The sequence below is a fragment of the Struthio camelus genome, chromosome 2, assembly GCF_040807025.1.
Source record: "Struthio camelus isolate bStrCam1 chromosome 2, bStrCam1.hap1, whole genome shotgun sequence".
Classification (NCBI taxonomy): Eukaryota; Metazoa; Chordata; class Aves; order Struthioniformes; family Struthionidae; genus Struthio; species Struthio camelus.
In genome coordinates, this window is record NC_090943.1 from 171,204,835 (window position 1) to 171,346,475 (window position 141,641).

Here is a 141,641-nt window from a genome sequence, read left to right on the forward strand (position 1 = left end):
TAATACAGTAATCTTTCTATGGTCAGGCTAGCAGTATTACTGATGTCTGAGTGGGGTTTTTGTGCTGTTTAGTTCCAATCTGATCATCACATCAGAGGCCAGACAGTTCAGTGAAGGTGTCTACCCAGAGCAAAATAATCATAAATTAATGGCTCCTTCTGGATGCATTATCGTAAAGCGCTTTTCAGGGTGAGACCCTGAAAATTTCCCGTATCTACATTCAAGATAGATATAGCTATATGTTCATAGCTGCAATATAAACAGAAAATGTCTTATAATTTCCTGTTTGCCTACAGAAGCTGCTGCCAATCTATAAAACACTAAATGCTTTGCATCCTTGTTTTGAGAACAGCTGCAGCAAGAGAACAATGACTTTGGGAACCCGTCTGGACAAGGTCCTGGTCAACATGCTCTAGGTGACCCTGCTTGAGCAGGGGGGGTTGGACTAGATGATCTCCAGAGGTCCCTTCCAACCTCAAGCATTCTGTGATTCTGTGATTCAAATGTGAGACCCAGCAGTTTGGTTCCCAGCTTTGCAATAGGTTTCCTTCGCTGCATCTGAACAACTGGTAAAAATGACTTTGCTTGTCTTCTACAAGAAGCATCAGATTCAAAGTCCTGCTAGATACCAACTAGCTATAATGTTCCTAGCTTTTATGATTTCCCTGCATGTTGTCAATTTGGGTGGAGCTGGAGTGAGTAATTTCAGCCCTCTGGAGCCTCTGTTTGACTGCCTGTCTCATTTCTGCTTCCTAGGAAAAAGCTACCAGGAATTTTTGTGCTGGGAATCAGCAGACATCTCAGTGAGTCAGCACCTGCCCAATCATCAATGAACAGAGAGGAGGAAGCAGGAGCAGCCCCTTTGAGTAGAGCCTCCTGGTCAGTATGTGTCTGTTCACTCCTTACTCCCTCCCCCTCCACCCACAAGACTCAGCCTGGAGGAAGGGGAACAGGGACCCAGCTGTAGCTACCCACCCTTTGGTTTAGGAATGATCTATAGAAGAAAATACAGAAGCTCAGAGAGCGTTTGGAAGAGATAGCTGGACAGATGAGGGGAGGGCAGAAATGACTGAGGGCCAATATTAACTTCTGGGCAGAAGAACAGTCCAACGGCTGAAGTCCCTGAAGCAGGGGTCATCCTTATCAAAGACATTTAGGGGATTTGATGGGATTAATCAAGGCTCAATACAGTGAAGGCATGGTCAGAGGAAATTCAAAGGGACACCAAAACCCAAATTATCTTCATTTTATGAAAAAAAAAAAGTAGGAGTTTTGGGGGGAGGTGAGAGGCAGTGTTGGTTATTTTCCAGGTATTTTTGAGGTTCCTGACACTGGCTTTAAACCACCGGGGCGAGCAATACCACAGACATGAAGCAGGATTAACAGGATGCTGAAGTCAGCCCTGATAACCCCGTGACCACTCACCGTTCTTCTTCCGTGGACTGATATATCTTCTGGGCGTGGAGAGGATAAGCCACGCCACTTGCCCAATAGATGTCACAGTGGATGCCAGAGAAGGGTGTCAATCAGCTGAGCTGTCACAAGGCAGCAAGCAAAGGGCTAGACTCATTCCAAGGAGTAGGGATCGTCCAGCATGATTCACTGTAAGGTATTCTCCTGCAGGGATGACTCTTCAGGAGGATCCGGAAATCAATCTGGGGGCCGTGGCTGCAACGTCACACAGCAGCAGGAGCACCCTCGCAAAGGCCTGCACTAATAAAGAAACAGTTTGATTTAACCATATTTGATTCTTGGTCTATTTTTTGTGGAAAGAGGAAAAATAATTGTTGGTATTTCGCATGATTATTGAGAAAACAAGGGGAATTCTTGTATTTTACATTGAAATGTCTCTGTCTCAGTGCATCCTCTCACTTCTGTACAGCACCCTAGGAATGATGGGGAGAGGGTCTCCTCTCTCACAGAGCTTGAGAGGGGTCATCTAGGCCAGGGATTCAAATCTGCCCTGCACTGATAGCAGGAAGAGGGGCTGCAAGGCCGTGGGAAGTGGTCCACAGCTGGTCCACTGGCACGAGTGGTTTGGCGAACAAGCATGATGAGAAGAGTGCACAACAGGCCACTGGGCATTTGAGGGTTGCTGGTGGCCCACCGAGCCAGATAGTTGGGAAGTTACAAGCCTGGCCTCAGGTACGTGTAATGATATGTGTGACGTATAGGAATGCCAGTGCATTGCTAGCATTTGCTTGGAGACATATAGGAAGCTGAGAATGGTGGTTTCTCCCTGGGCAGCTGATACATGAAAGCAGCATAACTGCAGCATGGAAGAGTTTATATAATGAGATCAGAAATCAATGAACAGACGTCAACCATGAAGCTGCTCATCTTCCATCTCCTGGGATGATGAGAATCCCACGATGAATCCCAGATGATTTTGGAGAATATTGCTCCAAAAAGGTCTAGGTAAAAGGGCCCACAAGTGGAACCACAGCTGTGAGGAGGAACAGAAATATTGTGTCTTGGACTCATGGAAGTTCTTCCTCTTATTTGGGCACTTTGCTATGGTGCAGCACCAGCTGCAAGCCTTGGCTCCAGGTCACAAGCCTGGATTCTATCTTTTGGCCCTCTCCAGCTGTTTTGGACCCTACACAGGTTCTGCAGACTGTTTCCATTTTGCATGCGTTGAACACACAGTGCTGGGACTGTGAGCAGAGATGACTAGGAAGCTTCCTTGAAGTCTTTAACTGTTCCGCCTCCCTATTCTCAGAGCACGAGCTCTACCAAACCCTCCTGCCCTCCTCACTTCTTAGGTGGCATCTCAGAAGGTTACCAAACGTTTCCATCTATCCCAGCACCCTGCCAAACGGTACAGATTGCTGTTTGCACTCATTTGCTATTAAACAGAGGAGCTGGGGCTGCAGGAAGGAAGAGATGTTGTCACTGACCTGGACCATGGATGGGGATGGAGGAATCTGGCTCTCAAGGGGGTCTAGGAAATGGTCATCTGATAGTTGCCCTAGGATCAACAAACTGCTTCTCAGTACAAGGTATGATTCTGCCACCAGGGATTTTTCAGCCCTATTTAAAGCCCAATGAAGCAACTGCAGGCTCTCTCTTTGTCTTGTTCCCTATCCCTCCCTTCAGATGTGGCTGTGGGAGCAGAAGATGCCATGTAAACTTGTTGCCACTTTTTACTTTTGGCGGAGAGAGATATAGTTTGGAGCATGTATCGCCCTGGATGGAGAAGAGGCAGCTGCGTGCATTGAGCTAGCTGGAGCATTCAGTCACCTCCGGGGAGAGGGCATGCTCCAGCTCTTCCCACCCTTGGGTCCAATGACAGTGGCTCAGTGGCGATTTTTCCCTTCTTGCTCTTTCCTTCCATCTTCCTCCTCCTCCCTGGAGATTTATTTTCGCTTGGTCCTGCAAAACTTCCTCGAATTATCCCTCCTGCTTGTGACCTCCACTCCATCAGGACACCTAGGTGGGTTGTCACCACTCCCCACCCGACACAGAGCTCTCCCCATCTCAGACCTCCCCAGATGCTTAAGTGCTTAACTACCAGGGAAGCCAATAGGAGCTCAGAGCTAAACCCATCCCCTGGCTCACTACAGAACGGCATGTGCTTAAACACTTCATGTGACAAATCTCTGATGGACCCCAATGTCTTGGCCTGTGGCTGCTCCAAATCCATCTTCCACATGCTCCCCCTTCCCAGGCACTGTGAAGGAGGCCAGGTACTCACAGTGGGAGTCTTGCTGTGGGGAGATACTGGGGTTCAACAACACAGCACAGGCAGCCTGGGGTCAGGTTGCATTGACACAGTGAAATCCTTTTGAGAGCCTGACCCTTACCTCTTTCTCTCTGAAGCAGAGCAGGAAAACAGTCCCCCAGGGGCAGACCAAGTCTCTGTTTACCAGTATTACCTAATTTGATGATGTCCTTGGACCTCTCATATTGCCCAAATCCCAGCTGGGCATACCTGCATTATCATACCTATATTTAACTCGTGACTGCAGTAGTGGGGTCTGGTTGTGGTGTCCAGGTGTCACAAGCTGCAGAGGAGGTCACCACCCTTCCACCTGCCCTGAGGGTGGAACCACACTTCAGAAGAGCTGTTACAGAGCTATGTCTATACCAATAATATAAACAGAGCCCAAGCAGAGTTTCAAGTGCTGTCCCAAAGTTGTTCACACCGTCAACTGTTTGCGTGCTCCTCAGCACGGTTTTGGACTGATCAACTAGTACCATCCCTGACAATTTCTGGGGAGGGTTCAGGGCCTAGCACAGGCCAGGGATGCTTTCCAATCAACATTTTGGACTCACTTTTTTTGGAGAGGGACGGAGCTCAGCGATATAGATGGGTACCCACTAACCCCAGGGTCAGGAACAGGCACAAGTATGTTTAATTTACTAATATGCCTTCCCCATAATGTTCCAGCCCTTTTCAAGACCAGAGTATAGAAAACATGCAAGAAAAATCCCATTGGATACGTAAATTCATTATTTCTCAGATCCTCTTTTCTGCCTGGCTAAAATGGCAAGAGACACGGTCTGATTTGAAGCTGTGCTGATCAGGGTCACACACTCCTCTCACTCATCTTCCTTTGTTTAGGTCTCAGTGTAACTGCATGAACAATGTGACCATGCTGCTTGCAAAACCCCAGTCCTGCCATGATTCAGCACTCCACTAAAGTTTCCAAGACGTTTATTATTTACTCTCTCTCCCTTATTTATTTATTTATTTATTTATTTATTTATTTATTTATTAGTGGTTTCAGAGTCCTGTTCTGTTAGAAGCTATACAGAGAACAGAGGAGGGATCTCTCCATCAAGCTCAAGCTAAGTTCAGACCCGCTCGTTGGCGGGAGTTGAGTACTGCTCAGCTGGACCTCGGCATGCCTGCAACCTCAGAGACACGGAAGCAAACACACAGAGGCATTTCTGGGCACGCAGATGTTCAGCTCTGCCTGGGACAGATGGGCAAAACCACTGCAGGTACTGGGGGGCTACGATGAGCTAAGAAGCTTACACAGGTTATTCAACAGGGACCCCCTATTCCCAGTGCATCACAGACCACTCCATAGAAAGGAGCTGGTAACACTGACCAGCACCACAGCTCCCAGCACCACGAAGCAAGGTCCCATGCTGGGTGCCTCATTGTGATTACAATAGTCATCAGGGCAGCATTCATAAAAGCTTTCCCACTGACAGAACTTTGGGAATTCTTTGCACCGAAAAGTGCATTGTTTGCTGATAGACTTCCTCTGGACACCACCTGGATGAAAGAAAAGACAAATGACAATGACCCTTGCTACTGGATCTTTCATCCATAGGCAAATCCTCACTTCATTATGTCTGCAGTAAGAAGTAGGCGAGACCAAGTCTGTACAGGCTGTGGTGCTCGTCTGACCACCCTCTGCCTCACTATTCAGGCAAAACACTAGGAATTAGTTGGGCTTCACCCATAACCCAGCATTATTCAGGCCTCCAAAGCCCCAGTGAAGGGGACTGTTTTAGATCCCTGTGCACCAAAGCAGAAAGGAGAAGAGGGTGCTGAGAGCAGTCTGGGGCTGAGACACATGGGAACATTGGGCATCAAGGTAGTGAGCCCACAGCCCAGGCAGGTCATGGCAGTGAGACTCACCATCACCGGCCATCAGAGCTACAGTCTGGTAGAACTTCTCATTCTTGACACAATTGACAGCAGTCAAGCACTGATGGTTGCTACTCTAGTCCGTGCAGGCATAGCACTTCAGCGAGCTGGCTAGGGGAGGGAAACGCAGTCTATTTGCATGAGGTCAAACCAAGAAACCCTTCCCAACTGGAACTATTCCCATTTTCATACAGGTCACAGGACATCAAGGCAGACATTGAGGGTCTGGTTGAGCAGTTCCATCCCTTCTACTGTCCCATGTCCAAAACTGTTAAACACACACTTCCCTGAGGGAAAACTCTCCTTCCAGGTGAGCTCTTGGGGTAGCAGGTACTTTCTATAGATATTGATATTCTGCCCCATTACAGCATTTGACAAATGACCACAGGGCTAAAACAACAGCAAAGGCTGCAGTTAATTTTTTGCTCAGAACTCAATCCTACCTCCCAAGAAGTCTAACATTAAATACAAATCTCAATCTGGGATTGGATTTGCAGCAAAAACATGAAGGGCTTTTTCTGGTGAAGCCCTGTGAGAACAGAACAATTTTAGCTTGCTCTGTGGAAAGTTCAAGGCTGAAGAGTGCCTGCAACACAAGTCCTGTGGGAGCAGATCACTTCTGTGACACAGCAAAGGAGAGGCCAAGCTGACATGCACGGTAGCTCTTTATCTAAATGTTTGGTGACGTCTCCAAGGCCACTGGCCTTGCAAGCTACAAACATGGCTTCTGCCTGGTAAAAACCAGCTCCCTCCAGCCCAGTCCAGCCTTTAAAGTAACCCTGGCCAACTCACCTAGGTCTGCACACAGGACAGCAGCCAGGGACACCATCAGAAGAGCCTTCATTTCGGTTTGCTCTTCTCAGCCTGCACAGTCTCAAGGCAGTAAAGTCCCAGCAGCGAAGGCAGCCAATGTGAAGGCTCATCCTTGCTGATCCGACTGAGCCATGCTAGTGACACGTTGCATGCCGTACAAAGCCTACACCGGAGCTTCCAGCACCAGAGCCTTGCAGGAGTCCAGCACATGCCACTGCAAGTTTGTGCACTGCCTTTGCCCAGGCACACGTTACTCAATATTTCAAAATGAACCAAAAGGAAAGCAGCAGCTAGCAATAGCAGTTGCTCCTTTTGAAAACAAGGCAGAAGACAAAAGGTGGGCAGGAAGTGGTGACCAGTCAAGGAGGAAGTGAGGCCACCAGAGTAAGGAGGGAGCTTCTTGGAGTTGCACACTGTATGAGGTTCATCTGTCCTGGGAGGAGAAAAAGGGAGATGTCCACCAGTCCCAGTAAGGGGCAACTATTCTTCGAGGTATGGGACAAATGCTGCATTCAAATCCAGTGGCTACCTTCCCTCCACTTCACTTGCTCAATCTGAGTTGAGGCTCATGCCCCAAATCCATTTACTTCCTAAGCAAACAACACAGCATATTCCCAGCTCTCTATGGGGCCATGTCCACAGTCCTCAGCACTCTCATACATATGTCCAGTGCCATTTTGCTCTCTCCAGTTTACCCAGTTGGAGCCGTGGGTTAGTGCTGGGCCATCAGGAAGCCTCGTTCCACCTGCAGCCGTGCGGATTTCTCTTTAGTGGCTTGGCCCAAGTGTTGCTGTACCAGTTCTAATACAACAGCTCTGAGTTCAGCGTGGTACCAGTAGGTCAAGCAGACGAAAAGAAATGAGAAAAAAACAGGAGAAATGTGCTGTGCTACTGCTACAACCTGTTAAGCTTAAAATCTTATTTTATAGGCAAAGAGGACGCACGCTATATATATGTACATATAGATATAGTAGCAACGCTGTATTGTGTGCATGCTTGGCTATATACATAAAGCCAAGAATTTATTAATAGTATAATTGAAACCCTAACAGTCTAATCCAAGAATCGTTATTAATCCAGATGTAATTACTATTGGAAAAGAAAGAACACTTCAATGCAAAGATAGAGTTAAAACTGTTCCTCGCATGCTTCTTAGGCTCTACCCTTTTTTCAGATGTTATGCTCACCCCTCCCCACTCCTCCCAGTCCTGAGGTTGGTGGTTTCAATCTGGGATGCGTGAGGGGCTGTAACAGCAAGTCATCAGCACCTGGGGTCCTTTGCCAGGAGAAATATGTTGTTTGTTTTGATGGTATCTTCTTTTATGTTTGCTAACACGGTTTTACTCCTTTACTATTTCTTCATTGGTCTGCAAGTCCACCTTACATCTGAGATTACTGCATATAGTGCCTTTTATGAACGTTAGACACTATTTCTTTTTTCTAGGTCTGCATTTCTTTAACTGATTATTGGTGAGGTGTTTATAGTTGCGGGGTCTCCGGTGCCAACCTGTGCCCCATTTCTTATCATCCTATGCCACCACTCCTCTGTGCCACACCCTGTATCTCCACTTCTTAAGGTGTCTGCTATTACACTAGGCCTATATGTCTCTATGCTACACCATTGCATTAGAGTCATAAGCATCTCATTCTACATAGAATGACTTTTTGTGCTTGTTACTGCTATCTATACAAATCTGTAGTTACACTATACAGAAATAGACAGAGGTAAAATTAGCCATGGCCACGTGGTCCATTAGCAAAATTGCTCTTACAGCTAAAGTGAGTAAAACAAAGCTGCCGGTAGGTCAAGAAAAGTTCAGTCAGAGCAAATCTGACAAACCACAGTCCTGAGGCCTTGCAAACTCAGTACAAAGCTCATGACCCATTACTGACAATGGCAATACTGTACTAAAGGGCTACAGGGTAACAAACCATCTTGTCTTAGACTCTCAAATGGAAAAAAAAAAGACTGAGCTATTTTCTATATTTTGTTTATAAAATATTCATTCTTTTTTTTTCTAGCACATAGAAAAGCACCATGAGGTCAACCCAACACTACCACAGGCAGAAGCTCCTCAAATATGGCAATATAAAAGGACAAAAAAAAGGATAATTTATTTGCACAACCAAGGAGTTATGGGCTGGGCAGCCATAGTCCACGCCCGCAGCCTGCTATAGAGTCCATGCTGCAAGACCTGTCTGACTTGCTTGAGGGAAGGTGGAATTAGATCAAACCAATAAATAAGTACAATAAAGGAGGATGGCACGAGAGCAGTCCTGATGAATCACAGCGCATTACAACACAAACCGCGTGTTGGAGTGCAGAAATGCTTAGCTCAGTGCTGGCATTGCCAGGACCCTGTTGCATGCTTGCCTAACACACATCACTAAACCAGGGATAGAGCTGGGTGGTACCAGGTTGGTGACCCACCACGAAAGACCTGGGGATGAAGCAGAAAGCTGGATGAGGCAGGAAATTGTAGCCATCCCACTCCAGATCCCAAGGAAAAATGAAGGAAATCTAATAAGACAAATGGGATTGTGCTATGTGCCTTAGTTCATGCTTTTGAAGGATATAGTCACTGGGTCTGGAGAGTTATGAGCGAGGACCTATCCAGCTCTCTGATAAAGGGGGCCAATATTAATTCAGCAGCCTCATGGCCCTCGCCCACACTCCTGAAGTGAGTCCATGGCCTGCTTGCGAGCTAGCGCAAGGTGATGGAACAGCTCATCCTGGAGGTCATCACTAAGCATACGGAGGACAAGAAGGTGATCAGGAGTAGTCAGCATGGATTCACCAAAGGGAAATCATGCTTGACCAATCTCATAGCCTTCTCTGAGGGAAGGACTGCCTGGCTAGAGGAGGGCAGAGAAGAGCCTGGTGTCTGCCTGGGCTGCAGCAAGGCTTTTGACACTGTCTCCTATGCCATCCTCATAGGTAAACTCAGGAAGCGTGGGTTGTGTGAGTGGCCGGTGAGGTGGATTGAGGAGTGGCTGGATGGCCGAGCTCAGATGTGGTTGTGGTCAGTGGCGCAGAGTGGAGTTGGAGGCCTGAAGCTAGCAGTGCCAGGGGTCAGTCCTGGGTCCAGTCTTGTTCAATGTATTCATCAATGACCTGGAGGAAGGCACAGAGTGCACCCTCAGCAAGTCGGCTGAGGATACTGAACTGGGGGGAGTGGCTGACACACCCGAAGGCTGTGGTGCCACGCAGAGGGACCTGGGCAGGCTGGAGAGTGGGGCTGAGAGGAACGTCGGGAAGTTCAACAAAGGCAAGCGCAGGGTGCTGCACCTGGGCAGGAATAACCCCAGGCCCCAGGACAGGCTGGGGGCTGACCTGCTGGAAAGTAGCTGTGCCGAGAAGGACCTGGGTGTGCTGGGGGACAACAAGTTAATTGTGAGCCAGCAATGTGCCCCTGTGGCCAAGAAGGCCAAAGGGATCGTGGGCTGCATTAGGCAGAGTGTTGCCAGCAGGTGGAGGGAGGTGATCCTCGGCCTCTCCTCAGCCCTGCGGAGGCCTCCCCTGGAGTACTGTGTCCACTTCTGGGCTCCCCACGACAAGAGAGACATGGCGCTGCTGGAGAGAGTGCAGCGGAGGCCTACAAAGATGGTGAGGGGACTGGAGCATCTCTGCTCTGAAGAGAGGCGGAGAGAGCGGGGCCTCTTTAGCCTGCAGAAGAGAAGCCTGGCAGGTGATCTCCTCCATGTGTACAAGTTTCTGAAGGGAGGGTGTCAAGAGCATGGGGCCAGACTCTTCTCCGTGGTGCCCAGCAACACGACCAGAGGCAATGGGCACAAACGGGAACACAGGAAGTTCCATGGGAAGATGAGGAAAAACTTCTTGACTGTGAAGGTGACAGAGCACTGGAACAGGTTGCCCAGAGAGGTGGTGGAGTCTCTTTCACTGGAGATAGTCAAAACCTACCTGGATGTGATCCTGGGAAACATGCTCTAGAGAACCCTGCTTGAGTAGGGGGGTTGGACTAGATGATCTCGAGGTCCCTTCCAACCAAAACCATTCTGTGATTCTGTGATACTGCCAGTGGCAGGAATAGGACCGCATGGGGTTCAGTCCTTCATCTCCTCTCGCCACCTTCAGAGCTCATTCCTGGGACAAACTGATGGTCTGGAAAGGTAGCCAGCAAAGCTCCTGGTGAACTGCAACTAGAGAGTGGGTTAGTGCTACCCTTGCTCTTGCTATGCCTATTTATGAGTCCCTGCTTCCTAACAGACGTCCCGCATCACCACAGGCATTGATTCAGTCTCAGGTCAGCATCAGCTCTGCAAGACAAGGAGAGGGTATTGAAGCGATCAGCTGCTTTGAAATAGGGGTGGTGCTGGGGTCAAGGATGGGGACAGGACAGAGGGTGGTGGCGATTTAACCCACTGAGGTTCTGCCTTCTGCAGAGGGGGTTTTTGCACCACCATGAATAAACTGTGTAAAGTCAGGAAATGCTTCTGCCTGGGGAACTAAAAGAAGAAAACATGACCCCTAACTAAAACTACTTGCAACAATTGCCAGCCAGTTCTCTTTTTCTTTGGCAACGCAAGCCTTCAGGAGTTGAAGAGTTCAGCTATAACTTGAGAAATAGATGGAAGAGATTATGCGGAACAGCTTATAAAACAAAAAGCTCACTCATGTATAGGTGACAATGGGGAAGGGATCAGAGAGTTCCTTGTCTGACCCACCTTCCTAGCAGATAAGTAACCTGCCCTATGCACAAGAGGAATGTTGGTCTGCAATGTACAGAGCTAGAAATACAGCATTTTTCAGAATCACGTAAGCTTTGTCCCTCTTCATCCATCCTTTGCAGACCTGCTGCAACACAGGGCAACTCCAGGAAGCTTCCTCGATTCTGCAGAGAGGGCAGCCCAGAAACCCCTCACCCCAGTACACTCTTTGCAGAATCACACAATGGTTGAGGTTGGCAAGGACCTTAGGGGATCATCTGGTCCAATCTTCCTGCTTAGAACAGGGTCAGTAGGAGCAGGTTGCACAGCACTCCGTGTGCAAGCAGGTTTTGAATACCTCCAAGGGTGGAGACTCCCCAGCCTCTCCGGGCAACAGTGAAGAAGCATTTTTCTCATGTTCAGATGGAATCTCCCCTATTTCAGTTTACGCCCGTTGCATCTCATCCTGTTACCGAGCACTACTAACAATCTATCACCATCTTTACTTCCCCTCATCAGATATTTATACACACTGATAAGGTCCCCTTTGAGCATTCTCTTCTCCAAGCTGAACAGTTCAAACTCTCTCAGCCTCTCCTCATATTTCAGATGCTCCCATCCCTTAAGCATCTTTAGGGCCTTTCACCCTAGTAGATCCATATCTTTCTCGTACTGGGGAGCCCAGAACTGGAGACAGTACTCCAGATGTGGCCTCACCAGGGCTGAGTAGAGGGGAAGGATCACCTCCCTTGACCTGATGGCAATGCTCTACCTAATGCAGTCCTGGATACTATTGGCCTTCTTTACCATGAAGGTGTGGTGCTGGCCTATGTTCAGGGACTCCCAGATCCTGCTCTGCAGATCTACTTTCCAGTTGTTCAGTCCCCAGCTTGTACTGGTGCATGGGGATGTTCCTCCCCAGGTGCAGGACTTTGCATTTCTCTTTGTTGAACTTCATGAGGTTCCTATCAGCCCATTATCTAAATGGCAACACGACCATCGGCTGCATCAACCACTCCTCCCACTTCTGTATTATCCGCAAACTTGCTGAGGGTGCATTGAGTCCCATCATCCAGGTCACGTCATAATGTAGATGTTAAACAGTATTGGACCCCATATCAGTCCCTGGGGACACCACCACTAACTGGCCTCCAGCTGGACTTTGTGCTGCTGATCACAACCCTCTAAGACTAGCAGTTCAGCCAGTTTCCAGTCCACTCACTGTCCACTTCTCTAGTCAGTACTCAATCAGCTTGACTACAAGGATGTTATGGGAGACAGTGTCAAAAGCTTTAGTAAAGTCAAGATGAATAACATCCAGTGCTGTCCTCATCCATCAAGTCTGTCATCTCATCACAGAAGGCTATCACAGAATCACAGAATGGTTTTGGTTGGAAGGGACCTCTGGAGATCATCTAGTCCAACCTCCCTGCTCAAGCAGGGTCCTCTAGAGCATGTTTCCCAGGATCACATCCAGGTAGGTTTTGACTATCTCCAGCGAAGGAGACTCCACCACCTCTCTGGGCAACCTGTTCCAGTGCTCAGGCACCCTCACAGTCAAGAAGTTTTTCCTCATCTTCCCATGGAACTTCCTGTGCTTCAGTTTGTGCCCGTTGCCTCTTGTCGTGTTGCTGGGCACCATGGAGAAGAGTCTGACCCCGTGCTCTTGACACCCTCCCTTCACATACTTGTACACGTTGATGAGATCGCCTGTCAGGCTTCTCTTCTCCAGGCTAAACAGGCCCAGCTCTCTCAGCCTTTCCTCACAGGAGAGATGCTCCAGTCCCCTCACCATCTTTGTAGTCCTCCAATCAGGTTGCATAAGCACAACCACCATGACTTTTCAGAGATATATGAGAGTAGTCTCACAATGACATCGGCCAGCAACCTCAGCACTCATGGATGCATCCTGTCAGGTCCCATGGACTTGTTTGCATGCAGTTTAAGTGTTTCCTAACCTGATCCTCATCCACCAAGAGCAAGCCTTCCCTGCTTCAGACCTCCTCTCCAGTCTTAGGGGCCTGGGATAGTCGAAGGCTGCTCTTACCAGTAAAGACGGGCAAAGGCGGCATTCGATACCTCTGCCTTTTCTGTGCCCTCTGTAACCATGGCTCCTACCCCACTTAGCAGCAGACCAACATTTTCCCCTGCCTTTCTTTTGCTGCTTATGTACTTGTAGAAACCTTTCTTGCTGCCCTCTTCTTGAGCTCATGGCAGCAGAAGTAATTTAGGAGCCTTCTTGCAGCTATGATGGCAGCAATTCAAAGGCTTATTTCTGAATCAAGCTGATCACTCATAATTGCAGCCTAATCCAGGATTGAATTAAGAATCTTAATTAAGCATTTTATTGGAATCCCTCATGCTCCACTTCGAAGAGTCTCAGAATTAAGTTCTGGAGAATCTATTCTCAGAGCTTGGGTTGGGTTCGGTTGGACTGAGACCTTGATGAGTCTTTCCTGTTATTTTGAATAACATATTGTGCTCAGCCAGCCAAAAACACCAGTTAGGACCAAAAAAAAAAAAAAAAAAAAAAAGCCTGAGGAAGAACTAAGCTGCATGTGACCTACTCACAATGGAGAAGGACTTTGGTCTTGTAGTCGGTCCCACTCCCACAGCTGCCCTCAGCCAGTACCAGGAGGTCTCTGTCATGGCACGCAAAGCTGATATCCTCGAGTTTTATCCTTGTGTTGTAAGCCTTTTCTCTTCCTCTTAATAGACCATCCCTCACTTTATCAGAGAGCTCCAACTTCTTGTACATTAATCATTTGCTTTCCTTTGCAATCAGTCTCATTGGCATTAACAGTACTGCGTGTGCAAAAATCTAGCTAGTGCTAACCTCTGTCCAATTTGAGCTTACCTTACAGCAATTCAAATTTGGCTGACTATTGATGGATGCAGAGTGTAACTGTGAAAACGAAGGGAGCTTCTTAAGCATGTATTTTACTTGTGTCAAACCACAGCCTCCTGCTAAACTGGATACCTCCTTTAGTTGTTTTCCAAGACAGAAGGACTGCAGTGCAGCAGTGATAGTCTCACTTAAATATTGCTCTAGCCATTTCCTCTCAGAATCCATCCTGGCAAAAATATTCCCCTTTCTGTTCTATTTTTTCCTCAATTTTTTTCTGTTTTGCAGTATCAGGCTTCAAGGGAAGAAAAGGGAAGAAAACAAAAAAACCCTCTCTGGAAACCCTTCATAATTCTCTTCCTCACATCCCCTCAGGGGTTTCCCACCTTTCACATGTCTGCCAGACTACAGCTGTTTTGTTTTCTCCTAATCTGATAGCTCACCAGGTAACAGATGCAAGGCATAAGAAATAGTTCAACAGCAAATGCTCATCACTGAGGAGTTTTAGCACACCCACTTCCCTCTCTACGCTAATTAAGATGAATCAGCCAAAAATGCATCTCTCTGAACTACCTATGAGTGAGCAAAGGCCCTGTCATTAAGCAGACGAAAAAGCAGCAAAGCTGCTTTGATCAATAGCCCTTCTTCAGATTGCCTGCCAGGGCTCCTCTCCATCTGACACAGCCCTGATGGGCTGGGGTGGAGCAGTGGTGCCCATCCCACTGGCAGGCTGGACCACTAAGGAAAATCATGCTTGGGAAGCAGCTCTATCAAACAGGAGGGCGATGCACATTTTGGTCAGCAGTGGTCAAAAATCTTTTAGCTGTGTATCAAGACATTGTGTCATCTTCAGGAGAAAGCAGCGTGCAGGAGCATTCCTGATGAGCAGTGCTTGAACCAAGGGCTTTGGTTTCTGCAAAAGTTGCCAACATGTGGTCTTCTTGTTCCCTTCTCTCCAGATGCCGATGCAGGAGCAACATCCTGGAAAGCAAGGACATAGCTATCTATCAGAGCCTCCAGCTGCTCAAACAGCTTCCCATGGTGGTATATGTATGGAGAGAAATACTGCTTATAATTCCCTTATCTGTAGATCAAGATGGCCCTACGTCCTTCAACCACAAAGTTCACTCCACATCCCTCTGCTGCTCAGGGGAAGGTGAAGCTCAAAGCTCACGAAGTTGAACAAAAGCAAACAAAAAGCCTCTGGGACAAAATAACCCCATGCAGCAGGATATGCTGGAGAGGAGCAGGCTAAAGGGAGATTAATTTACTGTTATTGTCTTCAGCTACTTTAATGGGAGGTGGTTATACAGAGGTCAAGGTCAGACTCTCCTCAGAGGTGCACAGAGGAAGGACAAGCAGCGAGTTACAAGATGCAGCAAGGGAAATTCCAAGTAGATACACGGGAAAAATTTCACCAGGGCAGTAGTTAAGCACTGAAACAGTGGCTCAGAGTGGAGACAGTGGAATCTCCCTCCTTAAAGATATCAACATTTGGCTGGAGAAGGCCCTGAGCAAACTGATTGCAGTCAGCCCTACTTTGAGCTGGAGGCTGGACCAGAGACCCCCACAGATCCCTCCTCACCTCAGTGATTCTAGCACAGTAGTTTAGGATGGAGCTGGACACATGCAACCAGATGCCAAAGCAAAACCAGAATAACTTCTCGCTACCACCTACCTTCTACGACCTGGAAGTTTATCTTGTCTAGCAGCCACAGTATCAGTTTCGTCCATCTGCTGCCACACATTATGGGACTTCCACAGCCTGCAGGCAGGGAGACAGGCATGTTGGTCACCAGAAGGCTTTTGAGCATCGTTATGAAACTACAGTTACCCTAAGCCCATCCCAGCATCAGTGTGGGTAGCCAGCTCAATTCCTAGTGAATTGGCCTTGCAGGCTCCACCCAACCAACATGAACAGGATTTTGTGAAAAACACATCAGCAGTCAACAAGTTGCAAGACAGGAAATCACTTCTGGTTTTATCTGAGACCACATCTTCCCTTTTTGTCCTTTTTTTTTTTTTTTTTCCAACTTTAAAAGGAAAAAAAAAGAGAGAAGTGGTTGCAAAGAAAAATGCAAAAACAAACAGCTGGTACTTTGGCTTTGGGCTACCTAATGTCTTAGGCACCAAAGTATAAGCTTTTATGTGTCTACAGAAAAGACCTCATTAGAGAAGCTGAGTTTGAAACCTCTCTGGAAGGGCCCAAGGCAAGCACGGTGCTCTAAGTGCATTAATACTGCTTTAGTATCACCAAATAACTCAAAAACATGGGCTGGGAGAAGAGAGGGGCCCTACACTAGTAGATTTCAATGATGGGGACACATTCCTGCTCCAAAGGGTCCCAAGTGGTGGGAGATCCCTGGCCGATTAGGAATTAGGCCAGATCATATATTGCTGCATTGTGCTGCTGTGATGTTGTCAACAGCGAGGAGCTCAGCTTCTCCAACCTGCATCTCACTTGCTTATGGCTGTGGGCCAGGGGGACACTCCATATGCTTATCAGAGTAACTCCTTAACACTTTGCATTACCCACACCCCAGGGCAGAGTATCTGATACCTAGATAAAAACATTTCCTCTCTACCTTATTTTTGCTTCATACCTCCCACGCACATGGATTTCCAAGCTCGGTTTCACTAAGGTTTTTGATAGAAATGTCCCAGCCTCACAGAACTGCTTTGTGTGACAACATAGTCCAGAGGAAAACCCTTCAGGGGAAAGTCTTGATGCTTCATCAAGCTCCTACAATAGCCAGTAATTTTTACGAACTGACACCAGCAGGTCTTTGCAGCCCTTAGTCTCAGAGCACCTGCACGCGGCCAAGGACCACTTCACCCTTACACAAAGCCTGTCGGCCAGCCCAGCCCTCCTTGCTGGCTCCAGCGCAAGAGGGAAACACAGGGTGTCCAGCAACATTAGCCCATCTCTTTTTACCATTGTGTGGCCTCAATTTTGCTTCAGCCATAGCCTTTAGGAAAGGTGCAAGAAGCACAGACATGAGACAGGGGAGCTGCCGAGGAAAGCAGAGCCCCGTTAACACTGCCGATAGAGGCAGCACAGCCAGCGTCTGCTTTGTGGAGCCCACCATCCCAGCAAAGGCTCTCAGTTACTCTTTGTGGCTTTGCTCCGGACGCCGCAGAGCAGCAAGGTGAAGCTTCCCCATCTCTGTCTGGCTCCATACGCTGCTCACGAGTTTGAAACCCCGTCGCTTCAAGAGGGTTCACAAATAAGCGGAAGGAAAAGCAAAAGTGAGAACTGCGGTGGAGACCAACAGAACACGTGGGACAGCAATTACCCAGCCTTTGGGCATGGCTAAGCTCGCAACAGGTCTGCAGCCAGCTGCCCCAGGCAGGGGATTGCAGCGCTGACGGGAACTTGCTGCAGGAGAGGCCAAGGAACAAGTTATGTGATTTCCCTCCAAGGCTACAGCAGGACTTGCTTTCTGAGTGACTTTTCCACTGCTTGCTCACCAGCAGTGCAAACACCTGCAGCTGTTCTTACCAGTGCCACTCTCCTTTCTCTCACATAAAGCTTGTGTGACTTTTTTCCTCTAGAAAATACTCAAATATAAATACATATATACATACACACACACACACACACACTGGTTCAATGCAAACATCCAGAAAGGCTCTACTCCCTTGCATCTTGCTCCTTTATCTGCTCCTGGCAATGGTTCCCTGGGGAAAAAGAGGATCTGTGTTTCTCTGGGGGCTCTGAACGAATTATTGACTTCTCCCCTTAGTCAGGATGCCACAGTTACCAGTGAATATTCATCTTAAGCAGTTTCTCCTTCTACAAGTCAGATAGCTCTGGAGGACAACAGCATCAGGCTGCATGTAGCAGGGCAGGCAGAAAAATATTTGTGATGCGCTGGGACCAAATTGTTTCCCCTGGGTTCACAGGGCCGAGCCCAACACAGGTGTCAGGGCATAGTTGGCAGCTCCTGCCGGTCGTTTTTACAGCTGATAACCAGTCTAGCCTTGGCAGAGGGGCCAGCGTAAGAGAGAGAAAAAAAATTACCTTTCACTTTTGCCAACAATGAAAGTAATTCTGATCCACACTTTAGGATTCAGTTGCCTTAATATACCCGACATGAGCTTTTGGGGCTTGGAGAGAAAGTCCAGTTATCACAGCATCATAAGCTGCCCCATCTCAGCCAAGTTGGAGAGCCAGCGTGTGCATGCTCAAAAACCACCACCGATATGAGATAAAACTGTGTTGGCCTCATCCATGCATTTTCTCTCGTGTTTGTCATGGCTCAGTCAGCACACAGCAGTTAAATTTTGGTGGCTCAATTTTGCATACAGGCCCTTAAGGACCTTGGGGACCAACCACGAATGTGTTTGAGATCTGTGGGCAGGCTCTTTGCTTGAAGGCAAAGGATTTCCTATCCAGCTTAAATCCCTGCAGACAACTGTATACACACAGGTCCTTGTTATAGGCACACTGCCCCCCATCTCAGACCTCTGCACCTTGGCTCTCATCACAGCAGCATCTTGGGCGAGTTGCAAAAAGCCTCCAAACTCCGGTCACCAATATTCAGGAAAATCATTTCCAGCTTTAATGAAACATGTTTCAAGGATCTGACTTTCAACTGAAATACCAGTAATTTAAATAATGTGAACACAAGAACAAACAGCTGTAAACAAACACACTGGAGACTCTGAACGCTTTGGACTACAGCAACCTGAACACCAGCCCTGAGATGCAAGAAGGCTTTGCTGCCAATGCAACAGCTTACTTAACGCTCAAAGACTTGCTGTTGCATAAGCTGACTGCTGCCAGGTACATGCAGATCTCACCGTTTCTACTGAGAAACGGCCAATTGCACAGCAAGCGTCATCATTTTATGCTATCCTTCCCTATGCTAATGCTCTGTGCCCAGCAGCGGGCATTTCCCAGTGAAACGGGACCATGGAGAGATGCACGCTTGGTGACGAAGCTGTCATCCCACGTAGTCACAGCGACAGCAAAATTGGTACTGCTAGCTGCTTCCCAGCACTCCCACATCCCTCTGTAGTCCATTCCAGCCCCGCAGCCAGCATCATCCTTTTCCTTTTCCAGTGTGAAATCGATGGCTGCAGCATATATTTCTACCGGTGCCATTCTACAGCTACAGGGAGCTGAGCCCACAGAAATACGTGGGGGAAAAATATGGACCCAAATGAGACCTTCTCTCCCAGATCAAGGCTACACCGCATACAGGTGATTCAAGTACTCTTTGCTCACAGCAAGGTGATTTTCAGCCCTCCATTCATAAAACCAGCTTTCTCGGACAGAGCTTCTCCTACTGCAATGACATCGCCTCCCTGGCAGAAAACTTTTATACTTTGATTATGTTTGTAAAAATTGTGCGATTTTCTCCCCTTTTGAAAGTGAAAGGGCACAAAATACCCTGTAATGTAAAACCCTGAGGATCTCCCTTCTCCCAATGCATCCATGACCCAGGCCCAGGCCTTATACTGCAGCTGCCTCTTTTAGCGCTGTCATTGCTTAACGTTTCCCGTCAGGCTAATTCCGAGTCTTAAAAAGGCAGCGCATCTTCAATACAGAGAGGAGATGGGATTAGACCATTTTATCTTATTTATCTGCACAATTAAGACCCTCAATCAATCTTCTTCCCAGACTCTGGAAGAAGAGGAGGAGAAAGAGATCCAAAGCACTTGGCAGTTCTAACTGGAGAGGAGTTAAAAGTTCATGTTAAAGTGACCGCAGTCAGGAAAAGTGTCACAAGTTAGCGATACTTGTTTCGACTGGAAACCACGTGTTTTTCTTTTCATACAAAAATAGCACAAAATACCTGTATCAAATTGTTCCACTAGACTTTCCCCCACCCCTCATCCCTGCAACGACTGCTGCAGCATGTAAAAAGCTTCCAACAGCACCAAAAGAGCATGAGGTAACAGGAAAGGCATTTTCTTAGAATTCAAAGTCTTCGTCAGTCATGTCGATTGCCCAGGCAAACTTCTCTCTCTGCGTCTTGTTGTAGATCTTCTCGATAGGCACGCCAAACTTCTTGCACCTGCACAGGAGCACAACGCAGTGGAGGGACGTCACATGTTGCTGTGCTACCCACCCCCAAGCTCCCTAATAAATTACCTGTGCCTCGCCACTGTTGACACCAAAGATGTCCAAACTGACCCTCCTTGTCCTAAACCTCGAAAGGCTATCTGCTGCAAATAGTAATTTGCAGCAAGGGAAGCTTCAGCTTTAGACTTTGATCACCTTCCCCCAAACACCTCCAGAGCCTGGATGGGTTTCTCTAACCAGCTTGTGACAAAGTCTATTCTGTTCTGTCAAAGGCACAGTGCTCTGGAGCATGCTTGCTCCCCCACGAGCAGGGCTAGGTGATCTGTCTACAGACAAGGACGTCTCTAGAGGAGCATCTGCCTCAGAGCATACCCAAGACCTACCAGGCTATGGTAATCCTGGGGTCCAGGTAATTCAGCTTGGACGTGCCCAGAGCGATCTGCTTGTTCTCCTCCTTGTCCGTGGCCTGGACTTCCAGCTTGGCCAGCTGCTCTTCTAGTCTCTCCAACAACTTCTTCTTCTTCTGCACATTGCTGAGGGCGGAAGAGCAACACAGACAACATGTCAAAGGTGAAAAGAAGAGCAGAGGTGAAACAGAGCATTTCTCCTGGCCTGCTGCTGCCTGGGACCATAATCAGAAGCTAACAAGCTTCGGCTCAGAACAGTCTCTGCACTCACGCTAAGTCCTGCAGGACTGAGTCTAGAGACGTTTCTAAAATGGTAAGTGGAAGATGCTATTAGTACTAGCCTACTTCTCAAGCGCTTTCACTTGATGAGATAGGACAATTTTTTTAACCCGCATCATTAGCGCCAAAGTCAGATAAACACAAAAGCCCACAGCAACGGAGACCGTCTCTTCAAATCCAGGCTTCCTGAGCAACCAGTATCTCTGCCAACCTTCTCTGCATTTCACCAACACAGGACATGAGCAGAAAGCAAGAAACCTCACAGCAGAACACATAAAATACAAGCCTCATTTCTCTCTTCCCACTGCCTCCTGTCTCTGGGCACTGAGTCACATCTGGGCTCAGAGAGAGGGAGCAAATTTTCACAGGCATCATGCAACAGTTGCTGCAGACATCAGATATGCCACGATCCAACACTGTCCCCCTCATGGAAACATGTGCCAGGGCCAGTCTGTGTATTTGCAGCTCTGACACTGGGCCACGCATCCTTTACATCACTGCATTTGTAGGGTAGGTCCAAGCCAGTACCTCTGGGCTGAAGAGTGAGATTTCAGAGATGTGGCCTAGCACAAAGAAACTCTCCACAAGGAGCTCTTTGCAATCTTGTTCTTGCAGGGAACCATCAAGACCTCCACCTATCTGCCTGGGACAGGAAGCGCCCAGTACCCAAGCATGGGTGTTTCCGTTCTGATGAGCCACATATAGGGTGTTGGACCTGACTATACCACCCACAGGCCTCAGACACATAAGTGCCTCTGCAAATGAGGCTTATAAGCAAGAGCCACTTACGCCTCTGCTTTGGCATCATTTTTGTCTTTGAGTTCATCTTCAGCTTTCTTCAGCTCTAGCTGGGCTTCCTCCAGCTGTTGCTTCTTGGCATCAATCTGCAAAGACAAATACTAGTGATGCTTCTGTCCTCCATGGAGGAAATTTCAGTTGCTTCCCCTTCTCGCTTTCCTTTGTTACATTGCTCCTCAATTTCTCATCAGGCCTTCCCCCAGCCCCAGTGTCCAGCACCTGAAGCACCTGCTGGAACTCAAGCATTTCTTGGCATCTTGCAAAATACCCTCAAAGCACTGATGCCAAGAACACTTGCAGCTCTGGCCTGTTATTCTTGAGCAACAGCTCGCGATGGACTGCTTTGAGAGTGCTAGAGTGGCTAGAGGCACTGCAAACCCCAAGTTCATCAACAGAGTAGGAATGGAAGAGCTCAGAACACTTAAAAATAATAGTGTGAGGTATTTCCAGAGCAGACCTGCTAAATTTCACCTGGTCGTGTGAACACTCATACAAGAGCACCCAAGCTCCTGGTCCTGGATTCAACCGTATTTGAACTGCGTCATCCCAAAAGGCACCCAGCTTGGTCTCAATACACCAAGTGAGGAAGAACTCTCTGTGCCAAACATGCTTTATCCTCTGTTCAATCTTCCCCACCTCCCTTTCAGTTCCTGGGTTGATGCTGTCCCTGCACTGGTTAACAAGAGCCTCTAGTTCTGGTTCACTCCCCACCACTCTTGATCAACGTTATCTCTTTAGGCATTAGATTATTAACCCTTCCTCTCCCCGCTCAAAGAAACAGATCTACAAGTGGGATCAGTCTAGGGGGAGTCTCAGAGTTTAATCTGCATCACCTTGGTCTGGAGGATTTGCATTGACTTCTCAAAGGTTTTCGGTGTGGACCTCTGGTGGTTGCATAGGATGGCCACGGCTCTGTTTGCTCGGTTGTAGGAGAGGAGCTTTCCTGCAACGTTGTCTTCAGCTGGAAATAAACTAAAGCATCACTATTTGACTTCTCTCTGGGATCCCAGGAAGGGAGAACAGACTAAAACAGTCGTTGGCCTTCCTCATCCTTTCCCCAACCAGCAGAGCCAGTTTCTCAAGAGAAGGCAAAGGACATTGAGAAACCATTTTGGGAACTACTGAATTGTGCCTCATTGCTCTTTTAGCAGAGGAAGGCAAAAACAATGCAACCAACCATACAAGGAACAGAAAAAATATTCCCATCTTGGCTATCAGTTAGTGGGACTATCGCAGACTGGGTAACTTGATTTCTCACTTAGGACAGTTCACAAAATGCTACAGGCCCCTAGTTAAGTTACATATCACTTTGAATATGGTATGCTATCTGCTGTGGAGGAGCAGGTGTTTCTGTGGACCTCGAGGCAAAGAACAGAAATCTCTGAGCCCACTGCTTCTCATGAGACAGTCTGTGATACTGTAAACATTGCCTTACAATTAGTGAGTGCTTTGAGCTGTTCCTGCAGGGTGATGGAGGCATTGTAGGTCCTGAACACCTTGGCAGTCAAACCGTTCATTAAATACTGAAGATGTCTGTTCAGGATTGATGTCTGGAAGAAGGAGGATGAGACAAAGATGGAAAAAAGGTAAGGAACACAACAAGCAGAAGACAGGATAACAAAGCACACGCTTTTCAGACCTTCAAACAAGCAAGTATAGGCATAAAGACCCTGTAGCTTGCAGATCTACCTAAGGTAGATGAGGGTCAGGCCCTCGTCTACCATAAATTGGCACATACTCCACCAAAATTCATGCAGAACCTCTCTGAAAGTCAACAGCTTCTGCTCATCTATGCCCAAGAGTACGTCTTGCATCCAATGCCACATCTCACATATCACACCCAATACTTTTGCTTTACATAGTCCGTGGGGCTTCAGTCAGATCAGAGATAGAAGATGCTAAAACCAAAATCATTTAGGCTTTAGGGGAAGCCTTAGTTTTTACCAAGATCGACCCTTTTAGAGAAAGCCCGTGTAACTAGAGAGGAGTAGCTTCTGCAGAGGAAAGACGGGCAAGTGGCTTTATAAGGGATGTAGGCAGATAGGTGACATTATAGGGGATGGGGGCATCACCCCCGACCCACGCGAGGGAGGAAGAGGAAGCAAGTCTTTGCAAGGGGGGTGACTCACAAGGAAGGAGGAAAGGCTGTGTCACATCTCTCCAGTGGTCTCATACTTGATGCAGCCTCTCACACTTCTGCTGAGCCACAGAGAGGCGCAAAAGCGTCAAAGTCTGAGGTTTGACACCTCCAACAATACCCCAGATAACATGTGGCTGGGCAGGCAGGGGAGATAGATGAGATAAAAGGGGGAACGAGTAGAAAGCCCTCTCCTCAGCAGTTACACGGGTTACTCTCAGGTACGGGCAGGCAGCTAAGCCTGGATTCAGGAAAACAAGAGATGCTGTCAGCAAGAGTATTGAAAAAATATCACAGCATCCCACAAGAGGTTCAAGTAGCAGCACCAGCCGCTCTGGAAGAGTTAAAAATCAGGGTGACAGATGACAAGGATGCAACACCACTACAGCCTGCAGGCTCTCTACCAAGGAGAAACAGGGAACCCACAGGCTGGACTGGGGTGTCACAAGGCCATTTACACCCCTCCAGGCTGTCAACACTGTTTCAAGGGCAGAGAGGCTACGACTCACGTTGAGCCTGTCAAAGAGGTCATCTCCCGGGTCCTTGTTCTTCATGAAAAGCTGCAGGTTCTTGAAGACCTAGGAGAAAAGGAATGCCCAGTTCAGGAACAAAGAGCAAGTCTCTCCCAGATGCTTCCTTCTCTTCTCTGTTCCCAAGGCCTCATCCCAACAGATTTTGATTCAGACTACTCTGTCATGGAATATGCATCATACCATACTGCTGGTCCGCTCCACGCAAAGAGCTTCTACTGGGACCTCAAGTCAACAGTGGTGTCATGATCTCAGTTTTCTCCACCACTGTTACCCCCGGCATTGCAGTTTCCCTACAAACAGCCTTAAGGTTATCTATCCCATGCGCAAAAAGAAAAGCACTGGGTAAGCTTCTAGTCCTAAATCCCCACCAGTCAACTGAGGATGCCCCAGCAGAAGACAGGGCTTTTCTCTCACGGTTTCTGCTGCCACATTGCTTGTGTATCTCACATTAAAAGATTCATGGGCTAAAATAAACACCCTTGAGACCCATACCCTAAATTTTCCCCCCCGTGCCAGCCTCAGCATACGTGCACTGCTCCTTGTCACCCATCATCCTTGCATCTCAGGCACATGCTCTCATCACAAGATTAATACACAGGAGATATCTTCACCATGTGTCAGATGCAGACTGGGGACTGACAGACTAGGGAGTGAACCAAGCCACCCAGTTAACCCTGCATCACTTTACTGCACCCACCGTTGCCTCCATCTCTGCCCTACTCACCAGCTTCTCCACCGACACTTTGTTGTAGTAGCGGATCGAGTCTTTCCCGAGGAAGTCGAATTCCACTACATGCTCCTGCCCATCCAGCTTGGGATGCAGCTTGATGTGCTCAACACGCAGGGAGCAGCAGCCAACCGTGTCCGCCGTCTCCCCTTCTTCCTTCTCATTGCCAGCTCGTAGGGCCAGCTAGAAGGGCACACAGGAGATGCATCTGAGACGTCCACCCCAAACCTGTCTATGGTAATCTATGGTTACTAAGTGGGCCATGAAGGGACCGTCAAGCAGGACACTAGGAAAAAAAGCTTTCTCAGGACAATGCCACACTGAATAGGCTGCTGGGGCCCCACTGCAAACCAAATGGGAACTGGCGCCAGCAGCAGGTTACCCTTGCTCCGAGAAGCCCTGAACTCTAGCCTCCGAATAGAATTGTCTAGCTCTCCAGTGGGGACTTTACCATCACTGAAAGATATGAGTTCTGGGAGAGGCCGGGGATCTGTACAACCCACACATTGCCAAAACCAGCAGCCTCACACAATGATCAGCAGAAAGCTAGAGTCACCATGATCCATGGCCTTGGAGCAACCCCAGCTAGTACTGCCAGTGGACACCAAGAAAAACACAGAGGGGAGAGATACGATAAGCTAAGCCCCAACCCCAATGGGGACAAGGGGTCTGGGGGCCAGGGTGAGGCGATAGGTACCTTATCGATGAAGTAGAGGGCCACTGCTCTTTGCCGCTTCTTCATCTCCTTGGACTTCCAGTCGGCTTGGTACTGAGCACGGATTTTGTGGACAACATCTTTTAAGCGCCGGGCTACCTCATACTTCTGCCAGTCCTTCTCCCCCTGTGAAGGAAAGCAGAGACATTTCCATCTAGCACCCCATCTTCTGTCCATCCCCTCAAGCTAGACCCTGTCCTGAGGACACAACCTCCAGGGTCTAAATATTGCTCAATAACCACTGTTTGTTTGTTTTAATCAATGAACTGGAAACATTAGAGCAGAAAAGGCTCAGCTGGGGTTTCTATGCCCTCTGCTGGCTGCTCCAGACCCAGGCTCGCCACTGCATCTGAAGTGCTCTTGATCTGGAGGTGCCCTCCAACTGCTCAGGCAGAGCGCACAGCAAGCAAGCAACCAAGTGCTCCAGTGCTGTACGGCCACAATCATTGCTGCTCGGACACCACTGGCACAGACCAATGCAATGTGCTTTGTGCAACCACTTCCACATGGTTCCCAACTTTCATCTGGCCTTGGGAGTGAAAAGGAAGAAGTTGCACATAACATGAGCAGAGGCTGGACCACAGAGCAAGTACGGGCCAGCAGATCCCAACTTTTGGGATAAAATTAACGATTCCTCAGCAGGATCTGAGCTGGGAATAGTCTCTCCATATCGATGCAGATGCCATGCTAGGCATGCCAGAACATCTGGTTTCCCCAGTCCCAGCCCCGGGGCATCAACCTCCTGGTACACCTAGCAGGATCTGCTGTCCAAGCAGTCAGGTTTTTTTGCCTGCCTCCTCTGACACTGTGTTGCATCCCTACTTGCTTTGAGGACTGGAAACAGCTTTAAATCACTTTCTCCTCCCCACTGTGTTCACACGCTTCAATTCAAGCAGCACTAAAGTCAGCACTTCCACCTCCTCCTGCCCAGTTTGCTGGCCTGAACAAACCCACCCCCATGGGCTCTAAGTCTCCCACAGACCCTCTCAGCTCCTGCCCAGCTTTTAGCTGCCTTCCCCAAATGCAGGTGAGCAGTGGGGCACAGGTTTGACAGCAGGGATTTGTCACCAGGAACAGGTTTGATGCTTAAAGTGGTCATTTCTGCCTTACTCTTCCCTACCAAGGGCATCCCAATTAATCTACGAGTCTTCCCCCACCCCATCTTTTTTTTTTTCTTTTAAAAAAAAATATATATATTTTTTGTCAACTGGGCACATCTCTGCTTTACCCTGATTTTTCCACCTGGCAAAAGGTCAGTGTCTCAAAATGGTGCTGCTGAACAGCAGCATCACTCTGACCTTTAGCTTGGAGCTGGGGTTCAGCATGATATATTTCAAGGAGTTCTGGATGTTTTCAGTCCATGAGGCCAGCCAGGTGACCGTGTTGTCAAAGCGCACCTCCTTCCACTTGTGGCCCGCTGGCGGCTCAGGGATCTTGGAGTCCCTGTGGGCAAGAACAAGGTTACAGCCCTGAGCCTCCTCCCACATCAGGCACAGCGGCACTAAGCACTGGAGAGGCCACAGAGGGAGAAGAAATAGGTCAGCAGCTCAAATGCTTCTTCGCTGTGGGCAAAGCTCCAGAAATTCCAGCATTACTTACAGGAAAAATAGACTTCCCCTCAAATTATTCCCCAACACAATCAGGTCTTTACACTTTAGATGCTAAGAACAACTGAGAAGTTGCTAGGCTGATGGGGAGTGAGGACATGCTTTGAAATAAGACCACAAGATCTTCTTTCAAGATCTTAAGATCAATCCAACTTACATACTGAAAGGTAGAAAAACGCTCCCAACTTATTGCTACTTTTGCTCCCTGCAGTGAGGAACCTGATACTTCTGGCCAGCACGAGGGACTTGTAAAGTGAGGAGGAATGCCTCATTTTGAAGGAGAGCACAGGAGAAGGACACACTGTCATCCTTTCTTCAGGGGCCATAGGACCACTGCAGTATTTGCAGTTGATGTCTGGCAAAAGGTGCCAGCACTGATAAGCTGTTGAATGGCCTCCCCAGCTACTGCACATCCACAGAGAAACTAAAGCCAGACCTGACTGCAAAGGAGGTATCCAGAAAAGGAGGTGACAGAGGAGCGCTCAGGTGAATTTAAGTGTCAGGGACTGCAAAGGAGTGATTGCAGGAGACGGACAGCAAAATCCCACAGCAACTCTGGACACAGGATATGTACCATTGACCCGTCCCAAACCTGGCCCCACAAGCTCAGCTCTCCCCACAGCAACTCACTTGCTGCAGTTGATGACCACATCTTCAGGCATGATCCTTTTCTTCAGCATGCCCATTTTGGGGTGGTCACCACGGCCACGAAACAGCCCCGGCGGCTCGGTTTTGAAGTTGCCTATTTTCTCCCGGTGCCCATCAAGGATGCAGTACCCATACTCCTCCTGGATCTTATCCGCCTCCTCTTTCAGCTTCTGAAACGAGCACCATCCCACCGTCATCCCACAGGACAGAGCCAAAACCCCATGACTCGTGCCTGACACCCTCCATTCCCAAGGGGAAGCAAGCCAGGAAAGGTAGAGCTTTGAAGAGCTAAAAATAGAGTTTAGCATGGACCTAAGCCCACTCTCAACACATGGCTCATCTCCAGTCACTTCACAAATCCTCAGGCCAGCACCATGATATTGTGCCAGCCTCGGAGATCAAGGGAGCAGAGCCTGGGTGCCACCAGCACCTTAGCAAGGAGCAACGTCCTCTGAGCAGGACCCCAAACCATGGTCCAAGGATGACTGGTAGCCTGCAAAGCCAGGAAATGCACAGCATCTGCAGATAAGCTTGAGGAAGAGCAGTGCGATGGAGAGATGGGAGCTGGTTCAAAGGCCAAAGAGCTCCCAAGCTAGGGCATAACCCACCAGGAAGGGAGGCAGTGAAACTCCTGGCCTAGAAGAATGGAAACACCTTAACTGGGCCCCAAATGTATCAGCCAGCCCCAGACATCACAGAAACCTCACCTGCTTCTCCTCTTTCGAGAGAGCTTTCCGTGCCTCACTTTTATCCACAAAGTACTTGTGGATCTCCTTGAAGTCACACTTGTCCAGGTGTCTGATTATTTTCCGCTCCTTTGGGGTCATTTCCTGAGCAAGAGAGATCAGAGGGGCTGGGTAAAGCAAAGAGGCAAAATGGAGATGTCGAGCGCTAGCTAGCAAAATTAATTCTTCAGAGGGACGCAAGTGAGTACACACTTCCCAACACGCTCATGGGGCTGCTTGCAAGACCCAGCGCCTGCTTTCTTGGGTAGTATCAATAAACCTAAGGTTGACACTAAGTGCCAGTGCAAAACACTCAAGGATGCTGCAGACAGCAAGCCCTCACCCAAACCCAAAAGGACCAAGGAAAGAAAAAGCTAAGCCACAGAAAAAGCATCACCTCCCTCTCGCATCACTCCCATCCACCGCATCCCCTGATCTGCCTAGGAATCCTGCTTTTAACACTGGGGGTTTAACACTGAAGACTGGCAACAAGCAAGCCCCCATAGGGAAGATACCTTCCTCCAGTCATTGAAGAAGTTGTTCTGGAAAATCTCCTTGGTTGTATACTCATGATCTAGCATTTTTGCATAGAAGGTGGCAACTTCCTCGGTGGCCAAGCTCAGCTTCAGAGGTTTACCTAGGAAGAGAGGCAATGCATTAGCACGGGTTACACAGATAGCCCAGCCCTGAGCGGTCTTTGGCGAGTCTCTGCACTCACGGTGCAAAAACGGGGACCTGGCACCACGCACGGCCTTGCTAGCAGATCAATACCTCAAGCATGCGGCACAGCTGGACTGCTGCCACAGTCGATCACATGCTTCATTTTCTTTCCCAGGCAAGTGAAAATCCTGATTTATGTTAAGGTCACTGAGCCATGGGGTTTCAGCAGCTGCCATATGAGGACAAGTCCCAAACTTGTGGTCACAGTGTTCTTCACTGGTGACACAGGACAACATGGAAAGGCTCACTTTCCAACCTTCATCACTTCCACCCCTCCAGGTACAGGACTGTGCTGAAGCAGCCAGGATACCCCTTGGAGATGTTTCTTTTCAAAACATTTTCCATGTGACGAGGTGATCGTAGGAAGCTCAAAGAATAAACTTGTCTAATGGCAACAGATCTAAGAGCCTCCTGTGGTTGTTTACTGGGTCTTGGATCACATCTCGGAGGCGGCAAAGCCACCGCCTCTCTGAAGCAATGAAGTCCATGTGAGTGGTGTATTTCCCCATCATTTCACAGGAATATCTCGGCTCCTCCTGGGAAACGGATACTTTCTAAAAATAAATTTCCTAAGCAAGCTGCAGGAAAAGCACTTCATAGAGCTCCAAGGGACAGTTCAATTCTGCTTGTGCCAGAAGCTCCAATTTTGGGGATTCCCGACCTCCAGCTGAGTTGCCGGACATGGTGGGTCACAGCTTCATAGCAGACCTGTGCAAGCCCATGCCCCTAGCAACCTACGTGCTTCAGATCAGACACGCTCCCTTGCTCAAGGCTGTTGCGCAGGCACAAACATGTTTTCATCCAGGAACCACTACACTTCTCAGCAAATGAGCTAACATCACCCAAGACCCTGGGACAAAGTTTCCCAGTGCAGAGGTATGCAACCCACTGTATCCCTGTACCAAGGGCCAGGTGTGCCTCCAACTGCTCGAGGTCCAGGATACAGGGATGCGCAGCCCCATACGAAACCACAGACAGCTGCAGGGCCCTACTCAGAGAGCCAAAAAACCCAAAAGCAAAATTAAAAAAACTGACAGCCCCATCGATGTCCCAGCAGCGCCCTCTGGTGACACTAGCGTTGCTTGACAAGTCTTTTCCCCAAATTGTTACTTCTATCCCCCCCCTCACCCCCCGGTAAAAAAGAAACACACAGAATGGGAACCATCTGGGTTTTCATGAGCTCCAATAGTTCCCAAGGGCTGAGGAGGACCAAGACCCCATGGGAAATGGAGCCACTGTCTCATCCCACCTCCACTACCCTTTGGCTGAGCCCTAGGGTCCTTCCTTGCCTCCTTCCTGCAATCTAACAAAAAACAGCTCAGGGCTGGAGCTGGGAGAAGACAAGAGCCTGGCACTCGCAGTGGGAAATCCTAGGGTGACAGAAGAGGCCTGGATCCATCCTGGATCCATTCAGCCCCTTACTGATGCACTGAGTCGCTGTAAGGCATCAGCTTCACAACGGAGAGTGGACGGTGCACGAGGACCTCGAGCAACAGCATCAAGACTGGTTGCTTCCCCTGGGGAAACTCAGGGCAGCAGCTGAGCTGCAGTCCCAGATCCTTGCACGGTTGCAGGACGGCACCTCCAACTCCGGGCAAAGCTGCTGTGACACACGCGTGAGCCCTTACTTTACCTTGGGATGCTCTGCGCAGGGGGGACGCACAAGGCACACACGTCCACAAGCATCGTGGGCTCATTAGCGCTAAATAACTCTCCGTAACTCAGCGCGGGCCAAACCCCTTGGCCTCAGCTCGGCATTCAGTGATAAAAAGGGATATGTTGGCTCTCTACTTGGGTGAGGGATCGTTTCCCCCGAGAGAAGTGCCACCTCTTACTCCACCTGCCTCCAGACAACCGTCCCCCTCTCTGGCCAACACAGACTTACCGTCGTAATAAAATTGGACATCATCGGGCAGCGGCTCATAGAGGGGGGCAAAGTAGGGGCCTTTGTGCTCCAGCTGCTTCCACTTTACCCCATCTCCTGTCTTCTCCTCTTCCCACCTGGGACAGAGACATACAGGAGCTGTGAGAGAGCATCCTCAACCCGCCATGGACTGCACATCTGGATAGCAGGAAGGGATTTTCTCTCCAGGTCACCTCCAGGAAGATGCTCAGCAAGCAGAGAGGGGGCTGCAAGGGCTGAAATCCATCCTCTTCCTCCCTAGCCTTGTTTTTTCAATGGGCACGAAAGAGGCCACGTGCCTACGCTGGAGGGGAAGGCTCACATCACGCCACGCTTGCGGCCAGGAGACTTGCCACCGCCCTATCCAGCTTATGCCTGCAATCCTAATGCTGACAGACCCACACCGTTGCACTCAGCAGAGCAACTAAGATATTTTAAAATTACTGCGAGATTTAACTATAAAGTTAGGACATCAACAAAAAAAACCACACCCTGCATAGTAGCAAAATAACATTAAAAAGATAATTAAGGTCAGGGAAACTGAGGCAGAAGACATCTGTGATAGCAATGTTTTATGGCAGCGGTGCATCAGGACAGAAAGGAGATTTGCCCCACGTGGCTCAGAGCCATCTGAGAAAGCACAAGGAGAAATCACAGCGGGCACCATCCCGTTAACCCCAGCCTTACCCAGGAAGCTGGGAATTTCTGGAGGAAGCACAGCACAATTTCCCCCTGGGGAAAGAAAATCTCAGAATTTCTGCCCTAGCGACGCCCCGGAAGTCTTTCAAGCCTGTCTCCTCCCTACAGGAAGGGGAGGCAGAATAAATAAATCGCCCCAAGAAAAGCATAGTCATAAAACCAAGGCGATTTGAGGGGCGTTGCAAGGCACCGCCACGGCTCCGGCGCTTTTCCCAGCCACGGGCAATCATCGGCCTCGGTGGCCCCGGGGCCACACTCACCTGTCCCAGGGCCCGTTCGCGGCTGCAGGCGCTGAGCGGACCCGGAGGCGCGCGGCAGTCCACAGGCTGCGGAGCCAGGCGCCGTGGGCTCCCCGCTCCAGCAGCGGGGCCACGCGCTTGTACATGCCACCGGCCGGTGGGTGGAGGCCGGTGCTGCCCTCAGAGCATCACGGCCAAGGGCTGCAGCAACCCCGCCGAGCATCCCCGCTACCCGGAGCGCCACGGCATTTCCAGCGCGTTGAACGCCAAAAAGCAAGCGCTGTCCAAGCGGTTCAGGTTGTGGGACTCCCTCCGCACCGGAAAAGCGGAGCCTTCTGGGAAATGTAGTCCCAGACACGTTTTTGGGTTAAAAAACAACAAACCAACCAAGCCAAACCAACCAAGCCAAACCAACCAAGCCAAACCAACCAAGCCAAACCAACCAAGCCAAACCAACCAAGCCAAACCAACCAAGCCAAACCAACCAAGCCAAACCAACCAAGCCAAACCGGTACAACGGGATTGCTAAGAGAAAGGCAGCATCTTCCCATTCTGGAAACTGCCCTGGGCAACACGAGAGCGGTCAGCACATAGAGACAGCATCTATTGGCCCCAGTGGGATGCCCTTTCCTGAAGCGCTCATCCCGAAAAGCCTTGCCTGTAGCATGCAAAAAGCACTGTAAAAATCCGTCTCCCTCTCGTATGCAAGAAAATGCAACAGGGTCAATTAAAAAAAAACAAATTTTTTTTCCCCCAGAGTTTTACCAGCAGATAAGAAATAAAACTAAAATTCCAGCTGCGCTGGAGTTAAACCTGCCCAGAGGCCAAAAGCTGCAGCATGCAGGACACTTACCATTTCCATTTGTTTTCTGTCTCTTCTTTCTTTTTTTCTTTCTCTTTTTCCTCCTTTTTAGGTTTCTTGCTGTTCTTCTCTTCTCCCTCTTCCTTGGATTTCCTTTTCCGGGTTTTCTCCGGGGTCTTCACCTCCTTGCTCTTCTTCCCCTTCTCTTTTGTTTCCTCCTTTGGCTTTTTCTCCTTGGCTCTCTGCTTTTTGTCCTTCTGCAGCACTTCTCTTGTCTCCACATCGCCCTCCTCCTTCATCTCTTGCCCAAGCTCCATGATTGTTCCCTGTCCTTCATCCCCTTGCTCATCCTCCTCCTCCTGCTTGACTCTCTTTTCATCTTCGCTTTCCTTCCCTCTCCCAGCTCTCCTCTCACTCCCTTCTGGTCCACCTCCCACTTGTTCCGCCTGTTCCTCTTCTGCCCTTTCTACTTCTCGCTCCGCTCCTGAAATTTTTTCCTTTTTAATTTTTTTCCTTCCTGACTTTTCCTCCCGCTCCTCGCTCTTCCCCCGCTCTGATTTCGCCTTTTTGCTCTTCTTCGCCTTCGCCTTCTCCGGCCTTTTCTTCCCCCGGCTCGGCCCTGCCTGTTCCCCATTTCCAGCCCCGTCCCGCTCCCCCCATCTGTCCTCATCCCCTTTCTCCTCGTCCCCTCTCCCAGTCCTTTCCCCATCGCTCCTTCCCGGGATGGGGCTGACACTCCTGGTTGCCCTCCCGGCTTTTCCCTGCTCCGTTCTCCCGTTCCTTCCCTCACCAGCACCCTGCTCCTCTCCTCGTGTCCCCAGGTCCCCTTCCTCCAACTCATCCTCCTCATTGGTGTCTTTTCTCATCTCTCGCCGCTTCCTTCTCTCTTGCTTCTTGTCTCCATTTCCTCCCCGTTTCCTCTTCAGGTCTCGGGCACCCAGCCCCGCTCTCCTCTCCTCCGTGTCCAGACCCGCTTCGCCCGCAACGACCTCCCCCAAGTCCTCCGGCTCTCCGCAGATGGATGCTGCCTCATCGTTAACGCCGTCCCGTCCCATCTCCCGCTGCCTCGACACCTTCTGAAACAGCAAAAAATGAAGAAAGATTTAAGTCCAAAGAGCTCATGCACGAAGGAGGCGGGTGACGGAAACACACCACCACCACGGCCATCAAAAACCGCTGGGAAGTTTCCTACCCCAACTCTGATCTCAGGTGCCCGGATCCTCCTTCCTGCCACAGTTCCTGCTCTCCGGGGCTTGCGCTCTGACCTGCAACAAACGGCACAGCTGCTTTTAACCGCATTTGCAAGCATCGGCCTCCACCTCATGCAGGAGCCCAAAATGCAAAATATCAACGTCAAAAGTATCAATATCGGTATTTTGGGATGCCTCCCAAGCGCGCCCATGTTTCCCTTCCCACGCAGCAGCATCCCGGCTGCTGCGGCTGATGGAGATATCCCAAAGTGGCAGAGACCTGACCCAGTCGCCACAGCAACGGGATGGCTATGGATGATGAGATAACGAAGTTCAAACGAGCAGGACCATGAGGTCTCAAGACCAAATGGGGGATGCACCAAAGAAGCCTCCTTGGGAATTCCCCTCGCTTGGAGAAGGGGACAGGTTGGTAGGGATTGGACTGTGGTCCAAAAGTGCAGCTCCACGCTCCGGGCAGGGCCCTGCCTGCTCCATCCCCTGGCACCGAGCTGGAGAGGAAGCCAATGGGATGCAGAAGAGAAGAAGAAGGGAGGAGGCAAAGCTTGGGGACAGCACAGGCTGAAAAGCGTCGTAACAGCATGGACAAACAAATGCAATCAAGGAAAAATAAAAATTAAAGAAAAACAGTATTTAAAAGAAAAAAAGTGAAGAGAAATCACTACTTCAGGCTAGGAGATCCTTAACTCTGCCTGCACAGTAACAAGAAAGGTGAAAGCTTGGCAATGGCTTTCCAGCTCTCATTGAAGAACTGCTAAACATCCACTGGAAAAAGCAAGGAAAAGACGACAGCCTGTTCCTGGCAATGAGCTGCTGGACGAGGAGCAACCAGGTCTATTGTCTTCAATAGCAGCAACAGGGGTGAGGAAATCAGGAGCATTTTCCCAGTCGGCCAAGAGGACAGGTGAATTTTTGGGAGCTCCGTCTGTGGCATGTGCAGCATTGTAAAGCACAAAGCTGCTCCTCCAAAAATCCCTTTCTCACAGAGCTTCTCCAAGCTGGAGAAGGAGTTGGGAACCTCACTTTGGGGTTGGCCATGCTGCAAAAAGGCAAACTGAAAGACCAGCAAGGGAGCAGCAAGAGCATCCTACATCAAGGTAGGGCCAGCCAATACCTCTACAGGGTCAAGGCCACAGTGACCCCTTGCTAATGGCTTTTCAGGAGATACAGGGTAAATAGGGCTGCGTGTGAAGCAATTGCCATCCAGAGGAGGAAGAACTGGAAAAAACAAAGCAAACTCCTTCCCCCTTCCCCCCAAAAAAAATCATTCACGTCAAGTATTAGCAACCTTTCCAGAAACCACAGAAGAAATCACACAGGGTCACAAGCCCTGCTGCCTGGACCAGGCACCGAACACCCTGCCAGAGCCAGAGGAGGATTTCCAAGGTGCCAGTTCTGAAATATCGCCAGCTCACTCAATGCCTCCGCAGGCCTGGAAGAGGAGCCCGAGACCAGCTCGGTTTCTCACCCAAAGCAGGGTTGGTCACAGCTTGCTTTTAGCCAAAGCATCCCAGAGATAGGATTTCCGCAAGAGCAAGAAATTGCGGATTTTGAGTCTCTTTCTAAAAGATGACAGAGGCTGTAGCTGAATTGCCAGGTGATGGGACTTTAGTGCCATGCAGGGCTCAGGACAACCCCAAAAGGAGGCTTTATTTAAATTACAAAAAAAAAAAAAAATCCCTAAATCGCCCTTCTGTGTCCCACCAGGCTCCTCTGTGGGTGAGGCTCAGCATTTAGCAAAATGCAGGCCATCGTAACACGGCTTTGTGGTCAAATAAATCACCGGGCACTACTCACTTTCCCACAGCCCTGCCCCTGGGTCTGCGGTTTCCTTCCCCCAGAGAGCTTTGCTGCTCCAGCTGTGGGAGCAGCGTCAGCGTGGGGGAAGTAACACAAGGGAAACCACCAAGTCCGGGGGTTGGATGGCTTTTTTTCTGCATAATTAAAGCAAGCGTTACACAATTTTCCAAACTCATTAGGGTAAATAGCCCAGCGCACTCTGCAAAACATGCTCAGGTCCCCCAGTTTCATCAGGCCCCCAGGAACGAGCAGGGTGCTAATGAATTCGTGACTCAGATGGCCGAGTCCTGCAATGTTTCGGGATCGGCTCCTTCCCCAGAAGGTCTTATTAGAGGCCTCTCGCCGGACATGAAAGCCCCCGACTCGGAGACGCAGAGAGGATTAGCCTGCTTACGAATTTAGTTTGGTATCTTTGCCCAGATCTGACACGCAGCAAGAAAGAGAAACTCCCGGTTCCCAGGCTTTGGGGAGCTGGTTGTCCCCTGTGGTGCTTCCCCACCGCTGCATTTGCAGCATCACTGAAAGCATGTAGACCTGGCAAAGCAGCTCAACGAACTTACCTTGAGGTGCCCTCCTGCTCCGGAGCTGGCCCTCGGCAGAGGATGGGTTCGGGCTGCTCCTGCAAGAGACGGACGGCAGCGTCGGATCACTCCTGCCCAGAGCTGTCAGAAACACTGGCGCAGGTGCCCTCGATGGTGGCACTACCCTCCCCTTCCTCACCCAGGGGAATGGATGGAAACCAGGGGCAGCAAGCCCAGAACAACCACCCAAAATTGGCCAGGCTTTTCAAAGGATAGGGGCAGCTCGGACATTTTTCCAAGGTTGGGAAGCGTATTGCTTGCCTCTACCAATACTAAAAAGGTACTTCTTGGAGCCAGAACGTGGAAACTATCCCCGCTCCAATTAACCACTCGTTAGATGCAATGCTGCTATCAGGGACACCCGATGCAAGGACCCATCCAAGATGCAAGAAGGGACAGGGGGGCTCCAGAATGAAAATCCCTCAAGTCACAGTTCTTTTGCATTAGTGACAGCTTCACCCTTTGCAGATTAAATGACATTTGTAGCAGATGGTGAGAGAGGTGGAGAGCAAAGCGACCGGGCTGGCAGAAGCAGAAATACAAGAAGGGGAAACAGCAGGGAAAGAAGAGGATGCCCAGAGAGGTAGTGGAGTCTCCTTCGCTGGAGATATTCAAAACCCGTCTGGATGTGATCCTGGGCAACATGCTCTAGAGGACCCTGCTTGAGCAGGGGGGTTGGACTAGATGATCTCCAGAGGTCCCTTCCAACCTGAACGATTCTGTGATAACCCAAGAGATGGGAGAGGTGCAGAAGTGGAAAAAACAAACAGATATGAAAGCTGGGGACAAGAGGTAGAATAACAGAAAATGAGCTCAGGTGGGACTGGGCTCAAAGCCAACAGCTGACCCACAAAGGCAGCTGGAAACATTATTGTGTTGTTGGTACCCTTGTTTTAAAAGCTGAAATCGGTCTCTTTTTCTGCTGGTGCTGAGGTCTGCACAAAGCCGCCAAACAAAACACAAGGATATGTCTCGCCGTGCAGCGGCCTGAAATCAGTCCCAGTTTTAGCCAACACTTGCCAAGCGTCGAGTCTTTCGTTACCAATTCTGGCTCCCCGAGTTTGCCTTTCCAAGGCTTTAAAGGGCGGCCAAAACCACACAGGGATTTCTTTCTGCTGAGAAACAGTTGTGTTAACTCATTAAGGGGGGGTGGGGGGGAAAACCCTGAGTTAATTAAAGGTTGGTTAGGGCAATATATACTTTCGGTCCCTGGGAATACGCCTGCTCTTGAATTCACAATCCTTCAGCCGCTGTCAAAAATCAGACTGGTAAATTCGGGAGGGTGCTGAGCAGCAGCCAGCCATGATCTTTCAAAGAAGTCCTGCATGTAAATGCCTGGTATTTGCAATGGGAAGAGCAGCAATACCAGGACACCAGCTGGGAGGCTGTGGCTCAGCTCTTGGCCCTTGCAGAGCTGCAGCCATTGATCCAGGAGAGATCTCAGATATTTCAGACAAGTTTGCAAAAGGGACAACGGCTCAAGGGAAAAGCAAACGCCAAACATCTCCAAAGCAGCAAAGTGTTCAGCAAGGGCCCTGCTATGGGGAAGTTACCCCTCGGATGGACCTCTTTGTCCTGCCGGCCGATATGTAAAGTCCCGCTGGCTTCCCTGGTGGGGGGGGGGGGGGGGGTCCTCGCAGGGATGGGGCTCCACCTGCACTGAAGCCACTGCCCAAATCACAGCCGCTATCAGCTCTGCAGGGCAAATCCTTCCTTGGCTGCCTGCCCTGGTCAGGAAACACAACCCCAGACAGACTAACTGCAATGTGGCTGAGGCTATCTCATCTGTGGATTAACCCTACGCCCCCAGCCCTGTTGGTTTTACATGCCGGATGGCCAAGTGCGGTATGTTATCGTGGCTGATTCCCCAGCCGTTCTGCATTGCCCGCATTATCACACTCTCCACCATCACCCCAACGGCCGCAGAACCCAAATGTCTCAGAAAGCAATGAGTCACCAGCATCCTGGTGCTCCCCTTTAGGGCTGCCTCTCACTCTTGGTTCAATGCTCAAAATGACTAATTCAGCCCCAACGCCATGCACATTTGCTAGCAGGGCACATGAGCTCGGGGTAATTTGCTCTTTAACAAGTGAAGCAAACTTCCTGCTTAAACGCAGTGTGGTCACAGGACAGATGTGAAAACCCTATCTGCTGAGGGGAACTTTATTTATATCATATCTGTGCTGAAACTGGCACAGATCCATTCGTCTGACCCTGAAATTTTCTGTACATGGCCACCTTCTCTGTTCCAAGTCCATCCCATGGATGCTGCAAACCACTCCAGTTCAATCCAGACACTGCAGTAACCAACATGGCAAAAGGAGATTTGGCACAAGTTTTTAGGAAGCAGCTTTATTATTTGCAAGGTCTTCCCAAAGCACATTTTTCAACCTGGGCTAGGAAGCATTATGAGGATCTTCCAGCCTTCTGGAAGTCAGGACCAGACTCAAGTGCACTTTAATGGTCTTCTAAGCTCCTTGCAAGGTCTGTTCCTGCCACTCTGCGCCTACTTAGATTTAATTCAAGGTGTTCAAAAGAACCCTTTTAGGGGTTCATACCCAACCACAAGGTATAGGGTACCGTCCCCACAGCTCCCTCGAAAGTAAACTACACGAGTGCTCCCTAATCCTTTAGCATAGACACCACCACATACCAGTCCGGACACAGCTTCCTCTTTCTCTTTGATCCCATCACGCAGACTCGAGCTAGGACCTTTGTCTTCTGCAGCCTCTTGCTTTAGAGAGCTTCTTAGCAAAAAAGGAGATGGAGAGAGAACGCAAGTTTTTTCTGATAAAAAACTGCTTTGACAATTAAAGCAGCTCAAGGAGAACGGAGCTGTCTCCTCTCTCCAGGCAGCACCTCGGATCTCTAGCATCTTTTCTGGAGAAGGACATCTCACACATCTCCTTGGGACCCCATTCCCACTGAGAAGTTGCATTGACTGGGACAGAGGAGGAAAAGACATCTGTCAGTCAAAGTAGGGCAACCCCACCCCATTCTGCACAAAAGCGTGGGACATCTTCCACTCTTCGACACAAGCACTGGAAGAGAGATCTGGAGTCATCCTCGGCTCCCAGGGGAAGACTCCTGCAGGGCATCCCCAGAGAGGCAGATTTCCCTGCGCCGGGCTGGCTCTGCCCGAGGGCTCCCATCTCCTCCCTCGCTGCTGCTTCCTGCCCCGCGCCTGGTAAGGCCGTCGTGGGAAAAATTACCTGCTGATGATGTTTTCCTGCAGTGGCTTCTCCTTGACTTTAGGTGTTTTCTTCTTCCCTTTTAACACAGGGGGCTGCACTCGGGCCAGAGCAGGGAAACAGTTTTAAAGGGAAGCAAGTTTGCACCGCAGGTCAGACGCACGCAGGGCACAAACCTCAGCACGCTCACGCCTGGTGGGGCTGGCTTAAGGGTCACCCCAAAGCCCAGGGGACCCACGCATGGGGAGGGTAGCCAGTACGGTACCTCCTACCTGATCCATGCCCAGAGTTTCCTCCTGCTCCTTCTTCACGGCCTTTCCTCTGGGCATCTTCGGCACATCCTGTCCCTTCTCCGACTCACTCTTGCGTTTCCTGGGCAAAGAGCAAAGTCACCCCAGCACCACCACAACCGACCAGCATCTCCCAGCTCTCCGTCTGGTGGCAAACTTGCAGGTAATGCCAAGATAAGCTAGGTTACGAAACCACACTGCCAAACCCTTATGTCTGGCAGCACCAAAAAAGCACTTGGAGCATCTACACCAGGGATCTTGTGGCTACCTATTTTAGGGATGAGCTGCCCTACAGGCACATTACGCAGTCATTTCCAGTGCAGTAACACAAAGCCAGAGGGCCCCAAACCCCCCTGCCCACATCCCGCTCATGAGAGCTAGCGGTGCCCACCGGCTGACGCTGTTCTTTGTCTTCACCGACACCTTCACGCCGCTTGCCCTCGAGATCCCCATGGCTCTTTCAGCCACTTGCTCTTCGTGATCAGACGCAGGGTTAATTCAGCATCCCTGAGGACAACTGCAAGCAACACATGGCCGTTAGCGCTGATGTTTCACTCTCGGGGACAGCTCTGCCCGGGGTTTGCTCCAGGCTTGATCCTGGAGACTGCAACTCTGTGTAGGGAGATCATGCTGCTACCAGCCGTGCTCAGCTCCAAGCTGCTGCCACAGCAGTGAAAATAAAGTCGCTCACAAAACAAAAGGGCCCCCTGTCAAAGAGCACGCAAATCCCATGGCTCCCGAACATGGACCTCCTTACAGGCCGATGGGGGACTCATGCCAGGGTTAACTTGCACCCTCAGAGCAACAGCCAGAAAGCCACCATAGCAGAAAATAATAAAACACAAGGAAGAAGCAAGAGCAAAATTGAGAATTTAACTCCCCTCAAAGGCAGACAGCTAGGCCACCATCTCCCAGCTATTGCTTCTTCTCTCCTCTCACCTCCTTCCCAGGGCTGGGGGCTTAAACCCCTCATCCTCCAAGGTACACACAGAGCAGCTAGACCCCCCCCCAGATCACTGCCCTTGCCTGGAAACTTGAGGCTGTAGAGGATGCAAGCAGTACAGCTACCCCCTGAAACAACACCTAGGTGGTCCCTATCTGCAAAGGACAAATGAGATCTTCACCCTCCTAGCAAAATCAGGAATTTTCAAGGATAAAAGCACAAGCCACAAAGCAAAAGGAGAGACACCACAAACTTTTCAGAGAATAGGAAACAGACTGAACACCTTCATGCCTTACCGGCCTTTCCAGAGCCATAAGTGCTTGCAGCTGCTGGCTGGCCCCCACACTCACCTGGTGCAGGCTGACATGCTCCCTCAATGCTGCTCAAGAGCAGAGAAGACCTCCCAAACCTCCACAACTGCCTCCCTAAGGGCAATGCCCCCTTGCAGGGAGCATATTTCAAGACTCCCTTGGCCCTGATTGGAGGCCCCCAGCCCAAGATGCATCCTGGGAAATGAAGTTTTAGCCTGAAAGATGACTTTTAGGAGACCTGGTGGCTAGTATCTCTTCTGTAAGCGGAGTTGCTGGGTGGAAAGCACTTTGCACCACTCAGGTGGAGGTTTGGGGCCTCCAAAGAGGAGCTGTTGCATGGCTCTAAAGAGCCACGGTGCAAACAGCTCGAGGAATTCCCCGAAAGGGGAAACCCTGGGGTTAGGTGATTAAATTGCTCGCAAAAGCCTGACTTTCTCAGCTGCTTCTTACCCACCACCAGCCTCATCCTTGCACTTGGGGGACAGTCTCTGAGCCCAGCAGATCTTGCAGGCTGCTGCTTGCTGCTGCATGTTGCTCTTGCACTAAGGCATTTGCACCATCCTGCTACCCTCTCCTCCAGCCCACTCATGCGGGGGAGTCTATTGCTCGCACCTGCCTGTGTTTGCCATCAGATACCTCCTAGCAGCTGAGGAGGAGGCTCAAAACGGCTCTTTCCATCCTCAGGCAGTGCTCTCAAGACAACATGTGGGGCTGCAAGCATGGCAGCACAAAGCAAGGAGTCCTCCTAGCCTCTTCTCCATAGGGGAATCTCTCCTGGCCACCAGCCTGCTCTGCATAGCACCGTGTACTTGCAACGACTGGCATGCAAGATACAAGCTTTCCCAGGCCAGCAACACCTGATTTTAAGGAAAGGAAGGGGAAAGGGCACTGCCGTGTATCCAGATCTCCAGCCTGGGTGAGTAGCGGGCTGCATATTCCCCTGATCCAAGGTCGAGCCTGGTGGTCGGCCAGGAGTGGAAGTCCCTGGGGCAGGGCTGGCTCTGGGAGGGCTTCTTTGCTCCTGGTTGCGCCACACGTGGAAAATGAGTCCAAGCCACTTTTCTTGCTGGATGAGTAAAAGTTGTCAAGGAGTGGGAGCCGGCCCCAGGGCAGGGAGCAGGCGAGGGCTTCTTGCCAGGGCTTGTTCACTCTCGGCCTCCTTCTGCCGAGTGACAGAGTCACAAAGAGCGGCGTATTGTGGGTTTTCTTCTACGCTCTCGTCTTCCTCTGAATTTTCACCCTGGGTCCCATAGAGATGTATTCAGCCCTGGCAGCACCTGGTTCCTGGTGAGAGTTTCTCCCAAGCTGTCCTACCTCACTGGGGATGTCTGTGGGGGGAAAGGATGGCGTGTGCATGGCAGTGGGTGCAGATGAGCTGGGAGAAACCTTCCCCAAGCCAGCCTGGCTCTAGCTAGCCTGTAAATCCCACCAGAACATAACCTGGGTCAAACCCCTTGATAATCGAGATCTTTTTTATACAGTATTTTTCCCTTTGCAGAAGCCAAAGCTCTTTGCAAAGGAGGTGATGTGGGAGATGGGGAGCAGCATCACTCCGTCCAGGGCTCTGCCGTCGGGAAAGCCGGGCTGCAAACTGGTCCCCCTGCCCGGCGCCGCCGCGGCAAGCTGCTGGCAACCGCAAGGGTTGCGTTGGTGGTAACAGCCTGCGAGGCGTCAGTCCAAATTGGGCTGAACGCGGCTTCCTTGTCAGCAGAAAGCGAACTGGAACGACGCATCCTCCACGAAGAAACGCGCAGAGGAGCCGGAGCCGGCTGCGCGTTTGGGCAGGGAATAGGTTTTTCCTAGGCGGGCTCCACGTCTGCGGATTTTGCAGAAGGTTGTGAGCGCACAGCTAAAGCGCTTTACTCTGCAGACTTCTGCAATATTAGGCAGAAAAGGCGCAGCTACCCTTTAAACAGCACCCGTGCCTTTCTGTCCAGTGGCTCCTTCCGGATTGAGAAACCCAAAAGGGAAGAGAAAAATCCATCTCCTCTGTAACCTGCTGCTTGGCAAAACGGCATCAGGCTCCTGCAAACGCCCAGGCGCAATGATGTGCAACACGACAACGGCAACCGCACCGGCAAGCGGGGTATTGTTATGTTAGAGCACGTGTTAAGGAAGAGAAATGCAACGTCCCCGTTTCACTACGCTCGACGGCCGTTTCTAAAGGAGAAGCTGAGACCTGGGCCCTCGGTGCCGGGCAAGGTGTGCGGCGTGTTCGGTCCTCCGGGATCACATCCCTCCCAGCCGAGGAAACCTCGAAGAACCGACAAGGGAAAAATTGTTGGGGAACGGGGGAAAAGGGAAGCAGCTTAGTCGAATTGGGCTGTTACGAAATAAATTCACGCACTGTAAATGGTTTAAGGCATGCTGCGCTAATTTTTTTCCCCCTTGTTAAATGACCGGATCTGCATGTTGCTCTCCGTGCCCTGACGGCAACGAATACCATTCGTTGCACGCAAGTGCGGTCTCGTTAACTTTATTATGGAAGTAAATGCAAGCCCTAGTAAAAACTATGGGACCTTTTCAGGGTGACACATCCCAGGGCGTGCTGTTCGCAGCCCCGGCCGATGCTGAGCCAACGCCTGGTGGCAGTGGGAGAATCCAGCCCAAATCCCTGCGCCGGGCGCTGCAAGCGATAGGGTGCGCACGGAGGCATCGTCTTGAGCGTGCAACCGGGGTGCTAACGTTTTTCGGTCTCCGTGCAGTTTTTCACCAAACTTTGCCAGCTTTAACGCCCCTGACCAGGGCAGTGCTTATTTTACGAGTGTGCTTGAAAGCAAAATACTCTCGTAGCTTAACGAGATGTCTCAGAGAGAGTAAAAGTGGGGCTGGTTTTGCCTGTATCTCTGCTCAGAGAAAGCAAAGAAAAGAATTTTTGAGGGGGTGGGGGGGGAGAGAGGATCAGGGCTATGTAGGAGCGATGCCTGAGGGTTGTAGCAGGGACAAAGGCACTGCGAGGCCCACGCGCTGCAGAAGCGTGGCCGTGCTCAGCTCAGGGCTGGTGGGGAAGGCGGATGCAGCATCCAGCAGCCCCGTCAGCAGCCAGCTGCTACATCACGGTCCAGATGTTTTGGGGAGGGCGGGCATGAGGCAGCCAAAGGGCGGCACGGAGGGGAGCAGCTCGGCCGCTGCCTCGGTGTAGAAGGCAGCAGGAGCTGGGATGGGTCCTGCCTGGGGAGGGGAGGAGGGGGGCGAGCGCTATGCCGCGCTATTGCACCCCCTCGTCCCGGCCACAGCAGCCCAGATGTTGCACCGGGGGGAGGGGGCAAGGCCAGGGGCTGCACGGGGCGGAGGGGGGGAGTGTCAGTGGGCGAGTAATGCTGGGGTTTGAATGGAGGGGGGGCGCCCAGATGCGGTGGGGGCGGTGGGGTCCGCCCAGATGTGGCGCAGGGCGCGCGGGAGGCTGCGCCCAGATGTGCCCGAGGGGCGGGGGCGGGGAGGGGCCTCCCCGCCCCCGCCCCGCCCCCGCCCGTGACGTCCTCGGCGTTCTAATTCCCACCGTTGCCACGGGCGACAGGCCCCGCCCCCGGCCGCCCCTCCCCGCCTCGAACCGCTCCGACCCTCCCCCGCCTCCCCTTCCCCGCCCTCCCATTGGGCAGCGCCGCCGTCCATCCCCGCCCTGCCCTCCCTCCATTGGCCACGGCCTCACTTCGCCCCGCCCCGCTTATGCCCCCGCTTATGCCCCGCGCCGCGGCGGCGCCGGCACCGCGCTCGCTCTTGGCCGGCAGCGCCCAGCGCCGGGGCCGGGCCCTGCTGCTGCTCGGGGGCGGCCGAGGGGTGAGCGGGGGCCGGGCCGCGCCTCTGACCCGCCCGTTTTGGGAGGGGGGTGGCGGGGTCGGTGGCTGTGAGGGGCCTGGGGGCGGTGGGGTTTGCCCCCCAGCCGGAGGAAGCCTCCCCTCCTCCCCCCGAGGGATTTGGGGGTGGTGGGTTTTGCCCCCAGCTGGAGGACCCCCCCCCGGAGGGGTTTGGGGGTGCTAGGTTTTGCCCCCAGCTGGAGGAACCCCCCCCCGAGGGGTTTGGGGGTGGTGGGGTTTGCCCCTAGCCAGAGGAAGCCCCCTCCCAGCAGGTTTTAAGGGCAGTGGGATTTGCCCCCCAGTTGCAGGAAGCCCCCCTGAGGGCTTTGGGGGCAGTGGGATTTGCCCCCCAGTTGCAGGAAGCCCCCCTGAAGGGTTTTGGTGGTGGTAGGTTTGCCCCCCAGCTGCCAGAAGCCCCCCCTGAGGGTTTTGGGGGGCTGTAGGTTTTGCCCCCAGCTGGAGGAAGCCCCCCTGAGGGGCTTGGGGGTGGTAGGGTTTGCCCCTCAGCTGCAGGACCCCCCCCCGAGGGTTTTGGGGGTGGTGGGTTTTGCCCCCAGCTGGAGGAAACCCCCCCCCTTGGAGGGGTTTGGGGGTGGTGGGTTTTGCCCCTAGCCAGAGGAAGCCCCCCCCCCCCAGAAGGTTTTGAGGGCAGTGGGATTTGCCCCCCAGCTGGAGGAAGCCGCCCTGAGGGTTTTGGGGGTGGTAGGTTTGCCCCCCAGCTGCCAGAAGCCCCCCTAAGGGGTTGGGGGGAAGCAGGACGCGGGGCTTGCATCGAGGCGGAGGTCAGACGCCCGCAGTTTTGCAGCGTGAGAGCCCGGGGGGCTAGCGGGGGCTTAAACCTCGCCGGGTAGGAAAGGGGTCAGCTAGGTCAGCTCCGAGGCTAGCGGGGTGCAGGCACAAGCCCCGCTCCCGATTCGAGGCCAGTTTCATCCCCCGAAGAAGGGGGGCACCTAGCCCCGGAGCCACCCCAGCACTGTGCGGGGAGGCCGTGGGCGCACGGGTCCCCACCAAGGAGGCCCCGGGGTCTGGGGTGCCGCAGCCGGATGCCGTGTCGCCGGAGATGCTGGCCCCCGCGGAGGAGAGCCCGGCCGGCGGAGGAGACGGGGACGGCAGCTTCGTCCTCCTGCAAGCCCTCAAGAGCAGCAGCACCCGGAAGGTGAGGGCAAGGGGTGGTGGGGCACCGCGGAGGCTGGCGTGGAGGAGAAGCGCTGTCCGATGCTCCTTGGGACATGTTGGAGCTCCCTGTTGCTTTCTGGTCTCCTCCTGCCCCCTCCTTAACAGACCATCCCGGGGGATGGAGGTGCCCATGGATGCTGCAAGGATGGATGGTGGTGCACGTCCATCCTAGTCCTCCGACCTTGTTGGGCTGTTGGGGAAAGGCCTTTCCATAGCTTCTGGGCTGTTTTGGGGCCATCATGTTGATGCAGGATGGAAACCCATCTGCAGAGGCAGCCCTGCATGACTACGTTACATGGGTCATGGTTTCTTAAACCCTGTTCCTCCACCACCTCTTCCTCCACTGGCTCCTTTTGCAAGCCTCGTGGTGACTGATTTTTTTTTTTTTTATGTTTAACATTACTATATTTTGGCTTTTCCTCCCTTTTTGCCTGTAGGAAGCCAGTTCTGCCCGGCAGAGCGCCGTCTATTCTCCCTCTTGCTGTCAGAGGTAACCAGCAGGGTGTTGCTTAATGGCATGCTTTCCTGTACGGGCCAAAGCTGCATGCGAGGAAAGTCCGTGCACCCACAGCCTGACTTTGTACGCTTGCTCTTTTCGGTTGTTTAGTGCGTGTGTGTGTGAGCAAGCTGCCCCGTGAGATGGGGCTGATAACTGCCGTGGCGTCACGTGTTTAATTAGTAACAGCAGGGTGAAGCCGGCAGGGGTTGTCCACAGGTTGCCACCGATCCGGGTGCTCAGTGTGACTTTCCTTGGTGTCCCTTTGGGTGTCAATAGGGTATTGCATGCTCCTGTGAATGAGAGGGCTTTAAAGAGCGCTAGTTGTCGTACAGTGGTGATAAGGCGGGTAAACATTGGCTTCCAGGACTGTTTTCAGTGTCTCCCGTTAGTTCTGTCCCCTGGGAGTGAGCTTTGTAGACCTGCAGTGAATTCTCATTGTAATGCGATCCCTTTTACAAGGATATAATTTTAAGAACTTGTTCTCCAGTAGAGAGTTGCTGTGCTCTGCTTCCACAGCCCTTTGGCAAGAAGGAAAAAAAAGCTCAGTCAGTGTGTGTTGGGTTTTTTTTTTTTTTCCGAGCAAGGGTTGAAACTGCAATCTCTGCTAGACAAGGATCAATCTGATCTTGAGTCACCCATGCTATGCTAATGTCTGGCCTTTCTGACTTTCAGTTAAAGAGACTGCAACCTTAAACCAGGTTGGAGCTTACCCAGAGCCTTGACTAAATAGCAGGTGCTACTTGCAGGGGAAGGTTAGCAGCACATCTTTTCCAATGTAGTCCACGTATGGACACGCTGTTTCCCTTCTATGAGCGATTGGTTTACCCTATTTGAATCTGTTGGATGGTGCCACAGAGGAGAATAACATAGGAAAATGTTGCAAAGCTTTAAAAAAAAAAAAAACTGGCAGAGGACATGCAGCATCTGTCATAACATGATTATTTTTTATTGAAAGAGCACCTGATTAGATTTCCTATTAGTGGTATTGGCTTAAAAAAATCAGTGTAGTCCTTGCTAGTCACTTTTATGTTGAGCGCATTGGAGGATGTGGATGTGTCTGTTGTGGTTTTTTTTTTCTTTTGCAGAGGATTACAGATATGACCGTGGTGGTTATCTTTTGCTGGGGTTAACGTTCTGTAGCCAAAGATTTAATACATCTGTTTCCTGCTGGCACATGCAGCTGGCACCCTGCCCTGTCTTTCATGACATGCAGGCTACCCTGTGCCTCCCCTCATCTCGCCGGAGCCCTTACAAATTCCCGAAATGGAAGGTCTGGATTCAGATTTGTACAGGTCGAGCTGTTTGAAAAACCAAAACTTTTTCTTCTTCTTCTTTCCCCCTTTCCCCCCCCCACCCCTTTGCATTGGCTCAATGCATTAGTCAACAGCCAGGATATTTCTTTGGGAAGTTTAAAACCTTAATCCTCCACTCATTTGTTAAAAGGCTGTGTGATGTAACCATATTCTCAATAAAGGTTTTAGAGGTCTTAGCTGGTAATGTCTCCCACAGAAAAACAGCATTCAGCTGGAGTGCTTCATGAGATTGATTTCATGATAGTGACTTTTATATATAAACAGATGTTAAAGACGGGAGTAGGGAGGGGGATCATGTCTGTTGTGACCTACCTGTTGTTGTCTTGGAGTCGCAGCCTGTATTAATTCTTAAAATGAACTTGTTTGGGAGGAAATTCTCCATAATCTTTTTAAAAGAAGGATTTTAGGTTGCTTTTGTGCGTGGAACAGCCTTCTAGGTTTTGTTCCGCTCTGCCCGGCTCTCTAACACAGGCTAAACCAGGGTCACTTGGCCACTTGTTCCGTGTGGGCCTTGTTCAAAATCTCATGGGTTGCAAAGAGTAGTAGTAATCCCAGCTGACAGCTCTGACTCTATTGAGATAGTAGTGCTTTCACACCAACGCTATTCAAAAATCTGGAAATAAAACGGGAGCGTAGAGTTGATACTACAGTTAGTTGCCCTGTTTTCACTGTAAGGTTTCCATCTTTCTGTGCCGACTCTGCTTGTGAACATCCCTTTTGGGGACAAAACTTTTATTCGTGCTTATGCTGGAAAATGTTACTGCTCCGGAGTGTCCTGACAGTGAATGAAAGCGACTACCTGCCTTCTTGAGTTGAAGCTCTTGTAAGCAATTACCGGATAAAATTTGCAGAGTAAGAGTGGGCTGAGGTTACAGCCTGAGGCCACATGCACAGCTTGTGGGATTGGGGTCACAGATCAAGGGTATCTCCGTTAATAACGGTAGTGGTTTGTATACCACAGTGGGGAAGTGTGTCAACACTTCGTACTACAGCCTTCCACATGTCTGTGGAAGTTGGTGTGTCATCTTTGTTGAGCTCTTACTTGTCTCTCTACAGGAATTTGGATTTTTTTTAACTATAGAGCTGGTGTAGATATTCTGTAGTGTGTAATTTGCCCAGCTTGTGCTAGGTTCAAGAATGACAAGCAAATAGAGCAAAGAGCTAACTTTCGCTTGGAGAACTTGCATTGGGTTTCCTCTGAATGCTGTCTGAATTACATTTGGTTTTGATTTCTGTATCCTGACTCTTCCAACGCTTGACCTTTAACTGCGTTTTCATCATTCCTGCTGGAGTTGCTGGGAGTGGTTCCTGAGCAAAAAACTCTTTGGTTTCCTTGTGCTGTAGCAGTTGCACTCCTTCACATGGTATTTTAATTGCATGGAGTGTACTGGAAAGGTTAGTTGCTCTGTGGTGTTGAATTCTGTATGAGCTTGTTGCTCGAGACTCGCTAAACTGAGAGCTCTGAAGGTTGGAGACCCTTAGAGTCAACAACAAAGTGAGTACAGCACCAGCTCAGCTTTTCCATTGCCCCCGATCTCCGGTCCTACCTGAAGGAGTCCCCTCTTGGGTGACAGGATAACTTAGACGTCATGAACCATTTGGTCCACAAAATTTGCTGTGGCTGCCAGAATATGCTATATCTGGAGTGTTCCCCTTATGGCTATCAGGTGTCAAACTGACTTCTCAGGCTTGCTTTGTAGCCTGCTTTGCTTTGGCTCAATGTTTTATATTCAGACAGCCAAGCTCACTCTACAGTGTTTTTTTTTCTGTAGTGGTCATATTGTGCCTAAGGAAGTAACACCTGGTGTAGCTTTTGGAAATAGCTGGGGTAGAAGGAGATGAGACGAGACGGAGGTGAGTCACGGAGAGCCAGACTTGAGTAGATCTCCTGGAATTTTGTCCAAGAGGTGTATTTCTGCCTGGAGCAACTAACCTCAGCGACTGATTGACGTGATGAGGGAACAAGACAATACTCGAGAGGTCGACTGAATGAAATCACCACGGATTGTCTGACAGCAGAATTCAACCGTATCCTATTATTTCCCTGGGGAAAGGTTGGATAGTAACACTTTGATGCTTCTTGACTTCCTCCCTTAAAAGAAAAAAATGTAATAACCCATCTGTTCCCTTGGAGGAATAACTTATAAAATTCTCTTTTTAAGAAAAACTCCCTAAGAGTGAGAGTCATATGCAGCGGTCTAGGATAATGAAAATGCTGAAGGGAGCTGGAGATCTTCAGGGGATATAACAATGTAAGCTGAGCATCGTGGGTCACTTTGTTAAATGCAACTGGACCATGCTCAAGAGCTTATTACTTGTGATATCCAGCATCTCCCCAGTCAGTCTGAGCAGTGGAAACAGAGATGGCCTAGTTCTGCCATTTCTTTGATTTCCTGAGCTCTGGCTGTCTCTGGCATCATAAACTTTCTAAACTAGTTGCTGTACACTGAGATTTGATAAGGCCGATTTTTTTTTTTTTTTTTTGGATGAACACCAAGAGTGAGTGAAATTACAAGCCTGTGTTGTCTGGCACTGAGTGGAGATATGCTGCCACACACATGCAGTGTATAGCCTTGACTATAAATCTTAGGGCAGATAATTCTGTTATCATGAGAATGGGTGCTACCCCGTTGAAAAAGGAGAGAGTTACGGAAAATGCCTGATTTCTCTGAAGCACTGGCTCACCCCTCGCTGGCACTCATACTATTGGTCAATGCCATATATATGTTTGTACCACATGGTAGTGATATAGGACCAACTGGTGCCCCACTGTCCTAGAGCGTTCTCCTGTAACTTCTCAGTCCTTGTGTGTGTTATTTACTTGGTGATGGGTCTGCAGCTGAGGTTGGCACCACATGACTCATCATGCTATTGCATTATTTAGGATGTATCCTGTTCTATATGTGAATTAAACATTTTTTTGGTTTCATCAGCTGTTCTGCGGCCACTCTTGAGCCTCTCTAATTTGCAGCACTCCTAGTGAGGAGTGTTTTGTGGCTGGAAAAAGTCTTAAACATTAGATGTCGTGGTCCTTACAGCTCTCCCATTTCAGTCCCTGTTTTAGCATTTGCCCTATAGAGACCTTTCATGATGCAGCTAAGCTATGGCTTTGCAAGTAGCTTTTGCTGGATGCCAGTTTGGGCTGTAACTTACCTCATAGCTACAGATCCCTTTCTGATTTCTGTTTTGTATAGATCAATGGCTAGCTTATACTAGCATGCTCTTGATCCATGTCCACTGCTCTAGACACGGTTTCAGTGGCCCCTCAAGCAACAGAACCTGCATTTCCATTTCTCTGTTGCTTGTAACTGTGGCCGCACATCCTAGCATCGTGTTTTCCTTTCTCACAGATGTGTCATGCTGGCAGCTCACAGCCATCCTTTGATCACTTAATACGCTTGGGTTTTTGTTGTTCCCAAGTTGCTTCCAGCTGCCAAGCGCCTATTTTCATAGCAGGAATGCTACAGCAGAGATTAGACCCTTTGTGCGTGGCTTTGCTCTTTGGACTTGCTGGCCTCCGCCTCTTCCGAAAGGTGATCACCGTTGTGTTATTAATGCCAGTAATAAGGCTGGAAGGCAGTGGCCTTCCTCTTGCACCAACGTCACAAATTAGACACTAGGTGTGCCTCGTCATGAGACACATCTTGTCTCCATCTCTTTACAGTTCCTGGAGACCAGCAGTGCAAAGTACATTTGATGATCATCTCCAAACAAACATTCCCTAAGGACTTGCTTATGCAAGGAAGCCTAACCACGTAATTGCCCTGTTTAACACCCCGTATGGACGTTCATAAACTGGAAGAAGTGGCAGCTTTGGGAGTTACTAGCGCGATTGCATCATTGTATGTGTTCCCTGCAAAGGCAGGATTTAAGCTGGCAGAAACCTTGACGTTGCTCATAAGGGAACATATTTGTCCTGGCCTCTTCCCCCTTACCTGAAGGCATAGCCTGAGCACTTTCTGTAACATAGTTGTCCTTGCACGTTGAGTGTTGAATGTAATATTGTTTGGCAGGTTTCTTCTGAGCACTGAAAGGCCTTGCTACGATAATACTGGCTCTAATCCTCCTTTGTGAGAGGCAGTAGACTTCAGAGCTGGGCACAACTCGTGTAACTTAATGACCCACACCTCATTCATTTTCATGGCTTTCTTAACATATGTTGTATTTGGCATACATACAGTCTGTGCTGTTCTGACTACCTTATAGGTGCTACGCAATTTATGGCCTCTTGTTGATGGGGGAGTTCAGTGCTCACTTTACCTAATTTAAAGCCTTTTAGAATGGAGATCTAAGAAATCTCATGTTCAACCTGGCTTTTTGCTTGGCCGCTTCACGGGCACCCAACTTCATTCGTGTACCGATGTCCGCGGGTATGCCTGAAAGCCCAAGAAACTGTTTGAAAATAGCATGTGCCTTTTTTTCTTCTGACCTTAAAGGGTTTATCTCAAGAGTTTGTGCAGAGAAGAATTAAGCAAGGAAAACCCCATTTTGAAAAACAAAAACAGTTGTTGCGAGTTTTTAGGTCCTCTTATGTAAAGCATGCGTGAATCTGTCGCTATTTACCTTAGAAATTCTGTGCTGTAGCTTTTAGCTTGTGGTTGCAACTCAGAGAACAAGTATAGACAGTTTTGTGTCTGTCTGAATGCAAGCTTTGAAGAGGTGCGCATGCTTTCCTCTGATGTCCCCTCGATCCACCTTTCAATCTAAAGGTGGTCTTCGCTTGTGGTGGCGTTTCCTTTCTCTCCTATATGTAAGCTTGCCTGGGCTAGGCTTCTCATTTTGGTGCTGATTTTCCTTATTACTTCAATATTTGTGGAAAAGTTTCATTTGTGAAAGTCTCCAGGGGCAGCTGGAAACTAAACGTGGCTGTTTGCTGTGGTGGCCTTGGCGGGATGCTTATGTCAGCACGTGCTGGCTGGTAGCGATGCTTCAGGATAGATGGCAGAGCCTCTTATGTGCTGCAATATCATGGGTGATTGCAGTTACCCAACTTCACAATGGGTGAAGGAAGCAAGGTTTGGGGAGATCAAGTGAAGTCCCTGAGGGCAGCAAGCCTCAAGATCCTGACTTGACATGCTTTCAAGGCTTTGGTATTACAACAGGTGCTCTAATACCTGACTTTCCAGTACCTTTCTACTGTTGGCTTAAGAGCCTGGATGGGAACTGATAACTACCTCATTAAATCTGATTGAAAAGACATTCAGCGTTCAGCTGGAAAAAAAAACCTTGCAGCTGTGCAAACGGCTTAGTTTGCCTCTCGCGAGGAGAAGTCTGGGCAAATCTGCATGCCATGACATCCTAATGTTGTCAGAGCATCTGCTTCCCAGCTTGCAAGCATTCCTGGAAAGCAGCTCCTTTGTACATGTGTGGAAAGCCAAAGTAGTTTAAGATTGTCAGTGTTTCTGTGTTTGGATACTTGAGCAACGGTCTGCTTGATCAGCTTCCTCTTCTAGAGGTTTGACACTGTGGTGACTTGAGTTTTGCCTCCCTCCTTGGTGCTGTCTCAAGCTGAGTGTAGGAATAGTGAGGAATTGCCAAGTTGATTATGCCTCTTAATTGTTGGTAGTGAAGAGATTTTAATGCTTGCTTTGCATGTCTTGCAGAGCCATCCTAGTGTCTTTTCATGCTACGCTGCGTCTAATTTCTGCCATAGCTGTCCTCCTGTACTCTTGTCTTGCCTCCAAGAATATCTTATCTACTGCCTAGTGCTTGGCCCTTCTGCGTGGTTTTGGGTTGTCCTTCTACATGTGCCTCTTTCTCCTCCATCGTTCCTCCTTTGCAATTCCTTGGATCCGCTGCCCATGCGCTCATGTATTTTTTTGCTTCTCTTCCTCAATAAATCTTAAAATCCTCTCATTTCAACCAAACGTTTACAAGAGGTAGAGAGGTCTCAAAGATGATGAAAGTTCCTGTAAGAGGCATAAGAACTCGAGACTGAGCAAAGATGCTCTCCGCCTCCCTCCCACACAGGCCAAGGGAGGGCAGGATCTCAGCCCTTGTGCCTCATCCCAGGCTTTGGGCTGACCAAAGCATTTCTGTATGCTGCTGGTGTGGGGGAGCTGCCGCTGGGATTGAAGGCAGGGAACTGGAGTTATTGCGGTGCGTGGGAGAATGCTGCAGGGAACCAGGCTTTTAGGTCACTTCTTCAGAGCCGCATGTATTTTGTTTCCCCTTTGTGCAAAGGATTTTCTGACGGTGGCTGTTAGTACAAATCTGGAGTTTAGCTTGACCTAGTAACAGGTTTTTCCCTTGTCTTCTCGAAGCTCAGCACAAGGTCTCTGCTTCTCCAGGTGGACTCTGGAGCTGCAGGAGCACAGCTGGCTCTTCTCTCTTTCCAGCAGTGCTGCCAGACGGACAGTGCCAGCTTTCCTCTAACAGGTTGAGAAACTGCTGTTGAGCTCGTCCTGCTCTGGACTGATTTTTATGGCTCCCAGAGACTTACAGGATCTGGGGAGCGAGGGGGTTTGGATCCTGTTCACTTGCATGTACTTGGATACGTTTGCAGAAACCTGTTTGGTTTGCGTGCCTCTGGAGCTGACAAGCACCAAGCAGCTGTTATCTGTAAACGTGACAGGTTGTTAAAACTCTAATAAGCACAGCCTTTTCTGTACTACTACTTTTCCCTCCTTTTAAGCTGTAATTTCCTGTATGTAGGTTAATGTCGTGTGATGTATGGGCAAACAGGGTTAAAGGCGATGTTTGCAATCGGCCCTAAAACGCTAAAAGAAATACTCCCAAGATGCCTTGGAGTATGTCTGTATGAACAGCTCCTTTCCACCCACAGTTTTGTCCTTCTCGGTATGCATGACCAGGTTAATTTTGAGCTCTGGTGCTTTTGCTGCCTGTATTACAGCCTTCCCACCCTGTTCTTGTCTTGCCTCTGGTGCTTTGGAGATTTGCACCTCGGTTTTGCTTTAGTTGCAGGCCCGGTGGTTAGAAGCAGTAGTTGAATGAACAAAACCATTCTCTGACACCCTCTTATTTTTGGGCATCCCCGAATTCTGAGTTTCCTTCTCAACCAAGACATTAGCCCTCCGTGCCTCCTCGAATGAGCTGTACTTCATTCTTTGCAGAATCCCTTGAATACTGTTGCCAAGAGAGGCTTGTGCGGTCTGCTTCGCTGCTTGGTGTTTAGATTTGAGTAGTGCCTGCCTGTTCCTTGCAAGTGCTGTTACTACTTAGCTATGACCCAACTTGTTTTCCTTTGAGAAAACCTGGCGCGATCCATCATTGGGCTGTGTGGTGTGCGATTCCTCTTCTTGTTTTCATTTTCTCTCAACTTCTTGAATTTCGCCCTGGGGAAGGGATGTGTGCAGGAGATGGGTGGGTTTCCCCGTAGTGTGTCTAGAAGTTGGACCTTTCAGGTGAGGGTGTTTGCTCCTCTGACTATCTTGGAATAGATTCATGCACCAGTTGGGGTGTTATCCTTAATGTCCCATTTAATTGCTCTTCTAGAATAATCGGGGTCTCGTGCTTCCAGCTTGTTCCTTCAGCCTCCAGTAATTGCAACAAATACATGGCTTACTGCAAAACGCTAAGCCTGTAGGTTTACAGACCAGATGGGGTGTCTTCGATTCCTCAGTCTCTAATGTACCAATTATGAGGTCAAGTCTGACACTTAAATGAAAAGATCTGTTATCCTAGGATGTGTTTGAGTGGGGGAAAGGCTTTTTTTACTCTTCCTACCTCTTTAGCATTCCAGAAAAATCACTTGAACTGTTTCTAACAAACTATTTGTCCTTCCTAGAATCTCACTGGGAAGGCCTGAGACCTTCGGTATTCCTAAAGATGTGACTAGGTGTTGCCCAAGCTGTTGGATTTGAGACTGTTGCAATCCTGCTGGATTTTCCAAGCAGAACTTCCTTTGAGCTTGGTAGGGAAAAGGGACCTGGTGAAGCACACTGAGGGCTTCTCTGTCAATGAAGTTAGCTGGGAAATTAGTTTTGGACCGGGCAATAGCTGAGAAATTAGTTTTGGATGGGGCAATAGCGTGCACTGCTGGAAACAGCAGTCTGCCAGCACCCTGCAGCTCTGCAGAGTCTTTTGGGTGGCAAAAATCCCTTGATGCGAAGGCAAAGGGTTCCCCATCAGTGATGATGGAGGTGAAGCAGTAGACTATCAGTGCAGAGCAATCTGAGGATTGAGGTTCTCTAAGAGAAATAGGAGGTTGGCATAGTAGCTTTGAGTATTTTCTTCAGTGTTAGTGTTACAGTGAGTCTTAATACTGCCTTGGAGGGATCTGCCTGCAGTTAGAGGTGGCTCCTGCAGCAGGTCAGAGTGAGGCTGCTGTGTTGCTCAATGCTTCGTGCAAGGCGCTTTGCATCCTCGTACTGATCTCAGCAATGCTGCCAGCATCAAAAGCATGCGCTTTGCACTGGTGTGAGAAAAGCAGGCTCTGAGGTCTCCATCCTCCTGAACTGCCCAACCTTGTGCCCTTCCAAACAGGCTTTTTATCCAGGGAGCTCTTAGGGGCCCGTTTCATCTGTCTGAACTGTTCCTCGCACAATAGAAATCGTCTCTGCTTGGGTAGAGCTATTGTGGCACTGGTTTTGGAGACCCTTTTCTCAGCAGCATTTCTGCTTGGAGCTTCCCACAGTAACCTTTTGCCCTTGCAAGACAGAAGGGTATTACCATCTGTTATTTCCTGAAGTTAGAGATTAAACGTACTTCCCTGTCTGCAGAAAGTCTGAGCCGAAGCAAATGAGGCAGGGATGGAATTAATTTACTGCTTTGTGCGACTCGCTTCTCCATCCCATGAACTCTTGACTTGCTGCCCAGACTCTGTTCCTCTATAGCCGGCAGGAGTTGCAAGTGCTCGTAAACGGCAGGATCGCATCTATTTCCATGCTCTAGGGTTTTGCGGAGCTCATCTGCAGCATGCCCTCGAGATGGCTGTCTTAACTCTTTTGTGTCGTGTCCAGATGGTAAGACACTGGAAAGGAGGTGTCTAGTTCCTGTGTTGCTTGACTATTGTATTTGGGAAGCTGTTTCGAGTAGCAGGTGGAAGCAGCAGGTGATGTTAGGTGATAAGACTTTCTCAGAAGCTGTGCTGCTTCCTGGGGTGCTGGACTCCGAAGGCCCTCGGTATGCAGCTCTCCAGGGCCACGCAAATGTGTAAAGCAACAGGACATCTGAAATATGGCCCTGCCGTCACTCTTGAGCATGGCGGTCTGAGTGGGTTTGGTCTAGTGCTGCGGGGTGGCACATCTTCAGAGGAAGTCAGGGTGGAGAGGACGTTCCTCTGTCCCCAGCTGTAGCAATGGTCTTGCCCACATGCTCCTGGGCAGCGTGCATCTAAACCCCTACAGGGACGGTGCCTGGCTGCCATGCAGCGGTCTGTCCCCAGGCTTAAACAGCGCATGTTGCTTCCTTGTGCCAAACCTGATGGTCTCCTGCTGCAATTCAAGCTTGCTGCTGCTCCCAGCCACAGCTTGGAAATGGGTATGGGTGGGTTGTGTTGCAAGCCGGCAGCCCTCGACACCACTGAACTTTTTATCCCTTAATGGCAGTGTCTTGGTTATTATGGGAGATGGCAAGGAAGATCTGTCTCCATGGAAAGAAGCCCAAAGCATCTGCGTATGCATGCGTGTTAGCTGCTTGGGGGTGATGCTGGCCCGGGCAGGCCCCCAGGCCAGTGGGACGAGGAAAGCTGCTGTTATGCCGTAGAGAGACCGTGATGCTCTTTCTCAGCAGGGCTGCGATCCCTTTGCACAGACCCAGCGCAGCAAGCTGCAACACCGCCGTGCACGAATTAACCAGCAGATCAACAAGGAGATGAGGATGCGAGCGGGGGCGGAGAACCTCTTCAGGTGAGTCTGGGTCTCTAGAGCATCAGTCCAGCCCTGGGGGGGAAACATGGTCCCATGGTACAGGGGAAGGGGAACACAAAACTCTTTTAATCAGTTTATTATTGTGACATACTGTGCTGTGAGCCATCACTTGTCCAGACAGTACCTAATATTTTAATACAGACTGCTTGTTCTGGGAGAGAATATTTCTGGTTTATTGCTTTTCCTTTTTTTTGAGACACAAGTTCATCTCCTGCCTCGTCAAGGCAGGCTGTCAGACCCCAAGCTGCATAGAAACAGCCGCTTTCTACCCGATAACTCTCTTATGTCTTCAAAGTGCCGTCCTCTGCCACAGTGTCACTACAGACAGACTTATCTCTGCTTTCTTTGGCAGGCCTGATCTCCTTTCTTCCGATTTGCTCAGCTGTTTTGCTCCTGTCTCCTGTCCCACAGGCTTTAGGAAGAACTTATCCAAGTTACCTAAAACACTCCTTTATCTCAGTATCTGGGAAGTGATGGATGCTGTCACTCCTGTGGCTGTGCCCTGCTCTGGGTTTGCTCAGTTTTTCCTTGACTTTGCAGCAGCTTTCCTGGACACGCTTGTATTTTGAGTGCAATGCTGATGTTATGCATCTTTACCCTGCTATTGAAATTAAAATAGCTACTGCTATTTTAATTTCCTGGAAGCCTATTACAATCCAGTCTGTGAGTGGATGAAATAGTGGCAACAAGGGTTGAATTGAGACTGAGCTCTGAATGTGTAGGTGCTGTGTCATACCCCCAAATTCAGCTTTGATCAAATTCCAGTTTGGTAAAAATTGTCCCAGTACTTCCACCAGGGCAGAATCTGTCCGAAAACTCAGATATGTCTTTTCGCACAGCTTTAGCCCAGTGGGAGCCAGCTGCTCTCCCCCTCTGTAAGGAGGATGCATGTGTGGGGTCGTGCAAAAGCTGAAATGTTTGAATGGCTTGCAGATTGCAGCTGGTCCAGCACAGGTAAAGCCAACTGGAAATGCCTTCCCCTGCAGAGTAGTCAGGATAGAAACATGATGCAAGTGCGAGGCTCTTGCAGCAAAGACACAGTAGTTGCCGAAGGATTTTCTCGTAGCTCTTGTGTGTCTCATGTCCTTATAGGATATCTGAGCAGATCTGCCCACATGTGCACAAAGGGCAGGTCTATCTTAATATAAGATAATGTATCATAAGGCTGCTCTAAGATTGCTTATGAACAGGCTCTCTTCTCTGCGTACGTTACGCCAGTTTGGTGTTTCTCCTTCCTGATAAAATGAGATTGACTCCCCATTTTTGGAGTTTGAATGGTTTAGTGTTACTGATAAGTGCCTGTTGCACCAGAAAAAGTGAAGTTATAGCAGTATCGGTGAACTATAGCAAGAGACCTCATTTTGCAGGCAAATGAAGACGGTGGCTGTGCCCTGAAGAGCTCTAATCCTGGGGAAGTTGAGGCACCAGCCTTGTTCACATGCAGAAGCTGTGCTCTGGGGCCATACAGCTGCTTCGCTGCTGCTTTAGTTGGACTGGGTGTTGTGGACCGTAAAACTGCCATGCCTCATCTAATTAAAAAGGCCTCAAAGTCATGATGTGTGCCCCTCCATGCAACTCCACTTTTTTAAACCCCCCCCCCCTTTTTTTTTTTTTCTGGAGATGTGCTGCCTCAGCAGGAGTGTGCCTGGTTATGGTTTTGGTGTAAACAGTGTGAATCAGAGCTGTGCCGTGCTAGCTGCTTTCCACAGAGTATTTGGGATGTGGGCAGTGAGCAGCTCTCCTTCCTCCCTCTCAGAGCAAAGGGGAGCTAAGAATAATGCAAAACATGGACCATCTTAAATCCTTGTCTAAGGAGGAAAGGGAACACCCTTAGCAGGGCAGAGGCAAAATGTACTGATGGGACACTTTTTTTTTTGTTGGATCAGCAGTTTGAATGTCTCTTTTGGTCGCAGCAGCTTCTCTTTGTCCCACAAGTTGACTCTGTGGCTGAGTAGTATGTGGGTTTCTGGACGCTCCGCATTTCGGAGCTTGTGAAACTGGGAAACGTGGGGAGGAATCAAATTTGTCCCTGAAATTAAAGGTATATGCCCAGGGGAATTAAAGGGTTGTTGCTCAAAAATTCTAGGCTTGGGTTGCACTGAAATTTCCTTTCAGTCTACCTGGGCAAGTATTAAATGCAAACAGAAGAAAACTGATTTGCTCAGCTTGGAGCAGAGTTTGCAGCTGAACATGCTGGTTTCTTTGCCTCCATTTCCAATTTCTCAATTTTTTTTTTAAATGTAAAAAGAAAAACCCCACTTCTGAACAGTTCTGTTCAGCATATCAGTCCCCTTTCCTGAAGAGGTTGCAATGGACGGTGTGTTGGAAAAATGCACGTGGCATTTGCCCTACAGTGTAAGGGCTTTTGTGTGCTAGATAAATAAATGGGCAGAGGCAGCGGAAACCCTTTCCATTCTTGTTCAAATACTATGGCTCAGCTAAGTAATTGGGGAGATAAAGGTGTTGCCAGTATACCAATTTCTTTAATAAATAAATGTTCAGAGTTAGCTAAGCAAATCTTTGATAACCTCACCAAAGAGGTTGATTAAGATGTGTGGACTCTGCACGCTCATAAGGAGATCGGTGTGTGCCCCATGCAGGCAGCGTGAGCCTACAGAAGTGCAGATTTGCTCTAAGCAAACTTCACCGTTGATAAGCAATGCCTGCTCCCTAAATTACCTCCTTGAAAGGTACTGTGTTCTTGATTCCTGCAAGCGGCCCTTAGTAGAGGGCAAGGAAAAATGTCCAGAAGCAAAACGGACTCTGAAGTCAAAGTCCAGGCTTAAAAACAGTCACTGTCTGAACTGGATAACAAGTAAAGCTGTCCTGGAAAAAGATCACATGTGCATGCAAAATCCTGCAGAGCAAAATCAGGCTTCTCGGGCTTGAAGACTCCCTTCTGCTTCAAATTAGGGGATGAAAGCACTAATGAGAAATACATAATGTCTGTGGATAGATGTAACCCTGGTATCAGTGGGCTGCAAATCAGCACATAGAAAATGCAACTTTTGTTAACATTTAAAAAAAAAAAAAATATTGTCAGCTATGAGCAAGAAGGAGAAATTATATTCAACACTATTGAAACCAAACTGTAATGAAAGCAGAGATACACCTGCGTCCTAGGGGAATTGCAATATGTGAAGGACAGAAACAGCGACTAAATACTGCTGTATGATAAGAGGGAGTGGCTGCTGTGCTGATACCTTACAGGAGATTGCAGAAATGCTGAAGGATGTTTAAGTGGAAGTGACTGTGGAGCTCTCTGGACCTGTTCTGATTTGGTTTTCTTTGTTTAAAAGAGGAGGGGGGAAAAAAAAAAAGTATATCTATCTTTTGGAAATCCCAGTAAAGGAGGGTCAGGGAGAGAGAGATACTAATGGGCCAGAGTTTTAAAAGAACAATGGTACAGCCCCATATAGTGTCCTGAGCCAGGTCAGGGCAAGGCCACTGAAGGATGCTATCAATAAAGAACAAGTTGATGGTAATGTGTTCATTACTGGGTCCCCAAAGGCCAGAGGAGAGAATTACCCTGGCCCAGTAAAGCTCATGTGTGTGTTGTTTTTACAGCACTCCGCTGGGGCCCAGCATGATTTAATGCAAGCAGCTAGAGCACATTTCAGCAGACAATTGCACGCTGTCAGCTTTCTGCTGCCACTGGGTTATCTCTCCCTGCCTCTTTTTTTTTTTTTTTCCAGAGCAGATAAGAAGGGTATAATCAGCCTGGAAGTTTGTCTTGCTGGAGCAGGCAACTCAGTGCAGCTGAAATCAATCCTTGGTGTTTATATCCCTTGACATGCAATAGAGGGGAGGGCAGGGCAGGGCAGAGCCTGGTGCTACTCATGGGTGAGCACAGCAAACCTGTCTTGCAGAAGGTGTTATTTGCACCCAAAAAGATCCTTTTCCTGCTTGCGTTGAGGCCTAACCCTAAAGCACCGCTCTTATTTGGGGAAGATGAGTGTTGATAATCAAATATCCTAACCCCTGCTGGCAGTGGTTGCGGTTGGGAGCACAGAGGGAGGAACAGAGTGAGGGGGGGTTTAGCGCAGGCACTATCAATTGTTCTGGAGGAGAAGTGTCAGATTAATCCGAGCGGGAAGTAATCCTGTTATGAGCTGTGCAAAACCTCAGCCTCCATGGCACAGGGTGAACAAGGTAGAAAACATGTCAAAACAAAACAACCCCCCCCACCCACACACTGGGATTTGATTTCCCTCCCTCCACATCCACGCTCTCGCGCTCAATACCGCTCATCTGCTCCCAGCCTCTGTTCCCCTTGGTTTCAGTTCTAGCCCAACTCTGTAAATGGCCAAACTGAAATACTGGAATGGGCACCCAGAAGACAACTTAAGTTTTTCGCAGCTGCATGAAAAGTTAGGTGGAAATAGCTGAGCCATTGGCATGTGGGACCTTCAGAGGTCTGGATGCTTGTTGCTCGATCTCCGGCCTTCTGAGCTGGCATTCTGCAATGGCCTCTTTGATAGCGTGACTGAATTTTTGACTGCTCCTGCAGACTAAACCTCCTGGTTGTTGAGCCCCACCATTAGGGATAGTTGGGAAGATGGGGAGGAAGCACATAGAAACTGTGAACCTTTTGGGCCTGCTCCTCCTCCCCGTCCCTGGCTGAGTCTGGCACAGGGGTTGCATCTTCTTATGTCTTTGCTAGCAAGCATCTGAGGGCTTGTGGATTCAGCTGGGGTTGCAGCATTTGCCATGCATTTTAATTAGCAGTAAAGATGTTTCTCTGTTCTCCCTAATTCTCTGACTTCCCTGGTCCTTGAGCATCTGTGTTCTCGTGTTCAAACCTGGCTTTGTGCCTCGGTGACAAGGCGTTGCTTTTGTGACGGAAGGAAAAGCAACTATTGCGTTTCCTGCAGGCTCTAGCGTCCTCTGTGCATCTGCTGCCCGTGAGAGCCATAAGTCCCTGGGGCAGACTCTGAAGCCCATCAGGGATTAATTGCCTGTCCTTTCCAGTCTTTGCCTTCAAAACAAGTCCAACAAAATTTGAGGTCGCAAGAGCATCCCCTCTTGAGGGTAGTTTGGGAGCTGCCTGTAGCAGAAGAGTTCCCCAGAGCCTGGTGGAGGTTGTCTCGCTTTCTTGTTTGGGGACACCTGGAGAAAGAAACAGATTGTAAGAGCAAACAAAAGCCATCCTCTGGGGCTTCTCCTTCTACCCTTGAGCCATGCCAAGCCCTCAGCTGCTCAGAGTGAGCGAGATTATCAGGGTGGCAGAAAGCACTTCCCAACCGATAGGGAAACCATGGCCCTCCAGGAAGGTTTGGACAGATGCTGCACGTGACACAGAAGAGGGAATGGCATCCTGTGGTCAGATAAGGTAATTGCTGTTTATCAACGTGGCCTGGATTTTATGGGGGAGTTTTGATCTACATGTTATTGTTTTCCAGAGCCACCAGTAACCACAAAGTAAAAGAAACAGTTGCCTTGGAGCTTAGCTACGTGAACTCCAACCTACAGTTACTGAAAGAGGAGCTGGAAGAGCTGAACAGCTGCATGGACGTGTACCAGAATGACAGGTACGTAGAGCTGCCAAGCAGGCCAGGGAGGTTACTTTCGCGTGGGAAAAGTGGTTTGTTTGGTTGGGATTTCTTTCTTCTTTTCCTTTCCACCTAGCACGCTAGGATATTTCTCTTCTCCCCTCTAGGCATCGCAGGGCTGGTGTCACATCAGCTCCGATGTCAGGCTAGGTGTTTGGGCCGCAGCGGATCTGCATCCACTGGGAAAAATCATAGCGATTTTCTACACTATGGAGAGACGTTTGCCTTGCAGGTGTTCTTTTGGAATTGGAGGCTGGGACTCTGGCAAGGGGAGGATGTGGTCCCTGCATGCTTGCTAAGGGTCCTGCTACCAGGGATAAACAGTGGGCAGCCCCTACCAGGAGAGTAGGGATCAGGACAGGGTCTGGGAATAGCACAACCTTGCTCCTACTCCTCGTTGCTTCCCTTGCGCCTGTTCCTCTGCCTCCCTGATCTGACCACGGTTTGACCGTCTAGCAGGGAACAAGCATTGGTGGCTGGAGAGGGATGGGGCACAGGCCATGTGCGGAAAGGATTCGCTCTTTTCTCCTGGAAACCTCCACTGCTTCATCTCTAAAACTGCAAGGAGACTGACCCTGGCTGGTTTTGCTAGTGGATGCTTAGGCCATGTTTTGGGAGGGATGGTACATTCTCTGGGCTCTGATATCCCAAAGCCTGGAGCAACAGGTCAAAAATAACCGTCTTTGAGACAGGGGTACCATGTGAGTGATAAGCTCTCCAGAGCATGATTTTTCCAGTAGGTGAAATTGGGTATTTAACAGAAGCAATTAAAAGCATGGCTGCTTAGGTGCCTGACCTCCTGTTCTGGTTGCTCCTGAAATGGATTACTCACTCGTTTTTATTTTCCCATAGAGGGTATTACGTTTTTCTCTCTTTCCGAGGTTAGACCTTTTATTAATTGAAGTGCGTTGTTTCTTTGAAACGCTTACCCAGCGACCTCATCTGCTTGACTCACCGGAGCGGTAATCCTACCACGCTAGCCAGCAGCAAGCTAACGTGCTGGGACGGCTCAACAGAGCTGTTTATCTAGGTGAGAAAGGAAGAGATCCCCGAGGCAAAAAAGACCAGGGACGCTGCAGCAACGTGGGAGCTGCAAACGCTCCTTCCCTTCCTAAGACAGCTGCATGGCAGGTAGATGTACGTAGGAGATGCATCTTGTCCCAAAACGTGGTCCTCCGCAGGGAAGGACTGCTGTGCTGCCAGGGGGAGGGAGAGTTGTCACAGTGTGGAAAGACTGGGAAAGCCTTACTTACTCCATCCTGCAGTTTTCTGCAGTGCTGCTAAATGCAGAACAAGGCAGTCTGGGTGTAGGACTGATGTACGAGGGACGCAGGGGAGCAAGGACTGGCTTTGCTACAGGGAGAAAGCAGAGGGAACCCCGTTGTCTGTCACCCTTGAGCATTCACTGTGCCCAGAGGGTCTACTGCAATCTCTGGATGTAATTCTGGACGTTTTCCTTCTTCCCAGCAATAGGTTGAGGAAGTTAAGTTGTAGGGCTGAATCCTCCCGTGACGCGGACTTCTTCCCCAAGCTGTTTCCCAGCAGGGATGCTTGGCCTTTGTAACCCACCTCATGTTTGTTGTGGTTTAAAAGGAAAGCAACAGCAATAACCCCAAAACCCTATCCAGACCAAACAAAACCCCCTTTGTTTGCTCTGTGGTACTCAATTCAAGCTGAAATCTCATTAGAGAATGAGTGATAACTGCTTTTTCATACTAATTATAGCTCTCGGGAGGCTGTTTGTTCAGTGATCGAATGAGGACAAACAGGCCAAAATGCGGAGGATTTTCCCACTGCCCCATTTTTGCAACTTTTTTTGCCTCCTCTCCTCCCTGGACTGTGATGTGCTAACAGCTTATCAGTGGTTTCTGGAGCTAATGAGAAGGGTTTAGGTAACCCTGGCTGGCGAGGGCCTGATCCCTCCTGACCCTTCTCCCACCTCATGCTGTGCTAAGCCCTTCTTGTCTCTTCTCCCCCGGGAGGCCAAGTGAGTTGGTTACACGGCTCAATGCGGAGGGTTAGGAACATTGCTGAGGAATAACCAGGTGAGTTGGTTACATGGCTCAATGCGGAGGGTTAGGAACATTGCTGAGGAATAACCAGGTGTTGGGGAAACCATTCGTGTCTTCGCTCCAGAGACTGGCATGAGCTGCAGGTAGCTCCGCAGGTTCCCTTCTCGGTATACAGGAGCCAAGCTATAGGTGTTTGGGTTTCAGGGCAAAGAGTCTGGATCCAGCAGGTCTCTGTGTTCAGTTTGGAATAAGTTCTTTGCTCCTGCTGCAGAGTAAAAGAGCTGTAATTTTCTGCATGCTCGAGGCCCTGCAGCTGGTATGGGCCACTTCACTTCTTGGCAACAAAGAATGAAAATAGCAGCTAAAACCCCCAAAGGGTGGACCTTCCTGGCTGTCATCCTACAGCCATGCAATGCTGCTTTGCTCCACAGATGACCTTTATGTTTTTGTTTTTTTTTTTACCTTAGTGTTCAAATACAAACCACTCCTCATCTAGGCATTGCCAGGGTCCTCATAATCTTCAGTGTTTTACAAGTTTTGAACTAGCTCTGTGATAAGGGCTATTATTAGACAACTGATTTCAATAGATGCAGAAAATTTCGATATCAGACATAGCACTGTACCTCCGAGCAAGTCCTTATCAGTGATGAAGCCCAGATTAGCACGTGGGAGTTCATGAATCCATGACCTGCGCTCACATCATGCCCGTTTCCCAAGAGCTGTTAATTAAAACAGCTTTGTCACTGCAGCCAATTTGGCTGCTATTATACTTGTTACGGAGATAAAAACAGAGGCTGAAGTGATAACAGACTGGTGATTTCAGGCTATCACCTCTGTGTGCCTTTCCCTGTGATGGGCAGTGCAGCATTGCCGCTTCTGCCCATCGAAAGGTTCTTCTCGCACTGTCGTTCCCAACATCACATCTATCAGCATGAATCGCATCTGGGTTCCTTTTCCTAAGTGGAGTCTGGTCCTCTTTAGTTTTGCCCTTCAGTAGGAACGGCTTAAACCCTGGGAAAGCGTGTTTTCGCCTATAGTGTGTGTGGCGCCACTGGCACCAGGCGGAAAATAAAAAAGTGGTGCCGCACAGGATTGGTTTTGGGAACCCCTCTAGTCTCCGATGTGGGTGGCAGCTTCCCGTCGTGTCAACACTGTACAGCTTGCTGGGCTTGCCTGGGGTTGGGGTTTATCTCTGAGCCTGGAGCTGATTCATTTTTGTCGCTGGAGCACAAGGATTTTCCAACACTTACAAAATGTTCACTGCGTAGGTTATCTGTTTCTTCTTCCAGTGAGTCCATCAGTGTCCCTATGATTCCTTTGGGCCTGAAGGAGACAAAGGAGCTGGACTTGTTGGCACCACTAAAGGTAAGCTTGGGGTTTTGCAAGCTCAATGCAGTTTAGACTGACTAGGGAACCAAATGCACGCTTTAGGAGATATTTCTGCACACGGGCACAGTTGAGAGCTGTAGAGGAGACTCTGCAGCAGCTGCAAAACATTTTCTTCCTTGGACTGGATGCTTTTAAGGCCTGGTGAAAATAGATTCAGGACAAGGAGGTGGACTTGAAATACAGGAGAAAATGCAAGGCTGGAGAATGGAGCAATGGGGAAGTGATTGCATTTTCCCCAGGCTGCTGGAGGGGAGATGACTGGCAGGGCTGCAGCATCCCTGCGTGTGAGCTGGAGGTATCCTGTGTAGGTTTGGCAGGGAGGAGATTGCTTTTCTGGCTTTTCTCGATGCAGGTTTCCACAGACCTTGTTGAGAAAGCTGGCACAGTGCTTGCACAGAATTGTCAGAAGTCACCTTTCAAATCTTGAATGTCTATTTTCAAGGGTGACTATGGATTTTCTTTTGTTCCCCAACCCAGGATTTCATCAGCGAGCACTATGGAGAGGATGGTTCCTTGTTTGAAAAGGAAATCAAAGAATTTATGGAGTTGCGGCAGGTCTGTGTTCCTTGAGTTGCAAAGTCTTGCTCTGGCTTATTGAAAAGTCTCACTGAAGGTGCTGCAGTTTCCTCTGGGTCCCTCCAAACTGCATGCTTGTCCTCGCGTCTTTGGGTACTAGATTCCTGCAGCTTGCATTAGAACACCTTGGCTTCAGTTTATAGGTTACAAAATATTATAGAACACTAAATAATTGTTTTCTTTCCTTATAATTGGATCCTTAAATGCCCTACTAATCTATAACTGAACATCAATAAAAGTATAATGTGATCTGTTACTGCTCTTTTATGAGTAATGATCGTCACCAGCAAGGCTAAATAACTGCTCTCTGACCGGCTAACACACAACATAGTAGTCAGAGAAGAGAAAATGTAGAGCACTCTGGTAAAGGTGAACTTTATCCTCTCCTGCCAAATAGCTCTCATAAGGATTTTCAGTTTCACATTGCCATGAAGCTTTGACCTCACGAGCAGGAAGAAAATGTGTTCTCAGGCATATAAAGGTCCCAGTCCTGCCCTGCAAGCTGTGGTAGGGGAGCCCTGGAAAGTAGGAGGCTGAAAGAAGAGGACTCCTGAGTGAAACTAGGAATTAATAAGAGCATTCTGTCACTCCTTCCCCTGTCAAATCAAAATCACTCTCTGTCTTTCCTATTATGAGCAAAAATCAAATGGCTTTCTTCCTTAGTGTTTATTTTGTCTGACTTTGTGCGCGTTCTCTCTTAAAAAAAGTAATTAAAAAATATCGCAGCTGATTTAGGTGAGCATTACCATCAGAACAAAGGCACAACTGGAACATTACCTGCTTTTAGTTTGCTGGGTTCGGGGTGTGTGCCCTGGCTCGAACTTTGTGTCTCCCCAGCCTTTTTTGTAGGTAAACCCATATCAGCTGACATGCAAGAGGCTGCCTCTCTCTGCTGGGCAACCACCAAGTGCAATGCTGAAAAGCTGGGAAGCTGCATTAACGAAATTCTGCCCCCTTGACTGCATGTGCTATGGTCGTCTTGAGGGTCTTGGCCAAATGCTGTCCCCCTGCCCGCTGAAATCCTTTACCTGGAAAGAGAGGGGCTCCGCACAAAGCGTTTTGGGTGGAGTTTCTCCCACTTAGGCCAATGCTGTAGCTCATAGAGCTGTTAAATTCCACTGGCCAGCACAGCATGTAAATCTCATGTTCCTCCTGTTCCCCCTCTCTTCCCACCCACGTGTCCACCCTCTCTCTCCTGCTTCTCCACAGGCGATGCGGACCCCGAGCCGGAATGAGGCTGGGCTCGAACTCCTCATGGAGTATTACAACCAGCTATACTTCCTTGACAACCGCTTCTTCCCTCCCAGTAAAAACCTGGGTGTCTTCTTTCACTGGTTCGTGAAGCTTTTTCCTTTCTGACCTTTGCACTTCCACATGCGTTCCAAAACGGTGCTGAGGTGGGTGAGCCGAGGGGGTAAATAGGACCAGATCTCCTGGCTGTCTGCAGGGGTCTTCTTCCCTCGTAACATCTGGAAGATCCAACGTGTCCTTTTTTTGACCTCAATAGCAATAGAGGGGCCAGCTGACATGGAGAGCTGGATTTCCTTCTTGCTCGTGGCTTAATGTTGTCTTACGACCTTGGGCAATTAGTTAAAGGAGGCATGTGGAAGCACGTGCCCTGCAGGGCTTGGGAAGGAATTGCTGTGGGAACTGTGGCTGCAGGTCCCAGACGGTCCATGCAAAATGGTGAAAACACTAGAGGCTCTTCCGGAGCAGCTGGTGATCTTCCTCGAGGAACAGCTTTTTCTTGGCACGCTTAGCAATGACTGTGCTGGCTGGGGGAACGTATTGGGGGCTGCACGTGAAGCGGCTAACTTCTCCCTTCTCCAGGTATGACTCTCTGACTGGGGTCCCTTCCCAACAGCGGGCGCTGGCCTTCGAGAAGGGGAGTGTGCTGTTCAACATTGGAGCCCTGCACACCCAGATTGGGGCACGGCAGGATCGTGCCTCCCTGCCGGGAGTCAACCGGGCTATCGATGCATTTCAGAAGGCAGCCGGTAGGTTGGCTCTCCTTCCTCTGCTTCCCCGTCTGCTTCAGCAGGGAGAGGAGGGAGTGTTTTGAGCTAGGCTGAAATCTAGCAGGGGCAGAGTCAAGCTCGCCTGCGCTGGAACAGGAATAATCAGCTGCACAAATGCAAGAAGGGAGCGAACAGGCAGGGAGCAGCTGTGCGGAGAGGGTTGGGGGATTTCTTAACGGGCCACAAGCTGTGGTGCTGCTGCAGGTATAAAGAAGAGTAGTGATGGTCTGAAAGCCACCCAAAGGCCTCTTTCTTGTGATGTCTCAGCTGGGCCAACCTCCAAGAGCCTGGAGAGGAGAGGAAAAAAAACAGTCAGAGGGCTGGAAAAAAGGAGAGGGCAGGAAAGGGAACAGTCTGCCTTCCAGGTACCTTTCTAGAGATGTGCTGATCAACCTGCAAGCAAATATGACTGGTGCAGAGGTGAAGGGAATGATTTTTTTTTTTTCCTTCATGTCAGCAAGTGGTAGAAGATGATAGCCTTAAACTCCAGCAAAAACTCACGTTCGGTGATAGGAAAAACTGACTAGCCTGGAATTGCTGTCATCCAGAGCTTTTAAGAGCAAACTGCAGGCATGAGGATCACTGTTGTTGCCTGTTATGGTGAGAAAGTTAAGAGGTGCACAGTACATCTGCGCAAGCATCCTGGAGCTGGATCTAGGGCTGTTCTTCCTCCTGTGGTGCTAATGGAAATTGGGCTGAAGAATCTTTGTCCTAGGAAAGCTGATTCTTCCTGTTTGCAACTCAACTGCAGAATTAAAAGCAAAACAACTACCTGGAACTTTTCTGTTGTGTAGGTGCCTTTAACTACTTGAAGGAAAACTTCTCCAATGCCCCCAGCCTGGATATGAGTTCCTCTTCCCTGAACATGCTGGTGCGGCTGATGATCGCACAGGTGCAGGAGTGCGTCTTTGAGAAGGTGACCTTGCTCCGAGCCCAGAGTGACTTCCTCACGCAGCTGCAGCTTGCCCAGGAAGCAGCCAGGGTAAGTGCTGCTGCTGGGTCCCACCACAGAGCCAGGTGAGGGTATTGTAGGGAGGGAGTAGAGGATTTTGTGGGGCTGTCACTGGTGGAGCAAGCAAGAGAGGCCCTGCGAGTTGTGTCACAGTCCCTCTGATCACCATGAAGCAGCTGGAGAGCAGGGTGAACAGGCAGAGGCAACAACCTCCTGGGCATTGCTTACCTCTGTGCGTTTCGTGAGCTGTTTGCGAATACTGCCTGTTGTTAATCCAGCCATAAAGAAAAGAAACAATCCCCTCAGTAGTTTAGGGGCTAAGTCGTGCACACTGTTGACATAACTGCATTTCCTAACCTTGAGTTATGAATAGAATTAGCGCAATGTCCTTATCGGAGATAAGCCCTTAATCGTTCCACCTTGCCCTGCTGGGAATGGTGCCTTCTCTACGTAGCTGTAACAGTGCCAGGGCCAGGTCAAGAATAAACCTGGGCTTCACAAGATGCTCTTTCTGCCAGGCCCCATCTCTGAAGATTTGTACTGAGATGGCTTCCTGAGATCTCTGGGCTGTACCAACTTCTCAGTGTGCTATCAGGAGTTGTTACGGCAGTCAGAGCATCACCATCTCTGTTAAGGCTGTGCTGGAGCAGGGCAAACAGCTGAGCTCACACAGTTTATTTTTTTTGGAGCAGGATTTCAGAAGGGCTTTTCTGTGTCGCTTTGGCCAAGGGACTAAGACAATCTGTTTCTCGAATTAGCCGAACAGAGAGATCTTTATTGTTCAAATATCCTGGAAGTACAAAATGTTGTTACAGTAGTCCAATGTGCTGAGTTTAAGCTGCAGCATGTTCAAACTCAGATGCCAGAGCCCTGTGTAGGTTACCAGGCCCCCTTCCTCCTCGCTGGGGTCTCAGGTATCATGGCTTTGCTCAAACCGTGCAAGGTGGGAAGAGCTCATGTGGCTGCCTCCCTGCTGCCCGTGCAACGGGGACACCAGGACCCTGCAGGACAGCTAGAGGAGGCACCCCAGGCTCCCTCTGTGGTCAGCAGATCTTGGGGTGCAGTTCACCCTTGCACTGGGCAGGGGAATCGCACCACGAACTCCTAGGAGAGTCCTAGCAGGACTGTCACAGATGGAGGCAGCTCTGTTGTCGATGCATCCAGACAGATGTGGTAAATAGCCTGTGCATCAGCAGCTTGTGTTTTGGTGCCTGCAGGTTGAGGACGTCTACTCGCTGGTGCACCAGACGATGACCCAGGCCCACGTGAAGGATTACGTTCCCTTCTCTTGGACCACCATGGTCCATGTCAAGTCAGAGCATTTCAAGGCCCTCTCCCACTACTTCGCTGCCATTGCGCTCTGTGACTGCCCTGGTGAGTATTAAGCATCTCAGCTTTACAGCTTGGACATGGCTTGCCATTTAGCCAAGTGCTGTGAGACTGTCTCAACTCATTCAAGTAGCAGCCTGATGTTTGGGAGGTTGTGAGAAAGAGCTGAAAGGATGTCCACGCAGAGACTTAGAGCCATTGGGATGCTCTAAGCTGTTGGTCTTGTTGCCAATTCAGTGAGAGACTGAAAAAAGCGTGCCCAGGGTAGATTTCCCCCTGTGTCTTTCTCCGATGTGTACAGTCCTTGCAAAGTCTTCCCAAAGAGGTCAGCAAAAAGATGCTGCAGGAATGTCACATGCTCTCCACTTTGGGGCTGGGTGAGTAAACACCCAAGAGAGGCATGGCTCGCTGCCTGCTGACGTAGCACGTGCCAGGGAGCTTAGCAAGGGGGCCTCCAGAGGCAGCTCAGCTGGCCTCCCCAGTCCTGCAGCGCCGGTCCACCTGGCAGGCCAGTCAGGGGTTGCAAAAAGCAGGATTTCCCTGGACAAACTGGTCTGGGCTACCCAAATTGAATTGCCAGCCTTGAGGCTGGCTGCCTGGGGATGTCTCGGAGCTGCAGGACCAAGTCCTAACAGCAGGGTGCACACGTGTTTGTGGAGTTCAGCTGGAGCTGGTATTTGGGATGAGACCCATAATCTTCATCTGTGCTGTCATCAACGTTTGCGTGAGTGAGTTTGTGTCAGGCTGAGGATCTGACATGCTCTGTGACCTGTGGTGTTGCCTCTCCACGTGGTGGGGGCAGCTGAGGACAGGCCAATGGTACTGGAGACCTCTGTCTTAGCTTTCACCAGCCAGCCCACCTGCTTTTGCTGTGGGCCTGGAAGCAGTGCAGGCCTCAAAGACCACTGAGCTAACAGAGATGCTAGCTCAGCTGCTTGCTTGCCTGCAGCCAGAGCCCCTCTATTCACTGCCAAAGCAATCTGTCTCGTGTACGTCCTTCCCTCTGCCTGCTTTCTTTTCCTGCCTCATCATCCAGTCCCTCGCTAAGGTCTTTGCAGGATTCCCAACTTTCTTGGGCATCCTGACATGATGCAACCTTCTGCAGAAGGCTTCAGAAAAGCCTAGCATCCCAGGAACGCAAAGGGACTATTTTGGGTGCTTTGCAGAGTGTCGGACCGGGTTGCTGATCCCTAGAGAAGAGCAGCGTCACGACTTCAACTGCAGGCTGCTCTGTGCCTAAAACGGGAGCACGGGGAGGGAGGCTGGCAGCCCTTCCTGGGGGCACAGCTGTTAGCAGCTCGCTCAGAGGATAGATCTGCCCCCCGCCTCCACTCCATAGCCTGCCCAAACTCGTCGCAAGGCTTGGGTTGTGTGGGCGTTGCAGAACCAAGAGAGGCTTTTAGGACTGAGCGTGGAAAGGTGCTGGCTCAGAGATGGTGATGTGAGGCTGAAGGAGCTTGAAGACAGAAATCGGAGAGGCAGCAGAGGACCGGGATGGGGTCAGGTTTGCGTTGGGTTGGAAGGAACAGGACAAACCTCTCCCCAGAGACTGTGTGGCTGTTTGCCTGTCCCAATAACGTTACGTGCTGGGGGAAGCGCGAATCTGCACATTCCCTCATTTTTTTGGAAGGGCTGCCTAGTCAGATCTCATGTGCGAATTCTGCCGCTTCTCCAAGCGTGCTCTGGTCCCGTTGTTCAGAATAACAAATCCCTTGCTCCTGTAAGCGACCGTCAATAAACTCTTTATGCTGAAGTTCAATCCCCTGTGGGTACTTGCACAGAGAGAGTTGGCATCCAGAGCCAGCCTGCTGGAGCTGCTGGTTCACTGCGTGCTGGGTGGCAATGTCGGGGGGGTTGGCTGGGCTTTGGCATCTCCCTCAATTTGGATCAGCAAGTTCCCAGTACTCTCTGGAGCCCAAGAGCCCTCTTAATTGCTTGTTGTCACATCCTGTCCCCAGGAGGGGAGGATGCAACGAGCCCTGAGGTGTCTCTGAACCAAAGACGATTAGGAACAGCTTTGTTTGGAAATAATTAGGTAAAAATCACACATACAGAGCAAAACCTAGCTTGATGCTTGGAGAGCCTGTGCAAGGTATATCCAGCTGCACTGGTGAGGCTGTGAGGATGTGGCTTCTCCATCTGGGGATCCTTCCCACCCTATGTTAGAGGGCATTTGATGGGTGCCTGGTGTCTAGGTTTCAGTGACAAATACCTGGTAGTGCAAGAAAGGAGTAGGAGAAGGCCTTGGTATTGCACTGGTTGTAGCTTGTCCAAACCCCTCTGGTCACATTCCCCAAGCTGGGTTATTCCTCTGTCATTTTTGCCTGCGTGGCTGTAAGTGGGGTCCCAGGTGAACAAGGAAAAGGGAGCAGGTTTCGGGGTTTAGCTCCCAGTTTACGCTTCAGCTTGTCCTTTTTGCTCTGTTCTTGTATTCTGTTTGTCACCTGACTTAGCTCCATGTCATTCACCTTCAGTAGGAATATTCAGGGCTTTTTATTTTCAATCCTGCTTCTAAGACAGAGCAAAGGAGGGAAGGAGGTGAAAGAGCCAGATATTGAAGTGATGTGGACAAGACAAATCTTGCACTTGGCTTCAAAGCATGGTGTGGCCTTTAATACAATAGATCTTCCCTCTCCATCAGCTATTTCTTGGTGGTTTTTGCAGACTGTTGCTGCTAAAGCCAAGCCCCCGTTGATTGAGAGAAAGCTACCACTGAGGCTAGCGGGGCCATGTCCACAGCAGCGTGGATGTGGCTCTCTGTCCACCTTCTCCTCTCACTGCTTGGGACTCCCTGCCTGCCTGCAGCGGAGCAGTGCTCTGGCTTTCTCTAAGCGCGTTCCTACCTTTGTTTCACACAGCAGCATCCAGTGCTGAGCTCCCAGAGCATGAGAAGGCTTTTATCCAGTTTCATGTCACCATGCCAGATGGGCCGTCTCTCCGCGTCCTGCTGCAGGATCCTGAGGAGAGAAGGAAGCTGGGTGAGTGTGCTTGGCGGCAGATCTGAGTTTGCAGCTCAAAGGTGTGATAAACCCTGATACGTGAACAGAGGAAGCCCTGTTGTAACCTAGGCACTTTGCTGTAGCAACTGTATCCACGAAAGTGTGTGATGAAGAGCCTTTGAGCGGTCTCTCTATGCAAAGACGCTTTTTACCTACCTTTCTTTGAAAAGATGCCTTCCTGGGTAGGCAGTGACCAGCAAGTGTCACGGTTCCCTCTTTCCTTATAAGGGTGTTTAAATGCTCTGTCATAGGAATATTCTATCTAATTGAGTGTGTTGGATCTCATTTCCCTCATTTCCATCTCCTCTTGTTTTACACTGATGCTTCAAACATGAGATTAGCCATGAAAAATGCAAGCCTTCACTTTTTTCCCCCCTTGGATAATATGTAAGCAGTAAAAACTGTGCGGTGAGCAAAGAGGAAGGAGTGGAATAAAGCCATCGGCATTTGTCATTGCAGAGCTCCTCCTGATTACGACCAAATGCAGCATGTTCTTCCTTAACCTGCAGACAGCACTGGTGCCTGAGAGCTCAGTGTGACTCCCAAAATATTGAGGATCCTTTAAGTGACTCCTGTGATGGCAGAAGGCATTGCAGCTGGGCTCGAAGGCAGTAGTGAACACACAGTCCTTTCTCCCCGCAATTTTTTTTTTTTTTTCCCTTTCCACATTTCCATTTCTTGATGATCTCTTAGTAAATCTGTTCATTGGGTGGGTTTTTTTTTTTTTTTGTAACTGCCAGTGCTGCAGCTTCCCCCTGGAATTGCAGAGCTGTGCTGAGCCCTTTCTAGCTCACTCCTTGCCGACAGTAAAGATCCCGCGGTCTGAATGTAGTTACATATGTTGCTGGGAGGCTGTGACCCAGGGTGCAATACAGCACCCCCATGTAGTGGTGGGAGGCAGAAGCAAGCTCCAAGCTATCTCCAGGAGTTTGTGACTCCGTTACCTGCTCCCTGGGAGAAGTTTCCAGCTGTTTCCAAAGGGGATCTCACTTTAATGGTACAGTTCAGCCGCACTGTTACTGGGAAAGAGCGATTCCATGGATGAGGATGAGACAAACACCCTCAGCCCTGCAGCCATGAACGTTTAGGGGAGGACAGTTCAATGGTCCAGGATAAAAACCAACCTACAAAGCTTGTACTGATTTTGAGTTTGACGCTGAGTTTGACGGTAGCCCTGAAAACCCTGAGCACTGAGGTTTCCTGAGCCAGGTAACATCCCACAGCGCAATGCAGAGAAATGTGTTTGAACCTGGAGCTCCTGGAAGGAGTTTCACTTTGCCTTTCAGCTGATTGACTTGACTACAAGAAGATACAATGAAGGCCAGGGGTGGCTTTTTTTAGCTACATCAAAAGGATCGAGAGATGAGAGCTTCCTCCCATGCTGATTTTCAGCTTAAGGGAAAAGATAGGAGCGTTTGCTTATTCAGCTAAAGTTGAATTTTAACAACCCTCCCCAAAGAGGCTAGAACAATAGGAAGCTTAGTTCTCTGCTTCTAGAATGTCATCTTGTTTGCCTCCTACACAAACTGCCTCTTGGTGCTCTTTTCCCTAACTGTAGAAGTGTGAAATGAAACAGGCCCTACCGGGAATGGGTTTGTCACGTAGCCAGCCCAGGCAGAGTCCTCCCAGCTGCCTTGCTTCCTTTTGCTGCTAGCTGGTGGGAGGCAGAGGACATTCATGCCCTCTTTTCCTCACCCAGGCATGGGGAGACTGCCTCAGCAACCCTTAAATGAGCCCCAAAACCAGAGTATTATGATAAACTACCCTGACACCTTCAGCTGCTGTAATCTGGTTTCTTGATTTGCATCAGCTGAGCTTCCAGCTCTGCCTGCTCTCCTAGGAGAAAACCGGCTCTGTTCAACATTTTCTTGTAAAAACTGAACATGCAGACACCAGCGTTAGCTCTATTTTCAGTTTATAAGAAAGGAAGAAAGTTGCAGCACTAAAACCATCTCCCTGGAAGGATTTTTTTTTCCCCTTCTCTTGTTATGTACGCTGTTAACATTATTTATGTCAGACATGTGACATATTCCGCCGCCTCTACTAAACTGAAACCAAAAGACTGCATAACTTCCTGGTCAAATCTTTCCTGATCAGCTGGCTGAACAGGGCTGAACACAGTTGAAATGTGAATTTACAGTCTCACAGGGAGACAGAGGCAGAGTCAGTGTCCCAAGTGGATGATGATTTAGAAAACAGCCAATGATCTGAGAGCTCTCAGGTGACCTGTCTCAACCTTGATCTCTTGTTATCCATTTGTTCATCAGTAGAAATAGCAGGAATCAGTGATAGTCATTATCAAGCCAAATAAAACCAAGGCATTCCAGTGTTTATGCTTTTCCCCCCGCCATGAGTGGGGCTGGCTGTGGGTACTTTGATAAAATAACATCCATGCATTTGACAGGAAAATGCGAGTGGTTATTTTGGAGAATCTTTTCCTCTCAGTTTTGTGTCTAGCCTCAAAATATTTCCTTGGTTGAAACTCATAACACCGACGTTCACCCCTGTTTCTAAGGGGAGTAAAGGAGAGGTATTTAGGTAACTGACTGGTCTCCACTTACTCTCTGGAGTAAATCCTGGCCATTTCCCTGGATTATGTTGCCACCGTGTGTCGCGAAAGTGGAACTGCTAGAGGCACATGTGTGTTTATTATCTATGTGTATATTTAGCTTTTTTATAGTTTAGCGCTGTCTATGGGCACCTTTGTTGCAGTATCTTGCAAAACAGAGATGTTTGCATTGGTATTCGTAGGTCACTTATTCATGGGTCATCAGTATACCTCACTCCTGATCTCCAGATATATCGGTCTCAATTTGGTGTTGCTTACATCTCTCCTGCCATTTTTAGCCCCTGTCCTTTCATGGGGTGAAAACAAGTTGAAGGCATGTTGAGAGGAGAAAAGCAAGAGTGGCCACCAAAGAAGGCAAAAAGCAGGACCTGCAAGGAGAGGTGAAGGACCTGGGTTTGCTCAGCCTCGAAAAGAGAGAGAAGAAGTGTCAAAGCACCCCAAAGTTGAAAGGCAGTCACAGAGAGGACGGGACCTGATTGTCCTTCATGCTCACCAGGGACACAGGCTGATGGAGAGAAGTTAATTTGTGGAGGAGATATAGGTTAAACGTTAGGAGAAACTTTGCTTGCTGCAAGGGCAGTGAAGCGCAGTTTCCGCCTCCCTCACTAGGTGATGGCAGCTCCTTCGCTGGCAGTTTTAGAGCACATCTGCCAGGTATTCTCAGCCCTATCTCTGCTGCTGGGGAGTGAAGTAGGTCACCCCTCAAGGTCCCTTCTAGCCCTACATTCAGGCGTTAAGCTGACGGCTGGGACCTACTCCATTTAACGCACGTTGAAAGCCTGGCAGGTTGCTAACGTGACTGGGCTGTCCCTGAATCACGTCGAGTGACACAGCAATTGAAACTCCTTTAATCCGTGGGCAGCCAAGCGAGCAAGGCTGCCTGGTATTGAAAAGGGAGCGACAGTAGAGCTGTGTAGATCTCCCGCTGGTGCGGCCGGGCTGTGATTTCTGTGCTTTTTCCAGGCAAAGCTCATCTGAAGAAAGCCATCATGAAGCACGAGGAAGCCATGAGAATCCACAGCTTATGCAAGATCTTGCGGAAGATGGATATTCTCCAGGAGGTCCTTTCCTTTGCTCACAAACGCTCGCTGAGCAAATACTCGGAAATCGACCATGAGGAGGACTTCTTTGAAACCGGAGATGCCCCAGACATTCACCGTAAGTGGTTTCGGGGTGTATTCTGCATAGGGGAGAGTGCCCCAGCGAAGGGGTATGATTTGCAAAGGTTATGCAAAGTGGGTAAATTTTGTGGGTTTTTATGAAGTCTGCAGTTAATTAGTGATATGTAGCTGTGGGCAAAGAGTTGTGCGTGTGTAAAAGGAGCAGGGCTCCCTTTACTGAAACGGAGCGTTGCTAATATGAGTGGGCTGGAGCTCCGGGTTTCGTGTTCGATAGCTCCCCGAGCAGGTCTGAGCTCTTCTGGATTGCGTTGTCTCTGCCTGGGAGCACATCGTGCTCGCAGTGAGGAAGCAAAACAGTGGCCACTTAGCTCATGATGCAATTACATGACCCTGGCGTGTGTGCTTTCTCTTTGTTATACTAGCCAAAACCCATCAGAAACCGGAGATAAAATCGCCCAACTTCTCCCAGGTGAAGGTGACTGATCTCTTCCACAGACTGGTATGTACACATATGGGAGGGGGTGGCGGTCAGTCTGTGGTCATGGGCAAGGTCAGAGATAAAAGTGCTTTGTGCCCCAGTCATGCAGGAAACCTTTCCAGGCACCATTTAGGAGCACCCGAAGGGGCAAGAAAGCCCACGCAGCTTGCGAGGTTCTGCCTCCTCTCCAAAATGCTGTCTGGGGAGCAAATCTTGCCTCCTCCTCTTATTTCATTAGTCATAGAAGCAGCAGCCGGTTAGTTAGCTGAGGAGCAAGGCTCTCATCCAGCTCCCCCAAGAAGGCAGCAGGCACACGCACAAAAGCATGTCCTTTCATCCTGCTATAAGAAGCAGCAGGACCGTGACTCATTCTTCCCTCCTGGTGCAGTGCTTTCCTCTAGGGCTTCCTTCCAGCAGGGGATGAGCCACCTCCTCACAGGAAGGAGCTTTTGCAGGCAAAAGGGCGAGGGAGTCCATATCTGTGCATGGTCTAAATGGGACAAGACCAATTCAGTCTCTGAAAATCAGCATGAGCTTTGATGTGAAGCTTCTTGGATATAAGGGGGAGCAGGCACAAGCATTTCAGGTGGGCTTTACCCAATAAAGACTGAAGGCACTGTTTAGTGGAGGCTTTTAGGGGGCAGAGCAGGTTGTGGCCAGTGTTATCCTCTGGGAAAGTGCCAGTCCATCTTAGCCGCGTGACCTGGGCCAGTTGCTCTCAAACTGGCAGGGCGGGAGTTGTGAGAAACACCGGGAAACACCGTCTCTGCCCTCCTTGGGCTTATCAGGTCCCTGGAAACAGGACTTAGCTTGGTGGCTGCCTTGGACACTGTTGGGGGGCCTGCCTATGCTGTCACTGTTCCTCAGCACAGTTCTCCCCACCGCTGTATGCAGGCGTCCCAAGTGATGGGGCGAAGGAAGAAGCTGGGCTAGCAGAATGAAACCAGCATCACTATTTTTGAATAATCTGAGTAGAAGACAGGCAGCCAGACCCTGCTCCTGTGGGAATAAGGAGGAGTTTTGCAGGGGGTCTAATCACGAAGAGGTGACCTCTCCTGCTGTAGTCCACCCTGACTGGGTGCGTCCCCCAGGACTAGGCTGCAGCGAAAACCTCAAGCACTGTCTCTCCTTTGGCAAGAGGTTTTATTTCCTTAAAAGGGAGAATTTAGGAGCCAGCTCTGTATGCTGGAGCTTTGAGTTGTTTGGTCCAGGACTCTAATGTTTAAACTGACCCAGGTTCCCTGATCTTGATGATGAGATCTCCTTCTCCTTCTCTGTAATGTGGGAGGATGTCCTGATCTAAGTTGGCCCTGCTCTGAGCCGAGGGTCGGACCAGAGACCTTCAAAGGTCCTTTCCAACCAACATAAGTCTGTGTTGCTTCATGCATAGCCAGAGTCTGACAAGTGCTGTTAACTCCTCTAGCTTTACCGTGCATAAATCTGCTGCTTCTTTGACATGCAGGTAGGCTGAAACACTGGGCAGGCTCAAAACAGGTCAAAGAAATGCAAAAGATAGGAATTTTTTTCTTTTCAGTGGGTGTTTTGCAGGATTGCAGCACAGGGTCCTCGGAGAGTTGCTCTTGCACTGAACGATGTTTTCATCTTTTCTGCTTTGCCCTAGGGGCCCCTCTCGGTTTTCTCAGCCAAAAACAAGTGGTACCCTGTACGAAGAGTCCACCTGGTGAGAGGAGAGAATGGCTTTGGATTCACGCTTCGAGGAGACTCTCCTGTCCTCATTGCTGGTGTCATCCCTGGGGGCTGTGCCGCTGTGAGTAGCCCATGTGCTTGTTGCCCATGGCTTTCCACCTGCCAAGGATGCTGGAAGTGGGGTTGCCTTGGGGGCAGCCCGGCAATTTTAGCAATTAACATTAAGCTGCACAACTTGGCAACGACACCAATCTGTTTAGGTGGATCTGCTGGATCTCTGCCTGAGGCTTGCAGATGGACTCTTCCAAAAGAGTTGAGCTATGATTTTGAGGAGATAACTAAGGAAAATACAGAGGTTAGCTCAGTTTCTGACTGCTGGAAGCCTCTTTTTTTTGGCAAGCACCCAGCTCTCTTGTCCCCCATTTTGGGAAATGAGAGTGGATGGAACAACATGGCAAGTCTAATACAGAGATAATCTCTAAAAACTCACGTTATGGACTCTCCAACATGTCAGGAGCACTTTGTTTTTCAGCCAAAGCTTGCAGGAGCACCATGGTAGCATGCCCAGAAGGTCTCCCCACCTCCTCTCAGCACTGCTCATCCTCAGTCCTGCAGTCCAAAGCCTGGCATCTCCATAATATGTTTTTTAGTAGCAAGATCACATCTGTTTTGGGGACACTAAAAGCTTCATTTACCAGCGCTTTTTAAAGAAAGTCAGCGCCACAGTTGTGTTCCACACGCTACTAACGCACATTGCACTCAACTGGGGTGGGATTTGACTCCAGATAAAGATACTGAAATGTGCATGTCCATGTGTATACAAGTTTCTAAACCTCCATTACAGCTGGCTAGCATGCCGAGTCTCTCTAAGCTTTAGTAATGGTACCAGCCACATCTCCAGTGCCTGTATCAGGAGCTCAGTGTATGTGGAGGAACTGAAATGCATGTATCTAGATTTGAAATGAAAGTCCACCTGGGAGTTTTTCCACCACAGCCTCAGGCTAGTGCATGCTTTGGTTTAAGCATGTAAAGAGCTTTGTTGAAGCCTGACCTGGAAGGAGTATTTGTAGGACTTTGCTAGGCCTGCTCTGTTTTCCTGAGGGTTAAGACTTGCAGGTGGTGATATTTGTGGAAACCTGTTGTGTTTATCCTCTGACAGTAGGAGGGTTGGAGTTGGATGTGCATTTTGTGAGGCTGCTCTTGTCACAGCGCTGTGCTTTCATTGCATCTTGGATGTCAAGCACAGTCATTGCTGGCAGCTACAAAACAGATCCATAGTCTGTAGAGCATCCCCCCTTCACAAACACACTGCAAAACAAATATAACATCTCTAGGATGAAAAAACGAGCAGCCTCACACTGCAGCTCAAACAGGTGCACCTTCTCCTTTCCCTTGCAGGAAGCCGGGCTGAAGGAAGGGGACTACATCATCTCGGTGAATGGCAAGGATTGCAAGTGGTCCAAGCATGCCGAAGTGGTGCAGCTGCTGAAGAGTACTGGGGAAGAGGGAGTGGAGATCGGTGTGATAACACTCCAGGGCCCGGAGGGGCAGAAAGCCGTAAGTCATGAGGGCTTTCTGCATGCAAAGCTTGGCAAAATCCTTAGGTAGGAAACTGCAGCTCTGGGGAGAAACTTGCTATAGTCCTTTTACTGCATAAGCTTCCTCTTCCCACGGCCAGCGCAGCAGAGAGGCTTTGCAGGAGACCTGTTCTACCTGGTGTGGAGGTTCCTCAGGCTACATGCCCATGGCTTGTACTAGCGTGTCAGGGAGCTGAAGCATCACAACACCAGAGGTGGTGGCTGGAGATTGCGCTGGATGGCTGAAGCCAAACACTTTGAGTTCTTGTCCTCGTCCTGGCTTGGTGCTGCTCTGTGGTTTCAGCTGCATCTTTAGGCTCTCAGACCCCAGCATTTTGCTCTCTGGCCATGTAAGGAGTTCCTATTATACAGGAAAATATTCAAATGCAAGGAACTGGCAGAAGTGCTATAGAAAGGAGCCATATGAGTGGCAGAGGCCATTCATGTGGCTTCTGTCTTTGTTGTCAGACCTCACACTGGTCTCTGTTCCCTCTACTGACAGATGGACAAGAAGGCAGCAGTCATGTCTGCAGGAGGTGGGCTGCTGAAGAACAACAAGGAGAACAGCCGGAAAAGTCTGATGAACAGCAAGAGTGCCAGCACACTGCTGGTCTGGAATAAGAAGAGCAAACGGAGCAAGAACAGCACTTACAGTGTCCCCTTCACTGCGGTGGGAGACAATGAGGCCATGTACTGAGACAGCCACCTGGCTAGGTCATGTTCTTCAAACTCTGGGCCTGGCTGACATTGAGTCCTAGCAATGGCACGACCTCAGCAGCACAGACAGTCTGTTTGGGGTGTGCTGGTGTCGTTGCAGCAAGATGCTCCTCTCGTTCAGAGGAGGCCTGGCTTCCAATCTGGGGACATGCCGCTGGTTGGATTCTCTTCAAAGAGATGAGTGACACACAGCCCCTGTCACTGCTGAACATCGGACTCCTCCATCTCCCAGCTCCTGCATAAGTGGTCCTCAGCTAAATAGTATTGAGAAACTCTGATTTGTTTTTTTTTTTTCCCCTCTTAAGGGGTCGGGGGACCTGTACTTTGGTATAAAGCAGGGACTGGTTTGTGTCTTCTGTTTAGTGCAAGGAGCAGCCAAACCAAGCCCAGCCATTAAAGCAAAAGCTGTAACCTTCTTTAGTGTCTCTTAGGCTTTATCTGCAGTGTAGAAGACAACGCCATTGACGCTGCTCACCAGGAGCTGTTGGTGTATCCAAGTCATGCAGCAACTCCCACCCAGCATCTCTGTAAAAGGAAGCCCAAGAGAGAGGTGTTTGGATCTACTGTTGGCAAGCCACTGGGTGGTATGAGGGTTTCCCACCCCCAGGGCAGCTGCGCAGCAGGCGTAGGCAGGCTGGCCTGAGGAGTCTGCAGGTTGCAGGGCTTCTCCCTGAATACTTTGCAGCTCTTTGGGGAAATTGGACCTTGTTGTTTTAAAGGTGTCCAACCCCTAAGTATTGAGGTTGTGGAGAAAAGCATTCAGGTCAAGAAATGCTCATGGGAGTCTGAACTAAGTGAATTTAAACCAGCTGGCGTATGAGCCAGTCTCCCAGCACAGTCTCAATTCATATGCATGCATCTTACTGTAGCCAAAGGACTTCTGTCCCGCTAAGCGTGCAGTGCTGGCTGTTACGTAGAGCAGAGCAGGTGGATCGAGATGGCAAATTTTCCCCGTGGGAGTGTGAAAGGAGGACAGTTCCTACTGTTCTAGGTGATTTCTCTAAGGGGCAGAACAGCCGTGTGTGTGTGTCTTCACTCTTTCTAGTTTACATTGACATGACAAGCTCCATATGAGTACAGAACGAAGGGAGATGTACCTAACACCCCGGTACCAGAAAGCTTTAGGGTTTTCAGTATTACAAGTCCTGAACCAATGGATTAACAAGACCTCCTGCTCGCCAAGCTATCAGATCACGGCTTACAGCCTGTACTCAGATTACGTTCGATTCCCATTTATTGGGAGAGGAATAAACATAGGGATAGCTCCAGTACCGATGACATGTGGTGACGGTATTGCGGAGTTCAGTGCAGACACCCGAAGCCCTGGAGGGCGTGAGTACTTAACCAGGCAGTTAGGCAGCGCAGAGCTATGTCTCTCTGCAGCAATGCGGGTTAGCAATATCCCAGCTGATTGGGTTAAAGCTCGGATGGGACTGGCCACATCCCCAGCAGTAGAGCTGGCGGCATGTCAGATCTCCGTCACTGCAAGTCATTGGCAAGGAGGCAGATTTTGGTCTACGTGTTCCTCTGAGTTTCACAAGTAGCATGTGTTTCACAGTTTAGCAAAGCTAGTAAACGAGAGCTGATATAAACCTGAACATATGCTTGTGCTGTGCTGAACTGGGGCTTGTGCACGTTTTTTCTTTTTTCTGTTTGTTTTTTAATGGGTGCACAGGTTTGCCCAGCAAATACAGCCTGAATGCATAGCCTGCTTCTTTGGAGGAAAAGGGAAAGACTTGCTATGTATTTGTTGTCTTGCTTTTTTAATCAGTAGAGGTGGATTGCCCTAAATATGTGAGTAGATTAATAGCTAAGAGCCTTGTTTCTTTCTTGGTATGAGATTAAAATTCCAGGAAGATAGCTCCTCCAGATTATTAAACTACTAAATTTGTGCTAGTATTGGATCTTGCACACGTTGCTAATACCCTAACATTGTGCTGTCAGCATTCATAACAGAGCTGGGCTGATAGATGCATGCATCTTGGTAATTGTACTGGAAACGCTGGAAGACTCAGAATATACACTAGATATATTGGCAAAATTTTCTCAATTCCATTTCTGCATTGTGCACTATTTTTCTGAAGGCTAAGGAGCTGTCTAATCTTGAGTGCTTGGATGATCTTGGTAGGTATAAAATACCCTTCAGAGATTCAATTGTATTTTTGTACTTTTTAAGTTGTGACAAATTTGTAAGCATAGTTTAATGAAATTAACTGAACACGCAGGTCCCTTGAGGCTGGCAGTGGGATATCTTCACGTTAGCTTCCCTTTGGATCGTACCTTGGTTTGTTCTGGGTAGCTCAGTGCTCATGTGCCAACCTTTTGGCCCTATTTTGATTTATGGAAAAAGAAAGGAAGATTTCTAGTTCTAGAAGGTATTATATCCACAGCGCATTAGTTACTGATAGACCTCTGTGTTCATGCAACGTATCCTGCCCTGCCTCTCGTAGTTTCAGCGAGTTCTGCAGACAGACCGAGATTTGCACTCTTTGCTCTTGTCTTAATATATGGCTGTAAGGTCTGGGGTGCCCTGTGTTCTGGTGATGAATCCCCAGGCTCCTGGGCATGAGCAGACCCTCCCTTGGCTGAAGGAAGGGATTTTCCCCCATGGGGGAGCCCTTCATAATTGTCATTTTCTGCGGCTTTCTCTGCAGTAACTGAAAGCTAGACATTGTCAGACAGGATTACAGGTCTGGCTTTGAGCGTGGCGCCATCTGGTACCATCAGATTTTCTGTGTAATCTTGCCAGCTGTTTGGCAAGCGTTAAGAAATGATGTAGGTTTACATATAAGGCAAGCTTGCCATTAACGTATCTTGGTAGAAACTCTGGAGATCCTAGATGTGTTGTGTGTGCTGCCAAAACTCAGGTCTCTGAGCCAGAGATTTGTTTATTTAAAAGTGCATGAAAGCAAGCAGTGTGCTTGTGCATTGCGTTTCCACCCGTATCACCAAACTTCTACATTTGCGTTGTCAGAGGGGTTGTGCTTTATGCGAGTTGGATATTTTCCTAACACCAGGGTTGTTTTTTTTTTTAATTTGTATGTGGAATTTCACCATTTGTGGATTAAAAAGCACTGATTTGAAAACACTTTGTAGTGCATCTCTCTGTGCTAAACTGTAGGAGGACTGAGTGCACCAGCTGTGGTATGGGAGCATGCCCTGGGCTGTGCTTACAAATGGGTCAGTTTTGCATAGATCCAGAGCGGTCGAGTTTGGGAGAGATGGTTTGAATCTGGTATGGTCTGCTCTGAACAAGCTGAAGATCAAAGGCAAACCGAGCTTCTGAACGTCCAGATATCAGCAGATGAGTTTTGTTAGTCCTTCAGCCCTCAGGGAGCTGTTGTCCCCATTTCTGTAGTGGGAGCTGGTGATTAGGTTGCACTAGATACTTTATGGAAATAATGCAGGAGGTGAGGAGCAGGGCTCGGACTGGATACCTGTGAGGGGAAGGAGGGGGCGTTTCTCCTGGAAAAAGACAACCATTCAGGAAAGTGTTTTGATCGTGCTTCCACTGTGTTGTCAGAAGAGCTTCTTGGCGTCACCTAAGGCATCACTCATGCTGGGGGAGCTGATTTGCCTCTCTAGTAAGCTGGTAAACAGCAAACCCCTGATCTGGGATTCCCAGTGCACCCCAGTTTCCCTCAGGCATCTACGTTTTGCTAGGCCCCACCTCCCTGCCATCCCAGGAGGGCAACCCAACCTGTCTGGAGGGGAGCAGTAGGGCTAGACCCCTGAGTCTCAGCAGCCAGCCGAGTCGCTCAGTGAACATGGATCCCAGTGCACCCTAAATGAGGTAAAAGGACAGAATAACTGGTCTTTTGAGAGACACAGGCAGATGGGAATGGACCAGGGTCAGTGCTTTAAGCGCTGGATTATTGCCTAAAAGGGTGGTGGGCAGCCTCTTCTGATTTTGTGAATCTAACCGCAAAAGCTAGTCAGGCTTTGGTCAAATTTTGCAGTTCCTTCAGGAGCAAAGCAAAGCTTTTTATCAATTTCTTCTCCCACATCATTTACTTTCCACTCCACCCTGAACCAAACGAATGCCTATCCTGCGTGACTATGTGCGTCAGTCATGCTGCGATACAAACCTTTGCCAACGAACTGCAGTGATTTTGCATTGGGTTGACAGGTTTATCGTAGTCCTTGGACTCATTTTTTCCTCCCATATCTACCAAGCCAGGATTAAAATGGCATCTGACTTCTTTTGACGTCTTTTCTCAATATAGGCACTTATGTCTTGTTTTCTCCTTTGGTAATGCCTTCTGTGCCCAGCACCAACCCTGAAACGTTACCAGCTTTTTAAACCTTGAAGCACTCTCAAGTTTTCAAAGCCACCTACAGTAATCTGTTCTGCCGCAGTAGATCCTCTTCCCACCTACGCTCAGTGGATGTGGGAAATGCAGGACTCCATAGCCAGGGCTGCCTCCCCCTCCGATGACAGGGAGAGGGATGAGACATGCTCCATCAGCAAGAACGTGGTGCCTCTTCTTCCCCACTGAGAGGAGAGGGGCTAAAAGGCCAATGAGGCTCTAGATGCCAATTCGTGCCCTCTTACAAGGAGCCTGCTCAAGACAAAATACCACAATCCCCCATTTACCAGGGTAGACTGGCTGCCCCGGCCAGCCTGATGGGTCTTGAGCAGGTATAGGTGTCCTTAACAATGTGTGCTTACTTTGGTCCTGTTAATGCCACTGCAAACTGTCCCCCTGGCTCCTCGGGGGAGACTCGTCCCCTTCCACAGAAATAAGGCTTAGATACTCCAGCCTCTCTCTCTCCAAAGAGGTGAAGGAGCTCTTATAGTAAGTACATTGACTCACTCAGAGCTAACCAAGCTGTAGCATTCCCTGTTTGCGGGGCACCCCGGGCGTACCAGGAGCATCTCCTTGCCTTCATTTCCCTAGCCCAGCGCAGGCCATTCAAAAGGAGCAGCAAACTAGTTTCCATCTAGGGAGCTGGGTCACTCTGTGCTCATCTTCTCCATCTGGACAAGGAGTTGGAGGGTGTCTCGTAGGACCTGAGGGAAGGCAGCATGGACAGAGAGAGGAAGAGCGATTGCAAAAATGCCTTTACAGTAACGGTGAACTGGAGGTCTCTCCAAGCTCTGTCCCCACGTAGAGGAGCTCTGAGTGGGCTTAGGAGCTGAGGCTGCAAAACGATGTGTTCTTCTCTCACAGCAGCCAGGAGGGAGCCATATGGATGCAAGAGCCAGGTGAGTCCCCTGGTGCTACCTCCTCCTATGAGGTCCCACACAGGCCGTCCTGGAGCACATTTGACATGACCTCATGCAATACTTCTTTATCTGGGTGCTCCATCTCCAATACAAGGATATGACCTCCGCCTAACGTGGCTCCTGGGAACAGCTTACGACCAAAGAGGTGCAAAGAGGGCTCTTTGTTGGCAGTGCCAGAGGGTACGTCCCTCGGAGCGAGTCAAGTGGAAAGGAAGAGCACAGGAGTGCTCGGCAAGATTTGTTCTACATTGTAACAGCTCAGTTTCCAATGTCCTTGAGACATTAAATGGTGGCCACCACCTTGGAAACCACACCAGGAAGAACCCAGCAAACCCCACATGTGTTCTGTTCTCACATTTTTCTAGCTTTGAAATTGTATTTTCCTCCTCTAGGAGCCTCAGGCAAAAGTCTCCCTGCCAATAGATATGCCTCGTCTGCTGAGTATGCAAGGGCTGGCTCAACAGAAGTAAGAGGACAAAGTACCTGATGTGTGTCACGGAGTTGTCCTGTGTGGTCACAGTTGCTGCTCTACTGTGTAGTGCCACGGCAGTGCTCCCATCCCCTCGCTTCACAGTTCATTGGTGCCATAAGCCATAATGGCTCTGCTGGAGCCGTCACCAGCCAGCAAATTAATGTGTCTGCTGCTATTCATGCAGGCACTTCAGCAGTGCCTGACAGGACCAGTCTTGATCTACCCTGGCTGGAGAAAGCTAACGGAGGCAGGAGTGGCCACGGGAAGTGAAGGAGGACCGTGCTGTGAAGGACGTCCTTTCTGCTGTGCAAATGTGCATGGCTGCCCTGCCCTGTATAAGGCTCTAAGTGAAGAGGCCGAGGATTTTCAGGACCTGGGAAGCGGGACTTGGGATGCTCCAAGGCAGAGCTAGGGAGTAAGCTGGTGGTGAGTGTTTCAGTGCAATACCTTCGAAGTTTGGGACTTTGAAGTGGGACGTTTCCCCCTACTTAAACTGAAGTAGGAACTGAAGTAGGCGGGGAAGGGAGATAGGGGAACGAGAGGTTTGACAGCTGGGAACAGAGGTGGTGCTTCTCTCTCCATCACTGAGCTGCTTTGGGATTTCGACTGCAGCACTGTGTGCAAACTGACCCAGGCTGTGAGCAGGTTGGTGGGGTCAGCTCAGGGTGAGGTTGGAGCAGAGTGGGCTTTCTCCTGCCCAAGTGATGCTGTGCCTGCTTGGTCCCTCATCCTGCACGCCTGTGCAAGGTTTCCTCCTCCTTTGGCTATGCTGGTGGTCATCATCTCTGTGCTTTTAGTCCGTGTGACTGAAGAGCAGGCACCTTTTGGAGGTAAAATTGACTGTTCCCCCTCTCTACATGCACGTCACCATCTTGCCTTGGACCATCAGCCATCTCCTCCCCACTCAGGGATGAAATGCTTCCCCTTGCCCTCTTTCTGCACGAGAGGGGGGAAAAATTTGTGGCGCTGCCCATCGTATCCTGCTGCTCTGTTGCATTTTATCCTCTGCCGCCTTACTCAAAGTGGACTTTGCTGTACTGGGCTCAGGCCCACGTGTTCCCTTGGGCCTTCCTGAGCCCTCATGTGCGGGACTGCCTTGTAGACCCTGCTCACCCACCTCCAGCGTGGAGCAGGGTGCCCAGTGCCACCCTCCTTCCAACCTGAGCCCACTGGAGGGCAGCAGCACCCTGTCCAAAGCACCCAGTGATGGCAGCATTAGCACTCAGTATTTGCCTAGGGAAGCTAGCACCCCCCTCCTGCACTCTCTCCAGGACCCCAGTTCTCATTGTGCCACCCAAGGGTGACTAACTGTGTCCCTGAGGTGCTTTGGAGGCCGCTGAATTGTCAAGTGTGGCATAAGCAGCCATCCTGCAAGGTCCGTAGTGGGAGGGATGGAAGAAATAGAGCCAAGCGTTGCTGAGCGATGCGCTGGGGTAGAGCACCCTGACCTTGCGGAGAGGGAGATGCTGGGGAAGAGGTGAGGGGCTGAACCTGCTGGTGGATTAAGGCCAGCAGCTGTGCTTCAGGTCAAGATGCTGAATCTGGGGTTTCAGGGAAGAAACCAGCAGGTTTTAGGAGCCACCAGTGAGCTCCTGCCAGGGATGTGAGCCAGCAGCATCACGCTAGAGGGCAGAGTTGATACACGCTGAGTCCTGGTCCCCGAAGTCCAGCCACGGTTGCCGCTGGCTCTGGGTGGGATAGTGGCTCTCCTGAGCTCTTGTCACTTAAGGCCACCCCTGCCAGGCAAAGGACTCGTGGACTGGCACTCAGGCCCCGAATCTGCACGTGTCCCTGGTGCACCGTACCACTGTGTGTAAACCAACGTGTGCACTCACTCCCAAGTCAGCTCTTGCTCTAGCAATGCCCTCGATGCTGAAAGCTAACCTTGAGCCCTCCTCGTATGTGCCCAGTCTGCAAAATGCTACCAGGAGAGGAGGGAAGGAGAGCTGCTGGGAGCAAGGCCCTACCAGCCACGTGGCTGTCCCCAGGGCCTGTCGGCTCCAGCTGTTTCCTATTGGGGCTGGAAGTGGTGACTGGGAGACAACTCTGTCCCCGTGCGGTCTCCAGGGAGTGCTCATCCACATGCACAGGACCGAGGACCTCCTGTGTGGGAGCAGGGAAGACCTGGCCCAGTGAAGTGGAATGGAGGTGGTCTGGCCACAGGGCAGGGATGGAGAGGGAGCTCCTTTGACCCCTTCCACACTATTTTCTGTGGGCTGTGAGTATTTCTGATGGGTCTCTGCTCCTGCAGCCAAAAGGAGGAGGGGGGACAATGCTCGTTGTCCACTAACTTCGTCCCCAGACCTTGACCTGGAACATGTTATGGCTCTGCTTTTATAAGCTAGTAGCTTTCCCACAAACCCCCTTTGTTAGATTGCTCTGCAAAAATTTTTACCCCAGATGTAATATACATACAAAGTCACCCCACCGTGGGGTCTGTGTTCCCATGCGAGGAGCTGCCTCTGTCTGTCACTGTGCAATGGCAGCAGCAAGAGATGGTCAAATTCTTGCTTTGGCACAAACTCTGCCAGTGGAGGAGGCTGTTCTCCAGGCATGCAGGGCTTTTGCGGTCTGTGGGATGCACCACATGGCCAGGCTGCACCTACACGGAGCAAGTAGGGCAATTAGGGCAAGAAAGCACAGAAAGGTCATGCTGTGCAGAAGGAGGGTCATGCTATGGGGCAAGGGGGTCATTCTGTGGGGCAGGACAGTTATTCTACGGGGGAAGAGGCCATGCTCTGTGGAAAAAAGATCCATGCTATGGCAGAGGAGGGTCATGGGGCAAGAGGATCAAGTTATGAGGCAAGGAGGTCATGCTTTGAAGAAGCGGGCCATGCTACAGTGCAAGGGGGCTGGATGGGAAGCAGCCCCAAGTATGTTGTCAGACCCAGCAGGGCCTACTGGATCCAAGGCACATCTGGCTGCAGCTGGGCAGATGTGACGGGAGAAGTGAAGCTCCCACAGGGCAGTGACCCCCCCACACACACAACAGATAATGGCTCACAGACCACTAATTTCTGAATTCATGTCACAGCTGGAGACCCACGGGCGGTTCCAGCTGCTGGGTGCCACCTCACCCTTCCAGCTTCATAGGAAAATATCAGCCCACCCACGTGAGGGAATACCACAGCAAGGAGGCTGCCTCATTTTGGCTCAGCCCATGGGTGGCATCTCTCAGCCCTTTCCACGCTGCACTGGTGGCAGGAGGGGATAGAGCTATTATGACTCCATGGGCAGAGAGAGGGTTGGACAGACTGGCCAGTGGCTGCTGCAGATGGACAGATGGATGGACCAAGAGCAGGCTCAGTTCAGGGACCGTCCACCCCTAGTGTCCCACTCTCCAGTTTAGGTGGATATAACTAGAGAGGAGCACACATGGGACCAGCACGTCCACACTCCCCCACATACTTCCTAGCCTCTGACTATTCGCAGCCTCCAGGTCCTGGTGTAGTTTCCTTTGAAAGATGTCGAACTAGCCATCCCCTCTCAACCCTTTGGGTTTTGCAGCCTTTGTCTGCATCCCCCTCCATCATCTTTCTCTCAGACTTCACGGGGCTGTTGTCTGCCAATAGAGAAATGGACCAAAGGCATCCAAGTCCGATATTGAGCTATTTGCTGTCCGTCTGCCTTTATCCTCACCCTCTCCCAATAAGCTCATCCCATTTTTTTTTCCTATCTCAGGAGCAGTCCCCCTCTTTTTTCCCACACTCATCAAGGGCCTCCTTCACCAGGGCCCAATCTTTAATGGAAGGGACAGAACTGAGTCGTTCGGAAATGGCTCCTGAATCTTTAATAAAGCAAACATTGCCTGGGCCATAAACATATGATGACAGCAACAGAGGCTCTCAAGCTTATTGCCTGGCTGCTAGTTCTTTACTTAACTCTGCCATAATGGCTTTAATAGCCCGGGAGGGAGCTGAGGTGAAAGTCCTATTAAAAAATGTATTTCCGAATTTAATTGAGGCTCCATCTGTGGGGAAAGATGGAGGAGAGGTCGCTCCACAGGAGAGCCATGAAAAAAGAGCTCTCTCCACCTCCGCCTCCCCTTCTCCTGCCCTGCAAAAGCAGGCTGGATAGAAAGTGCCTGGAAGCAAAACTCAGCTCTTGCCGGCAGCCCTGGGGAACGTGGCACCTTCGCAGCATCCCCTTCCCAGGTGAGCACCCCATGGACCATCTGCTGCAGCAGGAGGGGGTACTCCCATTTTTAGTCAATCCCCTCTGGCCTTGCAGAGGTGTGCCCTTTTCTTACACGCTGCAACCGTGGTGCTGGCATCGGCCAGGCCAAGTGACAGCTGTCCGTGGGGCCCAGCAGCGAGTGGGATCGATGCAGAGGTCTGTACGGAGGAGTATTGACCTCCTGCACTCGGCAGCGACCTGGCCAGATGCAATGCTTCCCTGATCAATCTGACTGTATCACCATCCCTGCACACTTCCCTCCAGTCATCTATCAATCCATCCAGCTATCCCCAGTGACTCCTATACACTGTTCTTACACATAAATATATATATATATATACACACACACACAAACACACATACATATAATGTGTGTGTGTGTGTACTTATGTATGTACGTATGCATGTATACATACACATATACACCTGCATCTTCAATCCATTTGCCCAGCTCCACCAATATCCATCCATCTATCCACCCTTCTACCTATTCATCTATCTATCCATCTATCCATCTGTCTATCCACCTATCTATCTATCCACCCATTCAGCCATCTATCCATCCATCCATCTCTCCTGTCACCAGCACTGAGCTTTCCTCCATCTTCTGCGTGTTGAGTGCTTTGCGATCGGCAAGCCCCATAAAGGCGCTATCTGGGATGACCCCATGAGCCCAGCACACCAGACTGGGAGATATCTCTGTGTCCTGGGTCACCACCATTTGGGGCTTGATGCCCTGAGGTTGGGACTATTTCTCCCCAGAGAAGCATCTATTGGAATGAGAGAGTTGGAAGGGTAAGAGGACAAACACAGAAGAAGATAGGTGGATGGCAGGTAGGACAAACAGACAAGAAGATGGGTGGATGGCAGGTAAGGAAAGGAGAAAAGAAAGGGGAAAGAGTTGGGATCAGGCTGGGAGACATTCCTGTGCCATGTCAATGTGTGGGCTTGGAAATAGCCACGTAATTAGTGATGAAGAAAAGGGGTAGGGAAAGGAGATATTCAATCCTTCCTCCATCCTCTTCCTCCTCCCCCACACCCTTCCCTCATCCTCTCCTGGCAAGCATCACCCTGAGTCAGCAGATCTGCCGAGGTCACGCCACTGGCTCTATTAATTGGATTAATAAAGATGTACGTCATTGAGGTAATTACCCGCTAATTGGGGATGACAAGGTTGTCAGGGTTTGTCCCTCGAAGGGACAATTTCCCGTCCCTGGCCCTCCCCTTTCCCAACACGCACCAAGTCAATCGCATTAATTAAAAATCAGAAAGTCCATAACCTTGCACTGCTGGGCCCCAGGGAAATTACCGTCTCTGGAGCCATGCAGAAGGGCAGCATGGTGGCATCTGCCACCTCCAGCCACCAGGTCCAACTGGGGAGGACGAGCCGGGCTACTGTCACCCGTGCAGGGAGTTGGAGGGTCCTCAAAGGGCCACTCACTCAGCTCCCAGAAGGTCCTTCCTGTGTCCCTGGCATCCCTTCCAAGGGTGGGATCTGCAGCGATGGGCCACTTCCCACGTCGGCGTAAACGCTCTTGCAACAGGTCCCACACGCTTTCCCCAATCCAGGTCAAGCGCCTTCCCCAGCACCTTGAGCCCCATCACAGTTGGGCTGGTGCACTGTGCTAGGTGCTGGACAAACGCAGGGCAGGAGAGGAGCTCCAGCCCTGGCATGTTCAGCAATGTTTCAGCATTCTCCAGCTGCTTTAACCACTTGAGGACACTGCAAGGAGCCAAGAGAGGCTGTGCTGATGCTGTAATACCGTATGTTGTTGTACAGCACCTCATACTCTGTAATATCCCACCGACACATGGTCCAGGATCTCCCCAGCCACACAGTTCGCTAAAGATTGAGTTTTGCAGAGCCAGGCCTTGGACTTCCCACCCAGCCGGACTCCTGGGTACACTCGCTTCGAGAGCTTGGCGTATGCTCAACGCCCTCATTGACCTGCACCCAGCACATCCCATCCCCACTGATCCCCCTGCACGTGTTGCTGAGCCGAGCGGGCGCTGCCAGCCTGGGCTGCAGCTTCTGGGAGCTGCCAGCCGGGGAAAACACGACCTGACAGGCCTCAGGGAGCATCCAGGGCAAAGCTCACATGGCGGAAAATAGCGGGGTCAGCAGAAATACGCCCCGGCGGGCGGGGTGAGAGACCTGGCGCAGTGCCGGCGGGAGGGGGCGAAGGCCAGAAGCAGTGACGGGGGCTCTGATACAGGTGACAGGAACATCCCCCGGGTTGCCTCAACCCTGTGACTGATTTTGGCTGTGTGTTAATAGAGCTTCTGGCAGGGGTGGGTAGTTGCCCCAGGGAAGATCAAATAACTGGGCAGCCCCCTCCACTCCGTGGTATGGGGCTGAAACACTGTAAGGTAAATAAAAGACATGGAGATTGACCCAAAATGGGCAGTTATCTGGATTTCCAAGGAAAAGCCCAGCTGATTTGTTGATCTAACCCCAAATAGCTGGTTGAACCAAGCACCGTCTGTTGCTTCAGCCCTTTTTAAGACAAAACCAAACTGTGCCCCCTGCCGCAACCTCAGTAACTCAAAGGTAACTCATTTAGACAAGGAACTGCTCAGTGGAAATGTTTTGTTAAAATAATCCCCTGAGGAAAGATCTCAGCCTGGTTATTTCTCGGTGAGGAAACATTTCCAGCCTGCCAAAACTTTCCGTGCCCTTTCCCTGGAGCACGTCCCTGCTATCAGCCAAGACCTGTGAATCATATCTCCCTCTTGCTGGGCTCCTGCATTGTGGGGATGTGCTACGTAGCCCCAGGCTTTTCTCGCAGCATAGCCAGACTGCCGCAGGGTGGCCGGCTGCTGAGCCGTGCATAGGGGTGCAGATGCCCATACAGCCAAATGCTAAGTGCTGCACAGATGGAGGCTGAGCACTGATAAGCCTGGAGCAGAGCCCTGCACAGCTGGAAGAGGATCCCCACATGGAGAGGCTGACCCCTGTGCAGCTGGATGCTGAGCCCTGCGCAGCTGGAAGCTGAGCCCTGTATGGGGATGCTGATTCCTGTGCAGTTGGATCCTGAGCCCTGCTGCACTTGATTCGGAGCCATGCACAGCTGGATGCTGAGCCCTTCACCAGGATGCTGAGCCCTGCACAGCTGGATACTAAGCAGCGTTAAATCTGGAGCAGAGCCCTGCACAGCTGGATGCCAAGCCGTGCTGAACTTGATGCGGAGCCCTGCAGAGCCGGATGTTGATCCCTGTATAGGAATGCTGACCTCTGCACAGCTGGATGCTAAGCCCTGCCTATCCCATGGCTCCCAGCAGCTTTTTTTTGCTCAGCACTGGACCCTCGCTCCTCCCTTTTGCCAGAGTTGTCAGCCCAGCACCCTATGGCCCCTCACTGAAATTGCCCTGTAAATGAAACACTGGTGCCTGGTGAAGGCATGCAGTACCAGCCGAAGAAAGGACCTCCTGTGGCTCCAGGCCTCAGCTCTGCCACAGACCTAACCCCAGGCACATCCCCTAAATTCCCTCCTTCCTCAGTTTCCCCATCTGCAAAGTGCAGACGACAACACAACAGTTTGCTCTAACTGCTGGGCAGCCCGTCAGCACCTGGGCCAACCTGCCTGGGAGTTTCAGTGGTCCAAGGCACCACACTCAGCAAAGCTTGCCCCAAGTACTCCCACGGAGGAAGAGGTGTTCTCATGCAGCTTCACTAGACAGCTGCCCTGGAGATAATTCACAGCAGCGCGAGGAAGAGAGGGGCTCTGGAGGAAGGCTATGCACTCCTGTGTCATGGCTCACGAAAGCACCTGCAATGGGCAAGTCAGCTCCACTCCCTTTCCCAGCCGGGGATCTCATCTCCGCGTTCGACAATGGGGAAAATGAGGCATGGGGAGACACTGGACAAGAAATGGCGACAAGAGATGGAAGGTGTCCCCTAAAGGTTCTGCTGCCACCGAGCTCCAGAGGCAGCCCAGGGAGGGGACGTGCCCCTGCCACCCCCGTCGAGGATGATGGACTTGTAGTTCCTCCGGAGAGCAATTCCACTCTTGTGGGAGCAGATGTGGTTTGGAGCAAACCCATCACCCTGTGGGAGGCAGCAGCACCTAGTGCTGGAGCAAGCTGGACCTTGTACGGCAGAGGTTGGTTTCCACGCAGGTAGGTGAGCTCCAGGCATGGTGCCCATGGTGCCAGAGATGCCCAAGGGACAGGAGGATCCAGAGGGGCACACACATGTGGCTATGAGGTCCCCGTCTTGGCAGTGACTGGCCTCGGAGTGAACTTCTGCCCCATGTTCGACAACAAGTCGAGGCTTAATGGCGAGGCAGGGGATGCCCCCCAACCAGGCTGCAATGGAAGCATGGCAATAAAGAAGGCCGAGGGGGTTCCCGGGGAATAAATCCTGTCAAACCAATGTAATTGCTTCAATTTTATTATTATTATTAACAAGGCAGCAAAATTAGCGTCTGAGGGAAAGCAATGGCTGCAATATGCTATAGTGGGATTTGAGCAAAACCAGTGATTCAGTGCCTTGCAAAGCCAGGCTGAAAAATTAATAGCGGGTGGCTGGGGCTGACAGTGTGGAGGACTCAGGGCCAGCTTCAATATCTGACCAGCAGGAATGGCACATCCTGATGGCTTAGGATGGGGCCGTCAGAGTGCTGTCGCTTCTGTATGAACATCTAACAGCTTTTGCAAATACTCAAATGCCTCAAGGCCCATGTTGACACTCACAGGAGAAGAGGAGAGCTCAGTTCATTCAATAGAGAGGGGAAACTGAGGCACAAGGGTCTGCGGCCTCGGCCCACGTCATCTCCCCCAGAGCTGAGGAGCACTGCTACCTGTTCCCCTCTCTGGTCACGAGGCAGAGGACCAGGAGGTTGATGTTTCTTTAGCTGCTTATGTGATATAACCAAATCATATAATCCTTGCTGAGCTGAAATCAGCCTCCCTGCCCATGTCCCTGCATTCTGGAGAATGCCGACATATTAAAGTGCATATTAAATTGCCTGAGCAGTCATTAAAAATTGCCATAGATGCGTAATGCTACAGTGCTAATGTTTCTACAGAGACTTGAACTTCTTAATTACCCGATTTGGGGTGTGTTTACTCTCTCCTGACCTTTTTCTGTCTTTTATTTAAATCAGACTGAGGCCAGCATAGTCATTTCTGTGATTTAAAAGAAAACTGAAGCTGGAGGTGACATCTTCACCTTCCGCTTTCCCCTGCCATATTCGCAACCAAAGGCTGCAAGAGCTGTGCCGTGCCGGGAGCAGCAACTGATTTTAAATCCCACCAACACCCAATAGAAAGTGAGGCGAAAGGAGGCTGGCAAAGAAGGAAATTCAACAAGCTGAATTTCTACCCTAGTCATAGAACAAATATAAAAGATGATGCGTAGGAGGGAGATTTAAAGCAAGGGTTTTGATCCCCTGACGAGGATTTGGCCATACAAAGGAGGGCTGGGGTGTCTTTTCGATGTTTCTCTCTGCAGCACTAGAGGCAAGCAATGAAAATACGGTAAAGGAAAATAGATTAGCGCTAGATCCCGTGGCTCTCGCAGCCTTTGAACAAAGGATCATCCCTAAATAATTCACCAGTGTGTCCTGGCGAAAAGACAAATAGCAGAGAACCAGCAACATTATTTTCACCCAATTCCTTGGCCCCGGACACTTCCAGCCACCCTGAGGGGGAAGAAGAGGCCAGATGGGACATCACAGGACTAGTTTCCGGGGGGGCGGCGGGGTAAGTCCTGGGCCTCGGCCTCAAGCCCTGCCCTGTTGGCTTTTTAACCCGAGAGCTTCCTCTTAAGAGGTCCGGTGGAAATACAGCAGGAGATGCCAAGCTGCTGAGAATGGATGCGGAAAGAGAGTGATTATCCGGGCTATAAATCAGCAGCAAGGAGTTGATGATATAATAATGGCGATATGATGTCATCCCAATCCTGCCCATTGATTTTTTTCCCTCTCGGCGAACTGCCTTTTCCCATCCATTATCCTCCCCGAGGCCCCGGTGCTGCTGCTGCTGCTACTCTTTATTTCCAGGGCTATTGATTCAGGAACGGACGCCGTGTCATGGCAGCTGGTCGCGTGGAGTGGTGCCTGCCCAGCGGGCAGCACCCTGGGGTGTCTCTGATTTGGGAGGATAGAGGTTCGGAGGGGTGATCGCATACGCTTAGCCAGGGTGATCTGCTAATGGGGTCAAGCATCTCATGTGCTTGAGGTATGAACACACTGCAGCCCTGGGCTCCCGTCCCAGCTGGGGTGGTGGCAAGAGACCTCAGGACAGGGTTCATCGCACGCTGCTGAGGACATCTGACCTTTGGGCAGATGAAATAGGTCCTAAAGAGCACCACGTTGCTCTTTGTGGGCTGCAATGCAGCCCAGGGTTTTCCTAAATCTCACTCCTAGGGAACGGGAGAGTCTTTGCTCACAGCCGAGCTGGGATTTTGTGCAATCCTTGGTCCATGAGCTGTGCTAGTTATACCTCTTCCTCTTGTCCTCCCCTTGTTCTCTCTCCATCTCTGTCTCTGGACTAGGGTGTGCAAAAGAAACGGTGCCTGGTCCTGACTAGCAGTGTCTGAACATGAGTATAGGGTGACAGAAGAGGAGAAAAGGTCCAGGTCCATGTCCACATCCAGGTCCATGTCCATGTCCACATTCAGGTCCAGGTCCACGTCAGCACTGCACTGACATCCACAGCTGCTGCTCCGCGCCGGGAGGTGTGCATGGCCTGCTCCGAGGATGTGCATGCCTTCTGCTCAGAGACCCCAGGCCAGCTGCTTACTTGGAGCCCACCACATTACCTGTCTCCTTGCAGCACCCTCCCAAGGAGGTTCTCCCCTGTCCCAGCATCCTAAAAAGTGCCAGGCAAGCTGGCTTCTCCAGAGCAGACAGCTTTCCATCGGAAATGCAAGAAGAAGCATTAATGCTCCGGCTCCACGGAGTTGGGCTCTGCCAAAGGCAGGCATAGGCTCAAGGCAGAGAGCAGTGCTGCAGCATTATTCCCGATCCATGGTCTCTTCCCACCTCCATCCGTCCCCCATCATCCAGTTCCAACACCCCACAACCTGTCTCCTCATCCCTTATCAGCCTAGGGGACAGAGGGCAGTGCTGATCTCCAGATCTGGTTCTCCAGGGAACCAAGGAACAAGACCCATTCCTACCACAACTCAGCCAAGAGTGGTACCCAGTGGAGTTTCACATTAAAAAATTGCAGTTAGAAGTATAGATGTGAAGATACTTTCTGGCTGGTTTGCAGGCACTGAGAGCATGCACTAAGCCCGGGGTGTCCTGCGGTGCCAGCCCAGGTGAATCCCATCGGGATGTCCTTGCTGCCTTGGACCCAGTGCCTCCTGTCCCCAGTCCCATCCCTGTCCTCTGACTCTCTGAGCCTTGGAAAGGGCTGTGGGTTCACCTGGGTCCCCGAAGCGGAGAGCAAGAAGCAGCTGATGGATCAGCTGAGCTGCTGCCAGCAATTTCACGCCAGGTAAATCCATTTATCACCCCCCGCACAACGAGGGGAGCCACTGGCAGTGCAAGATGCCAGCAGATGAGCCTATCTGTCACCAGTTGGCAAGAGGGACTCCAGGGCCAGGGACAATCCAGGAGCCCTGACAATACCCCAGTTTTTGGGATAGGCACTGTAAACGTTTAGGGTACATGGACAGGGGGACGAGTCTGCAGCGAGGGAGCTTGTGGCCGGAGCCGATAGGAGGAAGCGGGGCCTGTGATATCTCGTTACCTTCATCTCCATCCCAGCGGGGCCAGCCACAAGCTGAACCCCTCCAGCCAGGCCACAACAGTCCTCAGAGCCCAACTATCCCTTCCTACCATGTCCCCTCCACCTACTCCCTGTCCCCAAGTGCCCACCCTAGCTTGGCCAGACTCAGGGAAGCCTTCATCCATGGCGAGGATGGGGTGGGGGATGTGAGCCAGACTGAAATAAAGGCAGCCACGGCGGGATGAATTGAGGGATGGAAATGGGATTTCGCTCGAGACGGGAGACGCACCGCGAGGGACGGGCAAGGGGGAAAGCGTGAGCTTAACCCCTGCTGGCATGACCAATTGCCTCTGCCTCCGGCGCCTGCCCGGGGACTGTCTCATCCACCAGCACCACGTCGGAGGCGACAGCGAGCGGGGCCACGGGAAGAGCCGAGCGAATCGGAGAGGCAGGGACGGGGGGGAGCGCCTGAGATGTCACGGCGGCTCATCCGGCCCGTCACGCTGGCAGACGGGCCCCGCCAGCGCCTCCAGGGCTGCGTCGCCTCCCCAGCCACCTCCGGGCTTCGGTCCCGGCAGCTGAGCCCGCCGAGGATGAGGCATGGGATACGAGGGGTCGAGTGAGGGCTTTTGGGACGTGTCTTTTCCTTGCGGAGTCCGGGGCACATCTCTGCTGCTTGCAGATGGGCAAGGTGACCACCAGGACCGCTTGCCCAGCCCGGATGCATATGATGCTCTGACTCATGAACATCACAGCCCCTGAAACTGCAGGATGCTGGAAATCCAGGCTCTCCCACTAAAATCCGGGGGGCCCATGGCTGGCAAAGCCCTCCTGCTTGCCAGCCACACGAGACCCTCTGCCCTGTAGCATCTTCTAGTCCTGGAAGGGGTTTCTGGTGCCCTTTCTCCACGCAGCTCACCCAGACCCCCACTGAAAAAGCAGCAGTGCAGAGACCTCTGGGCAGAGTCTCTGTGCCCCTTCTTGTTCTGTCCTCTGCTGTTTCCTCACTCTCGGTTACTGCAGTGGGCTCCTATTTCTACTCCTCCCTGGATAAACTCCAAGAGGCAGGTTTGGAGCCAGACGGGCAGAGGACGTGCGCACAGGAACCCCTGTAAAGGCAGCATCAGAGCAAATTCCCCTCTAGGTCTGTGTGTGTGTGTGTGCGTGTGCACGTGTGCACGTGCACGCAGGGCACGCTTTCAACACGGCGTGAGAAGAGATTTGCCACAGGCATGCACGTGCGGCAGCGGTTTGTCACTGTGTGTGCAAGAGCCCTCTGTTTGCCTGCAAGCGTGCGTGAGCGTGTGTCGCAGCACGCGTTGCCCCGTGAAGGGATTTCAACGTGCGTGTGTGGTGCGCTGCGGGTTTTTTGGCCGGGTGGGAAGGTGCTGCATGTGCAGCTATGCGCACTTGCAGCCTGTGGGCACGGCACAGGGCATATTTGGGGGGGCCCCGCACGGCGCGGGAGGATGCAGAGCCTTGCAGCACGCGCTCCTTTGAGAGGGAGCCGCGTTTCGCCGGCGTTAGCACTTTGTAGCATGCAATGTTAAGGCTGCAGTGGGAATTGCTTTCTGATATTGAACAGGTAAATAAAGCACGGCTCAGAAAAAGCCTACCGAAATGGGCTGTGTCCAAGGCAGCCTTCTCTGGGGTGTCCTTAACTTGCAGCCCCCCCCCCGCCTCCTCTGTCCACCCTGAGACCATGATGGGGGTCTGCCAGCCCTGCAGTGGGGACACCTGAGCAGTCCCTCATCCCTCTCCTCCCCTTCCTCATCCCAGGACGTCCTGAGAGCAGAAACTCTTCACGCAATACCCTTTTCCATCCCCTCCAGCGAGGCACAGCTCAACAGCGTGGTGGTGCCTGGGAATGGTCCTGAGGATGCTGCGAACCCTCAAACTCCCCTCCACCCCGTGGCATCTCCTGGGGCTTCCTCGCTTCGGGAGCAGCTCAGAGGGGATGGAGGTGGGAGTCTGGAGACCAGAGCCATCCACAGAGCTCATCCAATGCAGCTCTGTGCCCGCTTCACTGCCACGGTGGGCCGAGGGTTCGAACCTCTCTTCAGCTGGGAAACTGAGGCACAGACCCGTGCTGAAGCCCGTTTTCCAAAGCATCCAATAGCAGCATTTTTGGGGGAGGAGGTGGACAACCTTGGAAAATGAACCCTTGCCTTCTCCCCAGTAGCATCCCAGCTCATGCCATTGCTTGTCTGAGCCTTTCCCATGGGGCTTTTATATTACACCCATCCCTACCAAAACTGGGGGTCGCTGCTGGAAACCAGGAGGGACTTTAGTGAGATGACCCAGATTTCCACTATTTTAGGCCAGAAGAGGCTGGACTGCATGTCCCGGTGCTGCCTTGCATGTACCGCAAGCCATCAGCTCCCACTGCTGTCCCCACCGCAAACCCCGGGAAGGCCCCGGATGCCGCCCCAAGCCTTGTTTCCTCCCCAAACCCCATGAGCGTTTATGCAGTGGTGACACGCACGTCCCCACACTTGTCATTTTCCAATTTGATCCTCCCTTCTCCGTGATCCTACCCGGTGATGAAGTGGCCAAGTCTCCCGCTGAAGGGGATTTGCAGCTGATATTATATCAGTATTTTCACCTCACCATGGGGATCCATTTGCAGCGTTATTGCCGTAAGGTAGACGGCCGTTACCGTGCATTGGGCGGCCGTTACTCGTGGCGTTCGGGCAGGTTAACAGCATCAGCGCTGGGTAGTTGTCCTTCAGAAATAATAAATGAAGAGTTGTTTTTTTTTTTTAAAGAAGAGAGAGAGGGAAAAGAAAAGAAGATGAAAGCCCTCTAGAGTCCACATAAACCTACATCCAGAGAAGGAGGAGTTGGGAAATGGAGTTTGTTACTTATGAAAAATTTCCAGAAAAATACAATTTCAATGGTGTTTGGACAGTGTTCTTTTAAAGCCAAAATCCTGCTGCCCTCCTCAAGGTATTAGTCATATATATATTAGTACATTTATTAAAAAGACCATCAAAATGTTTTCTTTTGGCTGCTTTTTTAAAAGTGTTTTCATTTATGAAAAATACTGAATTGAGGCTTTTCACTTTTGTTTTCTCTGAAAATGTAGAAAATTTCAACAAAAGTAATCATGGACCAGAGAAAACGACAGCCGCATTAAAAAATCAGATTTTCATGCTATTCTCACTGGATCAGCAAGCTATTTCGGTAGCGCAAACAGGGTGCAAAAACATGCCCAGTATGATCCACACCGTGCCTGTCCCCAAAATTGGAGGGTTTCCCCCACGCTCATGAATGTACCGCAGCTTGGGGCTGCCAGGTGCATAACCCATGAAATTCACTTAAGGACATGGAGAAACCAGCCAGCTGTCTGCAGAGTTTGCTTCTTCCCCAGATGTCACAGGAATGAGATGAAACAGCAGATCCAGCTGCTCTCCAGCCCTAGGATGTACACAGGGACCAGACCCCCGTGGAAAGCAGCAGCTATATTCCCAGATCTGGGATCAAAGTCTCACAGACTGGGCTAGAGGGAAAAAGCCTAGAAAGCAAGAAAGAGCAAGAAAGAGAAGCACTGTGTTCATGCGTAGAAGTGGCTCAGCGTAATTATTTGGGGGACAAAGTGGTCAATGGGTGGACACACGACTCAGTGTATTTAAATAGAGGGGACGTGTGCGCGCATGTGTGCCCCCCCAGGCAGAGCTGAGGGTTTATACAGGCTGGCACAGAAGTGGTGAGCAGCTTGAGGCAGAGGTCCGCTGTTCACTCTGGGGTTGTCCAGCCTGAACCTGAGGGACATAATGCACACGTATACGTATGGGGTAGCGAGCACCCTCTGCCTGCAGTCATGGTGTCCGGGCCAGCCTGCTGCTTGTCCTGCTTTCACCCACTGCCAGGACGCAGTTGTAAGCCTGACCAGCTCAGAAGAATGGGTGCAAATCCCACGGGTCACTGCAGCCCCTTGGCTGCGGGTTGGAGGTGAAGGCACTTAGCCACTGGATTTCTCCTCTAGCATCAAAAGCACGTGCATGAGTAGAGACCAAGCTGGTGATGGATGAGAACAAGTCCATGTCCTACAACAGCCCTTTTTCGGAGTAAAAAGGCAGTTACTGTCCCCAGGGAGATGCACATCGAGGTGGGGTTACTGTCGGGGATGAGGCCATGGAGAGAGCCGGCTCCGGCGTTGGCCTCAGCAATACATTGCCTGGCATAGTAAGATAAGGACTCTACGAGCACCGGAGCTGGTCAATACGCCTCACTGCGATCAATGGGCAAGCGGCAGTAATTACATTTCCAGGATCAAATGGGCACATAAATGTTTCATTTGGGTAAATGTTGTGTTGTTGGGTTTTTTCTTTTTCTTTTTTTTCGATTTCTCTTTTCTGATCATGCTGCAAGCATCTGAGCAGATCCCACAGACCCAGGAGAAGGCCAATGCTAAGGAACAGGAGAGACCTACTTTGACACCTAGGGACCCACATAACCAAAGCTCATGCCTCTTCGTCTGCCTCAACCCTGGAGACAACCAGCCACATGCTCTAACCCTGCCTCCAGCTGCCTCTTCAGCCCTACAGGGCAAATGGGCAGACAAAGGGCATGTTTACACTGATATAGCCACCAAGATCATGGCATGATGCTGACATGCCTGGGCTGGTCCTACCCGCCTGACTGACCACCCTTCTTCCAGTCTCCGTGACGGATCTGGCAGGGGACTGTGTCTATTTTTCTACCAGTCCAAGGCAGCAGGACGCTGTCTGCACCTGTACACATGGCTGTGTTGTGGACACATTGCAGGGGCAGGGAAGCACAGCAGACCTGACGCACCTCGGCCACCGAACGTGACGCCCACACCTCCAGCCCTATCATGCCCCAGTAGAGGCTCATGGCCCCCTCCCTACCCCACAGACTCCACATTAGTGCAGCCAGTGGCTGTATCTTACAGTTTATGTACCAGAAATGCCTGGGCATTTGAATTGCAGTATCGCATGGCAGCTGGACCTACTGCCCCGCCAGCAGCTCTGCTGGAAGCATCCTCCCAAGTCACCACCTCTCCCTTTTCCTGCGATCCAACACCAGGCTGTTTTGCACAGCAAAGCAGAAGAAACTTGAGCAGCCTCTGAGGACACAACATAACCACTTGGATCTGTTTCACCCTGCAGAAATCCCCCAAAGCATTTCCTTTCCGGATGCTTCAACCCTCTTCTGACACCACCGACCTCCAGGCTGCGACGTGCCAATGCTAAAGAGTGGCAGGAGGAGGAGATGGTTTCTTCCAACACTGAACAAGGCAGCTCAGGGAATGGCTGACTCCATCCCTGCTGCTCTCCACATCTTCTCCTTATCTCTCTCCTCTGGCTTCAGCACTTGCCTGGGAACTGCTCAGCAGATGCCGCAAGGCAGCTGTCCTTGGGAGGTGATTCTGCACACCAGACCACAGAGTTCCTCTTCTTTGAAGAAGAATGGAGGAGCTGTGAATGTCACTACTGGTGTCAGGAAATGCCCTTCCTCGATTTTTCAATGGGCATAAAAAATTTTCCATTTTGGCTGTATCCGAATCTGGGCAGGAGGATGGAATTTGGGCTGTTTGGGATTTTTTTTACCCTAGAAATTCCAGTCTTGTTGAACTGTTGGACTGTCTTTTCTGGAGTTCACCGGTAACATCATGGCGTCAGAGACCAAGTGCTCAGTGGCACAGGGGCAAATCTGTCTGTCAAGGACAGCAGCGCTGCCTGAGAGTGCCCCTTTTCTCCCTGTCCACTCCAGCACCTGGGAGGGACCCTAGGGATCCATATTTGATGCTCCACAGTGCCTCAGGGTCCCTGCACAATGAGTCACTCCTGTCTCCCTCCTGGAGGTCAGGTCTCTCTCCTCCCTTGCAAGAACTTTGGGAATCCTTGGAGCTGGGACTGTTCCCCACTGTGTGCCCACACAGGGCTGGCACTAGAAGTCCTGCTGCAGGGACACGGTAAGGGGTGTCTTGAACATCTTAATGGCTGATCAAGGTGGTCTTTAGTAGATGGTTTGATGGACAGGTGGCCCCAAGACACTTGAGGGAGGGACTTTTGCCCAGCACTCATCAATTCCATTTCTGCTCCTAAACCCGATACCGGGATGAATCCGCACCAGACTCCCTGCACTTCTTTCTTACTCGCTTCCCTCCCCTACATCTCTGTCACACACTGGCTGAACCATGCTATCAAAGGTGTCCTGGCCCCATGTAGCCTCTGCTGGAGTATTGTCCTTGAGACGTCCCCCAGAAGCTGCTGAGGAGCCTGTTCCTGAGCTGCTGACTTGGTATGTTGGCTGCAGTCACGCAGGGAAGCATTTTGGGACCAGCTTCCCCACCTGGGCCCTGGGGCTGAAATCCAACACCAGGCTGACCCTTGGAAGGAGGTTGACTGTCCTGTCCCTGCCACGGAGGAGTTTTGCTGCAGAGAGCTGGGATGCTGCTCCCATATGCAGCATGATGATGCTGGACTTTCAAACTGGACACAGACCCTTCTTCTCCCACACATTTTTCTGACCCACCTGTGCCAGCCAAGGATATAAAGACCCGTGCTCTGCGCCCTCATCTCATGCATAACCCCTTGGCCCTTGATAGAGTTAGATAACATTGCCCAGTGAAGCCTCAGTGCACCTGCCAAGAGCACAGTTATCTCCTTGTCCAAGTGCTGGAGCCAGAAGAAATAGCTCTAGGGCTGGTCCCTGGGGTGTGGAGAGATGGGTACACACTTCCTCTGTTCTTTCACCAAGGTGAGTCAACCATATCAGGCTCAGGGCTGAGAAGTGTCCTCTCACTGCATGCAACACACTCCAGGACAAAAGGATTTGGCCAGTGCCAACAGAGAGACCCTGCATTTCAGCCCCAATTCAGCCACACCCGGTTCACCCGGACAAGGTATTTGCAGGTTTTCTTCCAACTCATGTAACACCGACAGCTTTCTACCATCAGCAAATCCAGCCCCCTCAGGCTGGTGGCAGCATTAGATCATTGGTATCATCCTGGCCAACGTAATCACTTAATCACAACTCCCCTTCCTTTGCCCAGTTATTCTTCTAGCTATATTGTGGATTTTCTTAAACATCATGAGCGTGCTATTTGCCTGCTTCCCCCACAACTTGTGAGATGAGACTGCTAATCATATTCCTTTCTCTTTCATGAAGGTTTTTGCTGCCCCTGCCAGTGAACATTCATCTCTGTAGAGGAATGATTGAACATGGAGAAAGATCAGCACACATCCCCAACATCCTGCTGCATATTTAGAAAGTCTACATGAAGATTTCTCCCTCTTTTATTGGAAACTTTAAATGTCTTTGTCACAAAGGCATGCTAACTTTTGGTTTCTTCTTGCAGGAAACATTTCCACTGCCGGTTCTTTATGGAAACCTGAAAATTTTCATCAAAAGCAGACATTTTGCAGGGTAGTCTCATTTTTGTCCGCAAGAGGATTTTAATGGTAATTTCTGAGCAGCTCTGCTTCAAGGGAGCTTTGCGGTAGCACTTCTTTCTCTTGCAGCCACATCAAGAAGCCCTCAGTGAAGCGGGGTGCTAAACAGGGATGTTATAAGAGACAAGCTCCACTGAGCTGACAAACTAACCAGCATGGGGATTGCAAACAATGCCAAGCGTCAGGAGCAACTTCTCCCAGGTAGCTCTGAGCCCGGCACGCAGCAGAGTCCCTAACTCCCAGACTGATAACCTAATTGCGAGGGCCCTCTTTGCTAATGAGAGGGTGAGGACGGAGAGTGGGGGGAGAGGCAGACTCTTTCCCAAGGCGATGCAGTCAGCGAACATCATTACAATTCAGAGCGCTGTGCCCAGCTCCTCTGCTCAAAATCAGGTTGTCATCACCACATCTCCCAGGAACAGCATGAGTTTGAAGGGCTTACCAAAGCCAGGATTGTCATAACATCTAGGAGCCACAGGACAGGACTCCACTGCCCTAAGCTGTCCGAAACAGAACAAATAAATCACCCCGGACCACAGACGGCTTGGGGCAGGCAGGGAGCAACCAAGAAAGAATGAAACCCCAGCAGTTGGCTTGATAACTTCATCCCTTAAATAGTCACTAAAAAGAGCCCCCGGCCTCTGAGCTCTTTCCCCATGTTCCTGCATTGAAATAATTAGTTTTCACTTCTAAATTATTTTTTCCAGAGCCCAGAAGGTCAAAGTTTAGTCCCTCCAAAAATAAAAAATAAAAATAATACTAGTAAAAAAAATCCTCTCTCTGCTTTGCTGGCAGAAAGCAGCAGGGGGTGAGGGGTAAGGGAAAAAAATCAATTTGAGCTTGGGTCAGCGGTGTGTGTGAGAGAGACCTTTGGAGCAATGGAGATTAATTTAGTAGGAGAGAGAAGGCTGAGTGGAAAAGCGAGGAGGAGGGAGAGGAGAGAGCCCAGCCCCACTCTGGGGGAGCTGGGGACAGGTTCGGGATGTGCTTGCTCTCTCTTTAATAAGATCCGAGTGTGGCCCGGTGAAATTAATCACTGCTTCGTTAGTACACAGATGCAAAAGTGCCAAGTCAGTTGCTGCACTAGAGGGGAAAAAAAAAAAAAAAACGGAAGAGCTGCCAGCCTGCTGCTGAGCCCCAAAGCCACCATCCCCTGGGAAGGGAGCACGCAGACAGATGAGCCTAAGGCTCCCGCCCAAAGGTGCTCATATACTCCCCCTGTTTGTCTCCACCGGAAAACCCCCCCCAGCCTCATTGGAAACTCTCTCACAAGGCTGATGGGGGGCAATGGGGCTGGGGAGATGCTGGGCCAGTGCTTCAGCGAAACACTCCTGAGGATCACACCAGAAGTGAACTAACCTGGGAAGTGCCCAGGCAGTGTCCCTACCGGATGACGGGGAGCTGATGCTGGGACAGGCTGACCAGCCACGGAGCTGCTGGAAGAGCCTTCGTGGAAGAAGGGATGGGCCCACTCACTCATCTCCGCCTGTCAAAAGCATCATCCCTGGATTATGTGTTGCTATAACTGGGAGAGGTTATTAAGCACCTAATCCAATGTCTGCCCAAGCCTTGGAGCATCTCGGTGGAAGATGAGCTCTTCGAAAAGCCGTCCGGTTCACCTCTGCTATCACAACGGTGGTTGCTGTGACGTGGGCATTTCTAGAGCTGCTTAAGAGCTTATGGAGCCCAGCTGGCTCATCAGAGGCCCCTTCTAAGTCTTTGTATGGGAAATATGAATGTTTGAAGTGGGGTGAGGGGGAATAAAAAAGACAGAATAAGTTACCTCGCGATCTCACTCTGCTGTAAGATGCAGAAGGCCTAACCCAAGCTTGCTGGTAATGAGTCATTCACGGATTGATTGGTTTATCTGTAACAACTGCCATAAAATGTTCTGGGCCAAATCCTGATCATACTGATGCTGGTGAACCTGGCCGTCAAAGCAGTATTGACTATGCTGACTATTGCTATGGGCAACATCCTGGATTGACTGGGATGATGGCTGTGGTGGAGGGTGGCTGAGAGGAAAGAGCAAGGTTTGCTTTTCCCAAAGATCCTCCTAAACAGCCATAAGTGCAAGAAATGAGCCTGAGTGGGAAATCGGATGTCATGGGCAGAAAGCAAAGGTAAACTCAGTGTATACTCCCACTGTCTGGGTCATGCTCAGAGACTGACTGATCCCCAGAGGGGAATGGAGAGGAATCTTGCTCACCCAGGCAGATTGGCAAGGATCTGGGAAGGCTTCACCATCCTCTCCAGCCCAGGAAATGGTTGGCCAGTCATGATCCTCTTGGCCATTGAGAGGACCTCAGTAGCACAAGCAATCGCACAGCCTGGTCTGCCTTCTGCCTGCAGTAGACAGCAGTTGAGCTTCCGGAGAGCTGCGATGCTTCAGTTCTTCCTTCCCATGAAGCCCAGGTGTTCAAGATAGATTGAAATACACATGGTATTGCAGACAAAATGTCCCTGAGGTCTGTGGATCTAACAATCCGGAAGAAAGCTGAAGCAGTCACTGGGAAGACCCATAATCGCAAGGCCAGTTTACTAGCAACTGGAAGAGTCCTGCCTAGTTTCAGAGCTCTTCAAAGTGTCTCTCATCTGCCATGAACTAAGGGCCAAGACTTGCCCCAATCTCTGTGTTTTACCAAGCACAGAAGGCAGAGTATTTGAAGAGAAAAAAAAAAAAATGTGCCTGAAAATCTGTGCTGCTTTTCGCAGGCAGAGATAAAGATGTGCCTGACGGCGTAGATGTGCTGACATCTTGTTCCCCCAGCTTGAGACCAAAGGTGGGTCTGAATCCACCAGGCTCTCGGTGACAGTCAGATCTTACCTGACCAGGGAAGGCAATATTGCTAGCAAAGCTTATGTCCAGCAGGATTAATGGCTTACCGGATGACCCCACACTTTCAGCACGCTTTCTCTGCCAATCACGGTAACAGAAATGAATAAAGACTTTCTTATTGTTATTTAAAAGGCTTTTAAGAAAAAAACAACCCAAACCCCAGCATCCTCTCAACCCTTTTAATTGAGTCTGCAAAGTATTTAAATGCTTGACTGGTTGGCAATTGCTTCCAAATTACTTCAGGAGCCACAGAGACCTTCCCACGTGGGACCAGTGTCATTGAGTGGGTCTGCCTCACAATACTCCCCTGGACGTCCTGGCACAGACCTTGTCATCACAGGATGCTTGTCCCATCAGAAGAATGGTGCCCTCAGCCTAGCACTTCTCAAGCCCACCAAGGATGCTCTGAGACCAAGATCCAGACAGCAGGGCAGAGCAAAGTGCAAGGACCATGAACATGCAGAATTTCTCATAATGCAGACACAGCCAGTGTCTCTCAGTTTCCCTATCTCTAAAATGGATAAAATGAATAACGAAGCTGACAGTCGAGGTGGCTCAGGTTAAGTATTAATATATGAAAAAAGAAAAGCACTTTGTTAAGTATCTCTCTCTCACACACACACACATGCTCATGCATATATATATATAATATATATAAATATATATATATATATGTATATCTATTTCCTTCTTATATTTGAGCACAGCATGAAAGCAGCCTAGGAGGAGCTCAGTTTGTGCTGAAGGACTTTGTTCACGGCTTCACTTAGTGAGAACACCAAGATGTATTAAAATCTAAAGGGAAAAATCATCTTAAAAAAAAAAAAAAAGGAAGAAAGAAAAAGACCCAACTTGATTTGACTTTCATGAGACACCAGTTAAATTTTTTTTTAAGCTTCCACACAAAACGGCAAATCTTCTAAAATTAGATCTAGGGAATTATTTTATCTGCGCGGGGAAAAAGACTGTTTGATACCGCGACTGTGTAATAGGGGACTTCTCGGTTTCCCAAACACGTTAGGAAGATGCTTTTGATTTTTTTCCTTTTCTCCTCCTTTTGTCTTGGCAAGACCTCAACATGTCATTTAAAGAAAAATTAAGAGGTGCTCTTAGGTTTACCTAAGCCCAACATATAGATTTTGTTTTAAAAATAAAAGGCTGGAATATTTTTGTCTGTTACGTGTTTTACACAGCCCAGGAGCTCTATGAAAGCAATCCCATCACTGATGTTGCTCCCAAACACTGATACGCCTTGTCCACCTCGCCCTGAAGCACTTGTACCCCTCATAGGGCAGCTGGGAGCAACACACCAGGCCCTACCAAAAGCTTACAAAAATCGGTGAATTTGGGGGTTCAAAAAGACCTGGGAGACAAAAGGAAAAGACTGTGAGTGGCTCTCCTGGCAGTGTGGTTGCAGAGGGGGAGAGAGGCCACAACATGCAGCTGAAAACGTGGGACAGTGAGGGCTGGCTGAGGGGCACAGCGTCACTGCAGATCCGCCGTAGGTAACTCCATAGGAGACAAATCCCCTGGCAACCCACTCAGGTCTCTGTGAACATGCACAGGACAGCTGGCAGGGCTGGGACCTGGGTTTGCACAATGTCAAGCAGAGCTGGGATCTGATTTTAGCTGAGGACTTGCATGAGGCAAGAAATAATGCTGACAGGGTAATAGATTGTGAGGCCAGAAGGAACCGTTGTGGTCTCTGCTGACCTGCTGCACAGCACTGGCTAGGTAAGAACGGCACTTAGTGACTAAGAAACAAGAAATTATCCATGTGCTCAGCTTCCTCATTCTTCCAGATTTAGGGCTACTCAGGCAAATAAAGGAAAAATGGAAAAGATAACAGAGTGAAAAATGACAGACGTTTCATCTTGGGTGACTAACCCTAGGTGGACCAATAACTTAGGGTATTCTGTTCTTTAAAGACAATTTTAACCCAACACGCTCATTTTAAAAACAGCCTTGGGAACAGGTGACACCGAAGAAAAAGAAGGCTTGGTTTTTTTCCCTTTTTTTTTTTTAATTCAAAACCGCCAGGAGAATTAAGACCCACAAAATGCACTTGTCCATGATGCTGGATCTAAGCTCCTTACCTGTCAGCATTTCTAAATTAAGTCCTGATCCATATCCGGCTGTAGCCCGTGGAATTGCCCTGCGAGTGACCACAGTTATGTTCCACGTGATGGGTCAGAGCGTGAGGACCGGAGATGGGCAGGAGAAGAGCATCATCTTTCCACTGCCCAGAATGAAGGTCAAATACTCAGATTTGCAAATGTGACTGCCCAATTCCATTATCATCACTTCCTGGAAAAGTCCTTACCTGTGTTCACCTTGCCAAATTCCACCACTACTCACTTGTAACACCAGCAGGAACAGACTGGTTTCATCTTCGGTCCATCTCTGTGGAGATTACACCTGTTCATTGGCGGTGACACACACGGAATAGAGAGAAATGCCTTGTCAAAGACCCACTGTGGTACTGCCATCTCAAACACAACTTTGTGACCTTTATCTGCACTAAGCAGACAGGAGGAGAGTGGACAGGGGATTGTATCACTAGTTTAGTATTTCACTTGGCACCTGAGGCTGCATTCCTGTCCTGGCCTTATTGGGTCGGTGTCGCTGACCGGTGTCTCTAGAAAAATGTGCCTGGCTTGGGAATTGCCATCATCAACTCAGTGCCCACAGACCATGAGCATGCAGACAATGTGGCGTTCTTCAGTGGGTGGGCAGGACACCTGGAATCTGTGCTTGAGACAAAAGCTCTTTCACTTTGTCTCCATCTTTTCCAAACTAAGATTGAGGTTCAGGGCTGGTGGATGGACAAGTCAGGCATAGCCTCTGATTAAATGGTTGTTCTCTTGATGGAGATGGAGAATGCGTTTCCTTTGGCTCCAGTGACCAGAAGATGGTGGAGATGAGGATCCTAAGAGAGGAGAAGAAGGAAAAGAGTAGGGTCACAACCCTGAACTTCAGGAGAGTAAATTTTGGCCTGTTCGTGTAGCTGCTTGGAAGAACCTCATGGAGAGGAGAGGAGTCTAGAAGAGTTGATTGATTTTCAAGGGTCATATTCTCCAAGAATGGTCCATCCCTACTGGCAAAAAGTCAAGCAAAGACAGCAGGAGGCCTCCATGGATGAACACAGAGCTCCTGATAAAACTCAAAAGTAGAAAAAAAGGGTACAAGAGGTAGAAGCAGGGGCAGATGACCAGAGAGGAATATAGTAACGCTGTCTGAGTGTGCAATGATGGGGTTAGGAAAGCCAACGCCCATCTGGAATTGAAACTGGTGAGCAACATGAAGGGCAACAAGAAGGGCTTCTACATGTGTATCAACAGCAAAATACGAGGGAAAACGTAGGCCCAAAGCCGAATGGGGCAGGGAACCTGGTGACAGGCGCCAAGGTACTCAGTGCTTTCTTCTCTTTGGTCTTTACCGGTAAAACCAGCCTTCAGCAGTTCCAGGCCCCTGACACCAGAGGGGAAGTCTGGAGCAATGAAGACTTACCCTTGGTGGAGGAAGATTAGTTTAGGGAACATTTAAACAAACTGAACAGAAGCAAGTCCATGGGCCCTGACGCTAGCCAATACCATTGTGAAGCCACTCTCGATTATCTTTGAAAGGCCACGGTGATCAGGAGAGGTTCGGGAGGTCTGGAAGAGAGCAAATGTCTTCCCCATCTTCAAGAAAGGCAATAAGGAGAATGTGGGAAACTGCAGCCTCCCCTTGGTCCGTGTGAAGGTGATGGAGTAACTAATCCTGGAAACTATTTCCAGACATACGAAGGACAAGAAGACGACTGGAAGCAGACAGCACGGATTTACGAAGAGGAAATCATGCCTGACCAGCCTGATAGCCTTCTACAACCAGATGGTTGACTTGGTGGATGAGGAGAGAACAGCGGATGTTGTTTAGCTTGACTTTAGTAAAGCTTTTGGCACTATCCCCCGTAAAATCCTCATAGACAAGCTGATGAAGCTTAGAGGGCTGTTATCAGAGGTGTGAAGTCCAGCTGCAAGCCAGTCACCAGTGGCATCCCCTGAGGACTGATACTGGGGCCAATACTGTTTAATATTTTCATTAATGACCTGGACGATGGGACTGAACACAGCCTCAGCAAGTTTGTGGATGATACAAAACTGGGAGGACGGTCTGATACACCCGATAGTTGTGCTGCTGTTCAAAGGGACCTCAGTAGGCTGGAGAAATGGACTGGCACTCTCAGGAAGTTTAACAAAGAGAAGTGCCAATTCCTACACCTGGGGAGGAATAACCCTATGCACCACCATAGGCTTAGGACTAACCAGCTGGAGAGCAGCGTGAGAGAGAAGACCTTGGGGATCCAGATGGATACCAAGTTGACCATGGGCCAGCAGTGTGCCCTTGCAGCAAAGAAGACCTTGGGGATGCTGGGCTGCCTCAGGCAGAGCATTGCCAGCAGGTCGAGAGAAATGATCCTTCCTGTCTACTCGGCCCTGGTGAGGCCACACCTGGAGTGCTATGTCCAGTAATGTGCCTCCCAGTGAAAGAGGGACATGGACTGAGTGAGTCTAGCGAAGGGCCACAAAGACGACTAAGGGATCTCTCACATGAGGAGAAGATGAGAGAGCTGGGACCGCTTAGACTGGAGAAAAGGCTCAGAGGAGATCTTGTCAATGTGTATAAATATCTGATGGGAGGCTGTAAAGAAGACTGAGCTAGACTCTTCTCAGTGGTGCCCAGTGACAGGGCAAGAGGCAAAGGGCACAAACTGAAATATGGGAAATTCTATTTAAAGATAAGAAATAACTTTTTGTTTGTTTTATTGTGAAAGTGGGCAAACACTGGAAAAGGCTGCTCAGGCAGGTTGTGGAGTCTCCATCCTTGGAGATATTCAAAATCCAGCTGGACACATTCCTAGACACCCTGCTGTGGCTGACCCTACTTTGAACAAGGGGATCAGACTAGACAATCTCCAGAGGTCCCTGTCAACCTCAATGATTCTGTGAGTCTGTGATAATTTACCTACTGAAGTCGATGAGATTTGAGATAAGGCCACGCACGGGCCAGCACCATGCTCTGCAGTGTTCAAGCGATCTGAAGAAGATATGGGGTAGGTCCACCTCTGAGACACGCCCCCAAGGGGTCCAGTGGCTCCCAAGGCAGAATCACTTTGTAGCAAGGGCTGATGAGCGTCTCACCTACCAATTTTCCAAGATGTGATAATTAATGCAATTAATGGCAGGCTCGAGGTGGGTTGTAACATCTTCATTATATCTCTGCAATAGAAAGCTGTCCCTCCATTTAAGAAGTCCATTTGTTACTAGGAAGGTATCAAGAAGGAATGTAACTGTATCTAAATTACTGTTATAAGCAGTGAATATAGAGGAGAAATTACCAGAGCCTATTTTATACATATCATCTCAATTTAACAGGAGCCAGCTTGTGGATCCAACCCACCTCCCAGTCCACACCAAGCTCCTATCCCAAGCCACGTTCATCAGCTCCAGCAGTCTGAACCCTGTGCTGAGCTGGTCACAACATCATGTCCAGGAACGTACTGAAAGTTTGGCAGAAAAAAAAAAAAAAAACCACGTAGCCCATCTGTGAACCTGCTTATTCAAAACCATCTTCAGTAAAATCCATTCTCAACCCATGTCCCTGGAGTGGGAAGCTCTACTCAGAAAAAGGCCCCTTTGCTTCTTCTTATTCTGATTTACTCAGGCCCAAACCAGAAGAGTCTAGTCTTTGTCCCGCCCTCCTGCTCTGAGCCCTGTCCCAGTAATCAGCACAACTCTGAGCGCAAACATTGGGCAGCTGGCATCTGTCATCAAAATCCCCTAGAAAAACTCACAAGGTGGACCGAAATTGGGAAACCCCGTGTGCAGATACATCACAGTACAGGTGACCTGCTAATATATCAGCTCTCCTGGAGACCTCCAGGTATCAGTGAAGTCGTTTACTGGCCAACCTAAGGAAACGTGCTCTGCAGCCTGTCGTGTCATATTAATGGGCAGGATCATTTAAGCTTGGATAAAACCCACAACTTAATTTTTTTTTTCTTTTTGGTGGTGGTGCTTGTCGTGGCTGCCTGTTCCAGATGATGAATGGGTCTGTTTCAGGCCGATCCGCTCGTTTGAGCACTGTGGTGGTTTCAGGACTTCATGCAAAAGAGGAGCCCTGGCCATTTTTCACTTGGAGAGATGAGCGACACAGGAATAAATTTTCCTGCTTAAAATTTGCTGGGCCCAGGGTTTCTTGGTGAGGCAGCTTTGACAGCCTGTCACTTTGCTAGATGTTTGGTGCTTCGAGTATTCTGGGTCCTTTTATTGCTTTTTAAAAGATTTAAAGGAAACAAAACCCTGGTGCATTATGACATTTAGCAGGGTCGATATGTGTATCTGACTCTATCCAGGCATCACATTGAAACATGCTGGGTCCTGATCCCCCCCTTGCTCAGGCCAGCATAAATCAGGAGTGGATCGGTGGCAGGTGCAGGAATCCAAGGGCTGTAAAGTAAAGCGCGGTGAGATCTGCGTAACACCAAATACAGAAAGCACCGCTGGCTCATAGATAAGCCAAGATTCAGCATTATGCACTTCCCCACAACAGTGGAAAGAAGGTCTCATTTACAGGTCTCATACAGAACTAGCAATGCTTGTGTGATACAGCTCCAAATGCAGAGAGCGACACACTGATAAGGCTGAAAGCAACTAGAGCTGGAAGCATTCTATCCAGTGACCTCTGAGAATCCCTGTAGCATGAGAAAAGGCCAAGACACAGGACTGAGACCCCCCCCCAAGGGAAGTGTCTTCATTTTGAGACTGTAGATTCAGCGTCCCTCTTGTCTGTCTTCAGTTCGCCTTGTGCTTGCACCGTGGCTCAGCTTTGACAGAAAGAGAAGAATTCCCATCCCATTCTGGCCTGCAGGTCAGGGCATGCTGGGCACTGGGAGTAGTTCATCTAAACCCCTTCAGACTGAGTAATGAGCTTCTTAGACAAGTTGTCTACCGGGATTAGGCACTCTGCAGAAAGAAGAATCCTTCTCGTCTACCTTTGAGACTGCTCAACATCCTGAAGTTACATTGGGTATTAGTCCTGGAGCAACAAATCACTGTGCTATGCATTTCCCATGCGCTGGTGCTATGCAGTTCCCTCTGCAGCATGCAGGGGCATTTAAACCACTCTACAGAGATGTAGTAGATGGGGGAAGGGATGTGCCTGATGAGAACTATTCTTTGAAGGTACCTGCTGCTCTCTGGTAAGCAGTCTCAGATGCTTAGCTTCACCACTGCGGTGGGAGCTTATGTTGGAGAGGTTGTGATGTCCTCCAGGCATCTGCAGCTTCAGGTTTGAGTATGTCCCTAACTTGCTGTGCAGGGGGCCTTCCTGCTAAATTTGCCACCAGGCAGGCCCAGTGAATCACACTTGTGGACAGAAGCTAGACAGATGGCATGAGGGTGGCTCTCATCAGAAGCCACCTGAGATCCACCTTTTGGGGTGTTCTGGGCTGCCAACTGGGGGAGTGCTGGGCTGTGAGACCTACCTTGTGGAGGATGTAAGGCTAGAATAACTGGGCTGGATAGAAGCCTGAACTGGGGTGGGGGGGGGAGGGAATGTGGGGCAAAAAGTGCACAACAAAGACCTCAGGCAGAAGCAGAGGGAGAAGGGGCAGAGGATGCTCTCCAGGAGATAAGGTGGCCAACCTTGATCCTACAAACCACACATCAAATTGTTCATCTGGAACAGAGCTGTGATACTCAGATCACAAACCCCACCGAGCTGAGAGACAGGGGAATGACACCAACAATTCACAGGCAGGAGACAGCTACGCTTCCCTAGGGCCGTCACCACTCTCCGTTGCTGCACAACGCTGGACAGGGAGCAGACCTTGCCCCAGAGATGTGGGGTATCACTGCTATAGGCAGTGGGCAGGGCTGGGGAGAGAGATAAGTCAAGCACTAGGCTAAGACCTGGAAAGTAGAGAGCAGGCACATTCAGCTGCAGGTTGGGCCTCAAGAGAGATGTCTGGGGTGAAAGCCAACACTTGGGGAAGGGTGGAAACCATCAGCCACAGGAACCGAGACAGCCTAGCACTACATCAGCAAGCGATTGTCCCAGGGAAGGGAAGAAAAGTGAACAGAGGATCAATTCCTCCAGCGTGGAGGCCAGGCTGGGCCAGGAGATGGGCGCTTGGGGACGCAGCTTATAAATGCTGCATGGAGTCCTGCAGGGACAGAGATTGGTGTCACTTTAAAAAGTAAACATACGCAGCCTAATGAATGAGTTATATCCCAGACGCTCTATTCCAGGAGAGGTATTTAACAGGCACTATTGGATTCTGCGGTATCTCTCTATCTGTAACCAGTGCATTATGACCATTAATGGATTTTTGAGGCCAGATTGATTTTTCATTAATTTGGTAAAAATCTTTTCCCTCTCCCATATAATTCTGTCTTAAAACGCTCCCCCTGACAGACCGATAAGTCACTCACCTCATAATGCAAGTCTGCCTCATAAATCTCAGCAATCCAGGGCAGTGGGGTGTGGGGGAGCAGGCTGGGCTGCGGGAAGGGGTGAAAAAGGGGAAACCTCCATGGTTTAGAGCTGCCGGATGGAGCTGCTAGACAGCTTTCATTGCATGCACAATTAGAAAGATCAGTTAGTAATGGAGTGAGGATGGAGACTGGGGGTATGTGGATGTGCAACTCTGGGGGCCAAGGGCCAACCAAGCATGGACTGCAGAGCCACCCTTGTCTCCAGCAGCGAGTCCCCAAGCTGGGATCTCACACATCGATATGTAGGACAGTGCTGGGACCTGCTCTGGGACCCCACACACCCAGCTCGGCTGGTGAATGTGATCCATGTTCTCCCAAACCGGTGCATCCTGTGCAAAGGGCTGTAGAGGGGCCAAAGTGTGGGCACGATTTTATCTTTAGCCCAGGGCATCCCCAGTTAGAAAGTGCTGCATCTCTGCGGGGTGGAGGATTCATGACTTCCCACTGGATAGCAATCAAAGGCTTTGCAGAGGGACAGCTCACCGGCCAAGGTTCCTTCCCTCCGTAAGTTGTATTCTACCGCTGCAGTGGGACTGACAAAGTCAGCCAAGCAGAGGAGAATCGGCAGACCTGGATCTGCTTTCCTGGGGGTGTTTGGGGCACCCTAGGACTAGGAAAGTCTGAATCCAGCCTGTGATAAAATTCCGGGAGCGGGGCAGACATGTCTCTAGCCTGGTATACTCCAGGAAGAGTCTGGACTCTAGAAAAAGGATCATATCATCCATTTAGTTACCCATGGACTTTTTGGCTGTTGAGTTACCGGATTAAAACCTTGCAGAGTGAACATCCATGAGGGATCTTTACCCAGCAAAGTAGCGATCTCTCTGCACCATCAGGGAGGGAGATGAACATATATTTGCCTGCTTGGTAGCACTAACTGACCATCAAGATGTCTCTGCTTGCATGGAAACAACCAGCTACAATGAGAAGGAAGGAAAAAGAAGCAAGTACCCTCTGCCACGCAAAGGGTGAGGAGGGTGTTTTTTTGCAGCTAGTCTGCGGAGGGGAGTCCTAGCCCTGCCTCTGCTCAGGGGCCTTTACCTGTGTCAGCGTTGCTTAGACTCGCATGTGCACTTTCCTCCCTAGCATGCATCTGCACAACAGCCTCATGCCCCACGCAGGGAGGCAGCCACTACATGAGGCTCACGCACCACCACACCGGGAAGCCAGGACATCTTGGAAGGCGCAGAAGCAGCTGCTGCTCTCTTCCAAATCCGCCTGCCCCCAGCGCGATCCCTCACAAATTACTGTGACTGCAGGAAGGTGTGAGGGGCCCACTTTAACTGGCACTATTGGATTTCACCGTAGCTCTTGCTTCTGCTCTGTAACCAGTGCATTATGACCATTAATGGATTTTTGAGGCCAGATTGATTTTTCATTAATTTGGCAAAAAAAAAAAAAAAGAAATCTTTCTTTCTCCCCCCTTTATAATTCTGTCTTTAAATGCACTGCTGGAGAGCAAGGAAAGTCACTGTTTCCCAAAGCAATGGGTAAGGAAGAGGTGGAAAAGTGGCATTCAAAAATCCCCCCTTGCCAGTAGGTTGGCAGCCTGTGAGTATATGTTTCTCCTGCTGGTTCTCACATGAAATCAGTTCCCCCTAAACAAGTGTCCACAGAGTCATTCTCCCCTCACACCTCTCCCCAACTCCAGGTAGGAAACCCTGCACCTTCTCGGATCAGCAATGTGCTCACTAGAGGCTGCAGCCCCACTTGCAGTATGATGCTGTGTCCTTCCCCTGCCTCGTTCACAACGTTGGTGCAAAGGCAGGCGGCTGTGCTAGGATGAGATGAACCACATCCTAAAGCTCCTCTGTCAGCTCCTGCCCTTTGGCGTCCCACCTGGCCAGTCATACTGTCCTGGCATCCACATTTTCACCTCTCATGTACACACATGTCCACGCTCACATGTTCCCTCACCTGAGCCACCAGGCCCTTCTATGCCCCTATGTGCCCTGCCACCACTCACCCACATGTGCGCACACGTTTCCAGTCTTGCCACCCGTTTTACAAAACCCGTAAACCTCCAAAAGGCTTGTGCATGGGCCCTGCACCCCTTGTGCTTTCAAATGTATCCTTGATGCTGTTAAGGGCACCCCCTGTGTGAAAGCTCCTCCCAGTGAGGTGGGGGTGCATTTATGGTAGACTGGCCTGTAGGAGAGCTGCCCACGTTCAAAAGTTGGACCATGAAGGTCAAGAGGAGAAACGACGGGAAATATGGGACTCTCAGATGGCCATGGATTTGCATCCCCCAGAGTTGGCAGATCATCCTGCAGCCGCAGATTCAGAGGGGGTCAAGAGGAATTTCTGTGGGTCCTATAAAACACCTGCCATCCTCAAGGGGATATCCCAGATTCCCTGAGGAGACTCAAGTGACATACGATGCCCCATGTTTCTAAACTGAGCCCGTAATCTCAGGGCCCTGGGCAGAAAAGGAGAGAGAGGTGCTCTGGGGAGGAAAGGCAAAGGCATGAGTTGAGTCTGCTTCTCCCAAATCACATCCAGCACCTTCACTGCCTCAAAGTACAGCGTGACTCGTCAGAGCCTCCCTTCTCTTGCCTGTGCCGTACAGACTCAGGAAGGTGCTAGTTACCCATCCAGACCCATCTAGTCCCATTATGGGGAATTTAGTGACCAAGGGGAGGGACAGAAGAGGAGCTTCTCTCCCAGGGCAGAGGCTTTTCTACATGCTTGCAGCAACATCCCAGGAACAAAAAGTTATTGTCTTAATCCTGGAGCAGAGTATATGAGTCACAGGACCTCAGTGATGTTGGTCACATCCATCCTATCAACGGTGAGCTGAATTGTCTGAGAGGTTGAAAACTGCGTGAGATAGGTCCAGTTTCAGAGGATGTTTTCCTTACTGGGAGACATTGTTGGAGGACGCTACAAAGCAGAACCAACCCAGATCATAACAAAGTCAGGAAATCAAACCCAGGATTCTTTTTTTCCCCCCTGAAGAATTGTCAATGATCATGATTTTCTATTCAAATGGTCCATTTGAAGAGATGTGCAGTGTTTCTCAAGAAAAGCTTCTGCTTGCAACTTGATTATCTTCTAATTGTTTATTAAAAACCGTATTTAATGAAGACTAACAAGTAAATAATCAATACAGGTCACCTAGGAATAGATAAGCCTCAACAAGCCCTTGGGGATCAGTGCATTTATGAAGCAGACAATTACAAGGGTAATGACTATCTGTGTAATATAAAATTAATAAGATGTGATTGCATCCTGAGGAAATGCAAACTGATTAGCAGAATCGCACGTTGCGGTGGGCAGGAATTTTGAGAATGTGTTTTGACCCTGGGTAGGGAGCCCAGTATAGCAGTCCCACAAAGCCCTAGTACTGAAGATCTTTATTAATCTGGCAGCTAAAACACTACTTTGAATTTTCAGGCCTTTTTTTTTCTTTGGAATCACAGAATCCAAAGAGAGTAAATGTTGAAAGGGACCTCTGGAGCTCTCTTGTCCTACTCCCTGCTTAAAGCAGATGAACACTGAAGTTAGATTCAAAGTCAAAGTAGGATGTTCTAGTTTTCTCACCAAAGTTATGTTGTCTATTCCTCCAAGCCCTGCTTATCCACCTGTTCCAGTTCAACGTCAGTTCAGCCACGATGGCCTCAAATAAAAGCATTCTTTCTTAGCCAATTCAAAGAGAAGTCCCTCCCTTGGTGTATCCTACAGTTATATTCACCTTTTTTCAGGGTCGCGTGATGCTGGCAGCTCATAGTCACCAAGCAAGCAACGAATTTTAGTTGTCTTTTTCTGTTTGTTTGTTTCCAGGTTATAACACTGAAGCTTTTGGTAAGTCCCTATATGCATGGCCTTGTATTTTGCGTACCTACATTTCATCCCATTTCTGCTTCTCCAGTCTCTCAAGGTCACCCAGCTCCTTCCTGGGCATGGATATTGCCTTCTAACCTTGTATCGTCAGCAGATTTCATCAGTGGACTCCTGCTTTTGGAAATGAGATTATGCATGAAACTATGAAATAAAAGTGGTTCCAAAAGTAATCTTTAAGGAACTCCACCAGTAACTTCCCTTCAGCCTGAGATTTCCCTTCTCAGCACTAGCTGCTGTTCTCTCACTGTTAGCGAGTTCTTTACCCATCTCACAGCTTTCAAACAGATCCTATCTTCTCCAGCTTCGTGTCTAATTATCTGTGGGGTGCCACATCACATGCATTGCTAAATCCAGAGGGATGAGACCTCCTGCATTCTGCTTGTTGCAAGAGAACACGTTATCCAAGGCAGATCTCAAGAGAAGGACACTACCTATCTTTAATAAAGGCATTTCCTTTCATTTATCATTTGCTCCATTTCTTCAATAAGTTGCCCCTTGCATGCCCTTGAGATCAGGCTAACAGCCCTGTAATTGCCCAGCTTTGCCTTTTCGCAAGCCAGAAACTACATCTGCCAGTTTACAATTAAATGATTCCACTCTTGCTTACAGAACTGCTGCCTAGCTTGTGCTGTTTCATATTTCAGTTCTTCCACAATTCTGGCTGGAGCATACTTTCTCCCAGTGTGCCTTAGGGGTATTGCACGTGTGGAGTTTTCATGTGATGTGCCCTGGGTGGGTTTTCACCAGCAACACAGTGGTGTCTCTTTGGGACTTAATGGGAGAGGTGACCTCCACTTCCAGAGATATCTGAGTCCTTCCTTAAGGTCTTAAACTGCTGGGACTCTGACTCCTAGGTTGGAAGCTACTAGGTATACTGATGGATCTGTGCACATAAAGTGGAATAAAAAACCTTGCCACATCAGAGAAGACATCTAGACACACTGTCGAGGAGACAGCAATGTGAACCTGGGGCTGCCCTAACTGGAGGAGGCCAGCAAAGCAGAGAAGCTCCTTTTCGAAAGCTTCACTGTAATTGTCTGCAACTGTTGATGTCGTTGTCTCTGAGCACTTCTGCTGGCTCTGCCACCCCTACTGTTGCTATTCATCTTGAGTGCCACCTGCCTGCACAGAAGGGAGGCAGATGGGCTGCACACAAGGCCGTCCTGTGTGACAGCCCTAGGCTTCCCGCTGCATTTATCCTTGCTTCTTTGCTGGAAGCATGTGGCTTTGCATGATTTTTTTTTCCCACGGTGTGATACCTGCTGCTGACACATGTCAAAGATTGATAATGAGGAGGGGCAGAAAATACAAACCCCATAAAAGCTGGGCTTCCCTGAAGCACATCCACCAACAAAGAGGCCATCAAAGGAGGCATCAGTGACATGTTTGTGCCACCTCAATATAGCAGAGCACCTTCATGTCTCCCTTTCCTCCTAGCAGACAGCTCATTAAAGCCTAAAGCATTGAAGGGTGATCAGCCACTGAGTTAGTAAGCTTTCAATCAGTGCTCTGAATCTGGCTTTGATCAAGGGTCTGACTGCGTAATGGCTGTTGTCTAGCTGAGGTTCTACTTACCTGGAAAAAGAGCCCATAATCCCTGGAGAACTGGGCTCAGATGGGCACTGTAAGTCATTCTTTCTCCTCAGGGTAGGATCGGCAAGACCCCTGTTGCTCTTGATAGGTGTCTTGACCAACCTGGTCTTGAACTCTGACTGTCTGAGATCTCCTTCCTCCCCAGACACTGCTTCCCTCTCTCCTGTTAGGCAGTTTTCTCTAATGTCTAGCTTGAACCTTCCTGACTGCAGCTTACACTCACCTCTTCTTAACCTGTCCACCACAGACACACAGAGAAAAATATTCCCTCCCTCTTTGCTGCTTTGTTTTGTGATTTGAAGGCAGTCTTTCTTCTCTTAGCTATGAAAAGCCATAATTCTTTCAGTCTTTCCCTGTAATTGCTCACCTGCAGTTCTCTGATCATCCTTGCTGTTCATCTCTGAATTCACCACCTTGACGCCAAACAGGGCGTTCCACCAGTATCCTCCGCAGCCTGGCGTTTCCAACTGGTGTATCCACACTGGCAGAAAGGGTGTCAGTTCCTGTGGGAAGCAAAGGGGCTAGTACCAGCATGAGCCAGATAGATACTTATTTAGAAGTGTCCTTCTAAAGTAGAAATATTGCTGCTCTCTGTACTTTTCTTACCCCAGGCATAAATGTGCAGTTTCAACCTCCATTCAGCAAGTTTTATCTAGGCAACAGCAAATCCTGGCTAGTGGCTTTCCTTGGCATGTGACAATGGTATTTTGGGTCTTGGATTCATGTTGCAAAAGGTGCTTTAGATAGTTCCTTTCCTTGTGCTCTCAACCTGCTGCCAGGGGATAGGTTCAACACCATCTTTGCGAAAAACAGGTTAAACAAAACCCTGCTTGGCCAAGAAGGGAAAAGGTGACTGCACGATTTGCAGACTTCTCTGCAGGCAAGTGGTTGGACGGCAAGGAAACCCACTTCATTGCTAGGAGGTGAACTCACTAGTATACAAGCCTGAAGGAGATGACCAAGAGCTAGTTATTTGGAAACTTCACATTTCTCGAACAATAAACAGCTCATATTTGGGAAACCAGCTGTGACCTGAGTCATCTCCTTACTCCATTTGTGGAATAATACGAAGTGATGCAAATGCCAGCGCATAACAAACGGAAATCAATAAATGTGTCAGGTCTTATCTAGTAGAAGGATGAGAGGAATGCCTTTCAAAAACACTATGTGCCCTTCCTTACACCTGCCCATTTCAGCCAGGTTCTTGAATAAGCAGCATTAGTGTTGTGAAAGATGAGAAGTCTTCTAGACGCAAAGTCTCCAGTCGTTTGGAGACCTACCAGATCAGCTCCCTAAACCTCCTCACTGGGCTGGATGTGTTGGAATATAAGAACAAGGTATATCATGATATATAAAGATATGTTCAGACCAGCTATTCTAGCTGCTTCAACTGGACATTTGTTGGAAAGCATGCAAAGACCTGGTAACTCTAATCATTTCTTTCTATACTGTTCTCAAACACTTACTTATTTAGCTATTTAGCTCCAGAAGGTGGTAGAATATGGCTCCAGATAGGCTGATCAGCATAGTTTCGTCTTTCCAAGTTATCCTTTCCAACTGTGTGGAGAAAAATCCCAACAGTCAGATGTAAAATAAATATTAAGACTACCTTCATGTCAGCATAGTATCACCCAAACAGTTCTTATTCCTGGCTGAGGCAAAAATAGTCTATTTTGGACTCTGGGGCAGAAACAAAATTCATAAAATTGAACTACTAACCAATGAATATACATTTTCTCTCTTCAGAAATGTCTGCAAGTTCTGCTCCTTTGCATCCCATTGTGAGATTATAACTCACAGCTCTCCTGGCAGCTGGTTCTGTAGCTCACTATTCGTTTTATGGCTGCAAGCGTTAACATTTCTGCAGAACATCATGGTAATTTTCCGAAAAGAATGATCTTTTTTTTTAGTGACTCTCAACAATTAATTATCTGCCTCTTAACAATTTGCTGGGATGAATGATAGCCAGGGAGAGGCTGGGCTCTTAGGGAAGCTGATAATCTAATGGCTGAAATGCCAAGAGGTGAATGAAGTACATTCTGCTGAGAGGTCACTTTTGGTGAGGAACTTCCTTGCATGACACTGGTTTGGTAGCGAATGATTCAGATCATTACATACTTCCAAAATAACCCATGCTACAGGTAGGTTGGTGCATGGTTGGGAACCTGTATGTCAGCCAGGACTCAGTGGAACCCAAGTCAATGCTTCTGCTGACTTCCATGGTGGGAGGTCTGCCCCACATGCCGACTTACAAAGTCAATGGTTTTATTCCTTGATGGTGCCAGGCACCTGGAAGGAGAGCTGGATGCATAGAGCACGTCAACTCCTGTTTCTAAAACAGGTCAATGGCATGCTGTACCCAGTCTGGCTGAGAAGCGACCATCTAATGCTATTTTGAATGCTGAAGTGGAGATCTGGACACATCTAATGTGGTGGCATTGCCATGAGTTGCAGCATTAGAATTAGTAAGAGTAGCCTCCTTTCAGGTGAGCTCACATCACAGTAAATGCCTCAAGTATCTCATAGCATTCAGGTTGTCTTAAAAGAAAGGTCATTTGAGGTCAGACAGAAAGCTCACCTCCCAACAGGGCCTCACAGACTCTAAGGATAAGACAATCATAGTGAAAACTCCCCAGAATACCCTACCAGCTTCCAAAAATGTACAGCTTGCAAACTTCCTGAGCCAGAAGTAGTCTCATATTTCATAGCCCTTCACAGGTTTTTTCCCCCATCAATTTGTCCATTTTTTTAAATCCTTGTGAAGATTTAGCACCCACAACATCCCACAACAAGCATACCATGGCTTAGCTGTGTGCTGTCTGAAGTCACCTCTGTTTTTCTGTTTTATTTTGAATCTGACACCTTCTGATTTGATGCAATGTCCCACAGTTCTTCTATTGGAAGAGATCATGGAAAGTTGCTCCTAATCCACCTTATCCAGGCCAGGTTTAGCCCTGGGGAAAGGTGCCAGAGTAGCTACTCTTGAGCCTCAAGACTATCTGGACTCAAAGCATCACTGTGAGCTCACTCTTGACACCTCAAATTTCCTGGGGTACGATTAGCTCAAAACAAACATCTTCCTCCTGTCTTCATCTCTCTTGGCAACTATGCCATGCAAAAGGTACATCCACCTGCTCAGATCTAGCTACTAGGAAAGTCATCAACACAGCCCCACCTACCAGTGAGCTACCGGAAGGCATTATAGACGTGCAATACTAAGAGTCCCCTCATGACAAGCGCTGTAGACTCAACAAGATCATTTCTGCTATGAAAAGCTCTCAATTCAAAGGGCACGTGGGATTCATGTCCCCTAGGTGTCTACAGAACAGGTGTGGCCATCTACCAGTTACCTGTGAACCCATCACGGCTGATGGTGACCAGATCAATAGGGTTTAGGGGTCCTTCATGTGCCCAGTGCAGACATCCGCTTTAGGATGACATAAACTCCACAGACTCACTGCCCTTTGACTACAAAGTGATCCAAGGGTGAGGCCAGATGCAGATGCCTCTGCTGTAGACAGCTATAGTTAGATGAAAGGCATCCTACATACCTCTCTCAGCCATGAAAATCCCACCATAACCACACCAAACTGCTATCCAGCATGGATAGTCCAAACCCGTGGCCTTTCAAGGGCCTTCGTCTCTAGGTGCTGCCTTAAAGAAGGTTGTGCATCCTTTATATACCCCCGTCGGTAGGAATAAGCGCTCACGGCCAACATGGGCTGCTCCTGCAAGGCTCAGCAGTGCTGGAGGAATGGACCTTGCATGACTACCAGGAGGACTGGCCAGGGGAGGCAAGCAACGTGCTTCCCTGCCGCCTGAGACGGCTGTGGAGGGAGCTCAATGCGGCAGCCCAGAGCCCAGCCCTGCTTACAGACTCAATCTGCTGAAGCTAGCACGTTTCTGCAGACTAAGCAAGTTTACCAATAAAACCCTCTCATAATCTACCACTGCTCAGGGAAGAGAGAGAGAGAGAGAGAGAGAGAGAGAGAGCAACTGGGCCACAGTGTCCATGTGTAATAAGTGCTGGAGATTTAAGTGGGAGAGAATTACCTTAAATATATATCTATATAGGGAGAGAATATATGGGTATATTTTAAAAAAAGAATGAAAGAAAGAAAGAAAAATCTGCACTACCGAAGAGGAGTAGAACCAATTTCCCAATTTCAACCTCCAGCATGCTGGGACTCAGCTTCTCAGATGTTGCCTGCTTTGCTAAATTGGCTGGGCTGAGGGCTGCTCCGTTGCTTATTTCGGCTCATTGTGGTGCATTTATGAAGGGCTGTCACACAGGTCTGACAGGGTGATGAATTGGCCAGGCTCACCAGAGCTGGAGGAAGGTGGGGAGGGAGGAGGTGGGGGGGTTTGCTAAGGGCTGGAAGAGGTGAGGGGAGCTCTTCTCAAGAAGAGAGGGCAGGAGACACAGGCAGAGGAAAGAAAGGGGGAGGAGGAGGAAACCAGCCCAAAGGGTTTCACTCTGTAATCGATTCCACTGGCGATAAACAGCCAAGCCCAGTGGGAGTCTCACTAACATGGGAGAGGGGGGTGGGAGAAAAGGGGGGAGACAATGGAGGCGGAAGCAGCAAGTTAAGCAATTTGTTGAAAAATCCCCAGGGGTCTGCTACTTGGACGCTACAGATAGATAGGTAACAACCAGAATTGGTGCTAGTATGGGCTTTGGATAAGATACTGCTGAACAGATCGACCCTTACTTTTCACACCCAGTTTCTCAGGCACTGGTCACCTCCCTGCTGGTGCAAATCTGGAAGAGCTTTATGGGTGTCTACGCTGGGTTAACAGCGAGGTGTAATGGTGAGCAGAGCAAGCAAGAGAACAGGTAAATGCATATAGCTCAGGGCTTTTGTAGCATCTCTCTCTTGCACATTTGATGCTTTCGCTTTCCTCTGTATATGTGTGTATGCAAGTAAAGTGTTTCTTTACTTATGCAAAATATGAAAAATAAAATAAGTCAGATAGGTAGCCACCAATGGCAAAGCAATAGGTACAAAGCAGATGCAGATATACTGATCTCTATCTGAGAGAGATAGTATCTGTCCAAATCTATCTCCCAAGCATATTTATCTATTCTCAAATCTCCTTCCAGCCATTTGACCACCTTCACTAAGGATCTCTATCAATTTCTCTATCAGATTTTACATGTCCCTCACTTGTCGGTGTCTCCCAGGCACGTAGCACCTACCAGACATGCATAGGTAAGCAACGTTCCTAACGTGTCAGCAGACACCCTATTGTAATGGCAGTAAAGCCTTTTCACAAGCCCACATGCAATGCCTTCTTCTACCCAATGCAGAGCTGCACGTGCTGCTTGAAAAGCCTCAGGCGTACATGAAAGCCCAGGACAGCAGAGCTGAGCCTGCAGGGAGCATTTGTATTGCCAAGGAGTGGATGCGAAAGCAGGGGGAAGGAGCAGCGGAAACACCTCTTGACTCGGCTCTCTTTCAGCTGACTGTGAAGGACAGCTTGCTGGGAAACGTGTCCCATCAGGGCCAGCCTGGCCCACCCACATTTCAAGTCAGTTCAAGGTGCACCAACTCGAAAGGTGACAATGGGCTGGGTGCTTGAGTGCGCCCAAACACCGCAGACGTGAAGCACGTTTCAGGATCAAGCTCAGAAGAGAGGCTGGAGAGAGCCTCTGAGCCCAGCAGCCCTTGTGGTGAACATCTATGTTCAGCCCCAAGCCCTGTCTGCTCTCCACCATGAGAGACCTTTTTGTTGTAGATTCAGAGTTTTGCAGATGGAGAGGGAAGGTTCCCTTATGTTCCCGTCTTTGACTGTAATACACGCAACTCCTCCTTAAAGGAGAGGAACAATACAGTTAAAATTGGCTCTCTAAAATCTAACTTTAAATTGCGGTGATATTAATATTGACTGCCTATAGCCATAATACAGGAAATATATAGATAATATAGTTCCTTCCCCACAACATATACTATAATAAATAATCATATAATCTAATAAATCTTCACTGTGCTCTAATAAGCATATTTTTTCCTAGAGAAAAGCCAGTGCTTTCAAAGTGGCTTCATCAAATTCCCCACCTATCCCAGCAGATATATCCCTTTTTATAATTACACTTTTTGTCGATTTCAAATACAGTTAAAAATGTGCAAACCGAGTCAATTTTTACGCCGTAAGTTTGTGTGATATAGGGCCCCTGTGTCTCAGATGGCCAGCCTCCTCCCCCTCTGTGCTCCTCTCCTCCCTGATCCTGACATTAAACTACTCCACTTAGATGGGGTACCTGGTGCCAGGCAGGCTGACCTCATTAAAATAGATTACTGCAGAAGTAAAATCTAAAAGGTAATAAAAATTGCCAATATTTTTACGAGGACATGCATGTATTTTCTTCCCCCCTGGCCCCCCCACCCCCACCCCCACTCGCTGCTCTGTAACTCTACGGAAAAAGCTGCTCTTTGGACATCCAAATATCCTACCCACAGATGAAAATCCACATTTTCAGTATTACCCTCTACAGAAGATGTTAGCAGTGACCTGGACAAGTGGGAATGCATTTACTTTTCCTCCTTTTGCAGTTCTAGTAATTCATGCGGGCAATGTAGTGATGTGACTGCAGCCAAGAGGAGCTAAAGGTTATAAGCAAGACAGGGTTTCTAGGGAGAGTCTTCACGAACCTGAAAATGTTCCTATTTTTTCTAATCACATCAATTAGCCTTATAAAAGCAATTACCTCTCCAAATACTCACCTGGTTGAAAGAAATGCAGGAGGTTTTTCACTTCCCCCATTTCATTTTCTTCTTTTCATGAGAAATGTGTTTTGTGATGTTCCCTCCAGGGCAGGTGAGGAGCTTTGCTTGGTGATTGGTAACCGCAGGCAACTTGACCAGAAGAGTGAAAAGCGGCACAAACACGGTGACTCGTCCGGGCACACAGTTTCCTCCCATCCTGCGAGGGCTGCCTGTGTGCAGAGCAATCGTGTCCAGAGGTGCTGGAGCCAGCAGCAACCTGAAAACACCAGCAGCAGGAGACCAGCTCACTAGCCAGTGCCACCACAAGCCCAGGGAGGATGAGAAGAGGATGGGTACGCTCTCTCTCAACCGCGGCAGGCCAACATAGCTGCAGGAGATAGTGACATCTCATTTAGCCCCTCAGACTTAGTCCAGCAGCACCAGGCACTTCCAGGGCTGGATTGGGGTGGATTCCTCTGGGGCAGCTCCGGGACAACTCTCCCATAAGAGGGGAGGCAGCTCCGCTAGGAAGGTACCTGCAGCATGGTACCACTGTATCTTTTCCATCCCAGAAGCCCCATGCCAGGCCTTGGACTGGGGCAGCTGCCTGCAGGTGGCCTGTAGAGCCATGGAGCAGGAGAGCTGCCCACATTCAGTCTGGTCCCAGCTCATAGAGCAGCATGAGGCAGAGGTCAGTTTTGCCAAGGGTCATCTGCAAGGCTCACTCCCAGGGGGAGGTTCATCCTGGTTCAGGCCTCGAGGCAGGAAGATTTACATCCCCACTGGTGTCCAGATTTGCATATTGTTGTGTGTGTGTGTGTGTGTGTGTGTGTGTGTGTGTGTGTGTGCGCGCGCGTGTGTGTGTGCGCGCGTGTGTGTGTGAGTGTGTGACAAACTAGAAATGCAGCCAAAACAAAAAGGCACAGAGATAATTAGATGAGAGCAAGAGGTACTTCCCAGCTGGGTGCCAGGAATGGAGGTCTCAACCCTCTCCCTACCAGCTCTCCCCAGCTAGGGACGCAATGAGGGAGATGGGCTTTACATACCCCCTAGAAAGAGGATCCGGTTGTGATGGGCAGTGGGCAATCGGGCTAAGCAAGCTCCCCCTACCCAGGGGCTCTCCCCATCTGCGGCTCCTTTGAAGGGAATTAGAAATAACAACCTCTCTTGCCCCCAGTGCTCTGGGAAGCATTGAGGAGTGATTTAGTCTGCACAGGGGAAGGGAGATTTATCAGTTCTTGGAACCAGTGTTTATGAATATTCCTAAAGAGGAAAATCAATCCGTTCTATCATAACATTGCCATTTTTCTAAATGATAGAACAAGCATTTTTATACACCTCGCACTGGCTGGTTGAGAATCGATAGGAATTATGAGCTTCTCTCTGAATTTACTAATGTTCTGGCATCATCCCCTCCAATCCTGAAGCGAGGACAAGGACGACGCTCAGAGATCCTGGTCTAGGCAGGCTCTGACTCACCTCTCACATCACTACCCTCCTTCATCGCTGTTTATACTTCTGCCATCTCCTCTGTTTCTAAGTCATCCAGCGAGCTCAGCCTGCCTGCGCTGGGCTGGACCAGATCAGCGTGAGGAGAAAAGATCTTGCGAAGCATCCTGACGCTGGTGGGTTAAAATCAAGGGCTGGACTCTTCCCTCACCTGTGCAAGCTCAGGTTAAGCACCTGGAGGCAGGGCTCACCAGTCGAAAAGGTGCCTGTGAGCTTTACAGATCATTTCTCCTGCCAGTGAGCACCCTACAATGGAGAAAGTCTAGCCCCTTAAAATTTGCAAACATAGATCGTACTTTCAGCAAACTTTACGTATTTTGTAAAACAAAGGGCACTGAAGAGACACACACTGCCACTCCTTTTCTGAGCACTCAGGAACATAGTTGAGAGAGAAAAGCCACTAGAGTATCTCCAGCAAGACCCTCCCCAGGGATGTGAACTTTCCACTCTTTTGCACTATTTAGCTGAAAGAAGACCTGAAAAGATGTTTGTCATGCTGGCTTGACCGCCACGACGCAACGCGGCCACATGGCCCTTTCACCTAGCAGATTTCTAGAGCTGCCGGTGGAAGTGCAGCCCATGCAACTGTGGGATAAGTGCCACAGCCCAATGAATTGTACCCACAAGACAGTGCGAGAAGAGACCAGCTCTTTGGTTGCAGCCCCGCCTCCAGACAGGGCCATTCTCTGTGCTACTGAAGTCCGTTCCTGAAGAGATTGCTCTCCTCTCCTCTTTCTGTCTGCTGGTTTGGAAAGTTTTCCATCTTATGTACCTACACAAACACACACACAGCACACACCAGACCTTCTGGCTGCTGTATCCCCTCTTGTTCTGGTTAGCTTGTTGTTTTTCTTCCCTATAGACTCGTCCTGTCGTGCTGTGCAGCCCTTGCAGGCATCAGTAAATTTCACGTTGGGAGATATTTGACCCAAAAGAACAGCTCTGGTGTGAGCAGGGGTGAATTCAGAAAACCCTTAGGATGAGAGAAATGTTCCTGATGTACCCTCCTCCATGTCCAGTAATTACATCCCTGCATCCCGTTACCTTTACCACTGCTCTCCTCCCACGGCGCCTGAGCACTGCCGTTCATGGTGTCCCTGGACCCTGGAGCCCAGCTTGGGATGTGCCAGGTCTCCGTTAGGAAGTCTGTGATGGAGCAGACCTCCCAGAGCCGAGCCAGGTGCCTTCCCTGCTGGTCTCACCAGCCCAGACCTCCCCTCTCACACGCACCCACAAATACCTCCACGGTGGGGAGAGGAGAGGCCGGTGCCTCTAGCCTCGGGCTTAGCCACTCGGTCCTTCTTCCTTCTTGAGAGACATGAATCTTTGCAATAAGGGGCAGGCAGGCTAGTGATAAATCCCACTAAAGGTAAAAGTGATTGATTTTAGAAGACACTGTTTAAGAATTTGTTTTTCTAATGGATCCTAAAGTCCTGTCATCAATTTTGCCCAGCTCAGCGGTGCCAGGAGGCTGCTGTATCCTGTCCGGAGAGGAGGAGGGAGATGCAGAGAAGGAGAGACAGAGTGGGTGAGGTGGGGATATGGGGAGGGGAGGGCTGGAAAAAAATGAGTTCATAATGTGTCCCTTCCAGATGCAGTATCCTAAAACGTGGATTATATTCGACCATAAATACTAATCCATTAGTTGCTCTTTCACACGCTGCTGGCTGGAATGCTACCTCTATTTGCCTGCATGATAATCTATTTGAATATCAATGTGGCTTCATGTTAAACTGCTTCCCTTGGAGTTTCAGATGAAGGGCAGGCGTGCAGGGCCTGCGCTTTGGGGATAGGGTACCGTATCGGGGGCAGAATCGGAAGGTAATTATTGAAATCCCTCTTCGTTCCAAAAGCTTCCTCGCAGCCGACCAAAAAGAAAAAAAAAAAAAAAAAAAAGAAAAGGAGTCAGCCAGGCAGTGTTGCCTTGGTCTTTAATGGGACATTAAAAGAAAGTTCTTTATTTTTAATTCTGCCAAAGGACTGCATTGATTTACTTGGTTCCCAATGACGGGAAAAGGCAAACACAGACAAGCAATGCGTAACAGGGGTCTGCACAGGAAAAATGCTGGTATGGGGGGAAGGGAATCTCTCTAAAGAAATGAAAGTCCCCATACCGTTGAGGAAGCACAAGAATAAATCTGCTGCAACCCCAACCCAGTCCCTCTCTCTCATCCCCGGCTAGTGAGAGGGCTGAGTTGAGCTTTGTGGGGTCTGATAATAAAAGCAGCCGGAAGAAAGTAACAAAACCCCGGAGCCTGAACCGTAATTGTCATTATTTGTAAGGTCACAGAGACCTTGCCCACCCAAGCTGACATAGGAAGCTGAGACCCTCTTGGAAGCAACTGCAAGACAGCCACTGCTGTGGCTTGTTATCTCTGTGTTTAGGGGAGGTAGATCTAGCCTGGTCCCCAGTGAGCAGAGAGAGTCCCTACCGCCAGCAGTGCAATGAGGTCTCCAAGAGGAGACCGTCTGGATCAACACATCCCGAGCACTGCAGAGGTCTTTTCCACACAGTCCTTCAGTGTGGACTTGAACCTCATCTCAAGATCAGACTCCCCCATATGAACTCAGGGGATCTCCTGCTGTGGCTGTCTCTACCCCAGCTCCAGAGTAGGGGAGGGAGGATATTCTGAGCATGTTCATTCCCTCAGGGCAGCCTCATGATCATGCAGCCCAGACAGATCAGTCACTGACTGGGCTGGCATCATGTCCCAAACCATTACAGATAACCTGAGCTCTGCTTTTCCTCAGATATCCAAAGCACAAACTACATCCAGGAATGCATATGGATAAGATCTGAGGTCTAGGATTTGGTGTGCATAAGCTCACTCTCTACCAAGCTACTTAGCACACTTTGCAAGCATGGCTGCTGATACTCATGTTTTCCTTTAATGCAGAGTAGGAAATAACTCTGATTCTCTCATACACTCCTGAACGAGAGGTGCAAGTCCATGAGGCCTGGTAGATGGCTTTCATGAGGTATGTATGTGCAGAGGGAAAATCCAGATAATTTTTTTCTCTGTCATTCCATGATCCAGTCATTAATGACACTGGATCCCACATTTCACAGTTCAGGCAACTCAGCTTTGTACAGAAAGCAACACCATGAAAGGAAGAGATGATGCAAAGAGCGTGGGAGATGTGGTGTCCCTGGGCTCCGCTAAGGCATAAAATGGGCACCGTGGCTATAGGTAACACAAAAAGATCCCCAGTGGTTTGGTTATCTTCCAAAGAGAGTAGTGGCTTTGTATTGATTCATCTTCCCATTATGGTCCTGGCTGGATCTTCTTCTTTGTCATGATTATTTCTTACCTTGAAAAGCCTAGGTCAGATTAAGCAATGGTTTGCCTGCCGGAGGATGAAGCTATTCTTCTACCTGACTTGCAAAGCCTGCTGGTAGATGCTTCTATCAAGGAAACTCCTCAGCAAAGAATCCCAAGATTCAGACCTCACTGAAAAGAGTGTAAACTTATTTACCCCAGGAAGTTTAGAGAGGTGATCAAGGGGCATGGATGGATAAAATACAGCCACTTCCTAGCAGATATCCTAAGCGTAGTTTGAGAATCCTGAGCATGAGCTGCAACCAAGACTGGCAAACTTTTTAACATCTTCCTCTATGGGGATTGAATCGTGGCCAGCAGAGCTGCATTGACTTCTTCCTTTATTTGACATGGCAATGAGAGGCCATTAAATGCCTCATGCTCAGGATGTTCAGCCTTGATGGGGGGCTTTTGGAAAGTGGCCAGGTAAACCAGCCAGCACTCAGGCACTGAGGAAAGAAGTAGGAGGAGAACATACAAGTGCCTAACAGACAAGAAAGCCAACAGTAACATTGATCAAATAAAGGTTGTGCTCAAGTAACAGCCACAAGCTAGGGGCTTTGTTATATCGGTTTCAGTTCAAATCACCATGAGTTTTTGCAGACAGACCTATATGCATCCCCTGCCTAGTGGACATACACTTGCTCGGACCTTAAAAACTGTTAACGTTCTTCCAGTGCTATGCTCTCAAAGGCTGGCCAAGCTGTTTCAATAAAGCGCCAAACCACCTGGGCTATGTGGTCACCCAAGCCTGCTCACGTCTAGCTGACCCTCTTAGATACTGCAGACTCTGAAACTAGGGCATTGAGTGGGCCCCGCAGAAGCAGCTTGATGAATGCTCACCTCCTCCTTTTGGAGGAAAAACCTAAGAGGGGAGAAAAGGCAGTTGCTGCTTGAAGAAATGCAATAAGTGTTTCTGTTTGCTTGGGACACCTCAGCCAGGATCCTTGCAGCTACAGCCATGTGCTTTTTGATCTCCCTCCTTCTCTCCCTTCATCAGCCTCTGCTTCCATGTCTGGCTTTCTGGATGAATGCCCTGTGACCCTGAGGTACTCTCCCTCTCTGGCTGGAGCATACCTGCAGTTTCAAGCCCTTCACATGAGGCTGGTGCCCCAACTCTAGTCTAAGAATGTAGATTTAGGAACTTCTAAGGGTTTACTCTCAGCCAGGGCTCTAAGCAGCTCAGTAGGAAATAAGTATGTTCAGTGGTTTTGCAGTAGGCCAGTATAAACATAGAAAATATCCCAAACCCTGGGTATTTAGGCATTCCTGTGGTCAAATAGCAGCTGAGTATCTTCTCTTAAAGAGCCTAAACAGGAGGAATACCCACAAAAAAGATATGGGGGACTTAGGGATCTGGGCTCGTGTTTCCCCCTGAGTATACAGCACCCAGAAGAATGACTGTGGCACGGTTCTGTCTGGGGATTCCAAAAAATAGTAGAAAAAAAGGGTTTTTAGTTACTGAAGAGTTCTAGGGTTTAGCAAAAACCTAAGAAAAACCCAGCTCCCTGGCAATAGGGAGTCAGGAGCCTAATCCTGGCTCTGGGGATCCTTTGATCTCGGACCTATCTCTGCAAGAGATTTCCAGAAGTGCTGAGTACCCAAGATCTGGCATCATGGATGGTTATTCTTTCCGGAGATCCAGCCCGTCAGCTTCTTTCTCCTTCAGTTTTCTGCCTGCTGTACAGGCTACTCCCTTCTCCAAGGAGATAGTTAAGGCTGGGACAGCAAATAGCCACCCAATGCCAACATGGTGCACTCTCCACTGCAGAGATGTTTTGGTACACCCTCCCCATGCTGCCTCCTGCTTCCCCTCTGAGACCTGGCAGAGGCTCCTTCCCTCTCCACACCTCATCCATCAAGCCAGATGATGTTGCTTGCCCACTCCATCCTCCTTCGCCTGCCAGTGCCCAGAGAAAACAGTGATAAATAAACTGGCACTGAAGACACCCTCTCCTGCTGCTTGATTTATCTATTATCTGTGCTGTAATCCATGCCTCTTCTTCTCTTTCCCCATACCCCAGTCATTAACTCTTCTTCCTCTGCTTCAGGTTGTCTTTCTAGCCGTACCCCTCAGAGACAGCACCTAGATTTCTGCAGACTCTTTGTGACCTTTGGCTTTTGTCTAGGGCCGAATTAGGGTCCCAAGACTGCCCCAATCAGAAAAAAAACAAGCAGAATACATGTCCACCTCTTGAAATGAACACTGCAAAAAGCCAAACTCACACGGTATTCTTCCTGTGACTAATCACTGGCAGGCATCTCCCCACATGAAGTGGAGTGGTAGGAAGTTTCCCAAAAAGAGCATCACCCGGTGGTTACATTTGCGGTTGGGATACAACAAGGCTGAGAGGTTCAGAAGCAAAGCAGATGACGCCCACAGGACATGAGAGCCCTGGTGACAGAGTAAGGAGAAGAGGTTGCAGGACCGGGCCCCATTTGTGTCCAGCCCCTAGGCCTGGCTCTGAAAAGCCTTTCCAAGTACAGAGCAAGTTGTTGGAGTTTGGTACAAAGAGGGCAAAAGCTCATGTGCCACTACGTAAGCTGCATGGTGACTGTCAGATTCATGCCCACCTGCATGGACAAGCAAGAGAGGCCTCAGTCAGTTCTTGGCTGAACTAGTGACTTCTATCACCTCCAGAAGCCACTGACCCTCGCTGGTGTGGGAAGATGCAATGGACATTTTCTGTCTTATTTGCTTATTCCCCAGTTGCAGTATATTCTATTAAAAGAGAGCTCAAGTGACGTCCTTTGAGGGAGGGGGTTTTGGGGAGATGCAAAGTCTGCTCAGGAAAAAAGCTTTGAGACATGTTAGTATGCAGCAGAGAAGAGAGCCACAGCGCAGAGCTGGGAGCCTGCAGCTCCTGCTAGAAAATGGAAAGAGAGCATGGAGAAGCAGGCAGGCACCAGCCAGGCCACAGAGAGCCCAGAAAATGCTTCCTAGACACCAGAGGAGACTGGGCATAGTGTGGTGCTCACTGCAGGAGGTCTAGGCACACCACAAAGCTCTTCCCATCCCAGAGAGGAAGTACAAGTCTTGTTACAGTCTTATGGGCCCCTTCTGAATTTTCAAGCAGTGACTCCTCCTTTTCCCTGCAGCCTTCTTCATATGTCTCCCAAAACACAGTACCAGCACGCCAGGAGCCAAGGGTCACCCGCTGTACCTGGACAGGGCAGTTACAGGGTAGACTCCAGTTCCCGTCAGCCCTGTGCAAGCACTGCAGTCAAACCAGGGACCAGAAATCAGCTGCTGCAGCTCAGACTTCTGCGTACAGCAGGAACTCTCTGCTCAGCCCCATGTCTCCTACTTCTGAAATCGTGCTGGCAACCCCATAACCCGCATGGCCAGGCTTGGACTGACTGCTTGCAACAGTCCACCTCTTTTCCAGAAATGAGACTGTGGTGGGTTACAGAAAAGGTGTTTGGGTTCAAAGCCAGATCAGGCTGGAATTGCTCTTTCCTGTGCATGGGGCTCGACAGCACTAAAAAGTGGGAGTGAAAAAATAGACTTAAGGCTTCCCCATTTCTGCCATCACCACCTCAGCCAACCCTGTTGCTTTCTGTCTCCCACTGTGGTCACTGCAAACGTGTGATCTGAGACAGCAGCAGTAACAGCTGGCAGGAGTAAGGGGCAGGTTGTTGGCCAAACACCACTTTTCCATGCTTTGTGCAGCCTGGTTTTAAAAGATTTTAAACTCATGTAAATGAGTTAGAGCATATCCATGACCACTCACCAGAACTCATGTGTGGCAGGTTGCTTTGTGTGTCGAAGCTCATAGCTGCACTCTTTTTCTCCCAGCTCTAGCACTACCCATCACTAAATAACTCTGTGATGCCTATTGGATTTTTGTGGGACTCCCATATAATCAGGCAGAGGGATTTGCTGTGGCCCATTGACGTTGATGGGAAGTGTTCAGTACGAAGAAGCTCTTGGCTAGGGCACTCTGTAGGGCAGAAAGAGTGGAGTCTGGGACAGTGGGCTGCGGAGTCCACTGAAGGAGCCAGGCATTGAAATGTTACCTGTGGTGTGACTGAGCAGCACATCCTCAAAGTCCTGCTGTAGGTTTTGTTTTCCACAGCTTATCTAGGCTAGACACAGAGACAGAGGGATTTAAAATATTCCTCATAATCACTTCTCTGCCCATCCTTCCAGCCCTTCACCTAGCCCGCAGAAGGGTGCATCTGGCTCCTTGAACACCTGCCTCATCTATTATTATGATGTTTCTTCCCACACAATAAAGCGATGAAGGTAGTTCCGTAACATACAAAGTGATAAAAATATATTGAATGTTTAATCAAACATTCCCCTCCTTTATTCGTCTCTAGATTGCTAGTTATTACATCATTTAGATCCTTTCTTTTTTTAGGTGCCATAAAATTATCTCTGGTTCTTGCAGTCTGTGAGTTTATGATTAATCAATTACTTAGAGAAGTTATCTATTAAAAATCAAAAACGTGATGCTCACTGCACTTCCAATAAAGCGCCACACAGCAAGGGATTATTGGTCTAATCCTTTTCTTCATCAGTTGCTTATTACCAGTAATTGTGTTAAGGGGATCACAGGAGTCATTAAGTAAACAGGGTGCATTAAAAGTGTGTGCAGCATAACACGGAAAATTACCTAATTAGTGATAGATGGTGCTGGAACAGATTAGTTGGAGAGGTCTTTCCACCAGCTTTGCTCAGCCTGACTCACGCCTTGCCTTGATAATGTGACCAGTAAAATCACTGTTTGGCTTGAATGGGGTTCCCTTCAAGTTACACCACCTCTCTGTTTAAACCATAGAGGTGAAAAGCAGCGGTATCAAGCAGGACCACCCTTCCACCAGCTCCCCCGGGCCCATGGGGAAAGATCTTTGGCTCTGTGAAAGCTAGCTGGGCAGTAAACAGCAGAGGATGGGGTCGAACAGCTCCCCGACAGCTGCAGCAAGCGCCCGAGAGCTCTGATCCTTGGAGCTGCTGGGACAAATCCCAGGAGAGGGGTGGTTGTTTAGTGCTCACCCTCCCAGGGAGCCTCTCCCTCCCTGGCATAAACCTCTTCAGGAGGGGATTCAAACAATTCCCGTCGTGACCCACCGCTGCCTGTCAACACCCAGCCCACCGACCTCTCCAGCTTCTCCAGGGCTGCAGGAAGAGCTCGGTGATTTGAGTCTGCTGGGTCTCGTTGCAACTCCTGGTGAACCAGCCTGTTGTCAGCAACGTAGCAAGCAGCAGACAGGGACTGGTGCCTTAATTAGAAAAGACAGGACCAAACGAACAAGGGGGTTGGAGTCCCCCCGGCTGTTCCCCCATTTCAGGAGCCTTGACAGCACAGCGTGTGGGAAGGGATGGGGCTGCTCCCGGCCAACGTAAACCCACCCCACCGCTTGTGCGGCGAGCTGCCTTCCTCAGACTTGTCAGTTTGCAGAGCTCATTTAGAGACACCAAGCAATTAACTACTCCGCCGGCTCCTCCGTCCCCCTCTGAGCCTGACATCTCAGGAGAGACAGAGACCGCAATGCAGGTCTCTCCCCAGCAGTGTGAGT

The 141,641-nt window shown here is 49.7% G+C and overlaps 2 protein-coding genes across 5 annotated transcripts; one reads left to right on the forward strand and one right to left on the reverse strand.

Annotated features, from left to right (window-relative positions):
- Positions 1-18,098: 18,098 nt before the first annotated feature.
- TOP1MT (DNA topoisomerase I mitochondrial) lies at positions 18,099-41,353 on the reverse strand. Its single transcript, XM_068933507.1, has 21 exons — positions 41,271-41,353; positions 40,369-40,494; positions 39,960-40,059; positions 39,709-39,782; positions 39,150-39,243; positions 36,476-36,534; positions 34,100-34,172; positions 32,959-33,983; positions 31,150-31,265; positions 29,060-29,181; positions 28,527-28,649; positions 27,802-27,989; positions 26,863-27,007; positions 25,547-25,690; positions 24,847-25,032; positions 24,099-24,167; positions 22,888-23,002; positions 22,286-22,413; positions 21,444-21,538; positions 20,352-20,501; positions 18,099-19,960 (listed from the first exon to the last, which is right to left on the reverse strand). Exons 2-21 carry the CDS (start codon positions 40,428-40,430, stop codon positions 19,858-19,860), a joined length of 3,171 nt encoding a protein of 1,056 aa, XP_068789608.1. The 5' UTR covers positions 40,431-40,494; positions 41,271-41,353; the 3' UTR covers positions 18,099-19,857.
- A 3,703-nt stretch (positions 41,354-45,056) lies between these two features.
- RHPN1 (rhophilin Rho GTPase binding protein 1) lies at positions 45,057-85,867 on the forward strand. Of its 4 annotated transcripts, XM_068933515.1 has the most exons (16): positions 45,450-46,181; positions 46,639-46,691; positions 57,707-57,822; positions 63,246-63,374; positions 66,697-66,772; positions 67,274-67,351; positions 68,582-68,706; positions 69,203-69,369; positions 70,185-70,372; positions 71,560-71,716; positions 74,530-74,649; positions 78,203-78,397; positions 78,783-78,859; positions 80,460-80,606; positions 81,884-82,042; positions 82,565-85,867. In XM_068933515.1, exons 3-16 carry the CDS (start codon positions 57,788-57,790, stop codon positions 82,757-82,759), a joined length of 1,848 nt encoding a protein of 615 aa, XP_068789616.1. In that variant the 5' UTR covers positions 45,450-46,181; positions 46,639-46,691; positions 57,707-57,787; the 3' UTR covers positions 82,760-85,867. The 4 variants fall into 4 exon arrangements, with proteins under 4 accessions (XP_068789614.1, XP_068789616.1, XP_068789613.1 ...); XM_068933513.1 differs by lacking the exon at positions 46,639-46,691 and having other exon boundaries at positions 45,057-46,181; XM_068933512.1 differs by lacking the exon at positions 46,639-46,691 and having other exon boundaries at positions 45,552-46,181; positions 57,704-57,822.
- Positions 85,868-141,641: the final 55,774 nt, after the last annotated feature.

Excerpts from the sequence above, each read along its gene's own strand:
- TOP1MT (XM_068933507.1), bottom strand. The coding sequence starts at position 40,430 with ATGGGGATCTCGAGGGCAAGCGGCGTGAAGGTGTCGGTGAAGACAAAG. Across the intron at positions 25,033-25,546 it reads CCCTCTACTTCATCGATAAG|CTGGCCCTACGAGCTGGCAA; the intron begins GTACCTATCGCC and ends GTGCCCTTCTAG. Across the intron at positions 20,502-21,443 it reads AATGATGCCAAAGCAGAGGC|CAATGTGCAGAAGAAGAAGA; the intron begins GTAAGTGGCTCT and ends TTCCGCCCTCAG.
- RHPN1 (XM_068933512.1), top strand. The coding sequence starts at position 46,086 with ATGCTGGCCCCCGCGGAGGAGAGCCCGGCCGGCGGAGGAGACGGGGAC. Across the intron at positions 63,375-66,696 it reads GACGTGTACCAGAATGACAG|TGAGTCCATCAGTGTCCCTA; the intron begins GTACGTAGAGCT and ends TTCTTCTTCCAG. Across the intron at positions 69,370-70,184 it reads TGCATTTCAGAAGGCAGCCG|GTGCCTTTAACTACTTGAAG; the intron begins GTAGGTTGGCTC and ends TCTGTTGTGTAG.